The sequence below is a fragment of the Schistocerca nitens genome, chromosome 11, assembly GCF_023898315.1.
Source record: "Schistocerca nitens isolate TAMUIC-IGC-003100 chromosome 11, iqSchNite1.1, whole genome shotgun sequence".
Lineage (NCBI taxonomy): Eukaryota > Metazoa > Arthropoda > Insecta > Orthoptera > Acrididae > Schistocerca > Schistocerca nitens.
This window is the reverse complement of record NC_064624.1, coordinates 52,232,775-52,376,953: the sequence shown is the minus strand read 5'-3', so window position 1 is coordinate 52,376,953 and position 144,179 is coordinate 52,232,775. Positions and strand designations below refer to the sequence as shown.

The 144,179-nt window shown below is 42.8% G+C and overlaps 1 protein-coding gene and 1 non-coding gene across 3 annotated transcripts; both read left to right on the top strand.

The window, feature by feature from the left end:
* Positions 1–36,018: 36,018 nt before the first annotated feature.
* Positions 36,019–124,985, top strand: LOC126212808 (uncharacterized). Of its 2 annotated transcripts, XM_049940216.1 has the most exons (4): positions 36,019–36,132; positions 98,362–98,932; positions 112,901–113,042; positions 124,597–124,985. In XM_049940216.1, exons 2-4 carry the CDS (start codon positions 98,838–98,840, stop codon positions 124,624–124,626), a joined length of 267 nt encoding a protein of 88 aa, XP_049796173.1. In that variant the 5' UTR covers positions 36,019–36,132; positions 98,362–98,837; the 3' UTR covers positions 124,627–124,985. The 2 variants fall into 2 exon arrangements, with proteins under 2 accessions (XP_049796173.1, XP_049796172.1); XM_049940215.1 differs by lacking the exon at positions 112,901–113,042.
* Trnas-cga (transfer RNA serine (anticodon CGA)) lies at positions 74,826–74,900 on the top strand. Its single transcript has one exon. It is a non-coding gene; the product is annotated as a tRNA-Ser (tRNA).
* Positions 124,986–144,179: the final 19,194 nt, after the last annotated feature.

Below are 144,179 nucleotides of genomic sequence, written 5' to 3'. Positions count from 1 at the left end.
ATTAGTAGCATTAATTTCCTAGTTACAAAGCATTAGTAATTAATCATTGGTCATTTAAATACAGTAATCATCTCAATACAGTAATCACTAGCATTCTTTTCCCAGTTACAAAGCATAATTAGTAGCATTCGTTTCCTTATTACAAAGCGTAATTAGTAGCATTACAAAACATAATCAGTAGCATTCATTTCCTATTTACAAAACAATGAATAGCATTCATTTTCTAAATACAAAGCATTATTAATCATTGGTCATTTTAATACAGTAATCAGTAGCATTCTTTTCCCAGTTACAAAGCATAATTAGTAGCATTCAATTCCTAGTTACAAAGCATAATTAATTAATGTTCATTTCAAGACAGTAATCAGTAGCAATCATTTTTCAGGTGACATTATTCATAGCTGATCAGCATTACACAGAATTCTCTTAAACTGCTATCATTATTTGGGACTGGTAATACATTTTTGTTAGCAATGCATTGCGTTGGGATCGATAATTAATTGCTCAGGCATAACAATATTTGCTTTTGACCTATTGCTGCAAATGAGGATAGGTAACGTCATTCGTCATGAGTCAGCTGTAGCAAGGTTATGAAACAAGGCAGTATATGTGATCACATTTATAAATTATAGACACAAATGGGTAAAAAATAAAATGCAAGTATTAGAACGGTATAATAAGTAACAGGTTTAGTAAGTATCATGAAAAGCTTCTGCTGAAAAATACAAAATGGATTATTAAGCTGAAAGAAGAAACGCAGACTATGCTGAAAAGTAGTGAACTTCGAATTAACAAGTAGTGAAATGTGTATAAAAAATGTGTTCCATCGCTGTCCTTTCCAAAATCTTCAGTCATCCTACTATGCAATATAACACCTGCTGTCAAAGCAAACTGCAACAAATACTTAAATAACTACATAGCATAAATACATAACTTCAACATTATCCTCATCTGTAAAGAAAAACTTCATTATTCATATCATCATAACTCCATCATTATCATCATCACCTGTAAAGAAAAAAAAAAAAAAAACTTCATTATTCATAGTAGCATATTCTTCATCATTATTCTTCATCAGCATTCATTATCATCTGCAAAAAGTCACTTCATTACTCATTACATAACTATTCCTTATTTCTATCATATTTCATCACTTAAAACTAAGATGTGTAGTTCTGTCTGACAGCTTGCATCAATCGCCTTGTATTCTGAAAAAAAAAAATTAGTTAAGACTGCTATTCTGCGATGTGTATAGTATATTCTTGTTAATGCTTGTTAATCCTAATCCATCTACTCGTCCTCATAAGGTTTTGTATCTTCTTTCATCTATTCCGTAGTTGAAATTCCCATTTCTGTTTAATTTATTTCCTTTACGCATCATTCTTTCTGAAACTGATGAACAAAGATTAATGTCTTGTATTTAAATCATATACCCATTAGATAATGATTGGTTAATGGTGACACAATTAAGCATACAGCATAACATGACAGAAAACGTAATATGTCAAAAACATGGACAGTGTTCAAACGCAAAAATGTACAGAGAATATCACAATGCAGCAGCAAAAAAAAGAAGAAAATGTAAAACAGTCACGATGTTGAGATATCACAGGGCAAAAATGTCAAAGTCAACTGGTGTGTTATACCTTCATTATTTCACAGTGCATACAAACAAAACGTAAAAACAATCATACATACAAAAAAATGAAAAAATGTGCACGGTCTGATGTGTAACGACAAGAAAAGCGACCTGCTAACCTTACCTTGCCGGGCACTTGCCAAGAAAAAATACGATAATCATCAATAAGTAGTCACATAAATATAAGTGCATAAGTGGTCATAAAAATGTGTAAGTTCATCTGGAAAATATGCACGGTCTGATGTGTAACGACAAGAAGAGCGACCTGCTAACCTTACCTTGCCGGGCACTTGCCAAGAAAAAATACGATAATCATCAATAATTGTTCACATAAATATCTGGAAAATGTATTACAGTGTGATAAATCATAAAGTATGTTCATTCAATAAACGGTTTAACATTGGAGATATGGTGATTGCCTTTCGATTTTCTGGTTCTCAAAGTTTCGACGTGTACAACATTGGGGTGAGGAATGCTGCGAATCCGATATGGACCTGCGTATAGAAGTTCAAATTTACTGCACTTACCTTTTAATTTGCTGGATAAATAGTGTGTACGTACTAATATCTTCTGTCCAACGTGAAAGTCTCGGCGTCTACAAACCTGTTTTTGCTGTCTTCTCCGGCGCTCTGCGGCACGTTTGATGTTGTTCAGCGCAATGTCAATTATTTCGTGGTGTCGTAATCGACGAGATGTAGGAAAATTTACTAACTCTTTGATTTTGTTGGGTGGTTCAACGTTTTTCAGTATAACAGACGGAGATAACATAGTGGATTCATTTGGAATGGAATTAATTACATCTTGGAATGAGTGTATGTGTGTGTCCCAATTAACATGTCTTTTGTGGCAGTATATTCTACACAGTTTGCCAATTTCTTTCATTAATCGTTCACAAGGGTTCGAAGAAGCGTGGTACTTAGATATATAGATCGGAGAAATGTTTCTAGCTCGTAACATGCGTGTCCATATAGCAGAACGAAATTGTGATCCATTGTCAGAAATTACTTTCTTCACATGCCCTATATGAAATAGAAAATGCTTTACAAATGCTTTCGAAACAGTTTTAGCAGTAGCTTTGCGTAACGGAGTGAAAGTAACAAATTTTGAAGTGAGTTCAACAGCGACAAAGATGTAGCAAAAACCTCTATTAGTTCTCGGAATTGGACCAAAAATGTCTACTGCGGCCATATGTCTTAATTTAACAGGTACAATGGGATATAATGGAGGAATATGTGAAGTGGTGTCAGACTTAGCTTTCTGGCAAATTTTACATGACGCTAAAACTCGTCGTATACGTTTTTCCATGTTTGAAAAATAACAGTTCTGTCTCAATATAAGAAAACATTTTCTTGCTCCGTAATGTGCGTAGCTTAAATGCGTGTACCATATTAATTTGTTAACCAGTTCGTCAGGAATGCATAATAACCAGTTGTTGCTGTCAGGATGAGAGCGGCGAAACAGAATGTCATTGCGTACAGTGTAGTGGTTTCTAACCGTAACATTATTCTTATCTTGCCAAAGGTGTTTAATTTCTTTCCACACATTGTCTTTGCTTTGCTCTCGTGCTATGTCCTGTAATGACGAGGAAATAAAATTTTCAAATGCTACTTGCTGAATGTACATGACACTGAAATTTGCTTTGCAGAAGTTGGTTGCTACGTCTTGCTGATTGTTGCTGAGAGAACGAGAAAGTGCGTCTGCTACAACATTTTGTGTGCCGGGAATGTGAACTATTGTAAAATTAAATTCCTGTAAATAAAGCTTCCATCTGCTTAACCTGTCGTGAGTAAATTTAGCCGAAAGTAAGAATTGTATCGCTCTGTGGTCTGTATAAACGGTGGTATGTCTGCCATAAAGAAAGTGTCGAAATCTCGTAAAAGCCCATACAACACATAATGTTTCTAGTTCAGTAACGGAATAATTTCGTTCAGCAGGTGACAAAATGCGGCTTGCAAATGCGATGTTTTTAATTACTGTAGAACCATCTTCTTCAATTTCCTGAAAAATATGTACGCCTAAAGCTGTGTTGGAACTGTCGGTGGCAATGGAAAAATTTCTGGTAAGATCTGGGTGCGATAAAACTGGAGCATTCAACAAAGCATGTTTCAGGTTCACGAATTCAGAGTATGCTTGCTTATCCCATGACCAAATAGTGTTTTTACCTGTTAATTGGCATAATCTAGGCGTGTCTAAAGCAGAGTGATGAATAAATTTGCGAAAAAAGTTAATTAACCCCAAAAAACTGCGTAATTGTTTCTTTGTCGTAGGAACAGTAATGTCACGTAGAGCTTGAAGTTTTTCCGGATCAGGCGCAATGCCTTCTGCTGAAATTACGTATCCAAGAAATTTTATAGAAGTTTTACCAAAATGCGATTTACTGAGGTTAACTGTGAGTCCTTGTGCATGGAAAGTTTGCAATAGTCGTTCTAAAATCAGATTATGTTCAGACCAGTTAGCTTCTGCAATAAGAATGTCGTCTACGTACGTCGTAATTCTGTCTTTAAGTTCTGTCGGAAGTATTGTGTTCAAACCGCGAATAAAAGCAGCAGAAGAAATAGTTAAGCCGAACGGTAATTTACAAAATTGATAACAGTCACCAAAACAGAGAAAAGCTGTATATTTTCTGCAATTTGGATGAAGTTGAATTTGCCAAAATCCCGATTTCAAATCTAATGTAGAATAAATAGCAGTACCATGAAATTTTTGTAGAAGTTCTTCCAGTGTCTGTGGTCGATCGGTCTCATTAATAATAATGTCATTAATGTGACGTGAATCAAGTACAAGGCGAAGTGAGCCATCTTTTTTCTTAACAATATGTAGCGGGTTTATGTACGGACTAACTGCCGGTTCTATAATTCCTTGGTCGAGCATATCCTGCAATTCTTTTTTAACCTGTTCTCTGTGGATATATGGAATGGGATAATGCTTTGCTTTAAATGTATCGTGCTGTTTGACTTGAAATTCGTACATAAAGCCGGACATAGTACCAGGAATGTTATCGAAAACTGGAGCTTGCTGTAAAAGAATTTTGTGTAATTGCGTTCGTTCGTCGTCTGTATTTGCACTGCTTTGTTCAACTTTGTCAGTAATCATCTGCATTACGTCGTAGTCAGTTTCGTCTGGAGTATTATAGTTGTGTACGTACGTATCCGTGAACAATGTGGGATTACAGTCTATGTTACGCAATACTGAAATGACCTCTGTACAATTAATTGTTTCCTCTTCTGATGATAATGAGTGCTGAAATTCTAAAGCCAATTGCACATTTTCGTCCTTCAACATTAAATAAGAATTTTGAAAATCAACCACTGCGTCGTGTTGTACGAGAAAATTAGTACCTAAAATTACTTCTGTTGTCAATAAAGGAACAATCCAAAAATTTGAGTGAAAAGTATGACCTCCAATACAAAATGATAAATGCGTCTGTAATTTAACGTCTACTCCTTTATTCGATACTGCTCCTTTCACTTTTGTTTTGCCTAATGGTAATGTGGGATACGTATTCTCTTTGTTACACTCGTTAAAAGTTTCCTCATTAATGACTGACATAGGTGATCCGGAATCAATTACTGCTGAAAATTTCGATGAACCAATTTTAATTTCGATGACAGGATGTGAAATGGTTTTCTGAACAACTGGTCTTTCCTGTAAAAGAGTGTCTCTGATTTCGTCGAAAGTAATAACATTTTCACGAACAACATTTTGCGTGTCAAAAGTAGTGCTTGTGTTACTTGAAGATGCGATCTTTACTGTATCTAGTCAAATTCTATCTGACGTGTTACTATTATCAGGAGAATTCCGTGGCATTTCTACAATTTGAACAGTTCTATTACTTCTTCCAGACGTATTACGCTCTGGATGATACCTACTGTCGGGTTCATTCATGAGAATAGGTTCTTGTGGATAATTTTGCTGTTGGTATGACCGACTGTTGTTAGATGTACGCTGAAAATTGTCGTCATTATTTTTACGTCTGTCGTAATAGTCATTCCTATACGGTGCATTGCGATAGGAATTGAAATACTGTCTTCTCTGTACGTAGCTACTTCCTTGCTGCCGTGCGTTACTATTTGTTGTACCAGGGACTATACGTTCACGCGGCGAAACATTAAAGCCTGGTTGACCTTGTGCATTCCATTGTTGGTTAGGTATGTTAACCGGTTGGTTTTCATGCTGTTGTGGTGGAAAACGTCTATTGTTACTAAAAGATGGTTCCTGTTGCTGAAAATTTTGATGATATTGATAATGAGAATTTTGCCTGTTATTAAAGTTCTGGTTGTTGTCGTTCCTAAAGCGTCTGTTACTTTTCCTATTGAAATTATGTCCCTGATCGTAATTACTGTAAGTTTGTTGACCTTGGTTATTATACGAAAAATTTTTGTTTACGAAAGAATAATCAGATTGCTGCACTTCTAAAAGCTGCAGCAGATCTCTGAATGCCGAAATGTTTTCCTTTTGCTGACCTGTTAAAAGTGACACTCTTAATGACCGTGGTAATTTAGAGATACATAATTGAATGAGTGCGGATTCACTATAGGGTTCACTTAAATACTGGTTTTGTTGCACCATGTGCTCAAAAAATTGCGTCACACTGGGAAAATTTGTGTTCTCATAATTTGGTAAGCTAATTAACTGATCTTTAATTCCGCGCTGTGTCGTCTTCGACCAGTACGCTGATAGAAAAGCATTCTGAAACTCTTCTACTGAATAACATTGTCTCGCGATCGGCCTCATACGAGTTGCCGGTTCACCCTCCAAAAAGCTGCAAATAAATTCAAGTTTATGTGTAACAGGCCAAGTCGGTGGAAAAGCAAAGCTAAATTGTTGTATCCAATCTAGCGGATGAATCTGCGTTCTGTCGTTTTTAAACACTTTAAACTTTCTCACTGACAGAAAATGTTTGTAATCGAAATTATCGTCTCTGTGTGATGTAACAGGTTCAGGATTGTAAGAGAATCTGTTGAACTGTGGTTGTTCGGAATCTAAGTCCCGTACTCTTTGTAGATTACTCAAATTACACGCGCTGCGTGACTCTGGCAAATGTTCGAAAAGTGGCGTCTGCTGTGATGTGTTATGAACTGAAATATTTTTCATCTGTGTTACCTCCTGCTGTAAACTTGACAATTTTCTATGCAAGGTGTTATTAGACGAATCGATCTCATTAATCGTCTGCTGTAAATTTTGAAATTCCGGTGTTTGATTAAATGAAACCGGTGTAGTATCGTCTGATTTATTGTCATTAGTACTTTCGATGACGTCAATACGACTGGCCAATTCATCACATTTTTCAGTCAGTATTTTTGCCTGATCATCGTTTTTAGAATCGGACGCATTAATCTGTTTTTGCAACTTATGTGTAATTTCGTTCAGTTTTTTAACGTCAGCTTTGACGACATCGGAATCCTGTGTTATTTCTAATTCTTCAAATCTGTCTGTCACTGTCTGAATATCTGCTGTATGCGTATCTGTTTTTGATTTAAGATCAGAAATTTCATCGCGTAAATCCGCGTTCAACTGTTCGATGGTATTAATTTTATCAGACATTGTAGCAATATTGTTGTCTACGTATGTTTTTGCTTTCGCAAACATCTTACGTTTGTCTTCTTGTCTCTGTGCAGTGATTGTTTCCATGACTTGACGTTTGACTTTATTTTGATCACCAATAAATTTGCGGAAACGCGTATCACTGTTTTGTATGTGAACACTAAGACGTTCGTTAATTTGAGAGTTCTGTTGTTCGAATTTCGCGTCAATCTTTTCATCCATTGTGCGCGAAAGTTCTACCGTCATTGCTTTAAACTCGTCGCGTAATTGTGTAGCTTTTTCAGAGCATTGTTTAGCGACTCCGCTAATTTCGTCTCTGAGTGTTTCTGTTGCAGCTGTTTGCAATTCCCTTAATTCCTGAGCAACAGACTTAATTTCTTCGCTACTTTTTCGTGAACAAGCCTCAATTTCCTCGCGTAACTGTTCCTTAGTGTCATGGCACTGCGCGGCAACGGCTCTAATTTGTTCATTTAACTGTCTGGAATTGTTATCTAATTTTTCATTTAACTGTCTGGAATTGTTATCTAATTTTTTATTTAACTGTTCGTTCTGTTCACTAAGTTGTTGTTTGAGATCTTCTTTAAGGTCGTCTTGTTTTTTACTCTGTTGTTTGGAAATTACGCTAAATTCGTTCTTAAACTGTAGCATTACTGCCATAAATTGCTCCAAACCAATAGTAGCTGCTGCATTCTCAGTGCTCTGTGATGGGGTGCATGCAATTGTCACGTTCTGTGTGACCATTTGGTCATTCTGTACTTTACAAAAAGGTTTATCAATCGGATGTACACTGTCAGACATTATTTCGGAATTAAATAAATCCGTCGTACTTTGTGTATCCTGCTCATTTTCATTAGAGAAATTTGTCTGTACGTTATTTGAATTTTCCAAACCGGGTGTGTTAAACTGCGCAGCGCTCATTCCAACAGAACGCCCCGCGTCATCAATTGTCGTCAAATTAACAGAAGAGACAATTGAGTTCGCTTGTTCATCATTCAGGTAAAAGTCGTCATTAGCGGTTGGAACGCACTGACTGTTAGTGAACGCAGCATTGTCATCACTACTCTGCGCGTCACAATTGCTATCGGTCATGTTGTTTAAGCCGGTAATTTCATTCAAAATACCTCGCGATACACTATTCACAGTCTTTCGCGGCATTTTAACAATAATCACAAATATTCACAAAACAAATAAGCACAAATGCAAAAAGCAACAAACAAATACAACAGAGCAACGAATTGCCGTTGACCTGTAGAAAGAAAGTCACAAGATTAGTAAAAGCGTTGCGCCAAATCCTAATTATATCTAAGAAATAAGAGCAGATATCTGACTGTTTTTCAAAAGATTCTCTACGAAATACGATCCTGGACCGGGTGTCGCCAAGTGTAAGCTCCCCACAAAAATTTTAAAAAGACAATATTTATTAGAAATGGAGCCAAGTGTAACCTTCCCGCAAAAACATTAATGACAAAGACAATTAAATAAAAATTAGCTATCTGACCCAGGTATAAGTTTCTCACAAAATGAAAGTCAATTCAGTGATAATAAAATCTCAGTGACAATGAAAATGCAAATAGACCGAAATGTCAGTCTTTGGCCCTGTGCGAAATCAGAATTAATCTCTTACCTCAATATAACTGCATGTCAAAGTTCTGCTCTTATTGTTGGCCGCGGGTTGGAGGAAATGCATTGCAATAATTATTATTATTATTTTTTAAAAGTTATCTGAAAATTTTCTTTAAGGAAATGCAAGGGAATCAAATGATTTTTTTTTGTTAAAAATTGTTTTGAAATCACAATTATTATTGGCGCGATTCTTTAAAGTCAATTACAATGACTGTACATTAGATTATCCGATGAGCGCAAAGCTGCATGAATACTTATTTAATAAAAATATACCTCATCCTGAATCTCGACCATTGCGGTGCCGACGCCCGCCGACTTCTCTGGGCTACCACTACTGAACTCTCTCGCAACTAGACCGCAACTCTACTCGGCTACAACTGCCGACAGACTACTGCTCGCTACTACTGCAACAGCACTACTGCGCCTCGAGCGCAACAGCTCTGCTCAGAGATTCTACAATGCCTCATCATCGCTGCCAACGAGTACATACACCTTTCAACTGTATCTGGATCACGCAGCGTTTCCTTAACAATATTTTCCAGTTGCAAAACTCCTTTCCGTGCGGTTCTGGGCGTTACAGTCTGGAGCCGAGCGACTAGGCTGATGACCTCAGGAGTTAAGTCGCATAGTGCTCAGAGCCATTTGAATTTTTGAAAACTCCTTTCTTTCGCCCCCAAGTGTCTCGGTATTGTCCTCACATAGCTTACATATGTTGCCAACGAACACTCACATTTGTATTCATGATGTCCACCAGAGCTTACAGCTAAACGTGCAGACTGAGGAAGTCTGTTACTGGTGGATGATCATTGGAACTCAGACATCTGATGACGGTAAAATGACATTGTTTCAAGTGGAGACAAATTCTGCCTTCAGGACACAACTAATCCTCTTTTTCACAACTACATTCAGACATTCGTAAGGCACTTGGAATAGATACTGCTAGGGCCATTACACTTCTTTCAGAAGAAAATGGGTTTGTATCATGGGCGATAATCTCTGTGGACTTCATAATACTTTTCCGAATTGCCGTTTTTATACAAAGCATCGCTAGGAAAAGAACGGTTAAGTATGCCTCTTAAATTGTTCACACCCAACGGGCATCACTTCTTTAACTCACTACTTTCGAATCCAACAGCTGTCGTTTACCTGAAGAATTTTGGACTGTTGGCTGCTGAGCTAGTGATCAACTGCAGAGCTAATCTCGTCTGTTGAACCGACGTCTTATCCCAGAGAGTGGGGAGTTAATTTGTGGCAAATTCTCAGTCTAAATAATTGTTTAGAGTTACACTGTAAGTGCATTAGTTTCATAACAAAAATTGTCCTACGCGTTTTGTTAAATGATGGCCTCTAAAAAGTCATTTACTTTTCATTTCATCAACGGCGTTCGATCTAGAACAAGTGACTTTATATTTTTATTCTCGAAATCCGTAGATGTTTCCAAACCGTTTCAATTCGCTGACTGCCGTCTGAAGTGAATGCATTAATTCATGTTCCAGACTCCTGTAACTGGATAATTCGGTCGGTCAGCATCTGTGAGATGGCGTAACTAGGACTACTTCACCTTACCAATCGCATACGTACGAGACTTTTTTAAAGCAGCAGAGGAACGAGCATGAATGGTAGAAAAAGATTTTTGAGTTTATTCTTAGTCATATTGACCATATTTCCATAAAGTAACGCAACCATTGACAGAGAAATGTTATTCAGTTGTAATTTTTCTTCAGTCTCTTACTTTGACGAAATTCGAACACCGCATCGCTTGTTTATACATGCAACCCAAAAATTGGTGCTGACTGACTCCTCTGCACGTGTACTAATTTGTACTGGCGTTTGAAACCGTTTACTAAAATCCGAAAATGTGTTGAAGAAGGCAAGTGGCAAGAATTCGTGCTTCAAACGACGTCCACATCTTTTGGACGACTTAGTTAAAAGTACGTTGTCCAGAAGAAATTAGTTATCAAAGCGAGTTTCTGTATTTCGCTGTTGGAGTTTAATATAATGTCTACTAATACACACATCAAAAAAATGTTTTGCGTCGCCTCAGGTCCGAGAGTTCCGGAACCTGTACAGAAAATTGGAATAGACATCAACATCATTTCCGCTCTATTTATTGCACATGAAAAACACAAGTTGCATGTTGTATCACCACATAGTGAGACCTTCAGAGGTGGTGGTCCACATTGGTGTACACAACGGTACCTCTAATACATAACATCACGTCCTGTTCCATTAATGCATTCCTGTATTCGTCGTGCCATACTACCCACAAGTTCATCAAGGCGCTGTTGGTCGAGATTGTCCCACTGCTCAACGGCGATTCGGCGTAGGTCCCTCAGAGTGATTGGTGGGTCACGTCGTCCATGAAAAGCTCTTTTCAGTACATCCCAGGCATGTTCGATAGGTTTCATGTCTGGAGAACATGCTGGCCACTCTAGTCGAGCGATGTCGTTATCCTGAAGGAAGTCATTCACAAGATGTGCATGATGGGGGCTTTTACTGTCGTCCATGAAGACGAATGCCTCGCGAATATGCTGCCTATATGGTTGCATTATCGGTCGGAGGATGGCATTCACGTATCATACAGCCGTTACGGCGTCTTCCATGGCCACCTGCGGCGTACGTCGGCCTCACATAATGCCACCCTAAAACAGCAGGGAACCTCGACCTTGCTGCACTCGCTGGACAGTGCGTCTAAAGCCCGTCTCACACGGAGCAATATTCGCTGTAAGTTTCCCTGCTGGCTCGCGCGGCGGCTACCTTGCGGGCTCCGTCGTCTGCTAGCGGGCTACCTTGCTGGGAACCTTGTAAGATCTCCAGGATAGGTCCGGTGCTATTTTTCTTGCCAGGTTGCCTGCGTGCTACCTGCGTTGGCCAATCATGAGGCGTTTCGTTTGTGACGTCAGACGCCGAAAGCTTGGGCGGGAAGCCTTTGTTGATAGTCGCTTTTTTGCTGTTGTGAGGTCAGGTAGGAAGTTCTCATAAATATTAAATAATGGCATCGCAGTGGTCCAAGGAAGTGATTGAAGCACTGATAGAGGGTGTTTCAAAAATGACCGGTATATTTGAAACGGCAATAAAAACTAAACGAGCAGCTATAGAAATACACCGTTTGTTGCAATATGCTTGGGACAACAGTACATTTTCAGGCGGACAAACTTTCGAAATTACAGTAGTTACAATTTTCAACAACAGATGGCGCTGCAAGTGATGTGAAGGATATAGAAGACAACGCAGTCTGTGGGTGCGCCATTCTGTACGTCGTCTTTCTGCTGTAAGCGTGTGCTGTTCACAACGTGCAAGTGTGCTGTAGACAACATGGTTTATTCCTTAGAACAGGGGATTTTTCTGGTGTTGGAATTCCACCGCCTAGAACACAGTGTTGTTGCAACAAGACGAAGTTTTCAACGGAGGTTTAATGTAACCAAAGGACCGAAAAGCGATACAATAAAGGATCTGTTTGAAAAATTTCAACGGACTGGGAACGTGACGGATGAACGTGCTGGAAAGGTAGGGCGACCGCGTACGGCAACCACAGAGGGCGACGCGCAACTAGTGCAGCGGGTGATCCGACAGCGGCCTCGGGTTTCCGTTCGCCGTGTTGCAGCTGTGGTCCAAATGACGCCAAAGTCCACGTATCGTCTCATGCGCCAGAGTTTACACCTCTATCCATACAAAATTCAAACGCGGCAACCCCTCAGCGCCGCTACCATTGCTGCACGAGAGACATTCGCTAACGATATAGTGCACAGGATTGATGACGGCGATATGCATGTGGGCAGCATTTGGTTTACTGACGAAGCTTATTTTTACCTGGACGGCTTCGTCAATAAACAGAACTGGCGCATATGGGGAACCGAAAAGCCCCATGTTGCAGTCCCATCGTCCCTGCATCCTCAAAAAGTACTGGTCTGGGCCGCCATTTCTTCCAAAGGAATCATTGGCCCATTTTTCAGATCCGAAACGATTACTGCATCACGCTATCTGGACATTCTTCGTGAATTTGTGGCGGTACAAACTGCCTTAGACGACACTGCGAACACCTCGTGGTTTATGCGAGATGGTGCCCGGCCACATCGCACGGCCGACGTCTTTAATTTCCCGAATGAATATTTCGATGATCGTGTGATTGCTTTGGGCTATCCGAAACATACAGGAGGCGGCGTGGATTGGCCTCCCTATTCGCCAGACATGAACCCCTGTGACTTCTTTCTGTGGGGACACTTGAAAGACCACGTGTACCGCCAGAATCCAGAAACAATTGAACAGCTGAAGCAGTACATCTCATCTGCATGTGAAGCCATTCCGCCAGACACGTTGTCAAAGGTTTCGGGTAATTTCATTCAGAGACTACGCCATATTATTGCTACGCATGGTGGATATGTGGAAAATATCGTACTATAGAGTTTCCCAGACCGCAGCGCCATCTGTTGTTGAAAATTGTAACTACTGTAATTTCGAAAGTTTGTCTGCCTGAAAATGTACTGTTGTCCCAAGCATATTGCAACAAACGGTGTATTTCTATCGCTGCTCGTTTAGTTTTTATTGCCGTTTCAAATATACCGGTCATTTTTGAAACACCCTGTATGTACTTATAGGGAAGAACAGTGTCTGTACGTCGTGAAAAGTGCAAACTATTATAATAAACACTTGCGTGCAGAAGCACTAGAAAGAGTTGCAAATACAAATACATCCATTCGTATAAAATTTGCAAAGGATGTACGATCTTCTATCCTATAAAATAAAGTCGCATATAACAGTCATTATCGGTATATTTATAAAATCAAACAGTAATGAAATGGTGATACTTTTCAAACAAAAGTAGGTGTTACGCGAACTAACATCAACTCTTAATGAAGCATGGAGAGTACACCTTTTCCAGCGTTTCTCCTCTTAATCCAGTTTTTCGTCCATTCTTTCTTTCTTCTTCTCTCATTAGCATGCATTTCTGCATCGTTTAGCACCAAAACAGCTAATAACGCCAGTTTGCTCTGAATATCTGTACCTGAAGCAGCCATCTTGGTTCGATACAACATGCAGCCCATCACAACACAACTAGCCGCCGATCTTGCACCGTGGGGGAGCTTCGGCATGGAAGATAGCCGGCTCCTTTCCCTGCAAGCCGGCGGGCATGCGCGCCATCTCGCAAACTTGCGGCGAACCCTGCTCCGTGTGAGACGGGCTTAAGGCGTTCAGCCTGACCCGGTTGCCTCCAAACACGTCTCCGACGACTATCTGGTTGAAGGCATATGCGTCACTCATTGATGATGAGAACGTGATGCCAATCCTGAGTGGTCCACTCGGCATGTTGTTGGGCCCATCTGTACCGCGCTGCATGGCGTCGTGGTTACAAAGATGGATCTCGCCATGGACGTCGGGAGGGAAGTTGCGCATCATGCAGCCTATTGTGCACAGTTTGAGTGGTAACACGACGTCCTCTGGCTGCACGAAAAGCATTATTAAAAATGGTGGCATTGCTGTCAGGACTCCTCAGAGCCATAGTCCGTAGGTAGCGGTCATCCACTGCAGTAGTAGTCCTTGGGCGGCCTGAGCGAGACATGAGGCATGTCATCGACAGTTCGTGTCTCTCTGTATCTCCTCCGTGTCCGAACAACGTCGCTTTGGTTCACTCAGAGACGCCTGGACAATTCCCTTGTCGAGAGCCCTTCCTGGCACAAATTAACAATGCGGACGCGATCTAGCCGAGGTATTGACCGTCTAGGCACGGTTGAACTACAGACAACACGAGCCGTGTACCTTCTAACTGTTGGAATGACTTGAACTGATCGGCTGTCGGACCCCCTCCGTCTAATAGGCGCTGCTCATGCATGGTTGTTTACATCCTTAAGCAGGTTTAGTGACATCTCTGAACAGTCTGTGATACAATATCCACAGTCAACGCCTATCTTCAGGAGTCCTGGGAACTGGGACGATGCAAAACTTTTTTGATGCGTGTATTTTACACTTCTTACCGCTTTCATCATATTCAAAGAGATCTTATAGTGTTTCCTTACAGTTATCATTTGCGATGTGTTTCTGCAGGATATTCCTTTCGGCTCTGGCTCCTCTCAATGTATTTCGTAATCGCACAAATCCTCGTTCCTTACAATTAAGTATTGTTTTTGAGGAGGCTATTGCTGCGTTCGGTGCCAGTTCTTGGGTAGAAGACACTTCAGGCTAGCACGTCCTCTCTGCCGCAACTTCTTTTTGGCTAACGCAGCCAATTTTCTGGAAAGTAAATGCGAGACAATGTTGTCGATGTCGGTGGGGATTGAGTATAAGCGAATGAGAGTGTCGGTTGCGATGAAAGCAGGCAAGAAATGAAGTAGTAATTTGTTTTTAATACTTATTTGTGACACGTGTGAAATTTTAAGTCTGGGTTTTGGTTTATAATTTCACTAAATCTTTCATAGCTCCCCACATTAAGTTTTACAGCAAGCACTGCACGTAGCGTTTCAGTTTGAATTTGCTTATTTATTGATCGTCTCTGGCAGACAGAGAAGGCCCTGGACGTTGGCCATGTCCCCTTTCTTTGGTGTCTGCCTTGCATTAAGTCCTTCCAAATGCTTCAACCATCGTTGCCCTGTAATGATCTGCATATCGTCCCGTCTCTTCTGGACATCGTGGTCCATGTGATTCGTGACGTAGCTTACTTCGTGGAACAAGTTACGCTTGACTAGTACAAGCAGTCGTCTTAGACGCCTGCACCTCAAACTGCTGCTAAGTCTGCCCATTCTAGAAATTTGTTTCACCTGAATCGAATTGTCTGTACTGATGAACGTACTTCTGTACACACCGTGTGTACGAGGGTCACTCCAAAAGAAATGCACTTTTTTTTTAAATCCATCTTTTATTCTACATATTTGAAAGTTTTACAGTGTGTAGATACATCCTTTAGGAACAATATTTTCTTTCTCCAAATAATTTCCTTCCCTCTCAACTGCCTTACGCCATCTTGGAACCAGCGCCTGTATACCCGCACGGTAAAATTCTGGACCAACCTGTTGGAGCCACTGTTTGGGAGCGTGCACAAGGAAGTCATCATCTTCAAACCTTGTTCCACGAAGAGAGTCTTTCAGTTTCCGAAAGAGATGATAGTCACATGGAGCCAGGTCAGGACTGTAAGGCGGGTGTTTCAGTGTTGTCCATCCCAGTTTTATGATCGCTTCCATGGTTTTTTGACGGACATGTGGCCGTGCATTGTCGTGCAACAGCAAAACATCCACCTTTGCCTGCCAGGGTGGCCTAGCGGTTCTAGCCGCTACAGTCTGGAACCGCACGACCGCTACGGTCGCAGGTTCAAATCCTGCCTTGGGCATGGATGTGTGTGATGTCCTACGGTTAGTTAGGTTTAAGTAGTTCTAAGTTCTAGGGGACTGATGACCTCAGAAGCTAAGTCCCATAGTGCTCAGAGCTATCCTCCTTTTGCCAATGTGGTCGAACACGACTCAGTCGAGCTTGAGGTTTCTTCAGTGCCGTCACATATGCATCAGAATTTATGGTGGTTCCACTTGGCACGATGTCCACAAGCAAGAGTCCTTCGGAATCGAAAAACACCGTAGCCATAACTTTTCCAGCAGAAGGTGTGGTTTTGAATTTTTTTTTTTTTCTCTTGGGTGAATTTGCATGATGCCACTCCATTGATTGCCTCTTCGTCTCTGGTGAAAAATGATGGAGCCATGTTTCATCACCTGTCACAATTCTTCCAGGAAATTCATCTCCACCATTCTAGTACTGTTCCAAAAGTTCGCTTCATACCGTCTTTCTGGTTTCTTTGTGAGCCACTGTCAACATCCTGGGAACCCACCTGGCACAAACCTTTTTTAACGCCAACACTTTCAGTATTCTGCAAACACTTCTTTCCCCTATCCCAACGTAGCGTGACAATTCGTTACTGTGATGCGTCTGTCAGCAGTCACCAATTCGCTAACTCTTGCACATTGTCTGGAGTGTGTGCAGTATGAGGCCTGTGGCTGCGAGGACAAGCCTCAATATTGCCGTGCCCGCTTTCATAACGTAACCTGCTTGCCCACCGACTAACTACTGCGATCGACAGCAGCATCTCCATACACCTGTTTCAACCTTTTGTGGATGTTTCCCACTGTCCCGTTTCCACAGCACAGGAATTCTGTGACAGCACGTTGCTTCTGACGAACGTCAAGTGTAGGAGCCATCTTAAAGACATGCTGTGACGGCGCCACTCATGAGAAAAGGTTGAACCAAGTTTGAAAACCAGCGGGAAGGATGTGTATCTAATTCATTTCTCGCTAGTAGCACTGTGTACTGTAAAACTTTTACCCATGCAGAATGAAAACCGTATTTTCACAAAAATAGTGTGCATTTCCTTTGGAGCGACCCTGTATGTATACAAAACTAGAAATAAACACCAGAATGAGATTTTCTGCAGCGGGGTCTTCGCTGATATGAAACTTTCTGGCAGATTAAACTGTGTGCCGGACCAAGACTCGAACTCTGGACCTTTACCGGCGAAAGGCAAAGGTCCCGAGTTCGAGTCTTGATCCTGCACACAGTTTTAATCTGCTAGGAAGTTTTAGAAATAAATACTTCGTAACTATGTTTTAGACATCCACTGGTAACAGATCTGATGATTTTTCAATGGCGTTGGGTGCAGTAACTGTTGTGTGGCCCGCACAGACAATTTTTCTTCCCAAGTCCCATCCCCTTGAAATCTGAAGAAAACAATAAATTATCCTTCATGATTAGCCGCAATAAAATGTGATCATCTTCACCGAACGGTGAATTCTTCACCGATTCACGCGCCATAATGAAACACGCTGCGTTGGTTATTGTGTCGTTGTCGGAGATGGTGAGTTTACAGACAGACGCTCTCTGACTTTCTTCAGAACCAAAAAGAAAGAAAACATTACGAGCATTTTAATAACCAACTGCCTGGCTCTGAGACCGTAGCGTTGTAGTGTTCTAATAGCGTAAACTCTAATTCACTTCTCGCTAGTAACACCCCATATTATTTAACTTGTAATTTTGTAATCAGTTTGAAGTTTTGATTAATGAATATAGAACATTTTTTATTTTTTATTTCTAAACGGTTGGAAAGAAGCGTAATCACAAGAAGTTAAAATTTGGTCCAAAAAATTGTGAAATGTCAAATTTTAGATGAAATACTTCCCGTTACCTCGATATTGAATAGCATTGTTCATGTCTACTACAGTTTCTTCATTTGGCAATAACAAATTTTGCAATTTAACACAAAAATTTTAATTAATCATGAACATTCGCTATTAGTAATTAAAAAGGATTCTTAATTTGTTGATGGCATCGAAAAAGTACAAAGAAGGGTGGCTCGTTTTGTATTACCGCGAAATAGGGGAGATAGTGTCACAGACATGATACGTGAACTGGAGTGCCAATCATTAAAACAAAGGCGTTTTTCATTGTGACGGGATCTTCTCATGAAATTTCAATCACCATTTTTCTCCTTCGATTGCGAAAACATTCTGTTGGCACCCACCTACATAGGGAGAAATTATCTTCACGATAAAATAAGAGAAATCAGGGATCGCAAAGGAAAAATTCAAGTGCTCGTTTTCCCTCGCGCCGTTCGAGAGTGGAACGACAGAGAGAGAGAGCTTGAAGGTGGTTCATTGAACCCTCTGCCAGGCACTTTATTGTGAATACCAGAGTAATCACGTAGCTGTAGACGTAGATGTGGATGTTAATTGTCGTTTGAGTTTGATGATATAGAACTGGAAAAAAAGCGCAGGTGACACCTGTATATAAGAAGGGTAGAAGGACGGATCCTCAAAATTACAGACCAATATCCTTAACATCGGTTTGTTGCAGGATTCTCGAACATATTCTCAGTTCGAATATAATGAATTTCCTTGAGACAGAGAAGTTGCTGTCCGTGCATCAGCACGTCTTTAGAAACCATCGCTCCTGCGAATCGCAACTCAACCTTTTTTCATATGATATCTTGCGAACCATGGATGAAGGTTATCAGACGGATGCCATATTCCTTGACTTCCAGAAAGCGTTTGACTCGGTGCCCCACTGCAGACTCCTAACTAAGGTACGAGCATATGGCTTGGCTCTGAGCACTATGGGACTTAACATCTATGGTCATCAGTCCCCTAGAACTTAGAACTACTTAAACCTAACTAACCTAAGGACAGCACACAACACCCAGCCATCACGAGGAAGAGAAAAATCCCTGCCCCCGCCGGGAATCGAACCCGGGAACCCGGGCGTGGGAAGCGAGAACGCTACCGCACGACCAGGAGATGCGGGCTACGAGCATATGGAATTGGTTCCCAAATATGTGAGTGGCTAGAAGACTTCTTAAGCAATAGACCCCAGTACGTTGTCCTCGATGGTGAGTGTTCGTCGGAGGTGAGGGCATCATCTGGAGTGCCCCAGGGAAGTGTGGTAGGTCCGCTGTTGTTTTCTATCTACATAAATGATCGTTTGGATAGGGTGGATAGCAATGTGCGGCTGTTTGCTGATGATGCTGTGGTGTACGGGAAGGTGTCGTCGTTGAGTGACTGTAGGAGGATACAAGATGACTTGGACAGGATTTGTGATTGGTGTAAAGAATGGCAGCTAACTCTAAATATAGATAAATGTAAATTGATGCAGATGAATAGGAAAAATAATCCTGTAATGTTTGAATACTCCATTAGTAGTGTAGCGCTTGACACAGTCACGTCGATTAAATATTTGGGCGTAACACTGCAGAGCGATATGAAGTGGGACAAGCATGTAATGGCAGTTGTGGGGAAGGCGGATAGGCGTCTTCGGTTCATTGGTAGAATTTTGGGAAGATGTGGATCATCTGTAAAGGAGACCGCTTATAAAACACTAATACGACCTATTCTTGAGTACTGCTACAGCGTTTGGGATCCCTATCAGGTCGGATTGAGGGAGGACATAGAAGGAATTCAGAGGCCGGCTGCTAGATTTGTTACTGGTAGGTTTGATCATCACGCAAGTGTTACGGAAATGCTTCAGGAACTCGGGTGGGAGTCTCTAGAGGAAAGGAGGCGTTCTTTTCGTGAATCGCTACTGAGAAAATTTAGAGAACCAGTATCTGAAGCTGACTGCAGTACAATTTTACTGCCGCCAACTTATATTTCGCGGAAAGACCACAAAGATAAGAGAGATTAGGGCTCGTACAAAGGCATATAGGCAGTCATTATTCCCTCGTTCTGTTTGGGAGTGGAACAGGGAGAGAAGATGCTAGTTGTGGTACGAGGTACCCTCCGCCACGCACCGTATGGTGGGGTGCGGAGTATGTATGTAGATGTAGAACTAGAATGGAAACAAGAAGTTGCTGCCGGCCGCGGTGGCCGTGCGGTTCTAGGCGCTCCAGTCCGGATCCGCGCTGCTGCTACGGTCGCAGGTTCGAATCCTGCCTCGGGCATGGATGTGTGTGATGTCCTTAGGTTAGTTAGGTTTAAGTAGTTCTAAGTTCTAGGGGACTGATGACCACAGCAGTTGAGTCCCATAGTGCTCAGAGCCATTTGAACCATTTGAACCAAAAATTTGCTCGTAGTGAAAGCGAATCAAACAACTTAGCGCGTGCTATACTATAACGTCATGCTATGAGTTACAAGTGGCTGGTAAGAATTCTGCAAGTGTTCCACAGCTTTACGCTTAAGGGCAGTCGGGAATCTTCAAAGTCTATATTTGCAGTGTTGTTGAGAACTGAACCGTGTTTCATCAGGAAACTTATTTGCGAAGACTGACTTTGAAACCCTGTAAGTATGTGGAAACTGAGAGAGGCCAGAGCAGCTGGTTGGGCAGCCTTGTGATCTGTCTGTGTCGTGAGGCGCGACCGGATGGCTCAACCGGAAAGCAAACTTGTCGAGTAGGGGTCCAGTTTGAAGCTTGGCTCTGGGCTATGAGGTCTCGTCGGATAGTAAGATAAAATGTGGCTGTCGTTCTCTTGTAATTAGTAACGTCACTGCAGAAAGTTTACTAAATCGCAACTGTGCGGGAAATTTAATGACACGAGAGAGCGGCAGTTTTGTAAGCTGGAGGCAGCGGTAGCGACAGCCGAGAGTCGCCAGCAGAGGCTGCTACACGTGGATAGTGTTAAGGAGAGGGGAAGGGGGAGGGAGAGGGAGAGAAAGAGAGAGAGGGGGGGAGGGGAGAATGAGAGAATGAAGGAGAGAGTGATGGAGGGGGAGGGAGAGAGAGGGGGAGAGAGAGAGAGAATGAGGGAGAGAGTGAGGGAGAGAGAGAGAGAGAGAGAGAGAGAGAGAGTGGTGGAGGAGGGGGAGAGGGGAAGAAGGTACTCGATATCTAGACCATAATTCCACTATCAGTACAATCAGATTATGACAGACACGTCAAACAAATGAACGTATTCCTGGAAAACACAAAAACATTTCATTACAAGGCACACAATAATTCAATAATAAGTTACTTCAACTTAACCAATGTTAAATACAACAATTTATAATAAACCTGTCATCAACACTCATGACGGGCACTTTCAGCCAGAAGCCATACTTTACCATTAATTGTATCTTTCAACTCAATTCTTGGCTGGGTACCTTACAAGGATAATTTCTTCTCATCTCTTTTTATTTCCTCTTATTGCTCCGAGACCGTCATGATCGGATTACGATCTCGTTGTTTCTCAAAAAAAAAGTTACTCTTTTAATCTGATTCTTCAATGGCCTTCTGAAACTTTTGCGTAAGTATAAACACGTATAGTTAATGACAACTTGGCAGTGATAATATTTCATACCAGACGGCGTTATTCCACCCTTCTGGCTACTTCCGCTCTTATCTTCGCTTCCTACGTTATGGGGATGGACTAAGGTTTGTCGAACAACATTTGAAGTTCCCGTACTCGGAACTCAGCAGTGAAATCAATAGTCAAGCGCCAGACGCACTGCAGGTTACGCATGCGGAGTTACGAGGCCTGCAGCACAGCCTCGTACACTACATCCAGCAAAATCCTCCCCTCTGATGCCCGTAAAAATTTCTAATATACAAGTTAGTTACCCTGAATCGTCGTGTTCAAAGACATGGGCTGGGTTCGCAAATCCGGACTGATTTAGACCTGACAGCATCATTATTCCTTGCCTCGCCCTGTCTCGAAGGTCCCTGGACAAAGATGCAGACAAGAAAGAGAGGTTGAAATCGCTGGTTGAATCTGCTGCTTCGGACTCGAGGTGTCCGCACATAAATTCAATTTTGTATTTTCTCGGCCAACTAGGAGGGAGGTAATACTGATGCTCTTGAAGCCCAGAACAAGGCTGTACGCCATTTGACGAATTCCGAAGCATTTCGAATTTTCCTAAAGAGAGAAAATGCTATAATATTATCTTGGAACTCTTCCATTTGGTCCGTGTTTGCGTAGAAAAACAGGAATATTAGAAATTGAGTCCGCTTTCATGCAAAAGACCTTGTTATTCGTTTATTTCTTTATTATCCCAAACTAGTTTTGGCGACAAATATCACCATCATCAGTTGGGTTTATTTAAATCTAAAACATGCAGGAAATGGTATGGTTGTGCAAACACAGTAAAACAGTATTACATTTTTACAAATCGTCTTTTGAAATATAGTTTTGTATTGATACTTTCATACTACCTTATTTATTGTATGCTACAGCACGTTTTAAACAATTTCTGGCGCTGTTTGTGACGTATTTTCTGTGCTCTTTTTTCTGTTGCCGTCTTTTTACTTAGGGTACATCATGTAATCCGCAACCATTTTGGCGCGTATTTAAATAACTGGTTTAAATAACTGGTTTCCAGAACACTAGGCCGGCCGGAGTGGCCGTGCGGTTCTAGGCGCTACAGTATGGAACCGAGCAGCCGCTACGGTCGCAGGTTCGAATTCTGCCTCGGGCGTGGATGTGTGTGATGTCCTTAGCTTAGTTAGGTTTAAGTAGTTCTAAGTTCTAGGCGACTGATGACCTCAGAAGTTAAGTCGCATAGTGCTCAGAGCCATTTGGGCCATTTGAACCACAACACTACCACAACCCCAAGTATATACTACTGACAGACGAAGTTCACCTTTGAGTATTTGTTTACTAACAGCCACTCACATGGTTGCAGATGACATGATGTTCGCTAAGTAAAAAGACGGCAACAGAAAAATGAGCACAGAAAATGTCACAAACAGCGCCAATAATTGCTTAAAACATGCTGTAGTATACAATAAATAAGGTAGTATGAAAGTATCAATATAAAACTACATTCAAAAGAGGATTTGTAAAAATGTAATAATGTTTCACCGTGTTTGTACAACCATACCATTTTCTGCATGTATTAGATTTAAAAAAACCCACTGATAATGGTGATATTTGTCGCCGAAACTAGTTTGTGATAATAGAGAAATAAACAAATAACAAGGTACTTTGCATCAAGGCGGACTCAATTTCCGATATTCCTGTTAGAGAAAATGGTTATAGTAAAAAACTATCACTTCCTCACTGGGCGATTTTTCGCCAAGATTTCTCCGTCTCTCTCACATACTTGCGCCATTTTTTAATTTGTGTCTGAATCTGTAGTCACCTTCACGACCCGAACCTCTCTCGTCACGAATATCGCTGTCCTTCCGCGCATGCGCCCTGCTCTCAACATCACGCCAGAGCAGATTCTCCACGTGAGACACGCGCTCCTGCAACTCGTTGACAGCACCTAGTTCCCTCCTGTTACTTTCACATTGGCCTTGCTGGAATTCCGTGCATCTCGTTAACAACATCTAGTTGCCTCCTATTAATTTCGCACTGTCTTTGCTGGAATTTCAGCAAGGACCTGACTTCTTCGCTTTCCTCAACATTTACCGGTTCTGTCCTACTGCTGCTCTCTGGTGTAGTCAAACTTCCACACTCTCTGTGAGCCTCTGCTTTGAATTAAAAATTTTCTCCATTACCGTTTCCCGTCAACACCTCGCATTTTTCTTGTAGCTCGACAATAGTGGCACTGTTCCCTTCTACTTTTTCCTTAACTTATTCAGAATTTTCTATTCGATTCAGGAATTCCTTACGATCACGATCACATTTCTCATCTAATTTCCGCAGTTCCTCTTCTAGCCTTCCACCTCGCAGCATGACTTCGCCGCTCACCCTTTTCTGTTCTACTTCGATCGCACTTAACCGGTTCCCTACCTCTTCAAATTTCCCGTTAACCTCAGCAGCGATATCGTCCTCGATTTTGATTGCTTAGTTTTCCAACTTTTCTTCCATGCCATCAATTTTTTGCCTCACTCATTCCACCGTATTCTGTAAGATACCCTATTCGGCAACTAAACCTTCTTTTTTTCTCCGCCTGTGGCGCCCGTATGTCTGTGTTTAACTCTTCATTTTGTTCTGTGCTTATTCTTTTTCTCACATCAGCCAAATCGGCCAACCCATTTACGCTCAGCGCTACACGTACTGGTGCCCTCCGTTCGTTTATTGTTTCAGCCTCGTCCACATTCATACTTCGCAAATTGTGCACTTGACCCGAAACACTCCTAGCTGTGAGAGGAATACACTGTGCATATCATAAATCTAAACATCTCCATTGCGCCACGAAAGTCTGCTCTCATTTGTCTCGCCGGCCGGGGTGACCGAGCGGTTCTAGGCGCTACAGTCTGGAACCGCGCGACCGCTAGTGTCGCAGGTTCGAATCCTGCCTCGGGCATGGATGTGCGTGATGCCCTTAGGTTAGGTTTAAGTAGTTCTAAGTTCTAGGGGACTGATGACCTCAGAAGTTAAGTCTCATAGTGCTCAAAGCCATTTGAACCATTTTTCATTTGTCTCGCATCGCAAGGATCTACGTTTCATTTTCCACATTTTTGTGGCTAAAATTGGCGAGATTCTTCCTACTTGTCTCTATCTCCAAAGTCTCTTCTGTGGGCATTTTATTTACTGACTCCTCATGAGGTAATATTTTTCACCTCACACCGTTTTTGAAGCGACTATGCGTATTCATTTTGGAATAATAGAAATGAAAATCCTATACAGAAAAAACTCCCTATCTGAGATAGGTTCTCTTAAATAACAAACTAAATTTTTACTAAGTTTATTACTTGAGCTAAACGCAACGTAATACAATGAAAATGATCTTCACACGCAATTCCCAACGCAAAAGCATCGTCACACGCACATTTATTACATTATAAAACTTCCCAATCAAAAGGGTTACAACTTAAAATCCCCGAAAGTAACATAAATATACTTCACACAAAATATAAAACAGACACAAAAGACGACATTGTCTCATAATGCAGGTAACAGCCCTACTCAAGCACACTGCAGAAATTTGGTAAGATCTGAAGAAAATTAAATTTGTATATTATTACACATTAACAATCTCACAGCATCAGTCTAAGATTCCTTGTGTAAGCGGAATCCTAGGCAAAAGGGTCACCATTATGAATCCTACCTGTTCTTTTCAAAACTCACATTTACTGGCAAAGTCGGTATTCTGGATGAAACCTGTGCTTGGCTTTAAAGGAAAACAGAGCTCACTTTCGTTGCGTTGAACAAGTACCAGACAGCAATTTAGATTGTGGCTCAAATTCATTTAAATACTGGTTAAATAGATTACCAAAAAGAGCACCACCTGTCAGATTATTGAATGAGCTAAGGAATTAAATATCCTTTTACTGGATACACAAGACAACATACTACAATTTTATTGATCGTTATTAAGGGAATATAAGGACTGAATGATTTTAAGGAGCCTGACTAGGAAGCATGATTCTGCTACGAGATGTGCCAGTTGTAAGTAAAGAATCACTGAACATTTATATCAGAATTAAAACACACGAAAATATTAAATAAAGTAGTTCCTTGGAATGCTGGCGCTTAAGCCTCGACATGTAGTACCTATCTTAAGAAGGCAGCTTCCACACTTGGAACCCAATCTGCCAAATAACGTGTAGGACTTACTTGATGCACACACACCAACATTCACACTGACCATCCATACAGCAAAAGGCATAGAGTTTAGAAGAATGCTTGCATATTCTACGATTAAGTACTCTGGGACAGACAGTAACTAGTTTCGACACTCCATTTCTGAAGACAAAGGCCCGTTCCAAGAATTCAGTATAAATTCACAATTTTGACGCCACGGCCATCAAATAAAAGCACATCTGGTCCGTAGTGGGACTGAGACGTGATTAAGTCGGATCACAGCCCCACAACGTACAAAGGAACGCATGTGGGGCAGCAGAACACAACTGACTAAACCCATGAAAATAATATATGAAACGGACGACAAATCAAATAAAATTTAGTGCAAGCAGACAGAAAAGAGTGCAACACTTTCATACGTGGCATACAAAACTGACATTTGACACCGTTCGCCACCGCAAAGTTGCAAATCAACAACGGACCACACTAAGTAAACTGAATATTAATTAAAAACCCGTTCCCTAACTGAAGTGATTTGGACAGCAACATTGCCGATTCCTACACTGAGGGACTACTACACTCCTGGAAATGGAAAAAAGAACACATTGACACCGGTGTGTCAGACCCACCATACTTGCTCCGGACACTGCGAGAGGGCCGTACAAGCAATGATCACACGCACGGCACAGCGGACACACCAGGAACCGCAGTGTTGGCTGTCGAATGGCGCTAGCTGCGCAGCATTTGTGCACCGCCGCCGTCAGTGTCAGCCAGTTTGCCGTGGCATACGGAGCTCCATCGCAGTCTTTAACACTGGTAGCATGCCGCGACAGCGTGGACGTGAACCGTATGTGCGGTTGACGGACTTTGAGCGAGGGCGTATAGTGGGCATGCGGGAGGCCGGGTGGACGTACCGCCGAATTGCTCAACACGTGGGGCGTGAGGTCTCCACAGTACATCGATGTTGTCGCCAGTGGTCGGCGGAAGGTGCACGTGCCCGTCGACCTGGGACCGGACCGCAGCGACGCACGGATGCACGCCAAGACCGTAGGATCCTACGCAGTGCCGTAGGGGACCGCACCGCCACTTCCCAGCAAATTAGGGACACTGTTGCTCCTGGGGTATCGGCGAGGACCATTCGCAACCGTCTCCATGAAGCTGGGCTACGGTCCCGCACACCGTTAGGCCGTCTTCCGCTCACGCCCCAACATCGTGCAGCCCGCCTCCAGTGGTGTCGCGACAGGCGTGAATGGAGGGACGAATGGAGACGTGTCGTCTTCAGCGATGAGAGTCGCTTCTGCCTTGGTGCCAATCATGGTCGTATGCGTGTTTGGCGCCGTGCAGGTGAGCGCCACAATCAGGACTGCATACGACCGAGGCACACAGGGCCAACACCCGGCATCATGGTGTGGGGAGCGATCTCCTACACTGGCCGTACATCACTGGTGATCGTCGAGGGGACACTGAATAGTGCACGGTACATCCAAACCTTCATCGAACCCATCGTTCTACCATTCCTAGACCGGCAAGGGAACTTGCTGTTCCAACAGGACAATGCACGTCCGCATGTATCCCGTGCCACCCAACGTGCTCTAGAAGGTGTAAGTCAACTACCCTGGCCAGCAAGATCTCCGGATCTGTCCCCCATTGAGCATGTTTGGGACTGGATGAAGCGTCGTCCCACGCGGTCTGCACGTCCAGCACGAACGCTGGTCCAACTGAGGCGCCAGGTGGAAATGGCATGGCAAGCCGTTCCACAGGACTACATCCAGCATCTCTACGATCGTCTCCATGGGAGAATAGCAGCCTGCATTGCTGCGAAAGGTGGATATACACTGTACTAGTGCCGACATCGTGCATGCTCTGTTGCCTGTGTCTATGTGCCTGTGGTTCTGTCAGTGTGATCATGTGATGTATCTGACCCCAGGAATGTGTCAATAAAGTTTCCCCTTCCTGGGACAATGAATTCACGGTGTTCTTATTTCAATTTCCAGGAGTGTAGAAACTCAAGTGAATCCAAGTCTTACACCTTCCAAGTTACGCTGCTAGAGATGACCACTCATACCACACTTCCTCACCGGCGATTCGGGGGAAAGGTACAGCTTGCACGCTTCCAGATGTCGGGTCCTCGCATAGGCCGGAAACGCTTTTGGAGGGTACGCAGTGGCTACCTGTGCCAACCTTACAACAGCTGTTGACAAGTGGTCGCTAATGTCACTTCGACTCAACAGATCTATTCAAACTCCACACAAAGGTTGGCTAATCTGCTCGTAACGTCCACAGAAACTTTCTTGCAACCAAATCATACTGGAGCATCACACACAGACGAGTACACCCCTTCACTATAGCAGACGGAAGTAGGAAAAGGAAAGACAGGGCGTGGATACACGATAAACAGGTTATTTGGAGACATACAGAATATGAAACATGAATTACGAGGGTTGCTCAGAAAGAAATTTTTTTCTCAGCCGAAAACTGTGTTACGAATGCGAAACGTTACTTATCTATTATTTGAAGTGTCGTGAGTGAGTGCGCCAAGTTTCCGTCACTTCCGACAGCTAGCGTAGATGCAGGACGGTTTCAAAACGGCGTCTGCAGGTGATGTACGTTACGACCAACGTGCCGTCATTGAATTTCTCTCTGGCAGAGAAAGAAACTGTGGAGAATATACACAAACGCTTGTGCAGAGTCTGTGGAGCATCTGCTGTCGGTAGAAGTACAGTTCGTCGCTAGCTACAGAGGGTAAGGTCATCAGAAGGCGTCCGCCCCTGGTAGCTGAGTGGTCAGCGCGACGGAATGTCATACCTAACGGCCGGGGTTCGATTCCCGGTTGGGACGGAGATTTTCTGCGCTCTGGGACTGGGTGTTGTGCTGTCCTTATTATCATCATTTCATCCCTATCGACACGGAAGCCGCCGATGTGGCGTCAACTCGAAGGACTTGCACCAGGCGAACGGTGTATCCGACGCGAGGTCCTAGCCGCACGGCATTTACATCAGAGGGCGGCTCGGCACAGCTCCACTATTGGCAGCGATAGGGGAGACAATCCATGGCTGTCACACCTGACATATTGCAGCGAGGTGATGTAGTCATTCGCGGACTTCCACTTGTTTAAGCCATTAAAGGAAGCCATTCGTGGAAGAAAAATGGTTCAAATGGCTCTGAGCACTATGGAACTTAACATCTGAGGTCATCAATCAAAAATGATTCAAATGGCTCTGAGCACTGTGGGACTTAATATCTGAGGTCATCTGTCCCCTAGAACTTAGAACTACTTAAACCTAACTAACCTAAGGACATTACACACATCCATGTCCGAGGCAGGATTCGAACCTGCGACCGAAGCGGTCGACTGTAGCGCCTAGAACCGCTCGGTCACAACGGCCGGCCATTCGTGGAAGACATTTTGAAGACGATGAGGAGGTGATTCGCACAAAGAAGCACTAACTCCGCCACTAGGACGAGGATTGGTACCCACAGGGCATACATGCCCTTGTTTCGCGTTGGACGAAGGCCATAGAACGCGATAGCGATTAAGTGAAAAACAGGGTGTGTAGATAAAATACCATTGTTTCGTGTGTGTAATTCTCATTAGGTTCAATAAATAGTTGTTGAAGAAAAAAAGTGGTACATTACCTTCTGGGCAAACCTCATATAAATCATGAAATAATCCACTTCTGGTGTTGAAATCGCACTGTGGCTATTGCCCACATGGACACGTCTCACCCTCTCTGGATGATACCATTGCTACCGTGTGGCGGTGGGCAACCCGTTCTTCCCAAGTGCGTTGTCTCACAGTTGCGGAGTGGTGCGTTCCCATTGCCAAACCTCGGCTTCGCAATGCACTCATGCCTCTATGGCGCAACTGAAGGGGCTGAAATGACGAGGACTCGCGAATTTTATTGTGCTGTCCTTTGTGACCTTTATGATAGTGTTCTAAACGTCCTTTTAAGAGTTATGCAAGTTCACCCGTGAAGGCAAAACTCCTTGAACTACACTGTGTGATGTAAAGTATTCGGACACCTGACTTAAAATGACTTGCAAGTTCGTGGCGCCCTCCATCGGTAACGCTGGAATTCAGTGTGATTTTCGCTCATCATTAGCCTTGATGACACCTTCCACTCTCGCAGGCATACGTTCAATCAGGTGCCAGAAGGTTTCTTGGGGAATGGCAGCCCATTCTTCACGGAGTGCTGCACTGAGGAGAGGTATCGATGTCGGTCGGTGAGGCCAGCACGAAGTCGGCGTTCCAGAACATCCCAAAGGTGTTCTGTGGGATTCAGGTCAGGACTCTGTGCAGGCCAGTCCATTACAGGGATGTTGTTGTCGTAAAACAACTTGGCCACAGGCCGTGCATTATGAACAGGTGCTCGATCGTACTGAAAGACGCAATCGCCATCCCCGAATTGCTCTTCAACAGAGGGGAGGCAAGAAGGTGCTTAAAACATAAGTGTAGGCCTGTGCTGTGATAGTGCCACGCAAAACAACAAGGGGTGCAAGCTCCATCCATGAAAAACACGACCACACCGTAAAACCACCGCTTTCGAATTTTACTGTTGGCACTACACACGCTGGCAGATGACGTTCACTGGGCACTCGCCATACCCACATCCTGCCATCGGATCGCCACATTGTGTACCGTGATTCGTCACTCTACACAAGGTTTTTCCACTGTTCAATAGTTCAAAAATGGTCGAAATGGCTCTGAGCACTATCGGACTTAACATCTATGGTCATCAGTCCCCTAGAACTTAGAATTACTTTAACCCAACTAACCTAAGGACAGCACACAACACCCAGTCATCACGAGGTAGAGAAAATCCCTGACCCCGCCGGGAATCGAACCCGGGAACCCGGGCGCGGGAAGCGAGAACGCTACCGCACAACCACGAGCTGCGGACGTTCAATAGTTCAATGTTTACGCTTCCTACAGCAAGCGAGACGTTGTTGGTCATTTACCGGTGTGATGTGTGGCTTATGACCATCCGCTCAACGATGAAATCCAAGTTTTCTCACCTCCCACCTAACTGTCATAGTACTTGCAGTGGATCCTGATGCAGTTTGGAATTCCTGTGTGATGGTCTGGATATATGTCTGCCTATTACACACTACGACCCTCTTCAACTGTCGGCAGTCTCTGTCAGTCAACAGACGAGGTCGGCCTGTACACTTTTGTGGTGTACGCCGGCCGGAGTGGCCGAGCGGTTCTAGGCGCTACAGTCTGGAACCGCGCGACCGCTACGGTCGCAGGTTCGAATCCTGCCTCGCGCATGGATGTGTGTGATGTCCTTAGGTTAGTTAGGTTTAAGTAGTTCTAAAAAATGGTTCAGATGGCTCTGAGCACTATGGGACTTAACTTCTGAGGTCATCAGTCCCCTAGAACTTAGAACTACTTAAACCTAACTAACCTAAGGACATCACACACATCCATGCCCGAGGCAGGATTCGAACCTGCGACCGTAGCGGTCGCGCGGTTCCAGACTGTAGGGCCATGAACCGCTCGGCCACCCCGGCCGGTTAAGTAGTTCTAAGTTCTAGGGGACTGATGACCTCAGAAGTTAAGTCCCATTGTGCTCAGAGCAATTTGAACCATTTTTTGTGGTGTACTTGTCCCTTCACGTTTCCACTTCACTATCACATCGGAAACAGAGGACCTAGGGATGTTTAGGAGTATGGAAATCTCGCGTACCTGACCACGTTCGAAGTCCGTGAGTTCCGCGGAGCGGCCCATTCTACTCTGTCACGATGTCCAGTGACTACTGATTCAAATGGCTTTGAGCACTATGGGACTCAACTGCCGAGGTCATTAGTCCCCTAGAACTTAGAACTAGTTAAACCTAACTAACCTAAGGACATCACAAACATCCATGCCCGAGGCACGATTCGAACCTGCGACCGTAGCGGTCTTGCGGTTCCAGACTGCAGCGCCTTTAACCGCACGGCCACTTCGGCCGGCAGTGACTACTGAGATCTCTGATATGGAGTACCTGGCAGTAGGTGGCAGCACAATGCACCTAATATGAAAAACGTTTGTTTTTGGGCGTGTCCGGATACTTTTGATCCCATAGTGTAAAGAGACGCAATTAGATGATGAGACGCTATTAGATGGTCTTCATATGCGATCCCAGCCACGTTCGATTCTCCATCATGAGTTGGCGTCCCTGTTATCTAATTCGGCTTCGAAAGCGATCGCAAAGTATGTGCTCTATACATGGACATGAGTCGTCATTCCAACGTGATGTAATGCGTGAACTTCCCTAGTATTTTTGCGATCTTTACAGTGGACTAGCAACAGACGGTGTAACGCCTGCTGGTTTTGCTTCCATGCTTGATAGTGTTGCTACGCCAGCTCACCATGAGGAATTTCTGGCAGCTTTTCACCGTGGTAAGGTATCTGACATTGTCGTTCGCTCTCTTTCCCGCAAACCGTCGAGTTTCGATGGAGATTCTAAAGTATTTTATTGTCGGTTTTGACCTCTTTTAGGCGATATAGTAACATTTATGGTGAATGAAGTGGTGCAAGCGGCACCCAAAATTGCTTTAATCTCCAAAAAGACGGGACGTCAGTCTGTGGATCAGATCCGACCGCTAACACTACTCAATTTTGATTATAAAATCGTAGCGCGAGCGATCAATAGCCACTTGTCGGTTTTGTTAGTAACGTTGTCGCGGGTTGCACTCTTCTAACTCCCGATGTTGAATGTCGTGATCTTATCTCGATTGCTTCGACTGCTACTGTGTCAGGAGCTTTACTTTTTATTGATTTTAATCACGCGTTTGACCGGGTTAGTCATGGTTTTCTGTTCTTATACTCTGTTCACCGTAAGAATAAACCTGGTGTAAACATTACGCCATGTATTCTTCCGCGTTTGCTTGATTTCGTTTCACGTGGAGCGGAAGTCAAGCAGTGACCAGTACAGTCAAGTGCCATCATATGGATTAGTTGTATACTGTGTTACACGCACATAGACTGAACGACAGCCGGCCGAAGTGGCCGTGCGGTTAAAGGCGCTGCAGTCTGGAACCGCCAGACCGCTACGGTCGCAGGTTCGAATCCTGCCTCGGGCATGGATGTTTGTGATGTCCTTAGGTTAGTTAGGTTTAACTAGTTCTAAGTTCTAGGGGACTAATGACCTCAGCAGTTGAGTCCCATAGTGCTCAGAGCCACTGAACGACAATGCGGGACAAAAGCTTCACCGGCGTGTTAAACTTGGACAGGGCTGTCCAGTCAGCGGTCCAATTAACCTGCAGTGAAGTGAGCAGTTGCAGTTCACACGTAAAAAGAGACGAGCAGGAAAAGAATGTCATTTAATTTTTAAAGAGACTGAAATAATATTCGGCAAAACTCCAGCACTACCGCACAGTTCTTAGGTGACCAGCTGGAAACCATAAACTGCTCTCGTTACCACCTGACATAGTATTCTAACCACTAACAAGAGTGATGAAAATTCCTAAAACAGGGCAATTTTTCTGACCAAGCTATGTGTGATGCAAGATGTGTGATGAATTCTGAAGCCACTGAAGGGTGTAACTACAGTCAGTCATCTCGTAATCTCTTAGCTCCTTCCTGATCCGAATCCGAGAAATACGTTTCAGTTCTGGAACTGTCATCTGCTACGTTGACAACGAGTCGACCAACAACAAAATCCAGTAAGCCACCCAGGCGCCTCATTTTCTCCTATTTTTTTATGACTGCAGTTCTACCGGGTGATCAAAAAGTCAGTATAAATTTGAAAACTGAATCAATCACGGAATAATGTAGATAGAGAGGTACAAATTGACACACATGCTTGGAATGACATGGGATGTAATTAGAACCAAAAAAATACAAAAGTTCAAAAAATGTCCGACAGATGGCGCTTCATCTGATCAGAATAGCAATAATTAGCATAACAAAGTAAGACTAAGCAAAGATGATTTGGTTACAGGAAATGCTCAATATGTCCACCATCATTCCTCAACAATAGCTGTAGTCGAGGAATAATGTTGTGAACAGCACTGTAAAGCATGTCCGGAGTTGTGGTGAGGCGTTGGCGTCGGATGTTGTCTTTCAGCATCCTTAGAGATGTCGGTCGATCACGATACACTTGCGACTTCAGTTAACTCCAAAGCCAAAGCACGGACTGAGGTCTGCGGACCTGGGAGGCCAAGCATGACGAAAGTGGCGGCTGAGGACACGATCACCACCATACGACGCGCGCAAGAGATCTTTCACGCGTCTAGCAATACTCTTTTTCGGTTCTAATAAAACTCCATGTCATTCCAAGCATGTGTGTCAATTTGTACCTCTCTATCTACATTATTCCGCGGTTTATTAAGTTTTCAAATTTATACTGACTTTTTGATCACCCGGTATATCCCGCCAGTGCTCGGCCGTGACATGGTTAAAAAGCAGCGTGCGTTAGTTCCTGAACCTCTGGCAGCTTAACAGTCTAGTTATTCCTCGTGACAGATCCCTTAAATTGGCTCCAGGTCAGTTCTGTTGGCTTCAAATTGTAACGGCACAGTGGAAATAAAAATGCGGCATTTGTATTATGATCTCGATGCTGTGAAAATAATTGTTTTACATGTTTCTGTGACACATCTGTAGTATAAAACAATGGATGTAGTCCAAATAAAGAGTATTTCTTTTCAATTTCTGGCTTAAAAAATTAAATTGTTATGTTTTCTTAACTCAAGCAACCTTCGGAAGATGTGTCGCATGTAAACGTAGAACAACTGAATTTCGATAACCGGTTTTCGCTGTCGTGTTTACACGTATGATATGCAGCGTATTTACTAGCCCAGTTAAATATTGGGACTGGAAAACAGCAGTTCCAGTCTCTGATTTTTTGTTGCTGTTGTTGTTGTGGTCTTCAGTCCTGAGACTGGTTTGATGCAGCAATCCATGCCACCCTATCCTGTGCAAGCTTCTTCGTCTCCCAGTACTTATTGCAACCTACATCCTTCTGAATCTGCTTAGTGTATTCATCTCTTGGTCTCCCTCTACGATTTTTACCCTCCATGCTGCCCTCCAACCCTAAATTTGTGATCCTTTGATGTCTCAGAACATGTCCTACTAACCGATCCCTTCTTCTAGTCAAGTTGTGCCACAAACTCCTCTTCTCCCCAATTCTATTCAATACTTCATCATTAGTTATATGATCTACCCATCTAATCTTCAGCATTCTTCTGTACCACCACATTTCGAAAGCTTCTATTCTCTTCTTGTCCAATCTATTTATCGTCCATGTTTCACTTCCATACATGGCTACGTTCCATACGAATACTTTGAGAAACAACTTCCTGACACTGAAATCTATACTCGATGTTAACAAATTTCTCTTCTTCAGAAACGCTTTCCTTGCCGTTGCCAGTATACATTTTATATCTTCTCTACTTGGACCATCATCAGTTATTTTGCTCCCCAAATAGCAAAACTCCTTTACTACTTTAAGTGTCTCATTTCCTAATCTAGTTCCCTCAGCATCACCCGTTTTAATTCGACTACATTCCATTATCCTCGTTTTGATTTTGTTGATGTTCATCTTATATCCTCCTTTCAGGACATTGTCCATTCCGTTCAACTGCTCTTCCAAGTCCTTTGCTGTCTCTGACAGAATTACAATGTCATCGTCGAACCTCAAAGTTTTTACTTCTTCTCCATGAATTTTAATACCTACTCCGAATTTTCTTTTGTTTCCTTTACTGCTTGCTCAATATACAGATTGAATAACATCGGGGAGAGGCTATAATCCTGTCTCACTCCCTTCCCAACCACTACTTCCCTTTCATCTTACTCGACTCTTATAACTGCCATCTGGTTTCTGTACAAATTGCAAATAGCCTTTCGCTCCCTGTATTTTACCCCTGCCACCTTTGATTTAATCGGCGCAATCGCTTTTTCTCTTCAGTCAGACGAGGTGTAAATTGCTTCAGTCTGATAGTTCTACTTATCCCTCACTGTACAAAAAGCCACTCCGTCCATATTACACGAAAATTTTTAAAAACATGGCGAAAGCTGACAGCCTAAGCACATTTCAAAACCGGTTGCGCTTACATGGCAGCGGAAATTGATTTCGGCATTGGAAAACCGGCGATTAGAAGCGGATTTCCGGAACGGTATTGGGTTTTAGGAAATACTGTTCTGGGAGCCCCATGTAAATAGAGTTTGTGTTGCCAGTTCTACAGCGCAGTACGAGACAAACGGACTGTGACGTGGAAGGAAGCAGGAGGTGCGGCAGTGCTGACACCGACGTAGACGCCTCGCTCGCTCTGCCGCAACCGTTCCCTCGCCTGCCGTGGATCGAGCTGGCAACTGCGCACTGTGACGTCAGCGCTCGGCGTGTGGGGCGGGGGGCAGCCGCAGCCGCAGCCGCGCGCCTCTGCTATTTATGCGGCGCAGTTCTGACTGAAGAGGCAGGCGGCTATCAGCGCGTAACGTAGCAGTGTCTTCTCGGAGATTCTATGTGTCTCCTCTACGCGGGAATACCACAGAAAGGTAAGGCGGTCAGCTGACCTCTACTGGAATTTCTGGAAGCTGCTGATGTTCTGCACGCTTTTGTGTGCTATACTCGCGTAACGCAACACACGGTCGCAGGTTCGAATCCTGCCTCGGGCATGGATGAGTGTGATGTCCTTAGGTTAGTTAGGTTTAAGTAGTTCTAAGTCTAGGGGACTGATGACCTCAGGTGTTAAGTCCGATAGTGCTCAGAGCCATTTGAACCAAGGCCGCTACGAATAAACGGGTGGCGGATAGTGTGTTAAGTTGCCGTATCGAGTACTTAATAATTTATTACATGTTATTTATCGCCGTGCTAGTCATTTAACCGCCGAAAACTTGAGCGAGAATAACGTGGAACGAACGGAAAGTAGCGCCACATTCAGTGAGGTAGTGTTCCGATGTGGCATTGTCGATTCCTGCATAATTCTCGTACTACAGATGCTTAAAATGAAAACCGCGCGTACTTGATTAAGTCACTGCATCGAAATACCATACGTTCGTAGGACACAAGTTCGTGAAAACCATAAAATTTAGCATTTTGGACTAAGTGAGTTTTCTGCCTCTGATTCTACCAGTCGCGGTTATCCTTATTATTGAACCGCCAGCCTGCAACCAGAGACAGGTTATAGGGCTAACATAGATTTAATTTTCAACATTTCACGTAATTTGACCGAATTTAAACCTTTAAACTGCTGTCATAAACTACTCGTTAAGAGGTATACTCTTATATTATGGGTTTCACACCGTAAGGAAAGTATTACAACTGGAAACTTAACGTGTCTCGAGGCAGCGGAACTCACGACGCTAAAATACCCGGACATTACTCACCTTTGAGAATGGGGGCGACTTACAACAAACTCTCAACATTTCGAACACTAGAGATATTTCTGTTTACTATTAAAAACAGTCTTGATCACAATTTAATAGTACTGTGACCAGTTTCACTAGTAGTGATTCTCTAGCAGAAGGAGGCTCTTACTCATTGGTCTGAAGATGACCACAGTAGTGGTCGAAACCGGTCACTACTAGTGATTCTCTAGCAGGAGGAGGTTCATTGGTCTGAAGTAGAGCTGGGCAACACGATTCTTTTTCCCGATTCGATTCCTACGATTCAATCTCACATTGCGAATCGATTCCTACGATTCTTTCACGATTCATTCTAGTCTGCGATGGCACGATTCTTACGGAATGCAAAAAGTTCAACACCTTACTCACAGATGGCAGGACATGTCTGAAATCGTCAATGGGGTTAGAATCGAACTGTGTCAGAAATAGTGTATTTATGAGTAAACATGCATATGACGTTACAAGTGTGATTCTCGATTTATACGTGTAATGCCTTAATTGACGAAAGGTCATGTTTGATTTGATTGCATCTATTGTTTTATTTCAGTATGCCAGGGAAGAGGAGTCTATTTGTGCGAAAGGTGGTGCAAAATTGCTTCCTTTGTTCACACGCATCCTCCACTTGACTGCCATCTGGCGGTCGTAATCATTCGTCACGACTCGGCATGATTCGGAAGTTGCCTTCGAAGCATAGCGTAGTGCGTACAAAGAATCGATGAACCGTTGGAACTTGGAATCGTCACGACTCGGAAACACGCAATCGTTTTTACGATTCTTTTGAACGACGATTCGTCCGTATCACGATTCGATTCTTTATTTAGAGTCGTTCAAATGAACGACTCATTCACGAATCACCACAACTCTAGTGTGAAGATAACCACAGTAGTGGTCGAAACCGGTCACCGTACTAAATAAATTGTGATGAAGACTCTTTTTAATAGTAAACATTTGTAACATATTGATCACTGTCAATCCCATAATGTATTCAAACGAGATATTTCTTCCTCCCCCCCCCCCCCCCCACACAAACACACGGTTTTCCTGTTAGTGCAGTCAGATTCGGCATCAGACAACAAGTTTTAATTGATTACTTCGTTGGAACAGACTATTCGCTACACAGTGTGCGGGCAGTATGCACACCCAGCATTGAAAGCATCGGCAAAATTATATCATTGTACGGGACACACGTCAGCAGAGATGACGTCATAAACATTTAAACTCGGGAAAAACTTGCTTCTGTTTAAAACGGAGCGCAGACTAACAAAGACTGTCTGATCTGATCCATTATAAGTGGTTTTTGAAAGCCTGTGACTGTGAAAACAATAGGTTTCTTTATAAATAAATCTTCTGCGGCCAGTCACGATTTTCTTTATTTACTTTTCACACGACGGGTTTCGGGAAATGATTCTTGTTTTCAAGTGCGTTTTTTGTGTGTGATGCCACTGGACAATGGGGATCATTTCCCGAGACGTGTGAAAAGTAAAGAAAATCGTTGACTGGTAGCAGTAGATTTATTTATAAACAAACGAAGACTATATGAAGGGCTTATTTCAATAGTGGTACAAGTCCCATTTTTGTTCATATTGAGATACAGAGTCCTAAAGTTAAATGAGCGCTGAAAAATCTGCAGTTGAGATACCAGAAATATTCAAGCATATGGCTTCTTGCTAGAGATGCACCTTTCTTTCTGTTTGTTTGGATCATTAATGTCAGGAGCATTATCGGCAGAAAAGTGAAGGTAATGGACTTGTACCACTATTGAAATAAGCCCTTCATACCTATCTAGCGTTTCATAATGAAAGTACTTCGTGACTTCGAACACACACAAAGAATAATTTAAAACCGTTACTAAATTTTTCCTCGCTTACATACTTAACGTAAAATATTATAAACGTTAACTCAACTTGTAAAAGTAACCAGGCGTCATGGGCTGTTTCGTGCGTGGGCGTTCCGAATCTTGTAATCCCCTCGTGAATCAGGAACATGTGGCGTCATGCCAACATTGTTCTGGCGATGATAACACAGCGCATTTATTTCAATATTTTTACAATTTTCTGGAATTTAGTTTGTGGTTAACGAACGGCCTGTTGTGTTTCCAAACATTTTGGTTAGATGGATGAGAAGATTTGGCTAGTAGTTGGCGAATTCTTGAAAAATTAACATAATGTTCGTGCTTCGTAAAATAAAACCTTTCCTATCCTCTTTTTGTCGTTCTGTGACGTCTCCACTTCTGTGATTTGCTGATGGAAGGGGAAGCGATCAGACCCCCACACTTTTCTTGTTCTGTGCAACGCTGTGGCGGTTTGTGTGCCTGTACTCGTGTTAAAATTTGCGTGATAGGAGAGCATGGTGTCTTGACAATTGAACGCAACAAAGATCTCTTTCAGACGCTTGGAGTTCCATGCAGTTTGTTGTGCAGTAGAGATGGGCAAACCGAAAAACACGTAACTGTTTCGAAACAAATGAAACAGTACAATGTAATGTTTCGATACGAAGTTTCGAAACAGTGAAACAGTTCGTATTTTGTAATCTAATAAACCTACACATATTATCATCTTGAATGTCTACTGTATAAGTATGTCCATATAAGCACAAATGAGGTGCGAGAGCGATAATCATATCGCAGAAAGTGTGAAACTATCACTTAGACGTCTTGGCAGTTTCGTATTTCCTGCAGCAAATGCGCTGCTTTCGTGTCCTGTGACTTTCATACTTTTCAATTGGCTGAGGACAGGCATAGCTGAAGTCAGAAGAGCCACCACGAACGGAACTGGAGATGGGAGCAAACTGCAGAAACAACGCATATGCTACGGGGATTCCCACATTCCGTTAGTATGGGTAATATACCCATCCTGCTAATTTGCACGCACACAAGGGAATCGTTGTGGATAATAGGCACAGTGACTGTAGACTCACAAATAACGCCAAATAATTCGAATAAATAACAAAATATAACAAAAAAATTTTGGTCTTTCAAGGTGTTCCGAACCGTTCCTATAAATTCATCATGCTTCCCAGCCCTTCCCGTTCACCATTGCACTATCAGTTATATGTCAAACAGATTGCTTGCAATTATACCTACATTAAATTTATGTATATGTATAATAACTGTCACTCTACGCCTTTTTTTATTCTAAATGTTGTAGGCTTACTTGCGTTTCTTAATATGATTACTGTACATGAACAGAGAAGCGTATGTTATAAAAAAAAAGTATAATTTAACTGAATGATTTTCACATATTCATTATTTTGAATGTGAGTAGTATGCGTTGTTTTATTGTTGGTTAGTGTTTATATAGTAGATGTAACGCAATTTCAAAATTGGACAGTCAGCTAGAAACGAAGCTTTATTTTCGGATATCTTAAGCTTCATGCTATCGTTTGTCAAAAAGATTTCGACACTCTTGAAAGTGTTTCATGAAGTGGTATGTTGTGTTTCAGTACCTGTGTCGAGCCCGAATCTCGTCCGACACAGAGCGGAATGAAACATCACTGTTTCGATACAATCAGTCCGTTCCAAGCACAGGTGGACTGAAACAGCCTTATTTTGAAACAATGATACAGTATCTGTGTTTGGCTCGAGATCGAATCTGGTCCGAGACAGGGGCGGAATGAAACACTACTGTTTCGAAACAGTGAACCACAGCCGTTCCGAAACACTGAAACAGTTCCACGTATCGATACACTGTATCGAAACATAGAAACAGTGGCCAAGTCTATTGTGCAGCAAAGTTGTTGCAATCGTGCTTGCGCGTTAGTCGTATCTTTTGTTGCAGAAGAATGAATATTACCGTTCGTGACGCTGTCACTACTTTCTTTACTTGACGTTCAAATGACAATTTGATATAATCCATTATGGAGTCGAGGTAGCAGTTGTCGTTATACTGGTTATCACTGTTAGCATTCAACCGCGATTCTTATACATATTTTAACAACGCGTTTCAAGAGACAATGCTCTCATCATCAGGTTGTAAAATAAGTTTGAAAGATCGGAGTTTATAAGATTCAGTGCAGAACGTGTGATGCAAAATATATAGGGCAGACAGGAAGATCATTCGCGATCCGGTATAAAGAACATAAAGATGCGTTCAGGTTAGGAAATTATGACAAATCAGCTGTTGCGAACCATATATATGAAACAGGCCATCCCCTTAATAGCATAGAAGACAACGTAGAAATATTGCATGTAGAAAAGAAAGGGAGGAAACTTGATTTACTAGAGGAATTCGAGATAGCTATCCATGAAAAGAAACAAAGCAATATCCTAAATGTACAAGATAACTTTAAAGAAATGAGATTTTTTAGCGGGTTTTTAGAATTATTTTAGGGCAGGCATGCGACTTTAAACTTGGAGCATGCCAATGACGGAGTTGCGAGAGGCTCACGATGGCAGACCAATGCAATAAGGAAATAAGGCGCCCAATAGCATTGCGTTACCGTCAAGCACACGGCTGTAACCACGCCACAACACCTAGGCACGTCAGTCCACAACAGCTCCCGAGCCGGCGCAGTCAACAGCATATTTGGTAGCTATGGGACGGCCATCGACTTGTGTCAACAACTTCAATGTAAGACGAGGACCCACAGTCCAATATACTTTTAATTCTGTTTTACTCTATGGACTTACCAACTATTGGTGATGGTGTTTTGTCTTTTTAGTCCGTTTAACTTCATGACATAGATTTTACAACCTGATGATGAGAGCATTGTCTCTTGAAACGCGTTGTTAAAATATGTATAAGAATCGCGGTTGAATGCTGACAGTGATAACCAGTTCAAATGACAAGATTAATGTGCAGTGTAATGTTTTATGTGCAGCCTATAACGATGGTAGAATCTAGATTTAATGTGTAATTTCCAGTGCAATAATTGCGAGAAACGTGGTAGAGTTCTCCGTTATTAGTTTCAATTAAAGGACAGAATCACATAGGAATTACATTTGTGGAAGCATTTGCTAATTATGTTTGACAGAAACCTATAGCAAATTTTAATTCGTTTAACCACGTACTAAATGTTCCAGAAGCCTTAACGTAACTGATGGTAGGTCACTCTTTTGGAAAGCCAGTGACATCATTTACTGACAGTTTAGCATGACAAAAATTACTGAAAATGACCCATTTGGAAGAGTTCAGAAATGTCGTTATGAAACGCAGTTTTGAGTACCAAACTATAGAATTGGTAATTGTAACCCCGCCTTAACAAATTAGCATATCTACCAAGTATTGCGCAATATGATAATTACCTTCGTTAGTAGCTGCATTTCATTATAACCACCCGGTACGTTCATGCCTCCATAAAAATAAGAAAATTCGTAAAATTTTCTCCGTCTGGTTTGTAGGTTGTGGTGGCAGAGTGATTTGCGTAACCCGAGGTCTAGGTTAGGTTGACGGGTGACTGAATGGTTGGCAGTTTGCGGAGCCAAAGAAATGTGACGTCATAATAACAATAATTCTTCCTGTGGCGCAATAATTCTTCCTATGGCGCGTATTTTTTTACTCGTGTTAGGATTTCGAAGAGTGTTTTATGTTAGTTTTGATGACATCATGGATCGAAGCAGTTGGAAAGTTCATTATGTTTCAGCATTGGGCACCGGTCGTCTGTAGTGTAACTTTCCGTATGCACAAGATGCACGCAGCCTTTCTACATCTACATACATACTTCGCAATCCACCACCATACGGTGCGTGGCGGAGGGTACCTCATACCACAAATCACTGTTAATGAGTGGAAACATGTTGCCTGGCCTGACAAGTCGCGTTTCAAATTTTATCGAGCGAATGGACGTGTACGGGTATGGAGACAAGCTCACGAAGCCATTGACTTTTTTTTTTTAGCAGGAGACTTTTATAAAGCTGCTGGAGGCTCTGTAATCTTCTATCCCTCTTACACTCCCAAACAGAACGAGGGAAAAATGACTGACTATATGCCTCTGCACGAGCCCTAATCTCTCTTATCTTTGTGGTCTTTCCGCGAAATGTAAGTTGGCGGCAGTAAAATTGTACTGCAGTCAGCCTCAAATGCTGGTTCTCTAAATTTCCTCAGTAGCGATCCACGAAAAGGACGCCTCCTTTCCTCCAGAGACTCCCACCCGAGTTCCTGAAGCATTTCCGTAACACTAGCGTGACGATCAAACCTACCAGTAACAAATCTAGCAGCCGGCCTCTGAATTGCTTCTATGTCCTCCCTCAATCCGACCTGATAGGGATCCCAAACGCTCGAGCAGTACTCAAGAATAGGTTGTATTAGTGTTTTATAAGGGGTCTCCGTTGCACGAAGAGGCATCGGTTCAGCCACACATGATAACGTCTGATAAGTCAGCACGGGCCACCGCGCGCTGGCTCAAACCTCTCCGCCTCCCAGACAATACCGACCCTGCTGTTCTGCCCACAGCGTACTTTTTTTCGTTTCCTTTCTTTTACTACGTCTGTCTATTACGGTTCCGTTTCTCGTGCGCATTCAAATGTTTCGTTGGCCGAGTGGTCTACAGAGGAACAGATAGATCTGAAGAATATTACCGTGCGCACTTGACGCGAGTTCAAAAAAAAAAAATGGTTCAAATGGCTCTGAGCACTATGGGTCTTAACTTCTAAGGTCATCAGTCCCCTAGAACTTAGAACTACTTAAACCTAACTAACCTAAGGACATCACACACATCCATGCCCGAGGCAGGATTCGAACCTGCGACCGCAGCGGCCGCGCGGTTCCAGACTGTAGCGCCTAGAACCGCTTGGCCACCACGGCCGGCTTGACGCGAGTTATCGGTAGCATCCGGTATGACTTCTCAATTGTGTAATGAATACTCGAGTTGGACTTTATCGTGCTAATATTATGACGAAATGTGCCTTTCTTCATTGCAGCGGCAACGCATATCTATTACTAATGGCCTGCTGAAGAATATTTCACTTCATTTGATACACACATAGTGGATATGATGTTGTTGTGGTCTTCAGTCCTGAGACTGGTTTGATGCAGCTCTGCATGCTACTCTATCCTGTGCAAGCTTCTTCGTCTCCCAGTACCTACTGCAACCTACATCCTTCTGAATCTGCTTCGTGTATTCATCTCTTGGTCTCCCTCTACGATTTTTACCCTCCACGCTGCCCTCCAATACTAAATTGGTGATCCCTTGATGCTTCAGAACATGTCCTACAAACCGATCCCTTCTTCTAGTCAAGTTGTGCCATGAACTCCTCCCCAATTCTATTCAATACCTCCTCATTAGTTATGTCATCTACCCATCTAATCTTCAGCATTCTTTTGTAGCACCACATTTCGAAAGCTTCTATTCTCTTCTTGTCCAAACTAGTTATCGTCCATGTTTCACTTCCATACATGGCTACACTCCATACAAATACTTTCAGATACGACTTCCTGACACTTAAATCTACTAGATGTTAACGCTTTCCTTGCCATTGCCAGTACACATTGTATATCCTCCCCAAATAGCAAAACTCCTTTACTACTTTAAGTATCTCATTTCCTAATCTAATTCCCTCATCATCACCCAACTTAATTCCACTACATTCCATTATTCTCGTTTTGCTTTTGTTGATGTTCGTCTTATATTCTCCTTTCAAGACACTGCCCATTCCGTTCAACTGCTCTTCCAAGTCCTTTGCTGTCTCTGACAGAATTACAATGTCATCGGCGAACCTCAAAGTTTTTATTTCTACTCCATGGATTTTAATACCTACTCCGAATTTTTCTTTTAGCGCAGTGAAGCCCTCTTCTTATTGCTACATTGTCGAAAACTAACATCGAGAAACTGGGCTGTAGTAGAGTTATAAATATAACTCAAATAGGCTACAGCAAGCAACCACAAAGTATGATACGCAAAGTTCATTTATACAAAACCATACCGGTTTCTGATTATCAAACGTCCATTGGCAGATGGCTTTCACAAGCTGAAGCGTACTTACGTTAGCCGTCGTTTGAAAGACAATCCGTTTCTGTACAAAATATCAAATCTCCGCGATCGTTTTTTTCCTAGAGATGTGAAATTATCGAGTAAATTTTTCCATACAAATAACTACTTCGGAGCCTTGTGTTCGGAGATTACACTGCTATAATTTGTTCATGGTAAGAATAAACCTGATGTAAACAACACAAACGCGATGATTGGTCAGAAGCTGTGGTACACGTACGCTGGTGTTGTTACGTTCTTGGAAGTAGTTCCTACTTATGTATTAGATATATTATTACTAAGTCACGTTAAATGAATCTTTAAAGTGTCAAATGTATTAACAGCCGTCAATGTTTTTCTTAATTACGCTTCAGCTAGGTAGTTTTTATTTCAAAAATCGTGTACAGTTACATCCTCTGCAGCGTTGTGCTCTGATTGTCGCGCTGTTAATGCGCAGTAAGAAAATGGCTGAGGCTGCTTTCTGTTTCATGCCGCGCGAGATAAGCCGAGCGGTCTCAGGCGCTGCAGTCATGGGCTGTGCGACTGGTCCTGGCCGAGGTTCGAGTCCTCCCTCGGGCATCGGTGTGTGTGTTTGTCCTTAGGATAATGTAGATTAAGTAGTGTGTAAGCTTAGGGACTGATGACCTTAGCAGTTAAGTTCCATAAGATTTCACACACATTTGAACATCTGTTCCGTAGTGAAACACGCGTATGGAATACGGTTAAAAAGTGGCGAAAAATAGGCTGTTCTTAATGTTTTTCGTAAATTTACAGAGGTAATCGACTTTGAAGTTTTCCCAGTCACTGTATGTAATGCAATTGGTACGTAAACCCAGCTCGTACGCGTAGCGGAGTCGGTAGCACAATGAAATGTTTAACGAAATTGAGTTAATGTTCGCTAGTTCAAATCTCCCCACTATCATTTTTTTTTCCTCGTTCAGTTTGAAATACCTACATCTCGTAATTATAAAAGTCATCATCATTTTGTATGAATAATTCTTATTTTTAATTACATATTGAACGCGAAATTCCAGTATTCATTTCAAATACAAATTCTTAATTATCGATGTTGTATGAAAGAGTGTTCGTAAAAGTTGCTTAAATTAAGAAAACTTAACAATTCAATTTTTAAGGCAAAAATAAAAAAAACCAGATCCTCTCTATGTGGACTATGCCCATCGTTTTGTACCTCAGTGGTAGACAAGTACTGTAGAAACATGAAAAACAATCATTTTCACAGCATCGAGCAAATCATACAAATGCTCCATTTTTTCTTTTGCTAATGTTAAGCAGTTATTTCAGCTTGAAGCACCCACGACTTCTGGATAAGACGGAAAGGTGCAGCTCCGATCCTTAATAGTAATCTGGAGCTGATCATTATTGAAGGAATAAATTCTCTTTCTCATCCTGTTGGATACTTTATCTGAATCAGCAGAACCGAAAATGATAGTATTGTCGATGCTATTGCTTAAACAATAAAATATTTAATTAATATTAACCCAACAGAACTTATACGGAGGCAAGTTAAGGGATTTGTCGCGAGAAATAACAAGACCGTTAAACAAAATTGTTAACACTTTCGTGGCCACTTGTTGACAAACGGCCTATTGGCTTCTGTCTCGGGTTCTTCGGCCGACGTTCATCTAATGATTTTTCCGACGTTTCGCCAGCACGAGTGGCTGGCATTGTCAAAGCTTCACCCTCCACTGAGTTCACCACCGGCAATGGAGGGTGAAGCTCTGACAATGCCAGCCACTCGTGCTGGCGAAACGTCGGAAAAATCATTAGATGAACGTCGGCCGAAGAACCCGAGACAGGAGCCAATAGGCAGTTTGTCAAGACCGTTAAAGCTGCCAGGCGTGGTCGAACTAACGGACGGAGCTTTTTCACACGTCACTGCCGAATGTTGGCGGGATATAGAACAGCTGGTCATAAAAGAAGGAGAGAAAATGCGGCGCCTGGTTGGCTTCGTGGATTCTGTTGTTGATAGGCACGTTATCAAAGTAGCAGGTGACACTTCCAGAACTGGAATGTATTTCTTGGATTCGGATAAGGAAGGAGCTAAGAGATTACCAGACGACTGACTGTAATTAATACCCGGCTTCAGTATTCAACAGTACGGTGAAATCCCTGCAGTACGCTTTTGCATTACAAACAGCTCGCTCAGAAAAATTTCACTCTTGTTTGCAATCGGAATACTGTGTCAGGTGAGAACGAGTGCATTTTATGCTTTCCGTCTGGTCACCTAAGAAGCACGTGCTAGTGCTGGAATTTTCTACGATTATTACTTCATTCTCTTTAAAAATTAATGACATTCGAAGCTATGTTGTTTTTGGTTCGTCTCTTTGCACATCTGAACTGCAGCTGGTCACGTCATTGTAGCTTAGACGGACCGCCGGCTGGCCTGCGCTGTCCGAGTTTAATGAGCCGGTAAAGCTGATGTCCCGCATTATCGCTCAGTCTGTGTGCGTGTAACACAGCACAAAACGTATCCTTATGATCGCACTTGACTGTACTGGTCACAACTTGGCTTCCTCACGACGTGAAACGAAATCCAATGAGATTCAAGCTAATGCGGAAGAATACATGGCGTAATGTTAACATCAGCTTTATTCCTATGGTGAACGGAGTATAGGTGGAAAGCAATGGTGAACTCGCTCACAAATTCAGTATGCCCACAACGCAAAATTAAACTTGAGAATTTTATCTGTATATTTTGAACCGCCTTGAACCATTTCACACAAAAAGGAAACGTAATCGACCCTTCGGAATTGGCCGGCCGCGGTGGCCGAGCAGTTCTAGGCACTTCGGTCTGGAACCATACGGCTGCTGCGGTCGCAAGTTCGAATCCTGCCAAGGGCATGGATGTGTGTGATGTCCTTAGGTTAGTTAGGTTTAAGTAGTTCTAAGTCTAGGGGACTGACGACTTCAGATGTTAAGTCGCATAGTGCTTAGAGCCATTTGAACCAATTCAAAATTTATCTTTCCAGGTAAGTTCTCATACTGTTCTTTTGAAGACCTAATTGTTTCAACAAAGTGTAATATTAGCAGAATTGATGCTTCAAGTTACAATTTTACTACCAAGAATTCGGACTAAAAACTGCGAAAGTTTGAGACTTTTCTTCTGATCAAAAAGTTACTGTAGTTAATCCGTTGTGGCCTGAGGTTCAGGGCTGTATCAACTATTTGTCTTCACCAAAAAGCCACTTTGCTACCAAAATTTCAATCGTAATGATCGTCTCTTAATCAAAAATCAAATGGTTCTGAGCACTATGGGACTCAACTGCTGTGGTCATAAGTCCCCTAGAACTTAGAACTACTTAAACCTAACTAACCTAAGGACAGCACACAACACCCAGCCATCACGAGGCGGAGAAAATCCCTGACCCCGCCGGGAATCGAACCCGGGAACCCGGGCGTGGGAAGCGAGAACGCTACCGCACGACCACGAGATGCGGGCGTCTCTTAATCCATTTCTAAAAGATCACAACATTTGACAATATGATTTGGATGAGAAATGTTACTGCATGATTTTAGTCCCTTGTGGTAAGGAGAAATTTTATAAATTTGATATCTTGTCGCTGTGGTCGTTAGTTCAGAGACTGGTTTGATGCAGCCCTCCATCACCAAATAACTTCTACAACCTGTCTCCTTCTGGATCTGCTTACTGCATTCTTCTGTCGGTCTCGCTGCACGATTTTTATTCGTAAATACTAAATAGGCCATCTCTTGATGTCTCAGAATGTCCTATCAGCTGATCTCTTCTTCTAGTCAGTTTGTGTCACATGTTTTCTCCAAAATTCTATTCATTACCACCTTATGAGTCACGTGATCTACCCATTCAGACTTCACCATTCTTCTGCAGTACCACATTTCAGCAGCTTCTGTTCCCTTCTTGTCTACACTGTTTTTTCTCTATCTTCCACTTCTATACATTGCTACACTGTAAACAAATACTTTCAGAAAAGCCTCCCCATTGCTTAATTCTATATTCTATAGTAACAAATATTTCTTCAGAAACGCTTTTCTTGCCATTGCCCGTTTACATTTTGTGCATTCCGTAATTTGGCCATCATTTATTTTGCTGCTCAAATAGCAAAACTCATCTAAGTGTCTCGTTTCCTAATCTAATTCCCCCAGTATCACCGGATTTACTTCGACTGCATTCCGTTATTCTTGGTTTGCTTCTGTTGGTGTTCATCTTATATCCACCTTTCAAGACACTGTCCCTTCCGTTCAGCTGCTCTTCCAACTCCATTGCTGCCTCTGATAGGGTTACAAAGCCATTGCCAAAACCCCAAACTTTTTATTCCTTCTCCCTGTACTTATATTATTACTGCACTGCAGTTTACCTTCCGCTGTTTGTTCGTGGTGTGGGGGATGTCCACAGGTCCTGTGGCTCTTTGCACAAAAAGCCGTTAAAAATGAACGGGAAAGATCGGAGAGAGGATCAGAATTTTCAGTACATATTGTGCAGTCGAATAAGCGATAGTTGCGTAAAATTTGCTGTGAAATAACATTACAATACCATACAAAAAATTCAAAAAATTGGCTGGCAATTAAAGAGCCATAAGTTACAACGCGCTACAGACGGGATTCATTGTCTTCTACATCAAGAAGTTGGAGAAATTGGTGGTACGAACAGAATATTTCTGAAGTCGCAAGCATTATTCTGCTCTTGCTTGGCTACAGTTTATAGTTTGCTACCTCCCAACCGTAGTTCTGTTTCCGAGACCGTTTGCCGTTTCAGTCGAAAGCGCCCCTGCCCATCTGCAGATGTGACTGATCTGCGAGCTAAGTCTCGTTTCAAAGACAAATCCCTCCAACGTTAAAACTGTCCAGGACGTCTACATTGCTTTCCTCACGTAGTGTACCCACGTCTCCATAATAGGATTGCAGAAATTCTGAAATATTTTTATCAATATATCTGTGTAAGACTTTTTCCGATTATGAGACTAAAAAAAAAAAACGCTATTACGAGGCACCTCGGGTGCGACAATCCGCGAAATTGTCTGAGTCTGTCCGTATGCCGACATTTTGTACCATATGAAAGTGTCTTCTTTGAACCAAAAATAAATACAGAAAAATTTGTCATGTTTTTTTGTGTGTGTTGTTGGAAAATATGAAATATAAAACCAAGTCTCAGGCAGTGCGGGAGCACTGCAATTTGCCAGGCGTAGATGGTTCAAATGGCTCTGAGCACTATGCGACTTAACTTCTGAGGTCATCAGTCCCCAAGAACTTAGAACTACTTAAACCTAACTAACCTAAGGACATCACACAGATCCATGCCCGAGGCAGGATTCGAACCTGCGACTGTAGCGGTCACTCGGTTCCAGACTGAAGCGCCTAGAACTGCTCGGCCACTCCGGCCGGCGCCAGTCGTAGAAGTATGAAACCGAAATGTGGTTGCATTAATTACACGTCTCTTGTTTGAAAATAATAAACAGTATTTTAGTCAAAATAATCTCATTGCCACTTAGAAATTTCTCCCATCTCTCCGGCGGGCTATGAATACCGCGCCAGAAAATCAGTTGTTTTCAGTCGAACAAGTCAGCGAGCAATTTTGGTACATTTTCATACGAATTGAAGCGTTGTTCAGCGAGAGCGTGTCCCAATGATGCAAATGCATTATAATTGGACGGAGCCAAGTCTGGAGAATAGCCGCATGCCCTAGTATTTCCCAACTGAACGCCTCGATCGTTTTCCCTCGCTCGTTTTGCTGTTGTGTGATGGGGCGGTATCATGGAGCAATATGACTTTGTGTTGCCTTTTTCCATATTCCCGTCGTTTTTCACGTAATGCTCGATTTCAACTGATCATTTGCTGTTGGTAGCGATCAGTGTTAACGGTTTCACCACGTATTAGCAGCTCATGATAGATGACATCCTTCTGATCCCACCAATCACAGAGCATTGTCTTCTTTCCAAAGCGATTTGCTCTTGCAGTGGATGTTGATAGTTTCCCTGGATGCACCTCTGATTTACGACGCTTGGGATTCTCAAAATATATCCATTTTTCATCACCTGTCACTATTCGATAGAGAAAAGACTTTTTTTTGTATCTGGTTTTCTTTCGCTTTGCTTGCTGTCTTTCATTCAGTTCGTGCGGAACAGATTTTTCCCACTTTCTGCACCTTTCCCATAACTTTCAACCGAACAGAAACCGCTTTCTTCGTCACATTCAATTTGTCCGCGAATTCCTGTTGAGTTTGAGTATTATCTTCGTCAAATAAGGCCTGCGATTGGCTGTCTTTGAACTTTTTCGGTGGTTTCCCGGGCTCGTTGTTTCTCAAGTCAAAAACACCACTTTAGAATTTTTTGAACCTCTCGAAACACTATTTTTTCCAAAGAGCATGTTCGCCGAATGCTCCTACAAGCACTCGAAGCGATTCTGCAGCAGTTCAAATGATAACAGAAAACCAATGCTCTCCGCAAATTGTAGTTCGTAGGCAAGAAACTCGACATGTTTATGGGTTTGATACAGATACCGATGTACGGGACTTGGGTTACTGTGTGTTGACATTCCTCGTCAGCCGTTACAGGAAGAAGATGGCGCTGCAGAGGCGGTCTCACGGGCCTTACACTTACGGCTAGCACCGTCTATAGGGAAATTCCGGTTTCATACTTCTTCGTAGATATGTTGGAACACGTGAGGCGATACTGACCCGACGACTTATCTTAGAAAATAGATTAAGGAAAGGCAAACCTACGTTTCTATCATTTGTAGACTTAGAGAAAGCTTTAGACAATATTGACTGGAATACTCTCTTTCAAATTCAGAAGATAGCAAGGTTAAAATACATGGAGCGAAAGGCTATTTACAATTTGTACAGAAACCAGATGGCAGTTATAAGAGTCGAGGGGCATGAAAGGGAAGCAGTGGTTGGGAAGGGAGTGAGACAGGGTTGTAGCCTCTCCCCGATGTTATTCAATCTGTATATTGAGCAAGCAGTAAAGGAAACAAAAGAAAAATTCTGAGTAGGTATTATAATCCACGGAGAAGAAATAAAAACTTTGAGGTTCGGCGATGACATTGTAATTTTGTGAGAGACAGCAAAGGACCTCGAAGAGCAGTTGAACGGAATGGACAGGTGTCTTGAAAGGAGGATATAAGATGAACAGCAACAGAAGCAAAACGAAGATAATGGAATGTAGTCGAATTAAATCGCGTGACGCTGAGGGTATTAGATTAGGAAATGAGACGCTTAAAGTAGTAAATGATTTTGCTATTTGGGGAGCAAAATAACTGATGATGGTCAAAGTAGAGAGGATATAAAATGTAGATTGGCAATGGCAAGGAAAGCGTTTCCGAAGAAGAGAAATGTGTTAACATCGAGTATAGGTTTAAGTGTCGGGAAGTCTTTTCTGAAAGTATTTGTATGGAGTGTAGGCACGTATCGAAAGGAAACGTGAACGATAAATAGTTTACACAAAAAGAAAAAAAAATGGTTCAAATGGCTCTGAGCACTATGCGACTTAACTTCTGAGGTCATCAGTCCCCAAGAACTTAGAAATCACACACATCCATGCCCGAGGCAGGATTCGAACCTGCGACCGTAGCGGTCGCGCGGTTCCAGACTGTAGCGCCTAGAACCGCTCGGCCATCCTGGCCGGCACACAAAAAGAGAATAGAAGCTTTCGAAATGTGGTGCTACAGAAGAATGCTGAAGATTAGATGGGTAGATCACATGACTAATGAGGAGGTATTAAATAGAACTGGGGAGAAGACAAATTTGTGGCACAACTTGACTGGAAGTAGGGATCGATTGGTAGGACATATTCTGAGGCTTAGAAGGAATCACCAATTTAGTATTGGAGGGCAGCGTGGAGGGTAAAAATCGTAGAGGGAGACCAAGAGTGGAATACACTAAGCAGATTCAGAAGGATGTAGGTTGCAGTAGGTACTGGGAGATGAAGAAGCTTGCACAGGATAGAGTAGCATGGAGAGCTGCATCAAACCAGTCTCAGGACTGACGACCACAACACAGCACTTCTACACCTGGTAAATGCGGCACCTCCACAGTTTGTGCTCCATGGCACTCGTGTCAGGGCACGTCCCGCAGGCTGAATTCTTGGCCACCCCTGACTTGGATTCTGTTGCTTTTTCTAAGGCGGTATTGCACAGTACTTTTTACGGCGCGTTTTCCCAATAGGTATGCTGCCAGGGATCCCGCGCAATAGTGTGTCCGAACAAGGCTATTCGACCGGACGTTTCACAGCGGGGGAAGACGGTGCAGCTTGACCGTGGCGAAGCTGTCGTGTGAAATAGCAATAAGACGCACGTTTTCCCCGCCCTCTAGCATGGCTTGTCGCTCGGTAAGCTGCGCGTTTTCTCGTGTGCGATATAGAAACGCAAATTTTCCCCTGAAAAGTTTTGCTATACTGCGCATGACAAATATAGCAGGAGAGGAGAATTAGTGTTATTAACTGCAAGGCTTTCACTCTTTGCTTATGGAAAATTAAAAGTGCATATTAGACACTGAAGAGCCAAAGAAACTGGTACACCTGCTGAATACCGTGTAGGGCCCCACACGAGCACGCAGAAGTGGCGCAACACGACGTGGCACGGACTCAACTTATGTCTGCAGTAGTGCTGGATTGAACTGACATCATGATTCCTGTAGAGTCCACCCATAAATTCGTAAAGTGTACGAAAAGGTTGAGATCTCTTCTGAACAGCACATTGCATAGCATCCCAGATATGCTCAGTAATGTTGATATCTGGGGACTTTGGTGGCCAGCGGAAGTGTTTAGCCTCACAAGAGTGTTGTTCCTGGAGCCACTCTGTAGCAATTCTGGACATATGGGGTGTCGCATTGTTCCGCTGGATTTGCCCAAGTCCGTCGTAATGCACATTTGGACGTGAATGGATGTAGGTGATCACACAGGATATTTACGAAGGTGTCACCCGGCAGAGTCGTATCTAGACGTGTCAGCGGTCCCTTATCACTCCAACTGCACACGCCCCACACCATTACAGAGCCTCCACCAGCTTGAACAGTCCCCTGCTGTCATGCAGGCTCCATAGATTCATGAGGCTGTGTGTATACCCGTACACGTCCATCCGGTAGATAGAATTTGAAACTAGACTCGTTCGGCCAGGCAACACGTTTCCAGTCATCGATAGTCCATTGTCGGTGTTGACGGGCGCAGGCGAGGCGCAAAGCTTTATGTCATGCAGTCATGAAGGGTACACGAGTGCGGCTTTGGGTCCGAAAGCCCATATCGATGACGTTTCGTTGAATGGTTCGCACGCTGACACTTATTGATAGCCCAGCATTGAAATCTGCAGCAATTTGCTGAGGGGCTGCACTCCTGTTACTTTGAACATTTTTCTTCAATCCTCGTTGTTCCCGTTCTTGCAGTATCTTTTTCCGGCCGCAGCGATGTCGAAGTTTCGATGTTTTACCGGATTCCTGGACCTGCCAAAACAGACATTGGACTGTTAATGGCTGAAAAAATGTTGCCAGGCCATACGAGTCTCGTTTCAAATTCTATCCAGCGAATTGACGTGTACGGTTGTCGAGACAGCCTCATGATTCCATGGACCCTGCATGCCAGCAGGGACTGTTCAAGGTGGTGGAGGCTCTGTAATGTATACTTATATGGATATGGTGACTATTCTTTCGGACATGTCCGAAACAACAGACACCATTGATGACCTGCAGCCGTCTAGAACGGAATTAGAATTATATATTAATACCTTCAGCTGCTGACGGGCGTTGATATATACCAACGGGGACAGGTGAAAACGTGTGTCTCGATGGGGACTCGAACCCGGGATCTCCTGCTTACATGGCAAACGCCGTATCCATCTGAGCCACCGAGGACACAGAGGAAAGTGCGACTGCAGGGACTATCTCGCACACGCCTGCCGCGAGAGCCACATTCTCACCTTATATTCGTAACGTCCCTACCCAACACACTGATTACTCGTGCAAGACATTCTTACAAAGTCTCGGGAGATCCCGGTTTCGAGTCCCGGTGGGGGCACACATTTTCGCCTGTCCCCGTTGGTATATATCAACGCCCGTCAGCAGCTGAAGATATTAATATATAATTCTAATTTCGCTCTGTAATGTTGTGGGTCTTGGGCGGTTATAGTGATACAGGACCCCTCATACGTCTAGATACGGCTCTGATACGTGACACGTACGTAAGCATCCTGTCTGATCACCTGCATCCATTCGTGTCCATTGTGAATTCCGACAGACTAGGGCAATTCCAGCAGGACAATGCGAAACATGTCCACAATTGCCACAGAGTGGCTCCAGGAACACTTTTCTGAGTTTAAACACTTCCGCTGGCCACCAAACTCCCCAGACATGAACATTATTTAGCATATCTGGGGTGTCTTGCGACGTTTTGTTCAGAAGAGGCCCCCAGCCCCTCGTACTCTTACGGTTTTATGGAGAGCCCTGCAGGACTCATGGTGTCAGTTCCCTCCAGCACTACTCCAGACATTTGTCGAGTCCATGCCTCGTCGTGTCGCGGCACTTCTCCATGCTCACGGGGGCCCTACACGATGTTAGGCAGGTGTACCAGTTTCTTCGGCTCTTCAGTGTATTATTGTGTGTATGCTACAAATAAAATTTACGTGCTCTGTGAATGCTAAGTACTTTAATTATGCTAAAAAGCCGTTCAGAGTGGCCCAGCGGTTCTAGGCGCTACAGTCTGGAACCGCGTGACGTCGCAGGTTCGAATCCTGCCTCGGGCATGGATGTATGTGATGTCCCTAGGTTAGTTAGGTTTAAGTAGTTCTACGTTCTAGGGGACTGATGACCAGAGCAGTTAAGTCCCAAAGTGCTCAGAGCCATTTGAACCTTTTTTTTAATGCTAAAAAGCTGCTCTTGAAAATAAGATTGTAGCCACTTCCTTTGAATTCGTTTAATGATGCATGCATCGTTCCTTACAACGTCGCTAATTCTAACTTAAAACATATTAAAATTAAATGCAAATATGAAATGTTTAGTTCGAAATTGACATTATGCACGATGCTCAAAAAATTTAAAACCATTAGCGTACAGTTTCTGCCACTGCAGTGCTCCCTCATTGTGCAAGTAAGTCGGAAGCTTTTGGCGAATATTTTGGCTGTTGCTTCACAGTTCCTGGCGGGACGTGCATAAAAAGATTGAGAACATGCCATCTCTGCTTCAGCAAAAATACCTTTTTCTAGGTTTTCTCTGCATAAAACGTGTGGTGCTGTGTAGAGTTACCAGAGGTTGAAAATACCGCTTCAGTTGTAAAGTTCTGTTATTGTCACACGACCGGTTTCGGCCTCTTATAAACCCATCTTCAGGTGTCGCAACTTGGTGCTGTGGCCCCCGGGCGCCGCGATGGACGTGCACTAGGTGCGGTGTGTGCTACCTGTCGGAATCCCAAACACATTCTCCGCAATTCAAAACCATTCTCTCATCATTTAGTACCTTCACGTTATAGGGCTACATAAAATCATTCCTTTAGGCGAAGGATTCGTCTCCTACAAAAACATACGGCAGTTTCTAACCCATAAGATAAGATTCACACGGTATTTGTAACTTATTTTTCCTCACCATTTCATAAAATATAGTTTTCAGTAACACCAGCGTCAGATATCCGGTCATTGGTTCCAAAGTCTACCATAGTGTACTTGTAATTTGCGTTTACTAAGGCAAGCAAAACAATGCTATGGTAGCCCTTACAGTTACCAATCTGCAGGAAGAGGATTAATGCACACGAGTTTGCCATCGATGCGACCAAGACATTTCGGAAATTGTCAATTTTCTTCCAACTTTTTCGCAATGTAAATCCATTCCTTGAGACTTCGGAAACTGAAACATACGAAGAAAAAAAACACAGCTACAAAGAACCAGAAGCCTTGAATTATTACTTTGGCATTTTTTTGAATTTACAACTTATACCTTTATCGTCTAGTAAACTCATCAGAAGCACGAAACAAATTGCAAAACGATTCAGAAAAGACACCCGAATGGTGTGATAATTGGCAATCGAACCCAAATAATGAAAAGTATGAGCTTTTCCTTACGAGTGCTAAAAGGAATCCGTGAAACTTCTGTTACACGATAAATTAGTCTATTCTGAAGGCCTAAACACCAGCTAAATACCAAGGAATTACAATTACAAACAATGTAAATTGGAAAGAACACATAGAAAATGTTGTGGAGAAGGCTAACCAAAGACTGAGTTTTATTGGCTGAACACGTAAAAAATGTAGCAGGACCTACTAAAGAGACTGCCTACACTATGCTTATCCGTCCTCTTTTGGAGTACTGCGGCCCGGTGTGCGATTCTTACCAGATAGGAGTAACGGAGTACATCGAGAAAGTTAAAAGAAGAGGAGCGCGTTTTGTATTATCTGCGAGATAGGGAAGAGAGTGTCACTCACATGTTACAGGATTTGAGGTTGAAATCGTTAAAACAAAGGCGCTGAATCTTCTCATGAAATTTCAATCACCAGCTGTCTCCTCGGAATGCGAAAATATTTTGTCGACTCCCTCCTACATAAGAAGAGAAACGATCAGCATAATAACATAAGGCAAATCAGAACTCGCACTGAAAGATGGTTTTTTCCTCGCGCTGTTAAGAGATTGGAAGAATAGAGAATTATTGTGAAGGCGTTTCGATGAACCCTCTGCCAGGCACTGAAGTGTGATCTGCAGAATGTCCATGTAGTGTAGGTCTAGATGTAGATGTATCTTTATTTATTCATTTCTCAAAGCATTGAAAATTGCGACACAAGTTTCTGGTATTAGAGAGACTTGGTTAAGGATTAACCGCGCTATAGTGCAGATGAGTACTTAGCTAGGGTCAGTAGCTAAGAACACTATGTGGTCAAAAGTGTCCGCACACCTGGCTGAAAATGGCTTATAAGTTCGTGCCGCCTTCCATCGGTAATGCTGGAATTCAATATGGTGTTGGCCCACCCTTAGCTCTGATGACAGCTTCCACTCTCGCACGCATACGTTCAATCAGATGCTGGAAGATTCCTTGGGGAATGGCAGCCCATTCTTCACGGAGTGCTGCACGGAGGAGAGGTGTCGACGTCGGTCGGTGAGGCCTGGCACGAAGTCGGCGTTCCAAAACAACCAAAGGTGTCATATGATTTAGGTCTGGACTTTGTGCAAGTCAGTCCACTACAGGGATGTTATTGTGGTGTAACCACTCCGCACACAGACCGTGCATTATGAACAGGTGCTCTATCGTGTTGAAAGATGCTCTTGAACAGTGCGAAGCAAGAAGGCGCTTAAAACATCAATTATGTGATTGAGCCAGGCAAATCAAGAGAAGGGGGCGGGGGGGTGCTAGCCCCATCCATGAAAAACACGACCACACCATAACACCACTGCCTCCGAATTATACTGTTGGCACTATAGACGCTGGCAGCTGACGTTCACCAGGCATTCGCCATACCCACACCCTGTCATCGGATCGTCACATTGTCTACCCTGATTCCTCACTCCACACAACGCTTTTCCACTGTTCAGTCTTTCAATATTTACGCTCCTTACACCAAGCGAGGCGTCGTTTGGCATTTACCGGCATGATGAGTGGCTTATGACCCACCGCTCGCCCATGAAATCCTGGTTTTCTCAAATGGTTCAAATGGCTCTGAGCACTATGGGACTTAACTTCTGAGGTGATCAGTCCCCTAGAACTTAGAGCTACTTAAACCTAAGCTAAGGACAGCACACACACACATGCATGCCTGAGGCAGGCTAATACCTGCGACCGCAGCGGTCGCGCGGTTCCAGACTGTAGCTCCCAGAACCGCTCGGCCACTCCGGCCGGCCACGTTTTCTCAACCCCCACCTAACTGTCACAGTACTTGCAGAGGATCCTGATGCAGTTTGGAATTCCTGTGTGATGGTCTGGATAGATGTCTGCCTGTTACACATTACGACCTTCTTCAGCTTTCGGCAGTCTCTGTCAGTCAACAGACGAGGTCAGCCTGTACGCTTTTGTGCTGTACGTGTCCCTTCATGTTTCCACTTCAATATAACATCGGAAACAGTGGAGCTAGGGATGTTTAGGAATCTGGAAATCTCGCGTACAGACGTATGACACAAGTGACACTCAATCACCTGACCACGTTCGAAGTCCGTGAGTTCCGCGGAGCGCCCCATTCTGCTCTTACCATGTCTCGTGAATACTGAGGTCGCTGATACGGAGTACATGGCAGTAGGTGGCAGCACAATGCACCTAATATGAAGAACGTGTGTTTTTGGGGTTATCCGGATTCTTTTGATAGCATAGTGTATCTTAATGTTGCTGCTGATTTCTTATGTGGTGTCACAGCTCTTCTCGTCAATGTGTCCTCTTTGTAGACAAGCACTAACAAGGGAAAGCAAGTGCTGGCATTTTTGCTTCATTGATTCTTACAAGGGAACCTCCCCATCGCACCCCCCTCAGATTTAGTTATAAGTTGGCACAGTGGATAGGCCTTGAAAAACTGAACACGGATCAATCGAGAAAACAGGAACAAGTTGTGTGGAACTATGAAAAAAATAAGCAAAATATACAAACTTAGTAGTACATGTGCAAGATATGCAACATCAAGGATAGAATGAGCTCAGGAGCGCCATGGTCCCGTGGTTAGCGTGAGCAGCTGCGGAAGCAGAGGTCCTTCGTTCAAGTCTTCCCTCCAGTGAAAAGTTTAATTTCTTTATTTTCGCAAAGATCTGTCCGTTCATTCATTGACCTCTTTGTTCACTGTAATAAGTTTAGTCTCTGTGTTTTGCGACCGCACCGCAAAACCGTGCGATTAGTAGACGAAAGGACGTGCCTCTCCAATGGGAAACGAAAACATTTGGTCGCAAGTTCATGGGTCAACCGATTCATCCACGGGAAAACACGTCTGATATATTCTATACGACACTGGTGACGGCATGTGCGTCACCTGACAGGAATATGTTGTCGACCCACCTAACTTGTACACTTGGGTCTAGCGGTTCTAGGCGCTCAGTCCGGAACCGCGCGACTGCTACGGTCGCAGGTTCGAATCCTGCCTCGGGCATGGATGTGTGTGATGTCCTTAGGTTAGTTAGGTTTAAGTAGTTCTAAGTTCTAGGGGACTGATGACCACAGCAGTTAAGTCCCATAGTGCTCAGAGCCATTTTTTTGTACACTTGGCGAATGGGTAAAAAGATTCTTCTACCTTGCCCGATTTAGTTTTTCAAGTGGATATGATAATCACTCCCAAAAAAGTGATCAAAACATAAAGAGTTTGTCACATAAACTGAAAATAAAAAATTAAACTTTTATCCCGAGGGAAGACTTGAACCGAGTACCTCTCATTCCGCAGCTGCTCACGCTAACCACGGGACCCCGACGCTCCTCAGCTCAGACTGTCCTAGATGTTGCATATGTTGCACATGGACTACTCAGTTTGTATATTTTGCTTTTTTTTTCGTAGTTCCACACAACTTCTTCCTATTTTCTCGATTGATCTGTGTTGAGTTTTTCAAGGCCTATCCACTGTGCCAACTTATAACTAAATCTGACGGGGGTGCGATCGGGAGGTTCCCTTGTTAGGTAATTCTTGAAATCGTCAAACTCAAAAAGTGGCAACAGTTTTAAGCGAGGGAACTCCTCCCTTCTTTGCAACTTTGGTCTCCTCCTCTTTTTTCCTCAAGCAGCCGTAGAGCTTCACAGCCGAAAGTGCAAACAGTGACAGCAAATAACTTTATCGTCCACTCTTATCATACTTCACACAACAGACTGATTGTGTGGTTTCACAACCGAAAGTGTAGACACCGACAGCAAATAACGTTATCGTCCATTCTATCGTACTCCAAACAGCAGACTGATAGTGTGTGTGGGAACGGATACGGTCGAACACTTGGTACACGTCGACAAACGGCGCGTTTTCCCACGCGGTAAATTGTGTGGCATAGCAGTGCTGTGGTAGGAATACCCTCTTCATGCCGTTAACTGCCGCTCTCACAAGGGAACCTCCCCATCGCACCCCCCTCAGATTTAGTTATAAGTTGGCATAGTGGATAGGCCTTGAAAAACGGAACACAGATCAGTCGAGAAAAAGAACGTGCCTCTCCAATGGGAACTGAAAACATTTGATCGCAAGGTCATAGGTCAACCGATTCCTCCACAGGAAAACACGTCTGATATATTCTATACGACACTGGTGACGGCATGTGCGTCACCTGACAGGAATATGTTGTCGACCCACCTAACTTGTACACTTGGCGAATGGGTAAAACCGATTTAGGTTTTCTTGTGGATGTGATAATCACTCGATGAAAGTGATGAAAACATAACGGACGTACGGATAATAATTGTCTGAAAATAAAAAATTAAAATTTTCACTCGAGGGAAGACTTGAACCAAGGACCGCACATTCCGCAGCCGCTCACGCTAACCACGGGACCACGACGCTCCTTACCTTATATTGTCCTATATGTTGCCTATCTTGCACATGGACTACTCAGTTTGTATATTTTGTTTATTTTTTTCATAGTTCCACACAACTTCTTCCTGTTTTCTCGATTGATCTGTGTTCCGTTTTTCAAGGTCTATCCACGGTGCCAACTTATAACTAAATCTGAGGGGGGTGCGATGGGGAGGTTCCCTTGTCAGGAGTGAAAGGACGCCTCTCTCGCTGGCGTAGTTTTACGGTGAGAGCCACTACAGGCGTTCCTGCGGACACGAATCAGGCCGTCCTGCCGGCACTGGGGTGGCGAGTTCGCGCCGCTAGAGAAGGGCAGACAACTTTCTCGCCACTAAACAAGTGCCAGTTAAGTGAAGGCGGGTTTTCCAGGCGAATTGCGCTGGTCACCTCTTTTCGGGAAACTGACCCAAATCAGTTGTAACACTTCTGACCCTAAATGTAACACTTCTGCTACTAAATGTAACTGGGTTTTCTCTTTTGATGCTAGTCAATTGTCAGGATGAGCATTACTGCAATAGGCATTTAATTCTAAAGCATTATGTCAGGGTGAAAAACACTAAATAAACTAATTTTTCTCTCTTAACGTGGGCAGGGTGGGTTCTTCCTTGGCTCGGGTATGAGGTAGAATGAAACAGCATTTATACATGATAACTTTTATTGAAAGTTTTGTACAGCTGTTTCCTTACTGGATGTTCTGGCTCGGAGAGCGGCAGCTGTGTCGTTTACGACGCCTTCTGCTGCGGCAGCGGCGGCGTCTGATTACGCGTGGCGGTGTGTACCTCGTGTCGCCGTCTCGCCCAGTTGACTGGAGACGCGCAGCGCGAGGTGGCCCGTTTAATTATTGAGAGCGAAGTCGTGCATCGGATGGTGATACCTCGGATGTGGCGTCCCAGCGTTTCTCTTCTCTAAGCGGCCGCGTGTGTCAGTGTTGTGCGTCGGCCAGCGGAGCGGCGCGGCGGGGCAAGGCCAGTGTCCCGGACTCGAACAACGGACTCCCGCTTGCCAGCCTTCGGCTGTCAGATCTTCATCCCAGCTCACAGGTGACTCCTGATGTGAGGCCGTCTCCTTCCCGTCCTCACGAGTCACCCGGGTACGTAAAAATCAGTCTTCAAATACCTTCTAACTTCTGTCTTCTGGCGGCGAGGCTGCTGCTTGCTATTCGATTACAGCGGCGGACTTGGTGCTTCTGTGTACGATGTAGTCTCTTCCTGCATGACGGTCTTCAGCACCGAAACTGACTGAAAACTACTGCTACTCTCTCGTCGGGCCCACTGCGTCTCGCGTATTTATTCACTTCGGTTCACTGGAGGTGAACGACTTCACGGTCATTGCCTCTTCTGTCACGTTGAAAAGCTTCTCGAAGAATCTTCTTAACGTCGGTCATTGGCTCTTGGAACGTAGGCGAGGGCCTTTGATCACATGTGACAATTGAGAAAGACGTGAGCCGGTCGGGCGATGCCCTGACGGCTGAATCGACAGCTTCTGCTTATGTGGGGAGGGCGATGGCTTCTCCAGGCCGTGCTGACTTCACGGTCATTGGCTCTTCTGTCACTGCTGCCCTGCCCACTGTTTGCCAGTGTGTAACTCTTCTAAACTAAACTAAGTTTTTCATTTGTTTTCTAATTTCTACTTCACATTGATTTCACTGATTTATTTACCTATCTTAAGTACCACTCAACACAGTGTTGCCATGTCATCACTAGATGGCGAGTAAGAATCTTATCGCATCGTTGCCACGAAACAAACGTATTACACGGTTCGTTTCCCTAGAATTCACTGGTGCCCGTTTCTCAGCTCCTGTCATGCAGTTTCGTGTGAAACACCTTTCCAAACCATAAAAGGCGTGTAGTGGATCAATATTTGCACCAGACCTGACCATATAAATGGATGTTTACGAGACAGACGCCATTGGATGTTACGACTTCTCACAGTCCGTGTGTCCGTGGCGTCCATAAAGGCACAAATGTTTCGTCAATCGATTTTGATTAATATACAGGGTGATTCAAAAATAATACCACAACTTTAGGAATTTAAAACTTTGCAACGACAAAAGGCAGAGCTAAGCACTATCTGTCGGCGAATTAAGGGAGCTATAAAGTTTCATTTAGTTGTACATTTGTTCGCTTGAGGCGCTGTTGACTAGGCGTCAGCGTCAGTTGATGCTAAGATGGCGACCGCTCAACAGAAAGCTTTTTGTGTTATTGAATACGGCAGAAGTGAATCGACGACAGTTGTTCAGCGTGCATTTCGAACGAAGTATGGTGTTAAACCTCCTGATAGGTGGTGTATTAAACGTTGGTATAAACAGTTTACAGAGAACGGGTGTTTGTGCAAAGGGAAAGGTTCTGGACGGCCGAGAACGAGTGATGAAAATGTAGCACGCATCCAGCAAGCATTTGTTCGCAGCCCAGGAAAATCGACTCGCAGAGCTAGCAGAGAGCTGCAAATTCCACAATCAACTGTATGGAGAGTTCTACGAAAAAGGTTAGTTATGAAACCTTATCGTCTGAAATTGGTTCAAGCACTGTCTGCAGCTGATAAGATTAAAAGAATCGATTTCTGTGATTTTATCCTTGCTCAAATGGAAACAGATGAATCTTTCGTTTCAAAGATTGTGTTTAGTGATGAAGCAACTTTCCACACTAACGGGAAAGTCAACCGTCACAATGTCTGTATATGGGGCACTGAGAATCCGCGGGAAACAACTCAGTATGAACGTGACTCGCCTAAGGTGAACGTTTTCTGTGCCATTTCAGCCAATAAAGTTTTTGGTCCCTTTTTCTTCGAAGGTGCTACTGTAACTGGACTACAGTATCTGGAGATGTTAGAGAATTGGCTGTTCCCTCAGCTCGAACAAGAAGCACAACAATTCATATTTCAGCAGGATGGAGCGCCACCACATTGGCACTTACCTGTCCGTAACTACCTGAACGTCAACTACCCGAGGCGATGGATCGGCCGCTAGGCAGCCCGTGACAGAGCACTTCATCACTGGCCTCCAAGAAGCCCTGATCTTACCCCCTGCGATTTTTTCTTATGGGGGTATGTTAAGGATATGGTGTTTCGGCCACCTCTCCCAGCCACGATTGATGATTTGAAACGAGAAATAACAGCAGCTATCCAAACTGTTACGCCTGATATGCTACAGAGAGTGTGGAACGAGTTGGAGTATCGGGTTGATACTGCTCGTGTGTCTGGAGGGGGCCATATTGAACATCTCTGAACTTGTTTTTGAGTGAAAAAAAACCTTTTTAAATACTCTTTGTAATGATGTATAACAGAAGGTTTCTTTCATTAAATACACATTTTTAAAGTTGTGGTATTCTTTTTGAATCACCCTGTATTCTGTTGGTAAACATTATATCATCTTTTACATTATCGCAGTGCTTGCTGATGATGAACTAGTAATAGTCTCATTAGTGCTGGTATACACTGAACCGCCAAAGAAACTGGTACAGGCGTCGTATGCAAGAAGAGATACGCAAACAGGCGGTCGGTAACGCGTATATAAAACAAGTGTGTGGTGCAGCTGGGAGATGAGGTGTTGCTGCTACAAGGGCAGGTTATCAACATTTAACTTCAGAAAATGTGTTCAAATGTGTGTGAAATCTTATGGGACTTAACTGCTAAGGTCATCAGTGCCTAAGCTTACACACTACTTAACCTAAATTAGCCTAAGGACAAACACACACACACCCATGCGCGAGGGAGGACTCTAACCTCCGCCGGGACCAGCCGCACAGTCCATGACTGCAGCGCCTGAGACCGCTCGGCAAATCCCGCGCGGCAACATTTAAGTGAGCATTTAAGTACGCATCTCCGAGGTAGCGATGAAGTGGCGATTTCCTCGTACGACGCCCATTTCACGAATGTAATGTATTAACAATCCGGTGAAACATCAAATCTCCGACTTGGTTGCGGCCGGACAGAGATTTTGCAAGAAAGGGACCAACGACGAATGAAGAGCAAGCTTTCAACATGACAGAATTGCTGCAGATTTCTGTGCTGGGCCATGAACAAGTGTCAACGTGCAAAACATTCGGCGAAACATAATGTATATCGCCATTTGGAGCCGAAGGCCCACTCGTGTACCCTTGATGACAGCGCGACACAATGCTTTACGCCTCGGCTGGGCACTTCAGCCCCGACACTGGACTGTTGACTGAAAACACGTTGTCTGGTCGGACGAGTCCCGTTTCAAATTGTATCGAGCGGATGGACGTCTACGGATATGGAGACCACCTCACGAATCCATGGACCCTGCATGTCAGCTTGGGACTGTTCAAGCTGCTACATGCATCGCAATGCTGTGCGGTTGGAGTGGTCTAGATACGTCTAGATACGACTCTGACAGGTGACATGTGTGTAAGCATCCTGTCTGACCACCTGAATCCATTCATGTCCATTGTGCATTCCGACGGACTTGGGCATTTCCAGCAGGACAATGCGACACCCCATACTTCCAGAACTACTACAGAGTGGCTCCAGCAACAGCCTTCTGAGGCTAAACACTTCCTCTGACCACCAAACTTCCCGCACATGAACATTATTGAGCATATCTGGGATGCCGTGCAACGTGCTGTTCAGAAGAGATCTCCACCTCTTTGTATTCTTACGAATTTATGGACAGCCCTGCAGGATTCATAGTGCCGGTTCCCTCCAGCATTACTTCAGACATTAGTCGAGTCCATGCAACGACGTGTTGCGGCAGTAATGCGTGCTGGCGAGGGGCTTACTCGACATTAGCCAGATCTACAGTCTCTTTCGCTCTTCAGTGTATTGTTGTTGTTGTGGTCTTCAGTTCGCTACTCTATACTGTGCAAGCTTCATCTCCCAGTACCTACTGCAACCTACATCCTTCTGAATCTGTTTTTGTATTCATCCCTTGGTCTCCCTCTACGATTTTTACCCTCCACGCTGCCCTCCAATACTAAATTGGTGATCCCTTGCTGCCTCAGAACATATCCTACCAACCGGTCCCTTCTTCTTCTCAAGTTGCGCCACAAACTCCTCCCCAATTCTATTCAATACCTCCTCATTAGTTATGTGACCTACCCATGTAATCTTCAGCACTCTTCTGTAGCACCACGTTTCAAAAGCTTCTATTCTCTTCTTGTCCAAACTATTTATCGCCCATGTTTCACTTCCGTATATTGCTACACTCCATACAAATACATTCAGAAACGACTTCCTGACATTAAAATCTAAACCCGATGTTAACAAGTTTCTCTTCTTCAGAAACGCTTTCCTTGCCATTGCCAGTCTACATTTTATACCCTCTCTACACATTTTATATCCTCTCTACTTCGACCATCATCAGTTATTTTGCTCCCCAAATAGCAAAACTCCTTTACTATTTTATGTCTCATTTCCTAATCTAATTCCGGCAGCATCACCCGATTTAATTCGACTAGATTCCATTATCCTCGTTTTGCTGTTGTTGATGTTCATCTTATATCCTCCTTTCAAGACATTGTCCATTCCGTTCAACTCCTCTTCCAGGTTCTTTGCTGTCTCTGACAGAATTACAATGTCATAGGCGAACCTCAAAAGTTTTTATTTCTTCTCCATGGATTTTAATACCTACTCCGTATTTTTCTTTTGTTTCCTTTACTGCTTGCTCAATATACAGATTGAATAACATTGGGGATAGGCTACAACCCTGTCTCACTCCCTTCCCAACCATTACTTCCCTTTCATGTCCTCGACTCTTATAACTGCGATCTGGTTTCTGTACAAACTGTAAATAGCCTTTCGCTCCCTGTATTTTAGCCCTGCCACCTTCACAATGTGAAAGAGTGTATTCCGGTCAACGTTGTCAAAAGCTTTCTCTGAGTCTACAAATGCTAGAAGCGTAGGTTTGCCTTTCATTAATCTATTTACTAAGATAAGTCGTAGGGTCAGTATCGCCTCACGTGTTCCGAAATTTCTGCGGAATACAAACTGATCTTCCCCGAGGTCTTCTTCTACCAGTTTTTCCATTCGTGTGCAAAGAATTTTGTGGTAGTATTTTGCAGCCGTGGCTTATTAAACTGATAGTTCGGTAATTTTCACATCTCTCAACAGCTGCTTTCTTTGGGATTGGAATTATTATATTCTTCTTGAAGTCTGAGGGTATTAAGCAATTTAATTTGTGCAGTTTGGGTTTAAGAATGTTGCTGGTGGCTGCCTTACCCCTGGTACATCTATGGTATGATCGTACGGGACTGACACATAGAAATTGTTGTTACAACGGAAAGCAGGGTCGTATAATGTTCCCGTTTCAGCCTAAATGAAGTCGAAGCTGCCGACACAGGCTACATATAGAAGGGCATATTTGTTTGTACGACGTGTAGCCCGTCTTGTTGTCTGGAGTCTGTTAACTGTACTCACATAAGAATTGACGCCTGTTAACGGTGCTAATATGCTGACATCAGTTTAAAGAGATAAAAGCACAGTTGAATTACCGAATTATCGATATTTGCTGTGTTTAACGTCTAAGGAATGTTATTTTCAGATTGTGTAAGTGATATCAAAAGGGCAGGAATGTGTACTACGCTCTTCTGCTAACGGCATTCACGAATGCGGGTTGCTACTGAGCTCGGAATAGAATTGAAAGAAAATTACAGGTTCGCTCAGAAACGCCCTCTTGCATGAGAAATGTTACTGGGTGCTCGCATCTCGTGGTCGTGCGGTAGCGTTCTCGCTTCCCACGCCCGGGTTCCCGGGTTCGATTCCCGGCGGGGTCAGGGATTTTCTCTGCCTCGTGATGGCTGGGTGTTGTGTGATGTCCTTAGGTTAGTTAGGTTTAAGTAGTTCTAAGTTTAGGGGACTGATGACCACAGATGTTAAGTCTCATAGTGCTCAGAGCCATTTGAACCATTTTGTTACTGCGTCTTTGCAAAAACAAAACGAGAGGTAAAGCTATCGCTGATGGATTAGACAGCGTACTTCCGAATAGAGAAACAAGGCTATGCGCACGTTTACGCTCTGACAAGAGTACTATGGGAAATTTTAAGCTAGTAATCGGCCTCAGTGCCCGATAATTCTAACTGCGTATTCCAGTGTGTTTACCTAGATTCTAAATCGAACTAACATAGTGCCTAGTTACTCTGAAACAAACATAACTCGGTGGTTACAATCTTTGTACGGTGTCTCTCAGACGTGTAGACCCACTGTTCTGATGATTAGAGGTGTAGTAAGCATTACGAAACGGATTCGCATTTCGCGAATCCGTATTGACGTGAGCTGTTTGCAGCACCTGGAAGTTTGTGCGGAACAGGGGTTCGAGTCCCGCTTCGGCACAAATTCTTATGTTCCGCGAACAGCGGACGTCAGTTCGGATTCGCGAAATACGAATACAGTTCGCAATAAATATGAAACTGTTCCCCATCTAGATGAACCTAAATGTCGATGGCAACGTTTGTGCGGTGGATGTCTTTGTCACGCCGTAACAACTTGTGTATAGGTAAAAAAAAATCGAAGAAATTGCGATTTTGTAAGTTTTTCACTAGTGTCAGATGTTACGCTTGCTTATCTTCTGTATTAACGAGTTGACTAATAATGAATCGTGAAGTCTGCAGGGTTGCTTATACTGTTGTAAAACTTGCTGACAATTTTGTGAAGCACGGTGGATGATAAGTTTCAACTTGGGTCGTAAAGGCGTTGGCGGATAGCTCAGCAGGCAAGAGTGAACGTTCCCCGTTGGAAATCTCTTTTGGGGCATAAACGTCTGAGCTGCCAGAATATTCGGGAGTGGTTGGCGTTTTGATTGGCGCAGAAGTAAATACTGTGGCCGCCAGTCTGAAAACTCAGGAGATACAGTACGTCGACGTTGCGAAAGAGCGGTCTGTCAACAGGAAGCGGACACACCCCAGGTGACGCAATGCGGTAGCTCAGGCGGTTGCTCTGGTTGCGGGGGAGGGAAGGGCGAGAGGGAGGGAAGCGAAGCTGACGCGACGGCGGACCGCAACGTTGGTGCCCCAAGTGAATGCCGGACATTTGCCACGCCACACTTGTCCCTTCGCCAGGTAGCGATCCCCCAGGTAAGGGACGCCCTTCCCCGCACTACCTCTGTCCGCTTTCAAACCGCCGCCTCCACATCTTACTCGATACAACCAGTACGTAAGGGACCTTCTTCTTCGACATCTTGGCCAAATACAGAGCTTCTTTTCCGAAATCGAAATATTTGTATCTTTTGGGAAACGAAAGATGGTGGTGATTAGGGTTTAACGTCCCGTCGACAACGATGTCATTAGAGACGGAGCGCAAGCTCGGATTACGGAAGGATGTGGAAGGAAATCGGCCGTGCCCTTTCAAAGGAACCATCCCGGCATTTGCCTGAAACGATTTAGGGAAATCACGGAAAACCTAAATCAGGATGGCCGGAGACGGGATTGAACCGTCGTCCTCCCGAATGCGAGTCCAGTGTGCTAACCACTGCGCCACCTCGCTCGGTCTGGAAACGAAAGAAATTCCGACTATTGTCAGTATGTAATTAGTACTGCCAAGTATAAATATATGTCCCTCTGTGTGTACGTAGCTTCCTTTCACGCTTACTGATTGCGATAGAAACAGTCCATCGCCATGGGAGCAGCCAGAAAGGAACGGTGTAAACAGAATGCGAATGTACAATAACCATTTTTTTTTATCGCTGCATTTGTGCCTACTTTAATTGCTACAACTGCATGCCCAAAAGACAATAAGGAAAGAAGAAATGGATATGTGAATGTTTGAAAAGAAGGACGACATACTTCATATTAATTTACTCTAAAATCCGACATCCCTTGCGGGGAAACAGTAGTTAATAAAGTGTAGCGGGACAATGTTCAAAACATGACTGGAAGTACGTTCATAAACAGAGATAAGAACATCTATGATTGACATGTCATCTAAAGTCTACGTACAATTTTAAAATGTTGGAAGTAAGGAAATCAAGTAATACAGAATGCTATGCTTGTACCGTGCGTTGTTGTTCTACATTGTTTAGCTCTGGTATTTACAAGGTCACAGAGTAAGCATCCTAGGTTTCGTAGGGAAAAGCCGTAATTGTAATGGTCTCCACTACAACAGAAACAAGAAGCACAACTTAAGGAAAAATAATGTAATGTGTGTTCCAGCTCATAAGCGACATTGAAGCAGTTAGTTCCTGTGACTTAGTATGGACAGGGTTATATTCGACAACCGGAATACATTAATAACTGGCTCCTTTTACCAACCCCCGGTCTCAGATGAAACAGTTGCTGAACATTTCAAAGAAAACTCGAATCTCATACAATTATAATTGGCAGTGACTTCGTTCGATCTACCTTCAGTAAGTCGACAAAAATACATTTTCAGACCCTACTGTAGATAGAAAACAACTTCCATAATTGTTGTAAATGCATTTTATAAAATTATTGTGAACAATTAGTTCACGAGGCCATTCAAATTGTAAGTGGTTGAGAAAACACACTTGACCTCTTAGCCACAAATTATCCTGAGCATCATGACTGCTACAGGAATTAGTGAACACGCAGTCGTAGCGAGGCTCAATCCCTTAACAAATTCACCAAAACTAAACGCGAAATATATATATTTATAAAAGCAACTAAAACTTCGGTTGACGTCTTTCTAAGAGACAGTCTCCAATCAATCCCGTAACAAAGAAATTCACCAAAACTAAACGCGAAATATATATATTTATAAAAGCAACTAAAACTTCGGTTGACGTCTTTCTAAGAGACAGTCTCCAATCCTTCCAAATTATGTAAGTGAAGACGATATGTGGCTTAAGTTCAAAGAAATACTATCAATACCACTCAAGAGATTAATACCAAATACATTAATATCAGACGGAACTGATCCCCCATGGTACACAAAACAGGACAGAAAGCTGCTGCAGGAGCACCGAAAAAGGAACGTATAATTTAGACTAGCCCAAAATCTCCAAGATTGGCGAAGTTTTACTGTGGCTCGAAATTTGGTGCGGATTTCAATGCGAGATGCATTTAATAGTTTCCACAACGAAACTCTCTCTACGAATGTGGCGAAAAATCCATAGAGATTCTGGTCGTATGTTAACTAAACCAGGGGAAAGGCTCAGTAAGTACCTTTACTGCGGGTCGGGCGGCGAATGAGGAGGAGGAGGAGGAGGGGGAGACAAGGGACCCAACCCTTCGGAGCAGGTAAAACCGTGGCAAATAACCCTTCGGAGCAGGTAAAACCGTGGCAAATGTCCGCCTTGGCAAATGTCCGGCGTAACAAATATCCGCACACCGCCCCAAGTACCCTCCGCCACACACCGTAAAGTGGCCGGAAATAGGTGTTCCTTATTATTTATTACTCCTAGAGTACTAATTTTGTGCTATTAGATTTGGAACATCGTATCAGAATCGAAGTTCATCGGCAAAGCATGTTTGTCGTAAGTGACAGTCAAGATTTAAATACAAGGTGACTCACGAAGAAATGCAAATATTTTAATATGTTATGCTAAAAGTAAAACAAAAGAAAAAAGTTCATATAAACATAGGTCCGCAAATGTTTAGTTACGGAGTTACGGCTGATAAAAGATTTCGACTGAAATTTAGCAGCTTTGCTAATATGAAGCCAGTGCAAAACTGTACGAGGTTAAAGTAAAGCACGATTTCCATTTATTTTGTTGTTATTTGTCTGGTGAATCTAATAAAACATGTCCAAGACGGGTATCTGCAGTGGTTTTCCAGAACACCCAGAGAAGCGAAGACGTAATTTCGTAAAATTTTTAATTTATTAACTACTTGGCCCAATTTGTTTTTTAAATTCCATACAATTGCATAAAGTTTTCAACAGAAGTTGTAGAGAATTTAATTTTAGAAAAATGATGGTAACAGCGTTAACTGAAACTGTATGAATGTCAGATAATCTGCTTTTATTAATATCATAGCACACTTGAGTACACTGTTATTATGTTCTTTCACTGAACAGTACAGGAAACTAACTAGGTTGAAGGTTAGGAAGCGACTGAAACAACTCACTAACTGTTGCCAACAACGACATAAACGTTTCTACATTCTTAATGGATAGTAAACAAATTTACTTGTTTAATAATCTTTGCTTCTCTGGATGTTCTAGAAATTTACTGCAGATACACGTGTGGGACATGTTTTTTTAGGCTCAGCAGACCAATAACAACAAAATACATGATAATGCTTTAACCTCGTACAGTTTTGCGATGGCATCATATTACCAAAGCTGCTAAATTTCAGGCGCAGTCTTTTATCAGCCTTAACTTCGTAACGAAACATTTGCGGACCTATGTTTATATGAACTTTTTCTTCAGTTTTCCTCTTTCTTGTTCAAACTGTTCGCGTGTTTTTGTATTTCTACAGCTTCTCTGAACAAGCGCGTGTGATAGTGCTTCTCTACAGCCAGAACTTCGGAATTTTATTACGTGGTCGGTCTCATTCAGTGCGTGCTCTGCCAAGGCCGATTTCTCCACCTGTCCCAACCTGCAATGTCGCTTCTGCTCTTTGATCCTGGTGTTAATTGATCGTCCAGTCATTCCGACATAAACTTTTCCGCATGTGCACGGTATACGGTATATTCCCGACATTGCAAGTGGGTCTCTTTTCTCCTTCGCCGATCTAAGACACTCTTTGGTCTTCCTTGTCGCTTTGAAAATCGTCTTTACGCCATGTTTGCGCAATGTACGGCCGATTCTGTCCGTCACTCTGGGAACATATGGCAGAAAGGCCATACCCGACGTTTCTTTTCTGGTTCCTTACTTCACCGAGTGTTTGGTTCTGTTACACTTCTAATATAATTTGTGGAGTACCCATTGCTCCTCAGAACAGTTTCCAGGTGTTGCGTTTCTCGTTTGAGGTGTTGCGGCTCACATATTCGTCCTGCTCTCGTTACGGCCGTGGCAGAGCACGCACTGAGCGAGACCGACCACGTTATAAAATTCTCCGACACGGAAGTTCTGGCTGTAGAGAAGCACTATCACACGCGCTTGTTCATAGAAGCTGTAGAAATACAAAAACACGCGAACATTTTCAACAAGAAAGAGGAAAGCCTTAAGTTCATCACCGGCAATGGAGGGTGAAGCTTTGACAATGCCAGCCACTCGTGCTGGCGAAACGTCAGAAAAATCATTAGATGAACGTCGGCCGAAGAACCCGAGACAGAAGCCAATAGGCAGTTTGTCAATAAGTGGCCACGAAAGCCTTAACAATTTTGTATGAAAAATTTACTTACGCAAAACGTTTACCAGTTTCTGATTTTCAAAAATCCATTGACAGGTGGCTTTTAAAAGGTGGTGAACACTTGCATTAACCGCCATTTGAAAGAATATACGTTTCTGTACACTATATCAAATCTCCACGGTCGGAGGCATGTAAAATTATCGAGTAAATTTTCCCATGGAAACAATACTAGATGAAACACAATGGTGAACTCAACTACAAATTCAGTATGTCTTCAGTGAAAATTAAATAAACGAGAAATAGAATCATTCGTGAGTGGTGACCAAGATTAATTATATTATCTGTACATGTCAGCCATGTAGTGCAGGTCTAACTACACTTTAAAGAACGTTTGATCAATTACTGTGGCGCTTCGTATGTTGTAATCGGAATTTTAGATAAAGAAAGGAGCCACGCCTCTATTACACTATAAGTGAACTACCTGCCAGTGAGACGTGAATGAAAAGTCAGTGAATAGCAACACTGATAGCTCACCAGATGCTAGGTACTTACGTGTTAGAAAACATTTAGTTATATAAATTTCTCAGCATTATTTTGCAGATAGAGTAAAGCCATTGGTGTATTCGTTCTTCTTGAGTCTGCACAGAATAAACTTCTAGGTATAATTTTAGAATTCAGTCACTTATACGCGCAACTTAGTAACGATACCTGGGTGTTTGTTCATGAGTACGTCAGTCAGATGCGAAATTGCGTTGGGTTGCATGCACATACACAAGTAAATTGTGTACCGGAAAGGAGTAGAACAGGTCCGATGCAAGCAGGCACATACTCACCATTTACGTTCTTCGTTGATTGCTGACGGAAAGATTGCATACGGTAGTAATGTACACAGTGCTGGCACTGAAGTCACTACGTGCAGTTTCGGCAGTGTTGCCAGGAAGTACCGAAGTGCTGGTGCATTCTGTGAATGGAGTATTAGGCGCTGCAGTGGTTAATTTTAGAGGCACAGAAGTACTTTGATTATTTACATTGTCAGGGGTATCCTTCAAGGTGGGTTGTGTGTGCAAATATTATCTGTATTCCAGAATGAGATTTTCACTCTGCAGCGGAGTGTGCGCTGACATGAAACTTCCTGGCAGATTAAAACTGTGTGCCGGACCGAGACTCGAACTCAGGACCTTTGCGAAGTTTCATATCAGCGCACATTCAGCTGCTGAATGAAAATCTCATTCTGGAAACATCCCCCAGGCTGTGGCTAAGCCATGTCTCCGCAATATCCTTTCTTTCAGGAGTGCTATTTCTGCAAGGTTCGCAGGAGAGCTTCTGTGAAGTTTGGAAGGTAGGAGACGAGGTACTGGCAGAAGTAAAGCTGTGAGGACGGGGCGTGAGTCGTGCTTGGGTAGCTCAGTTGGTAGAGCACTTGCCCGCGAAAGGCAAAGGTCCCGAGTTCGAGTCTCGGTCCGGCAGCAGTTTTAATCTGCCAGGAAGTTTCATTAACTGTATTATTCAAAGAATTCGTAATACTCTATTGCAAACCGATCTGACCAAAAGTTCTTTTAATTCTTGGCCTTACATAAAATCAGCAAGCGGTTCGAAATCTTGTATTGTCACTCAGTGACCATGCTGGCACCGAAACGTAAGGCGACAGACAGAAGGCGAAATACAGCCCTGCTATAAATGATTAACTCGTTTCCAGAATTCGAAATTTTCCAAAATATGGCATGTAGGCCTACAAATGTAACTCGTGCATGAGTATAACCGCAAACTCAGTGAGTTTAAATTGTGATGAGCACTTGACGAATTCAGCGCCTTGCCAAAATGCAAGAGAAACGTTTCGAGTGTTGAATATGCGAGATATTTGACCAAATGTGGCAGTTATAACGGTGGAGGGAAATGAGCGAAATTTTTGTACCCCGTACAAGGAAGTCACTAGTATGCACAAGCCGCGGACTTAAATACAGCAGCAAAGTGTGCGGAAGATCATTCGTCTGCAGCTCGTACAACAGTTAACCCATAAGGCTACGCCCGGCGCCTTCAGATTTGCGTCACAATGGAGGGAGCACTGGAAGATGAACATTTCGCCTCAATGCTGATATTAAGCGACGAAGCAACCTTCCGTTTGTTATTATAGGGCATCTCTCTTGAGCTGACTGCAATGTAATTAAAAAGAATTACACCAGACGCATAAGACAGATAACCTATAACCTCAGATGTTAACACAAACAAACGTAACCCTGCGTTTATCTGAAAAAGTTTATCCCCGTAATGTGAGAATGTGTGCTACTGAGCCGGCCGCGGTGGCCGAGCGGTTCTAGGCGCTTCAGTCCGGACCCGCGCGACTGCTACGGTCGCAGGTTCGCATCCTGGCTCGGGCATGGATGTGTGTGATGTCCTTAGGTTAGTTAGGTTTAAGTAGTTCTAAGTTCTAGGCGACTGATGACCTAAGAAGTTAAGTCGCATAGTGCTCAGAGCCATTTTTTTGTGCTACTGAAAATCCTTGTGAAATTGCGGCACATGAACGAGATTCGTCGAAGGTTAAGTGTGCAGTGTCACAGACGAAGCTGAATGGGCCGTTTTTATTCCGTGAGAAAACTGTGGCGCGTACCAGTTACCTCGATATGTTGCAGTTGTGGTTGTTTCCACAAATGACCGCTGATTCCAGGAATTTCATCTTCCAACTAGCCTCCCCCCTCCCACCTACCCCTGATGAGAGCGTCGAAGTTTGTCTACCCAAACGACGAACTTTCGCATCGCTGGATAGGCTGTAGCGGTGATTGTAATGTGGCTCTGTTCCCTTGGCCCTTCAGGTCGCCTGACCTACACGTACATCTACATTTATACTGCGCAAGCCACCCAACGGTGTGTGGCGGAGGGCACTTTACGTGCCACTGTCATTACCTCCCTTTCCTGTTCCAGTCACATATGGTTCGCGGGAAGAACGACTGCCGGAAAGCCTCCGTGCGCGCTCGAATCTCTCTAATTTTACATTCGTGATCTCCTCGGGAGGTATAAGTAGGGGGAAGCAATACATTCGATACCTCATCCAGAAACGCACCCTCTCGAAACCTGGACAGCAAGCTACACCGCGACGCAGAGTGCCTCTCTTGCAGAGTCTGACACTGGAGTTTGCTAAACATCTCCGTAACGCTATCACGCTTACCAAATAACCCTCTGACGAAACGCGCCGCTCTTCTTTGGATCTTCTCTATCTCCTCTGTCAACCCGACCTGGTACGGATCCCACACTGATGAGCAATACTCAGGTATAGGTGGAACGAGTGTTTTGTAAGCCACCTCCTTTGTTAATGGACTACCTTTTCTAAGGACTCTCCCAATGAATCTCAACCTGGCACCCGCCTTACCAACAATTTTATATGATCATTCCACTTCGGATCGTTCCGTACGCAACTCCCAGATAATTTACAGAAGTAACTGCTACCAGTGTTTGTTCCGCTATCGCTGGCCGGAGTGGCCGTGCGGTTCTAGGCGCTACAGTCTGGAACCGCGTGACCGTTAAGGTCGCAGGTTCGAATCCTGCCTCGGGCATGGATGTGTGTGATGTCCTTAGGTTAGTTAGGTTTAAGTAGTTCTAAGTTCTAGGGGACTGATGACCACAGCAGTTAAGTCCCATAGTGGTCAGTGCCATTTGAACCATTTTTTGTTCCGCTATCATATAATCATACAATAAACGATCCTTCTTTCTAAGTATTCGCAATACATTACATTTGTCTATGTTAAGGGTCAGTTGCCACTCCCTGCACCAAGTGCCTATCCGCTGCAGATCTTCCTGCATTTCGCTGCAATTTTCTAATGCTACAACTTCTCTGTATACTACAGCCTCATCCGCGAAAACCCGCATGAAACTTCCGACACTATCTACTAGGTCATTTATATATATTGTGAAAAGCAATGGTCCCATAACACTCCCCTGTGGCACGCCAGAGGTTACTTTAACGTCTGTAGACGTCTCTCCATTGAGAACGACATGCTGTGTTCTGTTGGCTAAAAACTCTTCAATCCAGCCACACAGCTGGTCTGATATTCCGCAGGCTCTTACATTGTTTATCAGGCGACAGTGCGGAACTGTATCGAACGCCTTCCGGAAGTCAAGGAAAATGGCATCTATCTACCTGGGAACCTGTATCTAATATGTTCTGGGTCTCATGAACAAATAAAGCGACTTGGGTGTCACACGATCGCTTTTTCCGGAATCCATGTTGATTCCTACATAGTAGATTCTGGGTTTCCAAAAACGACATGATACTCGAGCAAAAAACATGTTCTAAAATTCTACAACAGATCGACGTCAGAGATATAGGTCTATAGTTTTGCGCATCTGCTCGACGAGCCGTCTTGAAGACTGGGACTACCTGTGCTCTTTTCCAATCATTTGGAACCTTCCGTTCCTCTAGAGACTTGCGGTACACGGCTGTTAGAAGGGGGGCAAGTTCTTTCGCGTACTCTGTGTAGAATCGAATTGGTATCCCGTCAGTTCCAGTGGACTTTCCTCTGTTGAGTGATTTCAGTTGCTTTTCTAATACTTGGACACTTAACGGGTGATTTTTCCCTTAGGGGGTCTATTAGGGACGCATCAGTTTTTCCGTACTGATCACTGATAGGACGTTGCTATGTAATGTCTGGAACGAGCCTGAATTCCGCTTGGGTCTGTTTCGTGTCAGCAGAGGAGCTACTCGTGAGAACATTTGTAGAGTGTAAAATGTTAAGTTGCTGACTGTACGATTTTGTTCACGCCACCGATCATATTTTCATAGGCAATACTTTGCTAAATATGGATCTCTGGAAATGAAATAATCGTTTGTAGTAGCCCAGCACTTTCTTCTATCTTCCTAAATTATTTCTTACGGGGAGATCGGGATAAGGGTCCTCCTTTCAGTCTTCGCACTAACACGGAAATGTAAGATATTAAGTTATTGCGAATACGAAATCACCTAAAAACCCACAACGGTGGAAAAGCATCCGTGCCGGATGAGATACCTGCAAGGTTCTACAGAGATTGTGAGAAAGAACTTCCTCCCGTCCCAGAAGTTGGGTATGGCAGGTCGCTTGAACGAGTGGTACAAAGCGATTGAGAGAGCTCTGGTCATTCTCGTGTTCAGGAATGGTCAAAGGACAAACTGCGAACGCTGTTTACAGTGGTACAGAAAGTATCACTGAAGTATCACTGACTGTATGTGTAATAATTCAGCACCAGTAAAAATATTTATTATAAACTATAGAGTGTAGCAATCAGTCGTCCTTCTAAGTTTTTATTACGCAAATCCAGATTTCAGCTAGTAGCTAGCCATTCTCAATGCACTATTTTTTATTCTCAATGCATGTACGTCCCTGTTGTTCGGTCGTCAGTCATAGTTCTTTGAATACTACCCACTGTAGTAGGGTAGTATAATTTATGTCACATACAGTCGCTGAGTGCACCCACTATTCGAATGGAAGGTAACCTGATATACAATCGGAACATTCGCCACATCGCCCACTATACTTTAGAGAAAGCCGTTGCTCGATTCTTTTTAGTAGTTGTGAACGTCTTTTTGGTTTTTCGGCTTAAGTCTTTCAGTGCTTTGCCAAGTTCTTCACGAAGTATCATATCTCCCTTCTCGTCTTCCTCTACGTCTTCTTCCATTTCCGTAATATTGCGCTCAAGTACATCTCCCTTGTATAGACGCTGTATATACTCCTTCCACCTTTTTATGCTTTCCCTTCTATATTTTTCATATGAGCTCTTGATATTCATACAGGTGGACCCCTTTTCTCCAAAGGCCTCCTTAATTTTCCTGTAGGCAGCATCAATCTTACCCCTAGTGATATAGGGTGTTTCAAAAATGACAGGTATATTTGAAACGGCAATAAAAACTAAACGAGCAGCGATAGAAATACACCGTTTGTTGCAATATGCTTGGGACAACAGTACATTTTCAGGCAGACAGACTTTCGAAATTACAGTAGTTACAATTTTCAACAACAGATGGCGCTGCAAGTGATGTGAAAGATATAGAAGACAACGCAGTCTGTGGGTGCGCCATTCTGTACGTCGTGTTTCTGCTGTAAGCGTGTGCTGTTCACAACGTGCAAGTGTGCTGTAGACAACATGGTTTATTCCTTAGAACAGAGGATTTTTCTGGTGTTGGAATTCCACCGCCTAGAACACAGTGTTGTTGCAACAAGACGAAGTTTTCAACGGAGGTTTAATGTAACCAAAGGACCGAAAAGCGATACAATAAAGGATCTGTTTGAAAAATTTCAACGGACTGGGAACGTGACGGATGAACGTGCTGGAAAGGTAGGGCGACCGCGTACGGCAACCACAGAGGGCAACGCGCAGCTAGTGCAGCAGGTGATCCAACAGCGGCCTCGGGTTTCCGTTCGCCGTGTTGCAGCTGCGGTCCAAATGACGCCAACGTCCACGTATCGTCTCATGCGCCAGAGTTTACACCTCTATCCATACAAAATTCAAACGCGGCAACCCCTCAGCGCCGCTACCATTGCTGCATGAGAGACATTCGCTAACGATATAGTGCACAGGATTGATGACGGCGATATGCATGTGGGCAGCATTTGGTTTACTGACGAAGCTTATTTTTACCTGGACGGCTTCGTCAATAAACAGAACTGGCGCATATGGGGAACCGAAAAGCCCCATGTTGCAGTCCCATCGTCCCTGCATCCTCAAAAAGTACTGGTCTGGGCCGCCATTTCTTCCAAAGGAATCATTGGCCCATTTTTCAGATCCGAAACGATTACTGCATCACGCTATCTGGACATTCCTCGTGAATTTGTGGCGGTACAAACTGCCTTAGACGACACTGCGAACACCTCGTGGTTTATGCAAGACGGTGCCCGGCCACATCGCACGGCCGACGTCTTTAATTTCCTGAATGAATATTTCGATGATCGTGTGATTGCTTTGGGCTATCCGAAACATACAGTAGGCGGCGTGGATTGGCCTCCCTATTCGCCAGACATGAACCCCTGTGACTTCTTTCTGTGGGGACACTTGAAAGACCAGGTGTACCGCCAGAATCCAGAAACAATTGAAAAGCTGAAGCAGTACATCTCATCTGCATGTGAAGCCATTCCGCCAGACACGTTGTCAAAGGTTTCGGGTAATTTCATTCAGAGACTACGCCATATTATTGCTACGCATGGTGGATATGTGGAAAATATCGTACAGTAGAGTTTCCCAGACCGCAGCGCCATCTGTTGTTGAAAATTGTAACTACTGTAATTTCGAAAGTTTGTCTGCCTGCAAATGTACTGTTGTCCCAAGCATATTGCAACAAGCGGTGTATTTCTATCGCTGCTCGTTTAGTTTTTATTGCCGTTTCAAATATACCGGTCATTTTTGAAACACCCTGTATATGCTTCTACATACTTACATTTGTCGTCTAGCCATCCCTGTTTAGCCATTTTTGTATTCCTTTTCGCCTCCTTCATCTACTGCATTGTTGTATTTTCTCCTTTCATCGATTAAATTCAATATCTCTTGTGTTACCCAAGCATTTCTACTAGCCCTCGTCTTTTCAGCTATTGCTCCTCTGCTGCTTTCACTATTTCATCTCTCAAAGCTACCCATTCTTCTTCTATGTGTTCCTTTGCCCTATACTTGTCAATCGTTCCCCTGCTCTGAAGCTCTATACAACGTGTCGTTCTTTCGGTTTATCCAGGTCCTATCTCTTTAAATTCCTACCTTTTTGCAGTTTCTTCTGTTTTAATCTGCAGTTCATAACCAATAAATTGTGGTCAGTCCTCATGTGTCCTTGAAAATGTCTTCCAGTTTAAAATGTGGTTCCGAAATCTCTGCCTTACAATTATATTATCAATCTGAAACCTTCAGGATCTTCCTCGTATACAACTTTCTTTTACACTTCTTAACCAAGTGTTAGCTATGATTAAATTATGCTCTGTGCAAAATTCCACCTGGCGGGTTCCTCTTTCACTCCTTTCCCCCAGTCCAAATTCGACAGCTACTTTTCCTTCTCTTCCTTCTGCTGAAACGAATTCCAGTCCCCCATGACTGTTAAATATTCGTCTCCCTTAACTATCTGAATAATTTGTTTTACCTTACCATACATTTCTATAATCTGCTCCTCATCTGCGGAGCTAGTTGGCATATAAGCTTGTACTACTGTGGTTTGTGTGAGCTTCGTGTCTATCTTGGCTACGCCGGCCGTGTGGTCGAGCGGTTCTAGGCGCTTCAGTCTGGAACCGCGCTATCGCTACGGTCGCAGATTCGAATCCTGCCTCGGGCATGGATGTGTGTGATGTCCTTAGGTTAGTTAGGTTTAAGTAGTTCTAAGTCTAGGGGACTGATGACCTCAGAAGTTAAGTCCCATAGTGCTCAGAGCCATTTCAACCATCTTGGGTACAATAATGCGTCCAGTATTGTTATCTGCGTTTCTATTGTTTTATTGATTATTAAACCTACTCCTGCATTACCCCTATTTGTTTTTGTATTTATATCTGTATTCACCTGATCAGAACTTCTGGACCTCCTGCCACCGAACTTCGCTAATTCCCACTATATCTAACTTCAAGCTATCCGGTTCCCTTTTTAAATTTTCGAACCTACCTGCCCGATTAAGGGATCTGACATTCCACGCTCTGATCCGTAGAACGCTAGTTTTGTTTGTCGTGTTATCGACGTCCTCCTGAGTAGTCCCCACCCGGAGATCCGAATGGTGCACAATTTTAGCTCCGGAATATTTTACCCAAGAGGACGCCATCGTCTTTTTACCACATAGAGAGCTGCGCGCCATCCGGAAAAATGACGACTGTAGTTTACCCTTGGTTTCAGCCGTTCGCAATATCTGCATAGAAAGGCCATTTTGGTTGCTGTTAAAAGGCTAGATCGGACAATCATCCAAGCTGGCGCTCCTCTTCAGGAACCAAAAGTTTGTCTGGCCTCTCAACAGATACCCCTCCATTGTGGTTGCACCTACGGTACGGCTATCTGTATCGCTGAGGCACATAAGCCTCTCCCCACCAACGGCAAGGTCCGTGGTTCATGGGGGGGAGGGTTGCATTAATACTACACAAGAAATATATTCAAGTAAGTTCTAAATTTGTTTTACGATAAAACGCATTCAAACAAAAAAATTTCCCAAAATGAATGTATTACGTAATAATGTTAATGCTACTAAAAGTCAAGTACCCTGCACTCTAAATTTTACCGTTTGCTATATTTTTAGTTTTTATTATACGTGTCACAATAAAGACATTAAAAACACACACAAAACATTCAAGAAAATCAAAATTACACTTGTAATTTTCATCCTTTTGGTTTTCTTCCCAGAGGTTTTTTTTTTCACTAGCTGGAATTTTTTTGTAGAGAAATAAAGATAGATTGGTTTCTTGCAACAATGGCAAACATAAAAAGTCATTCTCTTCGTGTCTGAATCATGTTTTGAGTTTTTCCAATCGTTCCACGACGACTTCCACTCTTGGTTCTGCTACACTCAAAACAAGCTGAATCGATAGACAAAGTTGACAGGCTATGTGGTAGTGGTTGGCTAGCTTTTTTTATCTGTGGCGTCCACAACGAGTTTGCAAGCTTCTTCAAAAAATTAAAGCCGCTCAAATTCAAATCGTTCTGAGCACTATGGGACGTAACTTGTGAGGCCATCAGTCCCCTAGAACTTAGAACTACTTAAACCTAACTAACCTAAGGACATCACACACATCCATGCCCGAGGCAGGATTCGAACCTGCGGCCGTAGCAGTCACGCGGTTCCGGAATGTAGCGCCTAGAACCGCTCGGCCACACCGGCCTCCAAAGCCGCTCACCTGGGTATCGTTTTTGTAGGAATTGTGAAAGACAACGCATTCAGGCCACTTATGTCCAACATGCGGAAAAATATTGGCACTTGGACAATCTGCGACATTTGTTTCAATCAGATATGTACATATCAGAACCTTTTACTAAGTCTCTACCATTCTGTCTTTATCACTCTTAACGCTCGCTTTATTCAAGAATGTCACAGGTGGCAAAAGAAACTGCTCTGCACTTTCGCATTGTTCCTATTCCGAATTGTGTTCACTTTCAATTTCGTTCCCACTATCTAATCCAACATGACTTCCTAAGTTGTCCGCAGACCGTTTTAAAACACTGTTCTCTGAGTCTGGGATCGTGACATGAAAAGCAGATGAAGCCTCGGCTTCTGAATCCGTACGCCACACGGACCGTGCATCCGAACGTTGAGGGTGTCGAGTTTCTGACGTCATAGCATGGAATGGCACTGTCGGGGGTATTTCCGAACGTACAGAGCAATATCCGGCATGTCAGATATTGTGAGCGTGCGTCTGAGCGTTGACCAATGAGATGGCACAACGCCACCTACGTCACACGCACGCCGTCTCGCTTCAGTAGAGTTGTGGGCGCCATATTGGCATTCATTTCAAGCTTATATGTATATATGCCGTTTCTGAGGACCAGCAAATTCAGAATCACTGGAAAACCTGTTGTTAACTGTGTGATTCGTTCCAATAAAATAATGAGGAACATATTCATGGCAAAAGAATTATTGTAACTTGCGTATTATGAGAGTAGGCTATTTGAACGCAACGACGCACTGAAGATACCCCCAAAACGCATTGTTTTTGGTACAATTTGTTATAACTAAATTTCAATTAGTAAGTTTTTCTGCAAGAGGTAACATACTGTGGTTAGTTACATATGATGGGTTGTTGGTTTAGCGTAATGAGTTGCGTTGCTGTCTTACTTCGGGTTTCTAGAAGAGGCGGTGGTTCGAGTCTCGACACTCCTAAATTTTATCTCCTGGCATTCGCGTTTATATTAGGTTCTGATACTTGATTATTAGTTTAATAAAAGTATATACTATAATATTTGATGTTATGTAAATATAAGTTCAACTTTTTTTGAGGGGTGGCTTTGTTCGATTGGCTTTATCTACAGGACAGCTTGTGCTACTTGTACCAAGATATTTTGCTCCTTTTTCTTTTACGCATCGTAATTCACATGTTGCAGAGTTTCTGCTACTGGGTAGGAACAGTGATTAAGTAAGACCGACCTTGGGGTATTACTAAGATGTGGGAATGATGAAATAATGTTTATCTTATGCGGAGAAGTATTCCAAATTTGTACCGCACTGTTTGTAATGGAACGTTTATAAGCCTGTGTCCTTATTGACTGGACATGGTACTTTCCTTTTCGGGGACGATGGAGGAACTGTGCGTTTTAATAGAGCTAACGAGGAAATTTTACGCGCGCACGTTGAGTAAACAGTGTGATTTACGAACTAGAAACATCCCTCAACTGCTGCTGGAGTGCGTTGCGATCGCGTATACCACGTTGGGTCCCACGTACCGTATGCACAAGTCGCATCGCTCCAGAGCGTTCAGCAGCACGTTGAACTTGGCACGCTCAACGTTAACGTTCGACAGCACGGTCCGTGTGCCGACGGCTTTAGGCAAAGTCCCGTGTGCGGCCTCAGAGGCCGCTAGCACGAAAGAAGCAGTAATAGTATAGCTCCACGTCACGTTAAAGTGGCTACTGGCAAAGGAAACCACGGCAGCTTCGGGAAAGAACAGATAACGCCCCACCAATACGCATTAGCAACAGAGCAACAAATAACGCTAGCGGTCTGTGATGTCGCGTCTGGGACGTTAGGGTTTACGTGTCAAAATATGGGATTACGATCTCAGTCGTGTCATTACTGAACAAGGTTGAGAGAACGGAGGACGGAATTGGTAGTTCGGAATGCAGTGTTCTGCCGCAGCCCAGATCACGTAAGAAACAGATTGCCCGATCGCTTGGTCTAGCAGGCAGCCCTTGTCAGGGAACGACCACCAGGCGGCAGCAGCGTCACACCCTTACTTGTGACCAGCCACTAGGTGGCACTCCGTTCTGTGAAATATGTGGCAACATCGTCCGAACGCATGGGGTAGCATTCATCGATTCATCTCACGCTAGGTGAGCAGAACCCTACATCATACTGACGTAACACTACGTCATCGTGACGTAAATAACCTAAATCGACTACATGAGTGCGTATATCGATCTTTACGATTGTACCGACAACGTCAAAGCTAAATGTAAATACATGTGTACAAAAGAAATGACAGGAGTTATCTGTTACGCTCATCCCAGTTGAATTAATTAAGCTATAATCCCAACAATTTGGGATGGTATTATGTGTTTCAGGAACATAATGGATGTCTGGACGTAGGAACCATAACGAAAGTAAAAAAAAAAAAAGCTTTTAGTCAATTAAAAAAAAATCCGATGAACCGTGCATAAATCGTGTGGATAGAAACATGAAATAATTAATTATTAAGCTGCAATACAAAGAATGTGGGATGTTATTGTGTGTTTCATGAACATAACGAATATCTGTATGAAGGAATCATAACCATAACGAAAGTGTCTTGTTATTTTTCTAGCCTGCAATGAATGCTACCCCATTTTCTTTAAAAAAATCCGATGAATCGTGTCTAAATCCTGTGGATAGAAACATGAAATAATTATTAAGCTGCAATCCAAAGAATGTGGTATGTTATTGTGTGTTTCATGAATATAACGAATATGTGAATGAAGGAATCATAAACCATAACGAAAGTGTTTGGGCATATTTTAGTCCGATTAGTCGTGCATAAATCATGTGGATAAAAACGTGAAAAAGGGAGAAATTAAAGTGTTTCATATTTTTATAAAAGCCAATGAATTGTACATAATTCATGTGGGCAGAAACGTTAATCTGAGAAACTGAAGTTCGAAGTAATTCCGAATTTTGCTGGAAATAATTAAACCATCTAGTTCCATTTAATTTTGTCTTCATCTTGTAAATCAACTAAGAACAATGAAGAGTACAGATTCAAGACGCACACAGCAGTCGATGCATACAGAATGCACACAACAGTCGATAGGACAACGCGTGAAACTCACGATGACGCTTGCTTACGTCACGTTGACGTAGGGCTCTCCTCACCTAGCGTGAAATGAATGTAGCTTTCCACTATTTGGCGTCTGTGAAGTACAGCTGTTTCTGACATACCTGTGGTAGACGATCGAGTTGTCATGCCGAGGGCCTGCGAGTGTATCAACTGTGGAAGGAGTAGACGGACAAATCCTGAACTAAAAATGTTCATATTTCCCGTCAAAGATAAAGAAAGGTTACGGGAGTGGATTTTAAATTCAGGTAAATCAATAAATTAGTTACGAGTAAGAATTAATAAAGAGCCCTAAGCATTAGATCCTATCCAAATTTTGTCGATCTTATATACTGATATAACGTGGCAGCCATTCCTGTACAAGAATCGTATCACACAATTTTTAAATGAAATCTTTGGTGCGATTTGGACTTTTTAAAACTGTTAATTCACTTCACTATCGTAATTTTGGCTGTAGAGGCATTTTTGTGTGCAATATGAAAACTGAAACCAATATGAGATATGGATAATAAAATGTAAAGCATAGTGTGGTAACATTTGGTAAACAATTTAAGAAGCATTGCCTTACAAGACCTTCCCTTGGTACTTGAAGATGGCTGTAGAGCTGAAATCGCAACAGTGAAATAAATGAATAATAGCCGTCATCTAACTGCTAGGTCATCGGTCCCTCTAAATCCTGGTATATACTAGAGCGAAAGAAGTGAACGAGTGTAAAACCTCGTTTACACTCCTGCAAACGAGTATTCATAGATAATTCGCCAATGTTAACTGCCATTCGTTTATACTTATTAACAAGCGTTTATACTGGAATGAAGGGAGGAGAATAGAAGAGAACGAGCATAGCATGCAAACTATAGACGCTGCCTGTTTTAATTTTTTTTATCTGTGCGCTAATAATCCTCACACAGCTCTCACTCGAAAACAACACTACTAATAGTAACAGGTCTGCGCGAGTGCGGATATCCCCAGTAATAACTGTGTTGCAGATAAAAGCGTACCTCTGTTGCAAATATTTGCGGGTTATCTTTAAACTGTACAAAGCAAATTTTTAACATAAATATGGTCTGCCGTCTGTGGCTCTTCAAAGTTGACACCGCCAAAATATGCTCGAAAAACACGCTTCCACTTGTATATTACCGCGTTTGCAGCTCCCTTTCAACAACAATCCAAAATTCATCGTTTTGTGCCACTCTTATATCATTTACGATAAGTTACATGCAAAGTAAAAGAATTTAAATTTGAAATGACGGTCACTGAAATATGTCCAGCATTAATTCCCATCATAACCGAGTGCCGATTTTGAAAACTTTCTAGTGTTAACCTGCACGTGGAGATCTTTTTTACCACCATAATCCGTATCAGAAGAACTGTATAGCAAAGAGGAAATAGATGGCATGGAAGGCGTGTGTAAAACCTATGCGACCGCAATACAGTCTGCATTTAAACAGTAACTCGCGAGAAATGTTTGTGTGTTACTTTTCATTTCGCATATGATTGTGAGAAATAAACTTGGTTTGTAGAATTACAGGAGCTAATCTACGAGGGCTATCCACAAAGTACATTACGTTTTGGAATTAAAAATAAATAAAGTATTGGAAATTTTTTTAATTATATACAGATGAAAGCCACACTTAAATACTACTTTTCTACATAGTTGCCATTTAGCCGGCCGCGGTGGTCTAGCGGTTCAGGCGCTCAGTCCGAAACCGCGCGACCGCTACTGTCGCAGATTCGAATCCTGCCTCGGGCATGGATGTGTGTGATGTCCTTAGTTATGTTTAAGTAGTTCTAAGTTCTAGGGGACTGATGACCTAAGATGTTAAGTCCCATAGTACTCAGAGCCGTTTTTGAAATTGCCATTTAAATTAGGGCACTTATTGTAGCGATGGACGAGCTTGGAAATTCCTTCGTCGTAAAATTCGGCCGCCTGCGCCTTCAACCACGTGGTTATCTCTTCTTGAAGCTGTGCGTCGTCATCAAAACGGTACATAGCCAACCACTTCTTCATTGCTGGGAATAAGTGGAAGTCGCTCGGTGCCAGGTCGGGACTGTACGGCGGATGAGGAAACAACTCCCACTTAAAAGATTCGAGAACTTCACGAGTGGCATTTGCCGTGTGGGCCCGGGCGTTGTCGTGAATCGGCAAGATCTTTGAGCCCAACTTTCCCCTGCGCTTGTTTTGTATTGCTCATCTGACGTTGTGCAGAGTTTGGCAATACCTTTGAGAGTTAATTGTAGTGCCTCTTTCCAGGAAATCCACAAAAATCACACCTTTTCTGTCCCAAAAGACAGTCATTAGTTGGTTGAAGGCGCAGGCGGCCGAATTTTACGACGAAGGAATTTCCAAGCTCGTCCATCGCTACGATAAGTGCCTTAATTTAAATGGCAACTATGTAGAAAAGTAGTACTTAAGTGTGGCTTTCATCTGTATATAATAAAATTTTTTTCCAATACTTTATTTATTTTTAATCCCAAAACGTAATGTACTTTGTGGATAGCCCTCGTACATTCTTAGATTGAAAACTCGGGAAAAACCACAGCCGATCATGAGCTACAGTCAGCACTCAGTGTGACAAATGCATTTCGCGCGCATCGCTCTAGCCGAACACAAATCAGCGTCATTCACGTCACCGAAGATACAGCGTTGCCAATTCCGCGACATGGACAGGTCAGTTAGCATTGTAGCATCGCCTGCGACATCTGTTGACCGACGGGAAAACTATTTTTACGGTTGCCTGCTCCGCCATAAGGACGGTCAATCTTTTTCTACGTGATCTGGGGCCGCAGGAAGCGTTGACAGTGCTCACTCCTTGGAGCGAAAAAAAAGGAAAGCTGCTAGAAAGCGAAGGTCAGGGCTGGCCAAGTTCGATGCTAGTGCGAATGTGTGGGGGGGGGGGGGGGGGGGCACGTGACGCCGGAGCCGCTGCCCCGCCAGTTCTGGAACAGTCGCTCGCGGGGCGACGCCCAGAGGCGGGCCAAACGGTTATTTTGGAGTAACCGTTATCACGGCCACAGTTATATTTTGCAACCATTATTTAAATGGTTATAAATAACTGTGAGCGGGGTGTATACGACCCGGGACATCCGGGAAAAACCCGGGAATTTTTTCATCCGGGAAAAACCCGGGAATTGTTTAGAATTCCGGGGATTTTTCATTGTTTTAGTTTTCAGTTAAATTTTTGTGATTTTGACTGGTAAAAACCAATACTCTAACAAAGGATATTACTGTATCCCGGTATTGCAGAGTAATACTGCGGCAACAAAACATGAACGAGAGAAAATAAAGTAAAACTTCAGTTGCGAAGGAAATGCGCCGTATACAACAACAATGTTGGAACACGTGAGGCAATACTGACCCTACGACTTAGAAGAAAGATTAAGGAAAGGGACACCTACGTTTCTAACATTTGTAGACTTAGAGAAAGAGTTTGACAATGTAGACTGGCAATGGCAAGGAAAGCGTTTCTGAAGAAGAAAAATTTAACATCGAGTATAGATTTAAATGAAAGTATTTGTATGGAGTGTAGCCATGTATGGAAGTGAAACGTGGACGATAAATAGTTTAGACAAGAAGAGAATAGAAGCTTTCGAAATGTGGTGCTACAGGAGAATGCTGAAGATTAGATGGGTAGATCACATAACTAATGAGGAGGTATTGAATAGAATTGGGAAGAAGAGGAGTTTGTGGCACAACTTGACTAGAAGAAGGGATCCGTTGGTACGACACGTTCTGAGACATCGATGGATCACCAATTTAGTACTGGAGGGCAGGGAGGAGGGTAAAAATCGTAGAGGGAGACCAAGAGATGAATACACTAAGCAGATTGAGAAGGATGTACGCTGCAGTAGGTACTGGGAGATGAAGAAGCTTGCACAGGATAGAGTGGCATGGAGAGCTGCATCAAACCAGTCTCAGGACTGAAGACCACAACAACAACAACAACAAAACACAGTGCTCATACATGCGTCTGCCAACAGCAAAGTGTGTCAAATGCTTTAGGAAGACTGTGCAATGCTTTATAACAACAAATTGCTTTCGATGAGCGTGAGCCGGCCGAAGTGGCCGTGCGGTTAAAGGCGCTGCAGTCTGGAACCGCAAGACCGCTACGGTCGCAGGTTCGAATCCTGCCTAGGGCATGGATGTTTGTGATGTCCTTAGGTTAGTTAGGTTTAACTAGTTCTAAGTTCTAGGGGACTAATGACCTCAGCAGTTGAGTCCCATAGTGCTCAGAGCCACTTGAACTCGATGAGCGTGACGTGACAACTGTTTAAATTCGATTCGTTTGACCAGTTGCGGGCGGGCTCTTGCGCACGCGCAGTTGAGTCCCGTGTGGGTAGTACCTTCTGTCGCTCCTGGTTACAGAAGTATGGCTGGGCACCACTACTTAATATTGCCCCGGTTCGAAAATATAGCAAATCTGGCGCTGATGCCCAGAGCAGTCTTGAGTTGGGGTGGGGAGATGGGTCGTCTCCACGTGACCTGTGTTTACGTTCAGTGATTTTGTTGTTTCGTGTTCGTTTATTACTCTCACGTTAAATGATAACAAACGGATTTTTGCGTCCTGGAGTTATCAAATGAATTCAAATACTAGATTTAATTTCCACCTTCCTGACAGTCAAGGATTAATCCCCTTGCAGAACAATGAAGTTGTTTTTGTCGGTTTGCTAAAGAGATTTGGTTTTCATTAATCTTTTCTGCTTCATTTGAAACGTTTAATTTCACACTATTGGCTAGTTTCAACTGTTCGCTGCATTTCAAGTGCATATATCGCATTATGCCGTAATAAAGAACCAAACATGAGACAATACAGTACTGGTACTCCAAGAAAATTTACATACGACCAAGAACAGACCAACCTTGAAATTTTTAATATTTGCTCAGTTTAACGGGAAACGGACAAGTTTGCTCGTAGTTCTAGTGATCTCAAAAGGCAGTGACATACAGCTCACTCTTTTACTCAGATCATTCAGGTAGGATAAATTCAGCTTGCTATTAAGTGGCAGAATGGAAATGAAAGAAAATTATGGGTTCCTCCAGAAATGCCCTCTTGCGAAAAAAATCTTATTCCATGTTTAGACCCCTGTCGGAGGTTGGAGTCCTCCCGCCCATAGATGTGTGTGTGTGTGTTGTCCTTAGCGTAAGTTAGCTTAAGTAGTGTATAAGCTTAGGGACCGATGACTTCAGCGGTTTGGTCCCGTAGGAACTTACCACAAATTTCAAATTCCATGTTTAGAGGTGAAACCGTGACTGAAAGTGTTCCCGGTGAAATAGGTGGGATACTTCGGGGTACGAGTTCATTGCTTCGTCTACCATTCACGCAGAACCACAGACGTCTCCGTCGCCAATGGTGTGATGACAGACGGATGTGGACGGCAGAATGGAATGACGTTGTCTTTACTGACGAGGCACGCTTCTGTCTGCAGCACCACGATGGTCGGATTCGAGTGTGGAGACACCGTGGAGAGAGGATGCTGGACAGCTGCATTATGCACCGCCACACTGGTCTTGCACCGGGTATTACGGTATGGGGCGGTATTGGATATTACTGCCGGCCGCGGTGGTCTCGCGGTTCTAGGCGCGCAGTCCGGAACCGTGCGACTGCTACGGTCGCAGGTTCGAATCCTGCCTCGGGCATGGATGTGTGTGATGTCCTTAGGTTAGTTAGGTTTAAGTAGTTCTAAGTTCTAGGGGACTTATGACCACAGCAGTTGAGTCCCATAGTGCTCAGAGCCATTTGAACCATTGGATATTACTCTCGCACGCCTCTAGTACGCATTGCCGGTACTTTAAATAGCCGGCGCTACATGTCCGAGGTGCTGGAGCCAGTTGTCCTTCCTTACCTTCAGGGCTCGGCCACAGCCATATTTCAACAGGATAATGCACGACCACACGTGGCACGCATTGTCCAAAGGTTCTTCGTCAATAACCAGATTGAATTGCTTCCCTGGCCGGCTCGCTCTCCGGATCTTTCGCCGATAGAAAACATGTGGTCCACGGTTGCTCAACGAGTGACCCAGATTACATCCCCAGCTGCCACACCAGATGATCTTTGACAACGTGTGGAAGCTGCTTGGGCTGCTGTACCCCAGGAACACATCCAACGTCTCTTTGACTCAATGCCGAGACGTGTGGCAGCGGTGATCTCCAACAATGGCGGCTACTCTGGCTACTGATTCTGGCAGGAACCACACGTCACAGACTTCCGTAAACGTAATCATTTGATACTTGGTCAACATGTTATCTACAAAATAAATTTTGTTGTGCTACCTCTTGTCTTTCTTGGTGTTGCATTTACGGTGGCCAGCAGTGTAAATCGTGGTTGTAGTCTTCACAGAACTGGGGGTAGAGATGGTTGCGCTACCTTTTTTTAAAAAAATCCAGTATCCACGTGGTTCCCCTCCCCTCCCTCCCCCCGCGCCCTCCAATCTTGCATCGTTTTTTTTTTTTTTTGTTGAGAATATTTTAAGCAATTGCATTTGTCGAAAAATTACTACTTCGGAAGGCACGAATCTCTGTGCTTTGACTGAGCACTCGAAGTTGGCGAAACTGACCGCAGCAGACAGCAAATTCTATACTACTAGCTACCAATGGAAACGCGAAAAATTCATTCACATGCACTTTCACACAGACGGTAATGAAATGAAATGATCGTATGGCATTTATTGGCCGGGACATCCCCTTCAGCGTTCGGCCGCCGTATTGAAAGTCTTTTTATTTGACGCCATATCGGCGACTTGCGTGCCAATGATGATGAAAGTGATGATGAATGTCACACAACACCCAGTCCCCTGCCGGGAATCGAACCCGGGCTTCCTTGCGGTAACGCTACCGCTGCGCTACGGAGGCGAACAGATACGGTAATGAGAAGGATGGAAACCTAGGAGCATAAAATATATTCAGTGTGAGTGTAATTGAGAGCTTGCATTTGAACAATTAGGAAATTTAAGTACCTTTATAGCGATGCTGTACACAGAGACCTCCCATCCTCAATGTTTGAAACAGCATATATTCATACGACGTACATCGTAATATAAAACCCGTCAAATAGAAGCTTAAACAACGAAATCCAGTATGGTGTCTCCTCAGAACTCAATACGAAAAGAAAATCGATTAATAGCGCTGAGGTCGAAACAACATGTACACTTCATAGTGACGTCACGGGGAGCGATCACCACAGTGAGCCTAACGCGTCCCGTAGAAGGAAATGTGTACGGATTGATTCGAAGGGAGTGTGACATTTAGAGAAATTATATGCCATGTTTGAACTGAAACATGAGAGATGGCATTAGTAGTGGGACAGCGCCAAGTTTCAAACGGACCCAACACACATCTACATCTACACTCCGCAAGCCACCCAACGGTGTGTGGCGGAGGGCACTTTACGTGCCACTGTCATTACCTCCCTTTTCTGTTCCAGTCGCGTACGGTTCGCGGGAAGAACGACTGCCGGAAAGCCTCCGTGCGCGCTCGAATCTCTCTAATTTTACATTCGTGACCTCCTCGGGATGTATAAGTAGGGGGAAGCAATATATTCGATGTCTCATCCAGAAACGCACCCTCTCGAAACCTGGACAGCAATCTACACCGCGATGCAGAGCGCCTCTCTTTCAGAGTCTGCCACTCGAGTTTGCTAAACATCTCCGTAACGCTATCACGCTTACCAAATAACCCTGTGACGAAACGCGCCGCTCTGCTTTGGATCTTCTCTATCTCCTCCGTCATCCCGACCTGGTACGGATCCCACACTGATGAGCAATGCTCGAGTATAGGTCGAACGAGTGTTTTGTAAGCCACCTCCTTTGTTGATGGACTACATTTTCTAAGGACTCTCCCAATGAATCTCAACCTAGTACCCGCCTTACCAACAATTAATTTTATATGCTCATTCCACTTCAAATCGTTCCGCACGCATACTCCCAGATATTTTACAGAAGTAACTGCTACCAGTGTTTGTTCCGCTATCATATAATCATACAATAAAGGATCCTTCTTTCTATGTATTCGCAATACATTACATTTGTCTACGTTAAGTGTCAGTTGCCACTCCGTGCACCAAGTGCCTATCCGCTGCATATCTTCCTGCATTTGGCTACAATTTTCTAATGCTACAACTTCTCTGTACACTAGTGCATCATCCGCGAAAAGCCGCATGGAACTTCCGACACTATCTACTATATCATTTATATATATTGTGAAAAGCAATGGTCCCATAACACTCCCCTGTGGCACGCCAGAGGTTACTTTAACGCCTGTAGACGTCTCTCCATTGAGAACAGCATGCTGTGTTCTGTTTGATAAAAACTCGTCAATCTAGCCACACAGCTGGTCTGATATTCCGTAGGCTCTTACTTTGTTTATCAGGTGACAATGTGGAACTGTATCGAACGCCTTCACTTGTCGAAATTTTCCTTTCCTCGAAGTTAGTAGGGTCAGTGGGCGAAGATAGACAGAGCACGAGCCTAGTCACGTGACCCACTCTAGATCAGGGACGACACGGTACGGGTCATTTCATGACGGTGACGTCCACAGCAAGCGCTAGACCGAGTGACGTCACGCGGCCTCAGTACCGGTCGTCAGCGGTGGACCACGAGGAGGGGGGAGGGGGGGGGCTGCCCCTGCTTACACTGGGAGTCCAGCGTGTGATGGTTGTTTTGTGTGCTGAGCTCACTTCGTGACGTCACGCGTCCCTGAGTCTGTGGTGAGCAGAGGCGCTGCAGGGGCCCCTCCACAGTTCCTTCACGTTGCTAGCAGGTGCCGTATTGCTATGACAGACGATGATCCCTTACCGACGTAAGCGGGGAAAATGTAATTCGTCACTCGTATAGTGTTATCTATTAATGACTTGCCATTCTATATTCACAAAGATGCAAAGCTGGTACTCTTTGCCGATGATACAAGTATAGCTATCACACCCGACAGACAAGTATTAACTGGTGAAATTGTAAACGATGTTTTTCAGAAAATCATTAAGTCGCTCTCTGCAAATCGGCTCTCATTATAAACTTTGACAAAACACACTACATACACTTCCACACAGTAAATGGAATGACACCATTAATAAATATAGACTTCGATCAGAAATCGGTAGCTAAGGTAGAATATTCAAAATTTCTAGGTGTATGCATTGATGAGGGGTTGACCTGGAAGAAACACACTGAGGATCTGCTGAAACGTTTGAGTTCAGCTACTTATGCTATTAGGGTCATTGCAAATTTTGGCGACTTACATCTGAGTAAATTACCTTACCACGGCTATTTTCATTCTTTGCTTTCGTATGGCATCATATTCTGAGGTAACTCATCATTGAGTACAGGAGTGTTCGTTGCACAAAAGCTTGTAATGAGAATAATTGCTGGAGCTCATCCAAGATGAAAGGATGATCTTCACTACCAAAGGTTAAATCTGACTTTGGCTCAGAAAGGGTTAAATTATGCTGCCACAAAAGTCTTTGGTCACTTACCTAACAGCATCAAAAGTCTGACAGATAGCCATACAGCATTTAAAAGGAAATTAAAAGAATTTCTTAATGGCAACTCCTTCTACTCATTAGATGAATTTTTGGATATAGTAAGTGGGTAATTTCCCAACCTCAATAAAAAAAATTATGGAGTGTCAAAATATTTTGTCTCATGTAATATCTTGTATAGACACCTTTTATTAACCTGACACGTTCCACATCATTACGAAGTGTCGTATTCATGATTTATGGAACAAGTACTAATCTAATCTAGGCGCAGTCGAAATAACGCACGGTAGATTATCGACCATAGCTGGTGCTGCACCAGCTCAGTGTGGTTTATAGGCGGTTTCCCACACTCGTTTACGTTAATGTTGGCCTAGTTCTTGATTTTCGCTCCACAAAATACGGTACACCAACAGTGAAAATGCGATGACACACAAAACAAAGTGTGCTGGATCCACAGACAATAGGCACACGTCTTTGCTCTATTGGGTAACAGACGGTTGTTTGAGATTAACTCGCAGAAGAAGAGGGTGTTGAGAAATTGTGATCGCTTGTAATCATATAGTATGAGGGAGAAAATTTAACCAAGGGAAGTGTGTCTTGCAATAGAGGACAGTGAGGCTGTTGGGCACAGGTCATCAGTGTTAAATACGTTAGTGAGAAAGTATGAAATATAGAGACATGATGCGTGTAGTTAATATCAGAGTATATGTCGATATTGTGACTCGACCGAATTTAGGGTGTTAAAGTAACTGGATTAATAATGGGTAGCTATTTGCGCTGCTGGTTCAAATGGCTCTGAGCACTATGGGACTTAACATCTATGGTCATCAGTCCCATAGAACTTAGAACTACTTAAACCTAACTAACCTAAGGACATCACACACATCCATGCCCGAGGCAGGATTCGAACCTGCGACCATAGCGGTCGCGCGGTTCCAGACTGTAGCGCCTAGAACCGCTCGGCCACTCCGGTCGGCTGCGCTGCTGGTTTCAGTGACTACCGTGACCACCTAATATAGAAATTACAAACACTGAATGTGGACTGTAATTGACAATTTGATCCGCTGGAATCGGAACTTGCAACTGAGAAATAAGATAAATGAAAACCATGCTGTTTTGAGTCGTCTCTTACGTTTTTGGTGTCGACATCAGTTACAAAATTATATCACGTCTCAGCTAATTGAAAGACACATTCTTTATGAGTTGCTGAACAGTCCACCAATTTGTGTTTTGGTGTTGTCTTGTTAGAATCTGTCTGAAATGTTGAGAAGGATTTGTAGTTTGAGTGTGACAGCTACAACCGTGGCAGTTTTTGCTATTAAGTCACCCCAAACTTTAGTAGCAGATGGTCACTGCCTTGTGTGAAGCAGCTCCTACAAGATACGCAGAAATACTGTTAAGGGGGGTAGGACGTCAAACGGGCCGACTTGGAGCAGGAGAGGCACCACAGGGCATTTTATTTTCTACTGTCTATACTTTTACTAATAAATTCATAAAACTTTGTCAGCATGACCAGGAAGAATTCAGGATTCACACCCATAGCAGTGGAAGTGCAAAACCATAACAAAATAAATTTTTTATTAGATATGAAATTTCATCATTTTGTCACTTACTGTTGGCTGCATTTGTTGCTATAGGTACATTTTTCTTCACAAGTAAGAGAGATTCTTTGATGAATTTTGCACAGCATGCAAACCATACTTACAGGTGTATGAAACTCTAGAATCTTCCAAATCTATTAAAATCTGTGGTAAAAATTGAGATAATTAACTACAAAATTTGATTTTTTTCTAAACATAAAGTTTAAAACGTAACAGCTCCTTCATTTTTTCATAAATTAAATAGATTCTAGAGTTTCAGACACCTGTAAGTATGGTTTGTATGCTGTGCAAAATTCATTGAACAGTCTCTCTTACTTATGAAGAAAAGTGTACCTATAGCAATAAATGCAGCCAATAGTAAGTGAAAAAATGATGAAATTTCACATGTAAACAAAATTATTTTGTTATGTTTTTGAACTTTCGCTGCTACGAGTGTGAATCCTGAATCCTTCCTCGTCATGCTGACAAAGTTTCATGAATTTACTTGTAAAAGTATAGACAGTGGAAATTAAAATGTCCTGTGGTGCCTCTCCCGCTCCAAGTCGGCCCGTTTGACGTCCTACCCCCCTTAAGAGCGAGTAATACAGATTTCAGGCATCAAGTATAGTAGTTTTTGTACAAAACTGGAGAGGCTGGGATGGTTACTATCTCCATTTTGAAAGACATCATTATCGAGCAACATTACTCTGTAGACAGAAAGACATATTGTCCAAAACAAGGATGCTGCAACAGTATGGGTAATCTTGAAAATTGTGTTGTTGGAGATAAGCAGCTCTTCGTGTGTGGCACGAGTCTTAACACAGACTGGATATCGTGACTTTGTAATAGTTTTATGATGGACAACATTTACGAGATGCTGTTCCATACACGTCAACTTGTGCATCGTACAAGAGTTGAGAGTGCTGTGTAAGGTTGCCACAGTGACTCTGTGTTTCAGAATCGTCCGCCACGTCACCAGTCATTGAGGATCAAGAGACCGCGGCCGTGGACCTGGGCGCCCTACCAGGCGACGGGGTCAGTGCCCTGGTGACGTCTGTGGCTGGGGTGTGCGGCTGGTGGCACACAAGGCTGTCTTGGCAGACAGGAGTCCCACGTTCGAAGCAATCCTCGGGCACAACGCTCCGGAGACCACCTGCGGCCAGGTCGACGTCACGGACGTGGAGGGCGCAGTGCTGAGGCAGCTGCTGGGCTACGTGTACACCCTCTAGGCCCACCAACTGCCTGGCGTGGTCCCCCAACTGCTGGCAGCAGCTGACAAGTGCAGCTGGTTCGCCCTGGAGGCTGCGTGTGAGCAGCAGGTGGCCGCATAGCTGGCAGTGGAGACTGCGTCAGATGTAGCTCTACTTGCACTGAGGCTCTCGCCCCATCCTCGCTGCGGTTGCCGTCCCCTTCGTAAAGGACCACTCTGAGGTGATGGCCATGCAGAGCTGGGCAGACTCTGTGCTCAAGTACCCAAAAGATGTCACTGAAGTGAGTCGTCTGCTCAGAGAGCCACCAGCAGATGCCAGGTAAGCATGAGACAAGACAGACTTCTGAGTTTAGCAATAATGTTTTGTGTGTGTGTGTGTGTGTGTGTGTGAGAGAGAGAGAGAGAGAGATTCAGACACTACAATACTTGCTCCCCCCCCACTCTCTCTCCCCCCCCCCCCCCTAGATAGTGTCGGAAGTTCCCTGCAGCTTTTTGCCGATGATACTGTAGTATACAGAGAAGTTGCAGCATTAGTAAATTGTAGCGAAATGCAGCTCCGCACTGTCACCTGATAAACAAGGCAAGAGCCTACGGAATATCAGAGCATGTATGTGGCTGGATTGAAGAGTTTTTAGCAAACTGAACACAGCATGTTGTTCTCAATAGAGAGAAGTCAACAGACATTAACGTAACCTCTGGCGTGTCACAGGGGAGTGTTATGGGACCATTGCTTTTCACAATATATATAAATGACCTAGTAGATAGTGTCGGAAGTTCCATGCGGCTTTTCGCGGATGATGCTGTAGTATACAGAGAAGTTGCAGCATTAGAAGATTGCAGGGAAATGCAGGAAGATCTGCAGCGGATAGGCACTTGGTGCAGGGAGTGGCAACTGACCCTTCACATAGACAAATGTAATGTATTGCGAATACATAGAAAGAAGGATCCTTTATTGTACGATTATATGATAGCGGAACAAACACTGGTAGCAGTTACTTCTGTAAAATATCTGGGAGTATGCGTGCAGAACGATTTGAAGTGGAATGATCATATAAAATTAATTGTTGATAAGGTGGGTGCCAGGTTGAGATTCATGGGGAGAGTGCGTAGAAAATATAGTCCGTCAACAAAGGACCTATACTTGACTATTGCTCATCAGTGTGGGATCCGTACCAGGTCGGGTTGATGGAGGAGATAGAGAAGATCGAAAGAAGAGTGGCGCGTTTCGTCACAGGGTTATTTGGTAAGCGTGATAGCGTTACGGAGATGTTTAGCAAACTCGAGTGGCAGACTCTGCAAGAGAGGCGCTCTGCATCGCGGTATAGCTTGCTGTACAGTTTTTGAGAGGGTGCGTGTCTGGATGAGGTATCAAATATATTGCTTCCCCCTACTTATACCTCCCGAGGAGATCACGAATGTAAAATTAGAGAGATTCGAGCACTCACGGAGGCTTTCCGGCAGTTGTTCTAACCGCGAACGATACGCGACTGGAACAGGAAAAGGGGGTAATGACAGTGGCACGTAAAGTGCCCTCCGCCACACACTGTTGGGTGGCTTGCGGAGTATAAATGTAGATGTAGATGTATGGTGAAAGAAAGTTCTGAAGCATATCGAGATATGTGCTTCCTGTAACAGTATTCTCAGGAAAGAAAAACTGACAACACACCTTTCCCTGGGAAGCCTCACGAAACACAGTCCACATAGAGTTTCACAGCCCAAAGTGCACACAGTGACAGTAAATAACATTATCGTCCACTCTTATCATACTTCACACAACATACTGATTGTGTGGTTTCACAACCGAAAGTGCACACATCGACAGCAAATAACGTTATCATCATTCATAGTCGGTGTGGGAACTTATACGGTCGAACACTTTACCCACCGACAAACAGCGCGCTTTCCCAGGCGGTAAATTGTCGTGTGGCATAGCAGGGACGGGGAAACGGCCGCAGGATGCTGAGTGCAAAAAAAGTGCTGGGGTAGGAATACCCTCCTCGTGCTGTAACTGCCGCTCTCAGGAGTGAAAGGACAGCTCTCTCGCTGTCGTAGTTTTACAGTGTGAGCCACTGCAGGCGTTCCTGCAGACACGAATCAGGCCGTTCTGCCGGCACTGGGGTGGCGAGTTCACCGCTAGAGAAGAGCAGTCAACTTTCTCGCTACTAAACAAGTGCACGCCTCTTAAGTGAATGCATGTTTTCCGGGCGAATTGCACTGGTCAACTCTTTTCGGGAAACTGACCCAAAGTAGGTGGCTTACAAAACACTTGTTCGACCTATACTTGAGTACTGCTCATCAGTGTGGGTTCCGTACCAGGACGGGTTGATAGCGGAGATAGAGGAGATCCAAAGAAGAGCGGCGCGTTTTGTCACAGCGTTATTTGATATGCGTGATAGCGTTATGGAGATGTTTAGCAAACTCGAGTGGCAGACTCTGCAAGAGAGGCGCTCTGCATCGCGGTGTAGCTTGCTGTCCAGGTTTGGAGGGGGTGGGTTTCTGGATGAGGTATCGAATATATTGCTTCCCCCTACTTATACCTCCCGAGGAGATCACGAATGTAAAATCAGAGAGATTCGAGCGCGCACGGAGGGTTTCCAGCAGTCGTTCTTCCCGCGAACCATACCCGAGTGGAACAGAAAAGGGAGGTAATGACAGTGGCTCGTAAAGTGCCCTCCGCCACACACCGTGGGTGGCTTGCGTAGTATAAATGTAGATGTATATGTATCTGTGCTGTACAGTACTCCTTCATTTATTGCCATTTGCTGATAGCTCACAATGCTGTCATTGTCTTTTCATGACAGGCCCCAAATTGAACTGTTTTTGGTAGCAGTTATGTTAACTAAATAAATCATGAAGAGGCCCGTTTTAACACTTAAGCAATCTGTCCTCATTTGCAGTGATTCGTTTTGGTATAACACATGCGTGCAATGCATTTTGGCATGAAGCCTCTGACCAAAGGATACATTGACAGTGTATCTAGCAAGTGAGACTACTGCTGTGGGCACCAAAGGGAGACAGTGACATGTGCAGTTTGTAGCCAACCAGGTGAATGCTTGTGTCTCGATGTACGGCTACTTCACAAAAAGAAGCCTTCAGTTGTTTGGTACCATTGCTGCCGCTGACAGAATTATAGCTCTAAATGGCATCATGCTGCATAAAAACAAGTTGAAGATGATTAAATATGTTGTCCAAAGCCAACACAAGAATCATTTTAGTGTGCAGCACCACGGGTCAAGGGGACAGCAAAATATTCACAACTGTCCATTTCTCTTGTAGCCACGTGGTAAATTCTGGCCTGTCGCAACTTGTAAGTGCGCTAAACCGTATTACCATTGTATCATTGGTGCCACATTGAGGGCTTGCTGTACGCACTTGGCAGCCATGATGGCACTTTAGAGCTGACAGCCAGACCTGTGCACAGGTTGAAAACCCAGCACCTGCGTGTCGCAGCTTTCACAAGCGTCTCACGCGATGTTGACACAGATGTATTGTATTGTATTGTATATTTATTGGTCCTGTAAATCGTACACTGTACAGGGGTACATAATGATACAGGGCAAGTCATATAATTTGCAATAAAGTTTAACAGAAAAACTGTTGTATGGTTTTCAGTATATAGCAATATAACTCTAACATATGGGAATAACATTTCACCACACATTATGTAATAGACCACATATAATACACAGATAAATCTACAAGCACACATTTCTTATTTTGACCTTAATTGTATAAACTATTTAAATCTTTCACATATTTACATTGTCGATAAAAATTCATCAACACTATAGTAGCAATTCTGTAGCAAGTAGTCACTCACTGCAGTTTTGAATTTATGCATGCCAGTTATTGCCTTAATTTATTTAGGTAGTTTGTTGTACAGTTTTTTTCCTGCTTCCAAGTGTCCTTTTTGTTTTAGTGTTGTATGTGAAAACTGCATATGTAAATCTTGATTATTCCTTGTGTTGTATGAATGGATATTTTGGTTTTTTGGAGCAATCTTGCTTTTTACGTCTACAATTTTCCTTATAAACATTATAGTTTCTAGGATATATAGGCATGGTAATGGAAGAATATGAAGCTTTTTAAATCAGGGTTTGCATGAAGATCGAGGTGCTAAGCCTTCCATGGCTCTTATAATTCTTTTTGTGCAATAAAACAGCTTTTGCTGGGTGGTGAATTTCCCCAGCAAATTAAACCATATCTTAGTAGTGATTCTGCTTGGGCATAGTACACATTTTTTATGACTTGCATAGATGTGCATCCAGCAAGAATTTTTATGCTATAACAAATGGTATTTAATTTACTACATAGGTGTTGTGTTTGTTTCTGCCATCTTAGGTCATCTTGGATCCAAACTCCCAAAAATTTGGTGCTGTTTACAATTTCAAGTCTTTTGCCTAACAGTTCTATGGTTGCAGTTAAAGGATGTTTATTGTGCACTGTGTGTAGATGCATAGTGTTTGTTTTATGTGTGTTTATTATTAAGTTGTTCATTGCGAACTATGTGTTTATTATTAAGTTGTTCATTGCGAACCATTTTGATACATGTGTAGTGCTCTTTTTTATTTCATTTTGGAGGTCATATGGGGTCTTTCCTTTGATAAGTATATTTATATCATCGGCATATTTAATGTACTTATAGTTAGGGCTTGATGGTTCCAGGTCATTTACAAACAGTAAGAACAGGATTGGTCCCAGTACGGAACCCTGCGGCACACCGTATTTAACACACTCTTTTTCTGATTGATAGGCAGTTAAATTTTTTCCTTCTTTGTACAAGACTTCAACTATTTGGTGTCTGTTTTGTAGATATGACTTTACCCATTCATAGGCTGGTCCTCTGACACCACCATTTTCTACCTTTCTAAGCAATAGACCATGGTAAATGATGTCAAATGCTTTTGAAAGATCTAGGAATATTGCTGCCATGTGTTCTTTTTTATCTAATGCATTTAAAGCTTCATTTAAGAAATCGATAATAGCTGTCTCAGTGGATTTACATTTTCGGAAAGCATGCTGTGTAGCTGAGAAAAGTTTATTTTTTTCAATGAAATCTACGAGTCTTTTATAAAAGATTTTTCAATTATTTTGGAAAAAAACTGATAGTAGAGAGACTGGTCTATAATTTGTTATATCTGTTTTTTCACTCTTTTTGAACAATGGCTTCACTTTAGCTATTTTTAACCTTTCTGGGAAGATTCCCTGAGAAAGTGAACTATTGCATATGTCTACATGGGCTTAACTACTAAGGGTGCACATTTTTTAATGATATGGTCTGGTATGTTGTCAGTACCAGAGGAAAATTTTGATTTTAGCTCCCCTATTGTTTTTAGCATTTCCTGTTCATCTGTTGGGTGTAGGAAGAGAGACTTGTTACTAGGGATAGTTTTAATCCGATTTGCAGTGACAGCATTTTGAAAGTTTTGCTTCACCAGAATCTCAGCTGCCTCAGAGAAATATGAGTTAAAATTATTTGCTATCTGCTGGGGATCAGATATTACGGAAGTGTTTTCATTCAGTTTGATATTATGGTATTCTCTCCGTTTTACTCCTGTTTCATGCCTTACAATCTCCCATATGGCTTTCATTTTATTTTGTGCATTTGCTATGAAGGAACTGTTTGCCCTTTTTTTTGCTTCTTTTATGACTTTAGTTAAAATCTTTTTGTAATTCTTAAAATAGGAATCAAATTCTGGGGATGTGGTGTGCTGTCTAGATATTTCGTGAAGTAGCCTCTTTTTCTTCACAGATATTTGTATCCCTGTTGTGACCCATTTTATTTTCAGATCCTTTTTTGTGACTGTCTTTTTATGGAGTGGAAAGCAAAGTTCTAAATAATAGGTAAAACTATTTAGGAATTTGTTGAACTTATCATTTGTACTTTCACATTCATAGATGTCTTCCCAAGTTTCTTTACACAGATAGTTAAGGAAATGTTGTATATTCTGGTCATTATACTTCCTAGATGTAGTAGTTAGACATTCAGTTGAACTAAACGGTTTTCCTAATCTTACACTAATTTCTTAGGCTGTGTGGTCCCCAAAGCCTGTTTTGTGGGTTTGTGTTGTATGTTTCAAGGGCACATTTGTAAATATTTGATCAAGGATTGTGGCTGAGGTTTTTGTGATGTGTGTTGGCGTTTCTATAGTAGCCTTTAAATTGGAAGTTGCTAAGAGGTTCAGTAAAGCAGTTTTTTGATTAGACTCACTTGCAAAGTCAATGTTGAAATCCCCACATATAATTACTTTTCTATTTTTTTGTGTGTAAGATATTTTCAAGGTTCTTTAACATAATGTTAATATTGCCAGTAGGCACCCAGTTTAGACAAATTATAGCAATTTTTTCGTCTGTGATTTCAATTCCATTTACCTTAATATCTTTCTCTATGGATAATTTTTCTACATACCACATACATTTAAAATTTATGCTATTTTTAACATAAATGCAACTACCACCATGTTTATACAATTTACGACAAAAATAGCTACCCAATACAAAATTTGGAATGCATAGCATATGAAGTTTCTCTTTGTCAAGCCAATGTTCAGTAAAACATAATACAGAAGTGTTTTTCATGTCACTTTCCAACAAAATTTTAAATTCGTTTACTTTGTTGGATAGGGATTGTACATTTTGATGAAATACCGTCAGGTTTGGAGTTAAACACGAGTTCTGAAACTTACTATCCTTAGTACTTATATTTATATTGGAATTTCTGCCTGGAAGATATTTTTTATTTTCAATTTTCACTTTTGAATTTTCACCCCCTCCACATGGTATCAGTTTCCCTTGTTCTTGATGATTTTGCAGGTGTCTGTAACCATTTTACTGAAATTCATTGAGCCTTGTGACTGTGCTGATGACCACACTCGATATTAAAAATCAGTGTCTAATAATCATAAGGCAGTTAATCAGAAGTGAGATGTATGAATCAGAGTAATCAAGAGCTGGCATTCCTGTCATACTAGATCATGCATTAAACACAGTACAGGACACACAGTGGCCTTGTGAGCCACATAATTGGCTGTATGCATTACACAATATGCTAGCAACTTAATTACAAAATTATTTTGCTACCTCCCCCCCCCCCCAAACAGTATAACTCATAAGAAACATTAAATATTTTTTTTTTTTTTTTCGAGTCATCAGTCTTCTGGTTGTCTTGATGTGACCCACCATGAATCCCTTTCCAGTGCAAACTTCATTATCTCAGAGTAGCACTTGCAACCTATGCCCTCAATTATTTGCTGGAAACATTCAAAAAAGTTTTTACCATCTACAGCTCCCTCTAGCACCATGGAAGTTATACCCTGTTGTCTTAACAGATGTCCTGTTCCTTCTTTTTGTCAGTGTTTTCCAGAGATTCCTTGTTTGCTGATTCTGTGGAGAACATCCTCTTTGATTACCTTATCAGTCCACCTAATTTTCAACATTCTTCTGTAGCACATCATCTCAAATTCTTTGATTCCCTTCTGTTCCAGTTTCCCCACAATCATTGTTTCACTACCATACAACGCTGTGCTCCAAATGTACATTCTCAGGAATTTGTTCCTCAAATTAAGGCCTATGTTTGATACTAGTAGACTTCTAGTGACCAGGAATATCTTTTTTGCCAGCACTAATCTGCGTTTGAGGTCCTTCTTGCTCGGTTCGTCATGGGTTACTTCGCTGCCTAGGTAGCATAATGCCTTCATCTGCTTTCTGATCATAAATCCTGATGTTAACTTTCTCACTGTTCTCATTTCTGCTCCTTCTCATTGCTTTTGCTTTTCTTTGATTTGCTCTGTCTATATTCTTTACTCATTAGACTTAATTCCATTCAACAAACCCTGTAATTCTTCACTTTCACTGACAATAGCAATGTCATGAGTGGGTCTTATCATTGACATTATTTCACCTTGAATTTTAATTCCACTCTTGAAATTTTCCTTCATTTCCGTCATCACTTCTTCGATGTATAGATTGAACAGAAGGGTCTGAGCACTTTGTTCTTCTATTCCTCTTGTATGCTCTTGGCTGAGTGCCTGTTGTATAGTACCTGTGTTTCTCTATAATTTATTCCTACTTTTCTCAGAATTTCGAACATATTGCACCATTTTACACTGTTGAACGCTTTCTCCAGGTCCACAAATCCTACAAATGTGCGTTGATTTTTCTTCATTCTTGCTTTCATTATCAACTACAATGTCAGAACTGCCTTTCTTGTGCCCCTACTTTCCCTAGAGCCAAACTGATCGTCACCTAATGGAACTTCTGTTTTTATTTCCGTTCTTCTGTATATTATTCTTGTCAGCAGCTCGGATTCATGAGCTGTTAAGTTGATTTTGTAATAATTCTCACACTTTTTAGCTCTTGCAACCTTCGGAACTATGTTGATATTTTTCTGAAAGTCAGATGGTATATCATCAAACTCAAGCATTGTGCGCACCAAAGCGAATAGATCTTTTTGTTTCCATGTCCCCCAGTGATTTTAGAAATTCTGATGGAATGTTATCTATCTATTCTACCTTATTTGATCGTAAATTTTCCAAAGCTCTTCTAAATTCTGATTCCAATACTGCATCAACTATCTCTTCCATATCGACTACTGTTCCTTCCTGTATCGTGTGGTTGGACAAGTCTTCTCCATCAGAGAGGTTCCCAGTGTACTCTTTCCACCTGCCCTCTCACTCCTCTGTGTTTAACAGTGGAATTACCATTGCATTCGTAATGTTACCACCCTTGCTTTTAATTTCACTGAAGGTTGCTTTGACTTTTCTACATGTGGTGTTAGTGCTTCTGACAATCATTTCTTTTACGATTTCTTGACATTTTTCATGTTGCCATGTTGCTTCAGCTTCCCCGCCCTTCCTATTTATTTCATTCCTAAGTGACTTATGTTTCTCTATTCCAGAATTTCCCTGAACCTTTTTGTACTTCCTTCTTCCATTTGATCAACTGAAGTATTTCTTCTGTTATCCATTCTTTCTTCACAGTTAGCTCTCTGTCCCTATCTTTTTCTTTCCAACTTCTATTATTGTCGTTTTTAGAGATGACCATTCCTCTTCAACTGAACTATCTATTGAGCTGTTCGTTATAGAAATATCTATAGCCTCAGAGAACTTCAAGCTTAGCCCTTCATTCCTTTGTACAACCATATTTCACTTCTTTGTGCATTTATTGTTCGTAACTCACCTCGAAACTTCAGCCTACTCTTTATCACTACTAAATTGTGATCTGGGTCTATATCTGCTCCTGGGTGTGCCTTACAGTCCATTATCTGATTTCGGAATATCTGCCTGATGATGATGTAATATAACTCAATCATCCCATATTTTGGTCCTTTTATACCTCCATCTTTAGTGAGTTTTGAACAGAGTATTCACTATTACTAGCTGAAATTTGTTGTAGAACACAACTAATCTTTCTCTCATTCCGTGTCTCAAGTCGGTATTCTTGTGTAATCCTTTCTTCTACTCCTTCCCTACTCAATTTCTGTCTCCCTGTGACTATTAGATTTTTATCTCCCTTTAGATTCTGAATTACCTGATCAATAACCTCACACTTTTTCTGTCTCTTCGTCTGCAATTTGTGACATCAGCATGTATACCTGAACTATCATTGTTGATGTTAGTTTGCAAGTTGGTCCACAAGAAAATAACCCTATCACTGAACTGTTCACAGTAACTCGCTCTCTGTCATACCTTTCTGTTCATAATGAACCCTATTCCTGTTGTACCATTTTCTGCTGCTGTGATATTACTCTATTCTCATCTGACCAGAAATCCTTTCCTTTCCACTTCACTGTCCCCTACTATAGTTACATACATTCTCAGTATTTCCCTTTCCTTGTTTTATAGCTTCCATGCCACAGTCAGACTCCTTACATTCCACATTTAGACTTACAGAACGTTATCCTTTTATTGCTTACTCAATCTTTTTGTCACAGTCACACCCCCTTCGCAGTCCCCTAGCAGAGATTTGAATGGAGGTGCCATTATGACACTTTTTCAATTACAAGCCACACGTTACATTGATGGACATTATGTGTCTTTAATGCAGTGTTGTCCATTGCTTCTACATATTCGTGCTGTTGATCATTGCCAATTCTTCCTCCTTCAGGAGCAGTTTCCAATCCCAAGGGAAAGATAGTCCCCTGAACCTCTATCCACTCCTCCACCCTCCTACCAGGCTGTTGGCTGAATGAGGGTGACTTCTCATACCGGAAGTCTTTAGCCACCAATGGTGATGATTTTTATTCAAAATTTGAGCAATGAAGAGTTTCAAACCTGGGACTGAGTATGTTTTTGATTACAAATAAAAGACCCTACCCATAGACCACAGGCTTGAAAGAGGAGAATATGACTCCCAGCCAGGTATCCAGTAAAGCATGTGCTGTGAGGACAAGGACTTCTCATACACATCGTGAGCAAACACCAAGAGAATAATCCACTCAATGCTGTGCCGTACAGTTACATTTTCTTCTCGTCTCTGTTCTGCCATCACCCAGAATATGTTCCATGCGTTACCTTTTACAAAACACTCAGGAAAGATGTGTACTGGTTGTCTCACTGTGCTACCTACTGGAGGAGCAGGTGCCAAATTCCTGCCCTCCTGTCTTGCTTGAAGTTCTCTGTATTTTTAAATTGAGGTTGACCAGTGAATCCCATCGGGTTTTCTTCTACTAGAGTACAACAAATTATATTTGCTGTTCATCTATTGGTGACTCATATGTCTTCCACAATGTCAGTACTGTGGGACATTTAGATACAACTAGCATTTTGGTCATTCCATGTTAAGTGGCCTAAATTTAGCGAAGCTCCCCACTCGACCATCTCCAATTTTGATGAAATTTTTACAGGATGTACATATAGACCTTACACGAAGCACTGCCAAATTACAGCTTCATAAGTAGTATGGTGGGGCCGTGAGCCACCTTTTCCTAAAGTGGCGTTTTTTAACGTTGCGACTCAAATGAGTAAATGATCAACTTTGTTTTACTACTGTTCAGGATATGAGAGACCTGTCGTGCTGAAACTTTGTGATCCTGTTCAACTTTTTGGGTACAATATCTTAGCCGTAAAACAAAAGGTCAAACTGGTAAATTCATCATAGTGTGGTATCAAAGTGGCTCATAAATCTTGTTGTGCCAAATTTTGACTATACTTTATTGCCTTGTATCTACTGAAAGAATAACTTTCTTAAGCTGAAACTTTAGGTATCTGCAACCTGTTGCCGTGTCATAAAGCTCCACAAGTGGCATCCAGACTGCTCAAATAATATAACTGAGTTATCGAAGTTCAAATGTGCTAAAAATTTAATAAGTCAATTTTGATTCACTTTCAAAAGGTCATATCTCAAAAGGGATCACTCAAATTTGATTTTTCTTGGCACCATTGAAAAGAGCTCCCCTTGTTTGATCATAAAAAGTTCTTTTTATTTTGGAGATTTTGCATATAAGAACTAATAAACTTATACTTTCATTCCATTACATTTCTCGACATTGCAACTTAAATGGATAAATGATCAACTTTCACTTACCATTACTCAGGATCTAAGAGACCTGTCATACTGAAACTTTGTGGTCCTGTTTAACTTTTTGGGAACAATATCTTGGCTGTAAAACAAAAGGTGAAACTATAGTAAATTAATCATAGTGTGGTATCAAAGTGGCTCATAAATCTTGTAGTGCCAAATAAACTGACATTTGTATTACATTAAAAAATATATGTGCCAGTTGTACTCTTTATGGTTCCCAAGCCAAATATTACAGTTCTTATTAATTCATTTGCTGAAATTTGTTACTAATAGCAATTACAGTTGATTCTAACAAGCTATAATATCAGCCGATTCTTGTTGCTGATGGAGCTGGAATGACAGAAATAATGTGTTGGTTTGGAATCCAACAAGCATCCTGCCTAGCTGGCCAATAGAATGAATGTACAGGTCCATTAGGGTGCATTGAACTGACTAAAACATAATTTTCTTCTTCTGAAACTTAAGAAACATTTCCAAGTCATCATTTTCCATCATATATACAGGCAATATACTAGCCCGGTTGTAAGCCTGTAATATTTCTGAATGAAACTGTTGCTTGACTTTGTTCAACATTTGCCACAAAAAATTTGTATCATTGGATACTCTTCTAATACAAACTTGCTTTTCATTTCATGGCACAAAATGGTGATTCTCTCTTGTTACTGGTACTACGCAGCCATTTTTGGACCTTGCTTCCTGCTCAGTTTTTAATGTTAAAATTTCCTCTCTAAAACCCCATATTCTTGCATTGTCTCTTTTGCAGTCCAACTTTGTGGTACTAATGCCAGTATTTGCAGTTTTTCAGACAGTAGTGAAAATTGCAACTTCTCTTTGAATTCTTTAATCAGCTGCTTATAATCTTCACAATTGGGACATGTCTTGCTTGTACTAGGTGTTTGTAGATCTTTTGGGGTGAATCCTCCAGCAGCAAAAATGTTATTCGCAATTGCCTCCTGAGCTTCGCTTATTTTTTGTTTTGCATAACCTTGCACATCCATTTTTGGTACTCTCCGAAACTTTAGAGGGAAGACCCCCCCCCCCCTCCCCCAAAGCACTGGTCTGACGCTAAACTGGTCTGCCTCCAAAATAAAAACAACTTTTTCTGATCAGACAAGGTGAGCTCAGATAACTCAGTTATTATTTGAGCAATCTGGATGCCATTTGCAGAGCTTTGTGACATGCTGACAGGTTGCAGATAACTACAGTATGAGCTTCAGAAAATTATTCTTTCAGTAGATACAAGGCAATAAAGTACAGTCAAAATTTGGCACGACAAGATTTATGAGCTACTTTGATAGCACACTATGATGAATTTACCATAGTTTGCTCTTTTGTTTTTCAGCTGAGATATTGCACCCAAATATTTGAACAGGATCACAAAGTTTCAGCACGACAGGTCTCTTATATCCTGAAAAATGGTAAAACAAAGTTGATCATTTATTCATTTCAGTCGCAATGTCAAAAAACGAGCCTTTACGAAAAGGTGGCTAGTGGCCCCACCATACTACTTATGAAGCTGTTATTTGGCAGTGCTTCATGTAAGTTCCTGTAAAAATTTCATCGAAATTGGAGATGGTCGAGTGGGGACCCTTAGGACACTTGACATGGTATGACCCATTTGTTACCTCTGTCTATCTGATACATATGCTCCATACAAGTCTATTCCTTCCATTTTCAATATATAGGGGAGATGCTAAGTTGCAGTTAGGCACAAGAAAATGTCTCACACAAAGCCTTTGGCATTAAGGCCTTTGTCAGCAAAACACACACGCACACACACACACACACACACACACCACACCACACACACACAACTACAGTCTTATCCTTCCCTTTTCAAATTGTTTAAAATATACATGCTATGCTCTTTGTGTCATTTAATGATTGTAAACATTGTCGATGAGATAATATTGCCTACACTGCCTAACCCATTTTTCTCATTTAATGGTAGTTTGTATTCAAAACTTCTCAAGAAGAAAGTTATTGTTTGAGAAACACATCACCACTGCTGTCTTTTCTAGGAGTCTAAATACGGAGACATTACATGCATATATAGTTCTATTTGCTTTACTCAAAAGCAAATTTTTAAACTATTCTTGATAACTTTTGTAGCATAGCTGTTGTAATTACTGTCCATCTTCTTCATTCCCTCAGATATCACACATTATTGCACAGTAGTATTCCACTGTTTGTCATAATGTCAATTTATCAAACAACTTCTGCATATCCATGAAAGACTTCCCATAGTTTCCATAGTAAGTTGATACCCCAACTGACTAGAGTGTTTGCTCTATCCCCCCCCCCCCCCCCCCCGCCACCCCCTCCCCCCGCTCCTCACCTCTCTCTCTCTCTCTCTCTCTCTCTCTGTTTTTCTGCAGTGGTATCATTCAGCACTCATCTATTAGGTTTCAAAAACCTCACAACCAAAGGTCACAGCCAACTGACTTCAACTGCTTTTAAATTCTGCCCAAAATTTCTTTTGCCAGTGTAGCAAAATTGTTGGCCCTTATGTTTGGGCTTTGGTTTGCACTTTATTGTGAACAATTTGTTATTTGGCATCTCAAGCTATGCTAGTGGGGAATGTAGGAGAAGCAGTGCAGAAATAAACTAGTTAATTGGTGAGTCAGTCATGTTAAGTGACACTTTTATTGTTGGCACTGTATGTTCTGTTATCGCTGTAAACAGTCCCTCAACGCTAGCACCTGTAGCAAGCAGCCTCCTGGCCCCCGTGTGAACATGCCCACCCACTCGTTGCCTCTCTCTGCAGCGTGCCAGCCACTAAAAGGAGAAGGGCCACCCCGGCACTGTCAGCCCCACAGCGACCACAACCAGATTCCTGCTGCAGATGTGCTGCCCACAGCTGCCCGACACACACTCCTCCACCTGAGGATGCAGCTGTCTCAGTTCTGGTGAGTTGTCACTACATGGGCCCAATTTTTACCCTCAGGTTACTGATTATTTTGGTATTAACCAGCAGTCATAGTAAATGTGGCAAATTGCTATGATTTTTAATTGCTTCTCCGTGCCTTGTCAACAATAACAACAGGTATTTGTTTCGACTCAGTCAGACACTTCTAGCTACTGGTGAAAAAGAATTAGTTAACGTCTCTTTGCATTTACTCAAGAATGATATGTGTGAGGTTCGATACCCCGTGAGCACAGAATTTTTTGTCATGTATTTCCAAGTCAGACATGTGCACATTTCGCTGCTGGTAAGTGAAGTTCAGTGTGGACCTCTGCTGCAAGCTGCGGTGTCTTGCTCACCTGTGCTAAGTCTGAGTGCTTATTGCAGCTTTCCACTGTAGTGTTTGTGTATTTGTGAATGTCAGCAGACACTTTGAAGTTCAACTTTAATTGGAACTTTGTTAAATCGGACTTTTATGAATTTAAATCTTTTCTTGAAGGATTTGTGAAGATAGGTTGTGATGACATAACTGCTATCTATTTCTGGATTATGGTTACTGTTGTTTATGTCAGGTTGATTAATGCCAATCTTTCTGATAAAATAGTCAAATCTAGAGAAGGAACCTTTAGATTCAAGCATTCTGACAAACATTAGCGAAGTTACTATTCCCCACACTGGTGTTTGCATAAGAACAATAAGGATTTTTGAATCTTCGTTCCATGTTCCGGGTCAGCAAATAAATGCAGTAGTCTTGACTAATGGGAAAGTGCTCAGTAATATTCCAGAAAATGGTCGATCTCACATAAGTGTCCGATGTCGAATGGTATCAGACAACTTACAGTGGAACTGCCGAACTATTGTCATGTATGAAGGGCAGCCTAGGACATAGCTCGCCAGGGTACATGTGGGTCCAATGTTTACGACGGCTCGTGGCCTAGCTGCTGACCGGCTGGACCTTTGGCTGAGTCCTTCATGCCCGTAATGTATGTGGCAGCTGTCACTTGACTCCCGTCCAACGGTCCCCTTGTGATCACTCCTCCGACAGAAGTCACTCAAATGGCGGAGGGCATTTCAGCCACAGTGCAACTGGCCGAACATTCCAAGGAAGCCCTAAATGACCCAGTTCTGAATAGTATTCCGACATTGGACTGCACTGTCCGTGCAGTGGAACGTCAGTGAACCTGAAGGGGATAGTGCAGCAGAAAATTCTGCAAGCTCGCCGAAAAGCCGCTCCCCCAGAAAAAAATAGAATGGAGGATTGTGCATAAAGCTGCTAAGCAAATTGTTCCACTGATGCGCGATAAGATCCAACGAGCAGTCTGGAAATTAAATGAAAGTTTAGAGGAAGGTTCTAATCATAGGCAGCCTGAACCTGTTCACACACCACCCGCTGTTCTCCATAAAAATACTGGAGAATTCCGCTGTACAGCAACAGATGACATGTTCGGATCTGTGTTTGTGAAGAACTGGGCGGACGAGACCATGGCAGATGGGGAGATTAAACTCCTTCAACTTCCGGCGAAGCAATGCTCACGAACGGTTACCTCACCCGTACCAAGTCACAGGAGGCGGATGTGTACCGTATTTACTCGAATCTAAGCCGCACTTTTTTTCCGGTTTATGTAATCCATAAAGCCGCCTGCGGCTTAGAATCGAGTGCAAAGTAAGCGGAAGTTCTGAAAAGTGTTGGTAGATGCCGCCACAACTAACCTCTGTCGCCGAATATATGTAGCTCCACGCATGCATGCACAAAGATAAATACTGGCGCCAAAACCTCTGCGTCAGTAAATAAATTAAAAAAAAAGGTGGAAGATGAGCTTTTTTCTCCGCCCCGAGTTTCGACCACTGCATTTTCATACATTATCCAACGAAGTAAATACAAATTCCGTATTCGACTGGAAAGACTGTTCGGGATGTTTGTCAATATGGCCAACTCTGCGTTCTGAATTTTTTCCCACCTGTGAGAAGAGATGGTTGCTAATAGGAACTTTTATGAATTGTGAATCACATGCAGTATTCTCTTCACCATAAGAATAATACGAATATAAACATTTTGCCATGTATTCTTTCGTGTTTGCTGCTATCTCATTTAAATCCTGTCTGCCTAATAAACTACGAAACTAGAGTGAGACAACAGCAAACGTGGAAGAATATACGTAACATGTCATGTTTGTATTCGTCTTATTCTTATGCCTAATAGTGATACAGTCAGAAATGAAGCACGGCAATTGACTAGTTTTTTAAATCTAAGATGACTCTAATTTCTGTGCAGAATGTAATTTACTGAAGAGGTGTCTGCAAAGATTTTCAAACAGAGAAAAATTTTCGCTAAACTCTCGTTCACAACATCTTCTATCATACGCAGTCTATTATTTGGTTCTTGTTGATCATTATCAAAGAAAGCAGCAGTGTAAGTAACAACAAATAGCAGTCTCTTGCCACTGTTTCGCTAACGAGACGATTTTTCTCTCTTTTTTTTTTAATTGTAAGCGGCGTTAGCGCGCACAAAAGCAAGCCATGCCGCGAGCGGCGACAGGCCGAAAACACTCTATCAGAATGCGACAAACAATTCATGACACAGTAAAGTAATGCATTTTCAGCTTTGAGTGACGTAAACACCTATAACAAAGAGAACAGCACTTATCAGATCAAAGAAAAATAAGCAATCAATTCAAACCAGACGAAGCACGTGAAAAAGGAAGGGTACCCGTATAAATACGGATGGAGCGCCTGACACATAGCAACGGCTACCTAATAAAACTTAACTGCTAAGCTTACGACTCGAACCAAACTACTGTGGCTGTATCGTCATTCATTCCACCAAAATTGTGTGTCATATTACAATGGACCAACTTTGTTTCGATTTGGAGGTGAGGCCTAAATCTTTTCTCTCCCCTTGAATTTCGAGTCTCAAATTTCAGGTGCGGCTTAGATTCGGGAATATTTTTTTTCCTCGATTTCGAGTCTCATTTTACATGTGCGGCTTAGATTCGAGTGCGACTTAGATTCGAGTAAATACGGTATGTGACACTTTTTCTTGACTTTCATACTAACCTTGTATGATGAAAGAATTGAATTTATGAAACATAGTATATTATGAATCCATCTCAAGCCTGCAGAATCACAGGTTTGAACATCAACTGCATGTGCAGCTGTCTGAAATTAAGTAGCTTCAAGGATTTCTGTATGCGGCACACATTTATATTATTTTACAAGTACTTCAAGAAGTAACAGACACTACACTACACAGTATCTTGTGGCATAGTGCTGTAACTGGAACTGGAAATGAATTAGTGAAAGCGATACTCTCGAAAGAAAATAATAATGTTCCTCACAGTGAACAACTCACAAATAATAGAGGGATCACTTGTAGTGGCTACAACAGCCAGGCAATTAACATACGTGCTCCATCTGGTAGCAGTAAACAAAGCAAGTGAGTGGAGATCTTTTATATACGAAATTGCCCCCTCTTCAGAGTTCATTATGATAATACCATTTTAGCAGGAGATTTCAAATGAGGCCTAAGTCCCAAAGCTCAAGTTTCTAATTTTAACCCATGCTCTGAATTAGAATTCAAAATGAAATAAAGACTTTCATTTGACCAACACATGTTTGTACAAAAATGTGACGCACACGGGATTATTACTAATTACTTGGCAAGTCACTTTGGTAGGCTATATGTACCCAACAACTTAGATGATAATGCCCTGCACATAGAAGTGTGGTCCACCACCTGTACTGAGCATGCTGCACTTGTGTGTGCACAACTAATCTGGAGAGACAGGGCACCTACAGTTATATGGCAGTTGAGCTTACAGGTGCCGAATGCCACGAGCATTACTGCAAAACTTGGCAGAAATGCGGAAGTAAGTTCACACCCTATAATTCTTCTCTGGCCGGGTGGTTAAAATGCGCGAAACTGCGACTAAGCAAAGTGTTGAACAACTTTATGGGGAAAAAAGCTTCTGGTACAGCAAAACCGCCAGACCTGCACAAAATGGATGCATCTGTCATTGGAAATTATGTTGCAATCAAAGAAATCAAATGGAAAAATTTTTGCTCTGGTGGGAAAACGGTTAGGATTACAAATACATGCAGGAATGCAGGGTGCTATTTTCGGTGAAAAATCTTATATTTCGGTCATACGTGAACAGAAGAGAGGACACAGAAGAATTACCACAGAACTTAACAGGACTGACAGGGCTGTTTTCACAACACAGAGCAGCACTATAAAGGAAACCTGTGGCCATCTTGCTGACCTAATGTCGGCCAGGCCTGTCAATTGCGAAGCACAAGAACTATTACAAAATCTTCGAGGCAGACTTAGCAATGTGGCATCTCAGAGTCTTCTAGAGTAGATTGACGATGATGATCTGGTAACCACAATTGTGCAGAGTCCCAAAAACAAAGCACTGGGGCCTGTCAGCCTCCTGGCAGAGTTTTATCAGGTTTTCGTTACGCGGATGAAATTAAATAGCTCACAGTATGTAATGAACTAATGCATTCTCCTGGAAATCTCAAAGGAATTTTCGAAGGAATCTTAGTGCTAGTTCCGAAACACCCACAGTCTGTCAATACAAAACATGAGACCAATTACTCTCCTGAATAGTGATTACAAAATTATGACGTGCATTCTTGCCCGCAGGCTACAAACAGTTCTTGAGGTAAACTGTCCATATCAAACTTGTCTGGATAGAGACAGATCAATTATCCAAAGTGTTTGTGAATATAGGGACATCAGAGCTATGGGACATTTCCTCAGGCTTCAGTGCACTGCAATGTCACTGTTTCGAGAAGGCTTTCGATAGGGTGAGCCATCAGTGCCTTCTCAAGAGAATGACTGCCCTGGATTTTCCCTAATGTTTTGTCAGCATTATTGGTAGAATTTGAAGAACAGCGCATGAAAACTCATCATTAATTGTCGGCTAACCAGGCAACTTGCGTTCACGAGTTTGGTCTGACAGGGTTGTCCTGTGTCGATGGCTTTGTTTGCCGTTGCTGCTGAGCCCCTGCTAGTCACTCAGCAGAAACAGCTACGAGGGCTACATATACATGGCCAAAATGTTGTATGCTAGGCATACGCAGATGATGTGCGGCTCATGTGACGTGGACAGGGCATTACAGGTCATCAGCAAATATGAACTTGCATCACGTGCGAAGCTAAGCACCACTAAATCGTACATCACGAATGTGGAGCATGGAACATCTTTGCAAAACACAGGAGGCCCCAATGTGGTCACACATATGCAAATCCTGGGTATTAACTACAGATCTAGAACAAATCGTACTATAGCTGCAAATTCTAGGAAAGTTCTTGCCAGCGTGCAGGCTAGCGTCAAAGACTTCACGACATCCAAAAGGCAGACTTTGTAAATACGCAGATGGTCTCTAAAGTCAACTACGGCACAGGTTTTACACATACAAAGTGCAAGCAAGATTTCTCTTAGCTTTGGATCATTTTGTATCTAGTGGTAAAATTTTCAAGATAAAATTTGACACTTAGATGCTCTATAAGAAACGGGGGGGATTAAATCTCATTGAAGTTGGGAGAAAGTCACAAGCTTTATGGTTGACATACGAGCTGTGGAAGAAGACACCCACTAGCCTGACTACGTGAATCTGCTCCCACTGTCTTGAATTCACCCATAGTTCAGCAGGCCCCCATTGGCTTTTATCATTTTCAACAATTTTTATTCAACCTCAGTTACACTCAAACCAGAGTTCACCCATTGAATATGGCAAAAATTCAGAAAATAAATATGAAATTAATGGAAAACAAAAACAGAAACGTGATTGTACAAAAATACCCACACTACAACTGGAAGCTCATTTGGAAAAATACTAGCACCCCTCACCTACCAACAAATGTGACAACTACGTGGTACAGGGTAGTAAGCATGAAAGTAGCAACCAGAGAGAAACTTCATGAAATTCATCTGGGTGATTCACCAACACGTGAGAAATGCGACCTAATAGACACCGAAGAACACAGGTGCACTCAAATGAATGACATTTTGCGATTTATCAGACAAATGATAGTCACGCTAACAAGAACAGTACCCCTGCGTGTTTCTTGCTGGCATTTTGAATCCTAGTGACATGCCATATGCATTTACAATAAAGATATGCTGTAAACTGGATAAAAGGACAAACAGCAGATAAACTCCTAACTGAAGAAAATGAAATGAACAGATGTTAAGTATAACATCGCACGCTAGCACAGTCTCGGGAGCTAGGTACAAGCGGATGCGGCCTGGACCACAAAACAACACATCTCTTCCACACCATCCTCGTGTGCATCACTAAGATGAAAATCTATAAGAAAAACTTTGTAAATTTTTTAGTAAATATAATTATGTGAAACATAGTGTGCAAAGTGAATAGGAGAAGACTTAAAAACAAGAACAACATAACAAATCATTGTTAAGTTCTCTTTCTCTCATACCATGTATTTTATTTATTTATTTATTCTGAAGGAAACAGAAATCATATTAGAGGGCAATTAAAAGTTTTACAACAGTGACGTCAGACATGGATAGTCTGTAATAAATAGAAGCACCTATCCCCACGCAAAACCAGTAGTGCCCTGAGGAAGGCCGTTGCAATTCGGCCAAAATGTCGGTTTTAGTTTATTATTGTTGTTAGTTTTTAGCAATGACGTGGCATAATACCCAGAAGAATTTTAATCACAACAGAAATCTACTCTGAAATACGTAGTTCGGAAGCACCGTATTTTGTGTTGAAGCAATCTTGGAGGAAGACTTTATCCTCATGACGGAAGACATCATACTTTTTATTACATTTTGTTATTTTATTCTGTGTGTCAAAACGTCTTCTAACCAGAAGAAGTATAAGTTCTTCTGCATTACATTCACCATTACCCAGAGCATCCAAAATGGTAGCACGGAGCTTCCACTGAGTGGAGTGCCAAGAATTACAAGAAAATCAATTTGACAAACAAACCTCGGAAACAAACGATGGTGAACACCAACTTCAAATCTGTCGCTCAGCTGAGATAGTTTCTGTGCAGACATGGTTTTCTGGATGAAGTATTAAAAATACAGAGAAAATTAAAATAAAAAAAATCATACATTAAAACAACGAACTAACTCAGTGACAGATATGGGGGATGCGTCGTGGTCAGGCCTCCCAATCCTTGACCACTGGCCTCCTTTCCCCCGCCTGCTTGGTGCTGGCCAGCGTCTCCTGAAAAAAATTCAGTACATAAAAAAAAAGCGGATAGGTGACAGGTATAGTGGTGGCATGGTGGGCAGGCCTCAGAATTCTTGACCCCTGCCCTCTTTGTCACCGCTGCCTGGCACTGATGTCCTAAAAAAATAAAATAAACTTTGGTGTATAGGATACTGCGTAGAAAAAAATGGTGGTGTAGTGTTTAAAAAGTGAAATGAAAAAATTGTGGGTATGGCAGCCAGTTTCTAGTTTGCATGTAGTGGATTCAAATCCTGTCACTTCCATGAATTTTAATTTGTGGTAAGAGTTATTAGTTAAAAAAAGTAAGTTGAAATGATGCTAGCTACCTATGCTGAAAGCCTGGGTTCGTTTCTCACATCACACTATCATTTTTAGCAAGCACAAACAGCATCTGTCCACATCTAGGAAACTGGAGAAGAGTCAATGTAGGTTGGGCATTGACAGGGGGAAGTCATGCCAGGTTGAAAGTCTGTCACCTTTCTTACATAATTTTTTTTATCAGTGAGCCAATTGCCGTGCAGTGTCACAGGGCACTTATTGTATTTGAGTTTGAGATGTGGAAAATATTGGTGCTGGGCTGGGACTCGAAGTAAAATTTTCCTTTTCATTACGTTTGATCCCTTTGAGATGATACATTTCCATCGTTTCATTTTTTTCCCATGATTGCAAAGTCCTCAAGATCTTCACAAAAGACACATATCTGGGTATGAACACTGGTCTGTAATTTCAAGTTGTAACATGCCCACACCAAATTACACGTGACAAATTATTGTTGTTTTCAATGCCTGTGGCCTTTATCAACAATGATGTTTACTAGTTTGGACTTCCAATTCAGACACAGAACTTTTACTCATATTCTGTCAGCTTCAAACATACCACTCCTAGCCACTGGTGAAAAGGAATTCAATAGTCAGTATCTTTGTATGTAGTCAACAACAATACGTGTAAGGCTCAGTTCTTAGTCAGCACAAATTTTCGTTATGTTTTTTAGAATTCAGACATATACATTTCGCTGCTGACGACTTAAACCAATATTTAACACCTACTCGTGACTAGAAGTCTTTGTCGATAGGTTGCAGGCTTCGAAGCCCAGTAAGGCAAAACTTTTTTATCTTGTCATTTCAGTTTGTCTTCTCACTAGGATTTCTAATGTTTCACTGTACTTAGTGAAGCAGCCAATTAAGTGCTGGGTTCGAATCTCTGGTCAGCACATAACTTTGTCATCTCATTTAAAGTTTCAGCATGCACACTCTTTGTTGCATGTGACTGAAACCATATTTAAGATATTTCATCTGTAGTTAACTGGAAGAATAGTTGCTGTATTATATTCTCAGATCCTAATTTTTTTTCCTATAATTTCAAAGTGAAAGTTTTTCTAAGTGGTGGTGGTGGTGGTGGTTAGTGTTTAACGTCCCGTCGACAACGAGGTCACTAGAGACGGAGCGCAAGCTCGGGTTAGGGAAGGATTGGGAAGGAAATCGGCCGTGCCCTTTCAAAGGAACCATCCCGGCATTTGCCTGAAACGATTTAGGGAAATCACGGAAAACCTAAATCAGGATGGCCGGAGACGGGATTGAACCGTCGTCCTCCCGAATGCGAGTCCAGTGTGCTAACCACTGCGCCACCTCGCTCGGTGTTTTTCTAAGTGTCGTTCATCGTAATAAGTTTGTGTTTACAAATGTAATGGCTGTGTAATTTGTAATAAACTGTCTCATGATATTTGCATTATTGTGACACTAATTTGCATCAAGACTGATAGCCATACAGAGCAGCTGTCACTTGTGACCACTTGCAGTAACTGTTTTGTATACTGAAATAACTGTACCAAAAAGAGAGTAGAGGACCTTCAGTATGTGGGCTGCATATAAATAAGGCAAAGCACAATTCAGGTCATTCTGATACATTTCAGCATGATAGTACATGTTACACACAGGTGCACATGCTGTTGGGGACACAAAGTCTCACACACACACAGACACACAGTTTTTTTTATGGGGGAGGAGTTATAAACTAACTCTTTGTTATGTCTGAAATTTTTTGATCAAATTGTTGTCTGTGTATCAGAGACTTTCAGTATTTAGTGAGGCTGTGTAAAGGAAGTGGCCAATCAACGGACTGAAATTTTTTTGGCTGCATATTAGAGAAGTACCTGTGATTCTTGAAGTTTTCCTGGCGTATTGAATGATTGATGAGATTTCGGGATTGCAGCCGGATCTTGTAGACTTCTTGCCACGATATTTCGGCTGGCAATTGTGATTGTCCTTCCATATGTCGGTAACCTTTCATCTAAAATAGGCAGGATCCTAAGGAAACATCAAGTTAAAGAGATCTTCCAGCCACCGGTGAAGATTAGTGCCCTTCTCGGTTCAGTAAAGGACGATCTGGGTCTGCGGAAGTGTGGCAAAGCTTATGTCGGTCAGACGACACACACAGTACGTGAAAGGTGCGTTGAACATGAACGCCACACTCACCTTTCACGGCCCAGTAAGTCGGCCGTAGCTGAGCACTGTATTACCACAGGACACGCTATGGACTTTTCTGCCACGAAAATCTTGGCCCCAGTGAAAACTTTATGGGATTCAGTAATTAAAGAATCTGTGGAGATACGCCTAGCGCAAAATCTTATAAATCGTGATGGCCATTTTCAACTGGACAAGGCTTGGGATCCGGTGATCTCTCTAATTTCCTCTGAGAGAAGACATTTTATTCATAATGACACGTCTGGTGACATCTGACGTCTGTTTTTAGCGATGCAGGCGAGAATTCCGACAGAGGGCGGACATGTAGTTTTCACCTTTACGCATGCGCCTGCGCACCACAGATAGAACAGTAGCTCCAGAGAGTGCAGATTTCGATAGAGGACGCTCCCGTGACGGAGGCCAATGCGCAAGCGTTTTTGTGCCAATATTTTGCTTAAAGCTGACCCCGGGAACTTGCAGTCTCCAGTGATGGACACTCACCTGAAGATGGCTGGACGATTGCCAGCCGAAATATCGTGGCAAGAAGTCTACAAGATCCAGCAGCAATCCTGCAATCTCATCGATCAGTGAAGTACCTGTTTGAAAACCTGGAGATAGGATTCTTCTTGCGTGGACCTTCTAACAACCCTACCACAACAAAGGTCAAAATTTAATAATGATTGTGATGTTGCTCACGCTGCTAAATACTGCATTTTTGGGCAACAACAAAGTTATTATGTGGCAGGTGTCATTAGAGCTCAGTTAATAAAGTCATTTCACGTAGTAATGAATAGACTAGGCACTCATCTTTTCGTGTTTCCCACACTGGTCTCATTGTGAACTCATGGCTCAATCGTCGAAAATCTAGGTGGTGATGATTCCAAGCTCGGATGCAAAGAGGCCTAGGTTTTATTCTGCTGTATTCAAAAGTTTTATAGATGTGTTCCACAAACCATTCTTGAAGATTAAATCTTTGAAAGTTAGCACAATGGTGATGTAAAAGAATAATCAGCACTCCGAATTTAATTTACACTTCCTTTTTATTGCTTTTGTTGCAATATCACGGAACACACAAAACATCACTTCACAATACAAAACATAATTGAAAACATCTTCCTCACTGTTAAAGTTCACATTTTGTAAGCTGACTACAATACTCGTCTTTCCAACATGACGTCCAAGACTTGGACTTTCTCAAGGTCCGACTCTCTAACAACTAATAATCGCTTACGCACCCAAAAATCAGAGTTACAAGTACGACAAAGATCATAGTGACAAAAGAAAGAATGCACATAAGAATAATATCATTGCAATATAAACATATCGATGTATCAAAGTACCTCTACATTAATGAAATCAAATCTGAATGTTGTCTCAGAAATATGTCAACTACTTTACAGAAACACAGTAGAATATTGCTGGTATCGAGAGGTTCAGGTGAGCTGCCGTAATGGTTACGTAATTAAAGTACCATTACAATCTCTGGTAGTTAAACTGCAGACAGACAACTAGTATTAGCTGCAAGAATTGTGTGATGTAGTAGAGATGAGAGATGTGTTAGCTATAGCGTCCTGATATCGAGGGGGCTGACTTCGACGAATCAATGAGACAAAATGTGACAACCTAATTTATTCAGAGGTAGTATAAAGTAATTTTTAATTTGATGATGATTGAAGATTTTCTTGTAAGGAGGATAGAACAGATCTGCAGTACCTTAATACATGCAGAGTTCCACACTGCTTTGTAGTGTAGGAGGGGAATATAGTAGCTTAGTTTTAGGACAGATTTGTATTTAGAATTGTTGTGTTTTCTAGTATGGCAATTTTCCTCGCCGTTTGTGTGTTATGTGTTTGTAGCAGAAGTGGGAATTTCTGTGTTTTTTTGCAGGAGCTTGTCTGCAGAGAAGAGAGGCAGTAGACTGTTCCAGGCAGCTGTGCAGGGGGCAGCGAGGGAGCTGAGGATGCTGGTCACCGCAGGGAACGACACGGAGATGGGGGGTGGGAGGTTGTTATGGAGGGGAACCGCCCTGCACTTCGCAGCAAGGGAGGGACACGTGGAAGGGGCGAGGTGCCTCTTGGAGTGCAGTGGTGGACGGCAGGAGCAGCTCAGCAGATGACGCCTTAGTACATGGCCGCAGTGAATGGTCACCCAGCTATGGCCCAGCTGCTGTTGTGCCCTCTGCCGACCCAAATGCCAGGCATGACAATTGGAGGATGCCGCTGCACACTGTGCACCATGCAATAGTCATGCAGATGTGGTGGCTGCGCTGCCCGTGGTGGGGGGCCGACAAGGGGGGGGGGGGGAGGGCAGAACTCCAGATTGCTGCACAACCCTGGATCTCAGCCGAGAAGTGCTGCGAGAGGTAGATGATGGTGATGCTGTCGTGAGGCAACCAGTCCAACGAACTCCTCTGCAATAAATATTCTTACTTTTAACCAAAGAATTCAGAGATTCAATCTTATTGATGACATTAGGTAAAGGTAAATTAACAATAGGCAAAAATGTGTAGACTATGCTTCTGGGCTAACTTTGGAAAAGACAAAGGGGACTGAAAAATAACTCAGTTCATTGCGAATAAAAACAACTACTCTAATACTCTAATATCCGATTGGTGAAAAGTATTTCATGGCAGCCTTAAAGGTGCTGTATCAAACTGCTGTAATTTGCAACCTACTGAGATTACTGTGTATGAGTTCTGTCACTTCTGATATCAGACTATTAACCTCTGCATATTCACCAAACATTGTACAGTACTGTACCTCCTTTGTTTCATTACAACGTCATATTAGTATCAATATTCACACCTCATAATGCACTTTTCATCGGGAACTATGCAATCGGCCCACATTTAACTAAAGACAATGGACCTTTACTGTGATGTTACATGATAACACAGTAAATTTCCCCACTCTCTTCCATATTCTCCTCCCGTCGGTCTGCAGTGCAGTTCCCTCAGCCAGGAGCCGCATCAGCTGAGCGCCTGTAGGGGCCGCCGCGCAACCCACCACACCACTGCTGGCACCACCCACACTGCGCCCGGTGACTGTCTGCAGAACAGTGGCTCTCACCCACTCTGCGACACACCAGAATGTCACGCCTTCCCACTATATTGTGCTGGTAATATTCTGTGACATGACTATCCACATAGAAAACCTTGCAATTTGCAAAAATGAGTTAGAAAACAGTATAGTAAGCAGTTCCAATGCTTAAACGCTGCGTTGCAACTGAGAACCAGACAGCAACTGCAGTCTATCCTCATACACTGGCAGTCTAATACAAACATGGCAGAAACTTGGGGAATTTATCTTCCCGCGGGTTGGCTACCCACGCCTTCCAAGCCAGAAGAGTTTTGCTGCTGGACTACTCTCTTGGGCGGAATCGATGTTTTGGAAGCTCCCCCTGTTGCCTGTTGCCTGCTGCCGCTGCCATCACCATCTGCTGCTGCCGCCCAACGCCACCCGATGCTGCTGCTGCCCGTCACTGCCAACTGCTGGTGCCCATCGCCATCTGCTGCTGTCCAACGCTGCCTGTCGTCGGTGCCGTCGCCACGTACTCCTGGTGCCATCACTGCCTACTCCTGGTGCCATCGCCGTCAACCGATGGGGCCCATCACCAGCTAATGCCGGTGCCCATTGCTGCCGCCACCACTGCTGTCGTCCGTCGCCGTTGCTGTCCTTTCCAGTCTTCCCATCTCTGAGTCCCGATGAGCCCTGTCTTCCTTTTCTACCAGAGGTATTGGTGCTATTGAATGCCCACATGACCTAGAAATCCGCTCAGCCCGAGGCATCTACGACGACTCTGGCCCTACCTTCCTGATGCACATGTTTACAGAGTCTGCCTCCTCTACTGATCATCTCACTCAGGGAGCTCTCATTGTTCACTGTTGCCTCCGCAGTCCTACTGCTGCCAACGGTGCCCCCTATACAATGATCACATCACCCAAAATTGCAGAAACCCGCAACCTACCTCCATTGTACAGCCACCCACTTTCTAAAACAGTGTCCTAACCTTGCGTCTCCTCTTTACTGCAAGACCTGCAATAAATCCCTTCCAATGTACTTCTACAAATGCTACATCAAAACCCCTCTCAACAGCGCCGAGCTTACTGTCACCGTTCACCCCACCGATCAGCCCATCCACCCTAATTCCCTTTGCCCACCCCCTATGGCCAAAGACATCATCCATTAACTCATCATTGTCCTCCAGAATATACACCCCTTCCAATGCCCCCACACCCTCCAGTACACTCCCTTGCTACCTCCTCCAGCTTCCATTTGAACACCTACGCCATCTAATCCTACAACCAGGCCCACTTCACCTTTACCTGCCTCTACACTGTCATTTAAGCCTTGTTTCCTCTCCCCTTTCCTGCTCCTCGGTGTGCCATCCGACCCCATTTTTCCATCCCACCATCTCCAGCCCCCCATCCCCCCACTGCCACCTCCGTTCCCTTCTCTTACCTTCTTTCAGGCCTCCCCTCTGTCAGCAGGTCTCTCCTAGTTTCTTTCTCATGATTTTAATCCTTGTCGTGCGTGCCGCACCTAGTGCAGTGTTTTTGAAGTGCTGTTGTTTTGGTGTGGATTTTAATGCTGTGGCCTACTTTCGTCTTGGGCTTGTGACTCCAGTGTCTTTTAAGTGCTACGTACATCATCAAGTGAGTTTCTGTTTGCAAGTGGGCCTTTTTTAACTGTGTCCCACAGTGAAACCCTCCATGTCAGTGTATTTTTAGCCCCATTATGTTCTTATATTCCCCTTTTACTACCTTATTTGTTTTCTGTCATTTTTAATTCATGTATTATCTCTGAGCTGAAGAGCAGCAGATTGTGCTGCTGACAGCCCTCCCCTGCCCGAATGTAGCAAGGGAATGAAATAAAAACAGAGAATAAAGAAAAAAATTGGCGAATTTAGTTGTAAAATTTACACGACACAAAATGTCCATTTAAAGCATTCACCAGACATAGTAACATTTTGAAATTAATGATGCCACATACAAAATGTGAAGACAATCCTGTCCTTATATGATTGTTGTTTGTACTACACGTAAAAAATTGCAGCAACTGGAGTAATTGTAGTTTCATTTGAGACACAACACTGAGGATCAAATTCCAGCTCACGAAAGCAAAACAAATTTCAAGTCACACACAAACCTTGACACAAGTCAGATGTTAAAGCAAGTCATCAAACTACAGGTAATAAAATTTAACTTTTACATGTATATAAGAAAACAGTTCTTGATGTTCATGAGCAACAGTTATACAGTATTTTTTAAAGGCACACACCGCAAGTTCACTGTTGTACTGTTGAGTTAAATAAACAGTGAAGCAGTCTTATGACGGTTTGTTACTTTAAAGAGGAAATGAATGCAATGAACAGTGTTTCTTACATTATTTAATTCCTTTATTTCAGATTGCGCAGTTTTTCTGACTTTAAACAGATCTCAAGACAGAGTAATTGGTGTGTATTTTCGTAAAAGAACAGCTATTCCATATTGATGCACGTACCAACAGCCAGGGATGGCACTAGACTTTCTGGCCTCCGTGTAAACATTCTTAGGCCCCTCAACTAAATTTTTTATGTTAAAACTTTGTGAATTTGGATAATGTCAAAAAGTGTTAATACAAAAAGTTAATCAGATCCTTTTTTAAGAAACGTACTTAATTGTAATAGTTCATGTAAATTTGATAGTTTACGAAATTGTACTTCCTCTCTAGTTTTTTAGAAGTTAGGTCATTTACAATGCCAATATGATGTAATGAATGGACAAACTCTGACCCATTTGTGATTATAGGTATTACAGCAAGTCACTCTTGCACCACTGTCATTCTGTAACAGCTCTTACTCCTGCAAGAAAGCTCAATGACCACTCAAGCTGCCATCATTGTATTTTGCAGTACGTCAGTAAAATTGCACTTATCATAACGAAGAGCACTGAAAAGGTGCAGGAGTAGTGGCTCAGACCCAAAATTAGCTGCATGAATCTTTTAACAGCAAAATTTCTTGTTTCAGACTCACTAATTAACGTCTATGCATTGTATCACACTGAACACAAAGACACACTGAAATGATTTCAAATAATTCTGAATGCTCATTAGTTCAGTATGTGCTCCCGCAGTTGAAGTTATTGGCAAGTTAAACCTACCTTGATAATTCCGACAAATGCTTAGCAAATGGGCATGTGGAACCTATCCACAGGGACCATGGGACCATCTCATCCTGCAAGGAGCGATTCAATATTTTATTTTAAAACTTTCTATCTTTGGGGACTGGAATGAAAAAAAAAATAGTTTTTGAAACAATTCCAAAGAAAGTGACTACATTGCTGCACAAGCACCACAAGGGGAAAAGTTGCCAGCACATTTTCTTGCAGTACATGTGCCAAGCACCGTCTTGCCACCTCCGCCTCCTCACAGACGCCTATGGATGCAGATTTTTTCCTAATACTCTACCTTACATTATGATGAATCTACATTCAGTTCATTACATTTCTTATGCCACCTCAGCCACAACATTTGCATGGGTCAGGTGTCATGCGTTCTACTGAATCGTACATATGATCACTCCTAATGTGGACTGACCATTGATGTGTCATGAATTTCAAATCACAGTGAAAATCCAGAGAAGTTTTCCATAGATGTGTTACAGGTGTCTCTAGTATGCCCATCAAATGCGCACTTTTCAGTTGTGAGCGCACAGAGAGCATGTAAAGATGCCTAGAGCAATAGAATCTCCCTCCAAGCAGCCATTGTTCTTAGGATTTGTAAATAACACTTATGCTCCTCTAGTTGCAGACAAGATTAATCACAGTTTTTTCTAGAATGCGGATTATATTATGACTGAAATAGTTACATTCAGTGTGAAGTGACTGCTTTTATATTGATTCCATTGAAGCGTATTACTTTTTTTCAAATTTTTAGATGGCCAAAGCCAGCTGGACGGTAAGAGTGGTGTGTTCCGTTTCGGCCACAAGGTGGCAGCATCTGCGAGCATGCAGCCTATCAAGAGTGCAGTTCTGATATTTGTTTATTTTATTTATTCTTCATAAATTACAGCCTAGTATATAGAAACCTAAAGTAGGCGATACAAATCACATTTCCTAGGGTAGTTATGTATTACGTATAATTTATTTCTGATAAAAAAGCTACAGCTACTTCTACTACTACAAAGCTATATTACACCCTTAAACAATTACCCAGCTACTGATCTACTACAAAACAACACATTTTGTTCTCTGTGCATTTGTTTTGATGCATTTAACTTTTAGATCGTTGTTTCTGTTGCTGGATCTGCCCTCATGGTACCCCAGTCAACAGCCATAGTCAGCCATATCTGTTGGATTCCCTGGGCATCAGGCAGCACGTAAGTGGTGTTTCCTCTGTAGCGAGTATTTCCTTCTGAACGTGACTATGGATAACACTGGTGGTGAATGTATTTCCTCGCAGACTATTTTATATGGTACACTCCAGGGATCAGTTTCTAAGTTAGCCTCCACGAATTGCTTCCTATGTTCTGTTTTTGTTTTGCACAGCTCTTCCTTAAAACGTTGTTTAAAATACCAGTATCCATGCAGCCATCATACTCTTTCTTCTTGGGTCATGCTCCTCAGGTATAGCTTCCAGTGCACTTCTGACAATGGAAGTGTCTAAAAAGTCTGCAGAACGGCCACAATATTGCAGAAGGTGCCGGCGCGATATCCTATAGGCCAGTAATAGAGGCGCGTGTTATTCTGGCAACCTGTAAATCAGCTGCTGAGTTCACTGGCATGTCAGTGGCAAGATACTAGAGTGCACGAGTGTAGTGGATGTAAAGTGGTATACAACACTGTCTTATGTTTTTAGAAAAAGAAAACCAAAAGAATGAAATTGTTGCACTCTGGCCTGTACCCTGCCAAGTTTAAAACCATCTCACACATTTACGAATTGTCATAAAAATTTACTGTTACAGTGGCTGTCATCAAATGACACAATTCGTCACACCTGCCACGTGACATCTTCAGGCGCGAAGTGCTGAGATTTGCACCTGGTGGGGAATCGAAACCAGGGCCCCCTGATGGGAGAGTCAGCAGGCCAAAAGACCACAAGCTGCTGACTCTTTCATTGCAAATGGTGACAGTTTATCTAGGCAAGAGAATATGGCTGTACATGTATCAAACAGGTTGCATAGTGGGAAAAGAGGCACATGCTCTTAAAGGATTACTGAATACGGATCCCTTCATAGAATACTAATGGCCGAGAACCTAATATTGACTGGGTATGTCTTTATTTCAATCTTATATTAAGCAGTCTCCTATTACCCCTCTTCCTGTTAATGTCCTATTCCCTTTCTGTGTCCATCACCTCCTCCCGTCTTCTCTCTCCATGTTCTCACATTCACCCCAGTGTGAAGCTGGTTGTTCTGACGCCCACAATATTTCTTTCCATATTGTAAGTAAGAGGTGTACCAAATTGGGCTGAACTCGTTCCAAGGGCTTAGAATGATAGTCTTACGCATAGGTTTGCAAGAGTACATGCCTGAACTATATTTCACATATACTTGTTTTCGCACGAATTTGTACATGTATGTCACTTGTATCTCCAGTAAATTTTACATTGCAGTTCCATTTTCAGGCAGCTCAATGTTAATGAGCTCACATCTCGTAACTGTGTGATGTTCAGTGTCATAATTTTGCCAGTTGGCATATGTGGCTACTGCCTGCGAAATGTGTGGTGAATAGACTTAGTGGCAACAAAGTAATACCTAAACATGTAGCATGATGCAGTATTTTTTCATTAATCTCCGTGTTTATGACATAATATCTCCTGAACTGTGTGTCCTCCAATGATGTAATTTTTTGGTACATTCAATTGTAGACGTGAGTACTGTGTGGAAAGTGTGTCTTGAATACAGGTATTGGTAAATAAGTAATAAATTAAAACATCACTCTTCATGTGGCATTTTTGCTGCGTTAACTTTTTTTCCTTCCGTCATTTTCTGGGGGTCGTCAGCGTGAAAGTTTCCTAAAGCTTTGAAATTGTTTGTAAAGTTTGCTGCAAGACACTAAGAGCTCATATGCTCTAATACTGTATGACTAACGTATGGGTATTCACACATCATGGGTTACACTGCTTTCTTACCCCACCCCTTTATTAGGCGCGTAGTTCTCATCCAACGTGCGGTGATTTTCAGGCAGTAAGCAATACGTCTACTATGTGTGCTTGAAATCGGCACTGTGGTTTAGAGGGAGATGTGGGTGTACACACCGACACACACACACACACACACACACACACACACACACACACACACATATACACACACACTCACCCACCCACCCACACACATATATATAGTGTAGCTATGTATGGAAGTGAAACGTGGACAATAAATAGTTTAGACAAGAAGAGAATAGAAGCTTTCGAAATGTGGTGCTACAGAAGAATGCTGAAGATTATATGGGTAGATCACATAACTAATGAGGAGGTATTGAATAGAATTTGGGAGAAGAGGAGTTTGTGGCACAACTTGAGAAGAAGGGACCGGTTGGTAGGACATGTTCTGAGGCATCAAGGGATCACAAATTTAGCATTGGAGGGCAGCGTGGAGGGTAAAAATCGTAGAGGGAGCCAAAGGGATGAGTACACTAAACAGATTCAGAAGGATGTAGGTTGCAGTAGGTACTGGGAAATGAAGAAGCTTGCACAGGATAGAGTAGCATGGAGAGCTGCATCAAACCAGTCTCTGGACTGAAGACCGCAACAACAACAACATGTGCAGATACATCCATTTTCATAACATGTATAGAGGACAGAGCTGTATGGATCGTTGGATCTGGCTGCAGAATCGCATCTGGGTATCAGAGATCCAAACTGGGACACAAAAATCATGTAATTCGTGCATATTCGTACAGCGAAAAAGCGGGCAATGATTTATTCTACCTCCTATCACCGGCAACGAAAGCATAGAAGAGACAGCCAAGTTGTTGTTGTGCCAGAGACTGGATTGATGCAGCTCTCCATGCTACTCTGTCCTGTGCAAGCTTCATCTCCAGTACCTACTGCAACCTACTCTGAATCCGCTTAGTGGATTCATCTCTTGGTCTGCCTCTACGATTTCTACCCTCCACGCTGCCCTCCAGTATTAAATTGGTGATCCCTTGATGTCTCAGAACATGTCATACCATCGATCCCTTCTTCTAGTCAGGTTGTGCTACAAATTTCTCTTCTCCCCAACTCTATTCAGTACCTCCTCAAATTTCTCTTCTTCACAAACGCCTTCCTTGCCAATGCTAGTCTACATTTTATATCCTCTCTACTTCGACCATCATCAGTTATTTTGCTCCCCAAATAGCAAAACTCATTTACTACTTCAAGTGTCTCATTTCCTAATCTAATTCCCTCAGCTTCACCCGATTAAATTCGACTACATTCCATTATCCTCGTTTTCTTTGTTGATGTTCATCTTATAACCCCTTTTCAAGACACTGTCCATTGCATTCAACTGCTCTTCCAGGTCCTTTGCTGTCTCCAACACAATGACCATGTCATCGGCTAACCTCAAAGTTTTTATCTCTTCTCCATGGATTTTACTTCCTACTCCATATTTTCCTTTTGTGCTCAATATACAGATTGACTAACATCGGGGATAGGCTACAACCCTGTCTCACTCCCTTCACAACCACTGCTTCACTTTTGAGCCCCTCTACTCTTATAAGTGCCATCTGGTTTCTCTACAAATTGTAAATAGCCTTTCAGCGCCTGTATTTTACCCTGCCACCTTCAGAATTTGAAAGAGAGTATTTCAGTCGACATTGTCAAAAGCTTTCTCCAAGTCTACAAATGTTAGAAAGGTAGGTTTGCCATTCCTTAATCTGTCTTCTAAGATAAGTCGTAGGGTCAGTATGGTCTCATGTGTTCCAACATTTCAATGGAATCCGAATTGATCTTCGCTGAGGTCGGTTTCTACCAGTTTTACCATTCGTCTGTAAAGAATTCGTGTTAGTAGGTTGCTGCCGTGACTTATTAAACTGATAGTTAAGTATTTTTCACACCTGTCGGGGTACTTCGCCTGTCTCATACATCTTGCTCACCAGATGCTAGAGTTTTGCCAGGGCTGCTTCTCCCAAGGCTATCAGTAGTTCTAAAGGAATGTTGTCTACTCCCAGGGCCTTGTTTCGACCTAGGTCTTTCAGTGTTCTTTCACGCAGTATCATACCTCACATTTCATCTACGTCATCTTCCATTTCCATAATATTGTCCTCAAGTACATCGCCCTTGTATAGACCTTCTATATACTCCTTCCACCTTTCTGCTTTCCATTCTTTGCTTAGAACTGGGTTTCCATCTGAGCTGTTGATATACAAGTGGTTCTCTTTTCTCCAAAGATCTCTTTAAATTTTCCTGTAGGCAGTATCTATCTTACATTTGTCCTCTAGCCATCCCTGCTTAGCCATTTTGCACTTCCTGTCGATCTCATTTTTGAGATGTTTGTATTCATGTTTGCGTCTTCATTTACTGGATTTTTATATTTTTCTCCTTTCATCAATTAAATTCAATATTTACTCTGTTACCCAAGGATTTTTACTAGCCCAAGTCTTTTTACCTATTTGATCCACTGCTGCCATCGCTATTTCATCTCTCAAACCTACCCATTCTTCTTCTTCTGTATTTCCCTCCCCCATTCTTGTCAATCGTTCCCTAATGCTCTCTCTGAAACTCTACAACCTTTGTTTCTGTCAGTTTATCCAGGTTCCATCTCCTTAAATTCCCACCTTTTTGAAGTTTCTTCAGTTTTAATCTACAGTTAATCACCAATAGATTGTAGTCAGAGTCCACATCTGCCCCTGGATGTGTCTTACAATTTAAAACCTGGTTCCTAAATCTCTGTCTTACCATTATGTAATCTATCTGAAATCTTCCAATCTCTCCAGGCTTCTTCCATGTATACAACCTTCTTTTATGATTCTTGAACCAAGTGTTAGCTATGATTAAGTTGTGCTCTGTGCAAAATTCTATCAGGCGGCTTCCTCTTTCATTTCTTAGCCCCAATCCATATTCACCTACTACGTTTCCTTCTCTCCCTTTTCCTACTACCGAATTCCAGTCACCCATGACTATTAAATTTTCGTCTCCCTTCACTATCAGAATAATTTACCTTATCTCATCATACGTTTCATCAATCTCTACGCCTACTGTGGAGCTACTTGGAATATAAACTTGTACTACTGTGGTAGGCGTGAGCTTCGTATCTATCTTTGCTACAGTAATGTGTTCACTATGCTGTTTGTAATAGCTTACCCACGCTCCTATTTTTTTTATTCATTATTAAACGTACTCCTGCATTACCCCTATTTGATTTTGTATTTATAACCCTCTATTCACTTGACCAGGAGTCTTTTTCCTCCTGCCATCTAACTTCACTAATTCCCACTATATCTAACCTATCCATTTCTCCTTTTAAATTTTCTAACCTACCTGCCTGATTAAGGGATCTGACATTCCACGTTACAATACACAGAACGCCAGTAAGACGTAGAGAGAAAAATTAATGGATTTTCACCGATGCGACGGTTCTCGATTTTGTTCAGGAGTCGTAAGGTTTGATTACGCGAAAGTAGATTCGTGACTGCCCTTTGACCCTGATTGCCTTCACGCAATCAGAATCTTCGATGAAAATACCTAAGTGGTGTATTTGAAAAAAAAAAATATATATGGAAATAATGCAAAACAGTGAAATTTTATACAAAGTTATCAGACTGGAAATTGAACACATTAATGTCCTCCCGAATACAATCGAGATACCCCGATGAAGAGCGAACCTGTAACAAAGCTTACAAACATTGAAAAATCATGGTGAGTTTCAAGAAAAGAATAAGCAGAGATTTTCTATAAAGTGAAGCATCAATATACACTCCTGGAAATTGAAATAAGAACACCGTGAATTCATTGTCCCAGGAAGGGGAAACTTTATTGACACATTCCTGGGGTCAGATACATCGCATGATCACACTGACAGAACCACAGGCACATAGACACAGGCAACAGAGCATGCACAATGTCGGCACTAGTACAGTGTATATCCACCTTTCGCAGCAATGCAGGCTGCCATTCTCCCATGGAGACGATCGTAGAGATGCTGGATGTAGTCCCGTGGAACGGCTTGCCATGCCATTTCCACCTGGCGCCTCAGTTGGACCAGCGTTTGTGCTGGACGTGCAGACCACGTGAGACGACGCTTCATCCAGTCCCAAACATGCTCAATGGGGGACAGATCCGGAGATCTTGCTGGCCAGGGTAGTTGACTTACACCTTCTAGAGCACGTTGGGTGGCACGGGATACATGCGGACGTGCATTGTCCTGTTGGAACAGCAAGTTCCCTTGCCGGTCTAGGAATGGTAGAACGATGGGTTCGATGACGGTTTGGATGTACCGTGCACTATTCAGTGTCCCCTCGACGATCACCAGTGGTGTACGGCCAGTGTAGGAGATCACTCCCCACACCATGATGCCGGGTGTTGGCCCTGTGTGCCTCGGTCGTATGCAGTCCTGATTGTGGCGCTCACCTGCACGGCGCCAAACACGCATACGACCATCATTGGCACCAAGGCAGAAGCGACTCTCATCGCTGAAGACGACACGTCTCCATTCGTCCCTCCATTCACGCCTGTCGCGACACCACTGGAGGCGGGCTGCACGATGTTGGGGCGTGAGCGGAAGACGGCCTAACGGTGTGCGGGACCGTAGCCCAGCTTCATGGAGACGGTTGCGAATGGTCCTCGCCGATACCCCAGGAGCAACAGTGTCCCTAATTTGCTGGGAAGTGGCGGTGCGGTCCCCTACGGCACTGCGTAGGATCCTACGGTCTTGGCGTGCATCCGTGCGTCGCTGCGGTCCGGTCCCAGGTCGACGGGCACGTGCACCTTCCGCCGACCACTGGCGACAACATCGATGTACTGTGGAGACCTCACGCCCCACGTGTTGAGCAATTCGGCGGTACGTCCACCCGGCCTCCCGCATGCCCACTATACGCCCTCGCTCAAAGTCCGTCAACTGCACATACGGTTCACGTCCACGCTGTCGCGGCATGCTACCAGTGTTAAAGACTGCGATGGAGCTCCGTATGCCACGGCAAACTGGCTGACACTGACGGCGGCGGTGCACAAATGCTGCGCAGCTAGCGCCATTCGGCGGCCAACACCGCGGTTCCTGGTGTGTCCGCTGTGCCGTGCGTGTGATCATTGCTTGTACAGCCCTCTCGCAGTGTCCGGAGCAAGTATGGTGGGTCTGACACACCGGTGTCAATGTGTTCTTTTTTCCATTTCCAGGAGTGTATTTTGCTTATTTTTTTCATAGTTCCACACAACTTCTTCCTGTTTTCTCGATTGATCTGTGTTCATTTCTCAAGGCCTATCCACTGTGCCAACTTATAACTAAATGTGAGGGGGGTGCGATTGGGAGGTTCCCTTGTTAGTAGGCCCGTCGATAGTGTCGCGTCACTCCTCACAGGTCCGCCTCCGGTAGCTGAGTGGTCAGCGCGACAGACTGTCAATCCTGAGGGGCCCGGGTTCGATTCTCGGCTGGGTCGTAGATTTTCTCCGCCCAGGCACTGGCTGTTGTGTTGTCCTAATCATCATCATTTCATCCCCATCGACGCGCAGGTCGCCGAAGAGGCGTCAAATCGAAAGACTTGCACCAGGCGAACGGTCTAACCGACGGGAGGCCCTAGTCACACGACATTATTATTATTACTCCTTTCAGTTTTCAGTCAACAGTGAGCACGTAAAGATGCCTAGGGAATAGCGTCTGCCGCCAAGTATGAGGGCCTGATTAGAGATTTCGCCTTTGTCATGCAGCCCACATAACACAACTGTCGACGAGCTCCTTCTTCATGCTAGTTCTCGGCTGCACACAGGCCCCCAGAACCGCGCGAGTGGTCGACTGTGAAGAGCGGACAAATTGAATAGCTGGGCGGCGGCCATTAGAGTGGTAAACTGACGCGCGGAGTTCGAATGTTTATACATCGCTTTTGGTTATAAAATGCCTTCCCTTGAGTTAGGTCACAAACATAATGCCTCGTTTAAATACGTTACTACAATATACTTTTTAATTTATTAACAAATAGCAACTAGTCACTGTTTATGAATTTATCTTACGTACTACATGGAATCTGCCGTAGCTAAAAGTTATGTACGGGACCCCTAGCATTTTTCGTAGTTTATTTACCATAGATATACGCAAAATGCATCAAAATACTCGAAGATTTCCCCACTATATTAATAGATATTTTCTGACTCTACCTTGCTTTAGATTTTATGACGAGAAGTGCGTTATATATGGCATAGTGCTTCGGCAACTCACGACCAAATTATCAAGTTTCAACCTAATCTAGACCATGAAAACAGTACCGATCATCCAACTTTCTTCAAAATGATCAGAACATATAAAATGATATTCTGTCGGTCGGAAATCTTGCCTCCTGACAGCGTGTAACCATTTTTGTAACAGCTGTGGTTTTGAGAAAGGAAACCTGAAAATAGATGCACAGACATTATGCTAATACCCTGTTACAAAAACATTTATTAATCAAGTGCACTGACATACAAACAACTTAAAATATTCACATATCTGTGATATGTAATATTCGTTCCTTTCTCGAATTTATTTGTACAATTAATCGCTGCACAACTCTTCACCATTGTACTTCTTTTGATTGGAACATACAGACAGTAGAATTACGAGTAACAAATACTGTATGTACGCCCCAACAAATATACAACGTTGAATCAGGGTCTTCATAAGCAACAATACTACACAACACATCAGACTACAACCACTATAATGGCGTCCAGCCGAAGGTTCAAATTATCCCGCGACTGCAGCGCCATCAGTGAGTCTAGTTATTTTTTACAAGGTCTTTGGCTGCACACTGCAGGGGCAACGAAGACGCTCCTGCAGCGTTTACGTTGAGAAGTGTTCGATCGCCCACAATACCGTCCGTAATTGGCTCCTACTGAGTGTCATCTCTGCTCACAAGAACCGCTGACTATGAAGACAAAATTTTTCCACAGACAACGACCAGTGCAGATAACTGGTCGAAAACACAGGCGGCTGCTTTCTATGACGAGCATATTGGAAAGCTGATACAACACTACGACAACAAGCGAAGTTGGAGCGGCGACTATGTAGAGAATAAGTTGGAAGGTGTACCTTAACTGTTGCAAATAAAACGTTTCTGGTTTTCACTGTGGTTTCCATTTCGCGACCGATCGGAACTTACTTTCTGGACAGCCCTCGTACATGGCATAACAAATGTTAAAAGTAATAAAGAAATAAATTATTTGACTTCACAGGAAGTCTTGGTGCATTGTGCACTCTTGAAAAAATATATTACAAAGAACTGACATTCTTGTTCTACAGTGACATTTGCAGGAACATTTTTGCTGTGGTCTCGACGAAGATTTCTAGCAGTAGACACGTAGTAGCACTTTACTGATTTATGGCTTTCATGACCAACTTGCAGTGGGAGCGGCAGAATTTCCGGTAAAAATGGTACCACTGCACATGAGTGGGGAAATTGATTGCACTTTCACAATGGAGGAGAATCAGGGCTTAACTATCACTGTGGTGGTTGAAGTGGTAGTCTGGACGTGATGGTCCATTGGGAATACGTCGTGCATCAGGAAATGGAAGACTGGTTCTGCAACGTGTTGAGCCGCTTGGCGGCGGTCTGTGTTTCACTTGACACATGTTCGAGCTTCCATTCATCTTCCCAAACATGAAACATACAGAGAAAATCTGTATTAGAATGTGCTTACTTACTAATAACTTAGTCTAAAAGGAAATTAGATTAGGTAAGGACAACATTTTTATTTTACATAAAATCTCATTCTTTTATGAGTGCTTAGCTTTCGTATTGATTCAACTTTCTTGTTTTTTTTTTTTTTTTTTTTTTTTTTTTTGGACACCTTTCGTCATTACTTGGCCTGGTCTATAAATTCGGTAGAAATTGTCAAAGTCGAGCTTAAGATTTTTCTGATTAGTGTCTTCATAATTTCATAAGGTATATGAGTGCTGAATCATAGTTTATTTTGATAATATTTCAAACACATTTGGCGCCCGCGCTCGTTGTGCAAAGTAATGTGGATTATTGAGCGCGCAGCGCACGCAGTGTGAGGTCCGCTTGTCACAGTCACGTGATAATAACTTAACGTTTCGACAACGCTGGCTGCAGTATTCTGCGAGAAGCAGAGCATTTGGTTACTAAAAGCCGTGCCGTAAGTTTTTCACACTTTCATCGACTCAGGAATACGGGAGCAGCCAGACACGGCAACTTCCGCATCTGTGTCGAAGAATATTTCCGTAGAAGGGTGTACAGTACTGGTTGAGGTAAGTACAACACTTATTCATTTGCACTGTTCGGCTTTTACATCGTGGTTTCCCGGTACAAGTACTTATAACGTTACGTCACACGCGGAATTCCACACGTGTCCATGGAGTTATCACCTTTTCACTTCACACGTTGTTATTAATCCACATCTATTTGGTCATCATGTTAAGGTTCCCACGCAACATTTTTGTACGTGTCCTTTAATTGCTGTGGCCGATTCACACGCAGCAGCATATACACTACTGGCCGTTAAAATTGCTACACCACGAAGATGACGTGCTACAGACGCGAAATTTAACCGACAGGAAGAAGATGCTGTGATATGCAAATGATTAGCTTTTCAGAGCATTCACAGAAGGTTGGCGCCGGTGGCGACACCTACAACGTACTGACATGAGGAAAGTTTCCAACCGATTTCTCATACACAAACAGGAGTTGACCGGCGTTGCCTGGTGAAACGTTGTTGTGATGCCTCGTGTAAGGAGGAGAAATACATACCATCACGTTTTCGACTTTGATAAAGTCGGTTTACCGTATCGTTACATTGCTGCTCGCGTCGGTCGAGATCCAGTGACTGTTAGGAGAATATGGAGTCGGTGGGTTCAGGAGGGTAATACGGAACGCCGTGCTGGATCCCGACGGCCTCGCATCACTAGCTGTCAAGATGACAGCCATCTTATCCGCATGGCTGTAACGAATCGTGCAGCCGCGTCTCGATCCATGAGTCAACAGATGGGGACGTTTGCAAGACAACAACCATCTCCACGAACAGTTCGACGACGTTTGCAGCAGCATGGACTATCAGCTCGGAGACCGTGGCTACGGTTACCCATGACGCTGCATCACAGATAGGAGCGCCTGCGATGGTGTACTCAACGACGAACCTGGGTGCACGAATGGCAAAATTATTGCACGAATGGCAAAACGTCATTTTTTTCGGATGAGTCCATGTTCTGATGGTCTCATCCGTGTTTGACGACATCGCGGTTGAACGCACATTGGAAGCGTGTATTCGTCATCGCCATACTGGCGTATCACCCGACGTGATGGTATGGGGTGCCATTGGTTACACGTCTCGGTCACCTCTTGTCCGCATTGATGGCACTTTGAAGAGTGGACGTTACATTTCAGATGTGTTACGACCCGTGGCTCTACCCTTCACTCGCTCCCTGCGAAACCCTACATTTCAACAGGATAATGCACGACCGCATCTTGCAGGTCCTGTACGGGCTTTTCTGGATACAGAAAATGTTCGAATGCTGCCCTGGCCAGCATATTCTCCAGATCTCTCACCAATTGAAAACGTCTGGTGAATGGTGGCCGAGCAACTGGCTCGTCACAATACGCCAGTCACTACTCTTGATGAACTGTGGTATCGTGTTGAAGCTGCATGGGCAGCTGTACCTGTACACGCCATCCGTGCTCTGTTTGACTCAATGCCCAGGCGTATCAAGGTTGTTATTAGGGCCAGAGGTGGTTGTTTTGGGTACTGATTTATCAGGATCTATGCACCCAAATTGCGTGAAAATGTAATCACATGTCTGTTCTAGGATAACATAGTTGTCCAATGAATACCTGTTTATCATCTGCATTTCTTCTTGGTGTAGAAATTTTAGTGGCCAGTAGTGTAATATGTCTGAGAATTATATACAAAGGAAAAATAGTCTCTTTGAGTAGAAGGCCTGATAGAAATGAAACGTGTCTCTTACTTAGTGTTTGTGCTTCCAAAGTCACTTTAGGTTTACACCTAGTTCGAAATCTTGTTATTCTTTTCTTTTTACAATAACTACTCTTTTCTCAGGTTCACCTCTTTTATTTTTTCTCTGTTAATTACATGAAAGTTGCAAGACATAGTCAACGTGGCTTTACTGACGTGATGAACAGTTCATGTTCAAGTTTCCACCAGGGAAATTGGGAAGCTTGGTGTTCCCTATCGTGCAACTGCACACAACAAATCTTAGTGGAATTCGCGGTTCGCGGAAAAAAGCATAGCCTGTCAACAACTGAAGTGTCAACACTATCCATACGTTCAGTCTGTACATATCAAGCACGCAATCAACCCGTAAAATTCGCTTCTCTACTGGGTAAGCTAGGTAGGGATGCTGATTGGAGGAAAACGCAATAGAATTTAATAGAGTGAAGAAATTTGATGACACAATGTCAATGACGAGTTTAACACAAATTATTTATTACCACCTTAGTCTTTCATGGCAAATAATAATTAAATCGATACTGTAGTTTCAGTTTGTCTGATTCAGCTATCTAGGCATTTTTGTATACATTTCTAAAATTACTTAAAGCATGCATTAGCAGTGAACAGAGTCTGCTGGCTACCTTCTGCTCTGAGTATTCGTAATATTGATTTCTTAAACCACTCGTGGTATCTCGAAAATTTGACGTAGATAATTCTAGTACTAAATTAGTTTACTTGCAACTGATCTCCCTAAGTATGTCAGTTGCGCCGCGCTGTAGAAAATTTTAATGAACGCATACGGTTTTCTCCATGCAGTAACAAAAATAATTGCTGCGCATTTCTTTCCTGTTACCTGGGTCGTTATCGACATATTTGATTCTTACATGCTGCCGTTGTTTGCTGCGTTTCACAGTCGGTCTTATAGAAATTGTTGTCAAACACGCCTTATTCATAACATAACATTAACCTCGTTAGAGTAAGCAACCATACTCGTCATTTATGAGCAGTCATTCTGGTCCGAATGATGAATTTAATTTATCTCATTCATGAGGAGAGAGTTTTGGTATACTTAAAACTAGTTGTCGCAGGTGGCACTTAGCACGTCCGTACTATATTATTTATCTGTCAGCTCTTTGGTCGCGGCCGTTCATGGCTGAATTAACTTAAAACTAACTTACATCTAAGGCAAACCTTGCTCTCCCATAATAAATGTGCTCACATAAGTTAATTCTCGTGTTGAGGCATGTTGACAGGGTATTAATCCTGTGCATTATTCTTAATTATGTATCTCGGTACTTCATACCTAGTATGACAATACGTATGTATATATATATATATTTAGCAGCTTAACTTATCAGATATCTTCAAGGATTTGCTCACTATTTCTTCAAGTCTGCATGGTGATACAACCCTTTTATTCGTCCAGATACAGGATGAGCTAATAGCGGCTTTCTTAGGATGATAAATGAGCCTTCATATAAGTGCTACGACTTGCGATTCTTATGATGAATCAAAGACAGTTTGAAGTGGGCCTTTAATAGCACTCGTTCACTAATTAATGTCGTGTGACGAGGGCCTCCCGTCGGGTAGACCGTTCGTTTGGTGCAAGTCTTTCGATTTGACGCCACTTGGGCGACTTGCGCGTAGATGGGGATGAAATGATGATGATTAGGACACCACAACACCCAGTCCCTGATCGGAGAAAATCTCCGACCCAGCCGGGAATCGAACCCGGGACCTTAGGATGGACAGCCTGTCGCGCTGACCACTCAGCTACCGGGGGCGGACACTTATTCATTTATACGATACGATAAAACTTTGGTAATGTGCTTGTCATGCGCTTTTTTCCTTAGGTTGGCATGAGTGGTTAAGGATATGAGATCTTGCCTTAACGTGTCGTCTAATGTCACTACAGGGTGTTGTAATTTCGGAATAGGGTCTACCTACCCATTCATTTCTTTCTAATCGTTTAGAAACTAGTTCAGATGGCATGAAACCTGATGATGCGTGAGGTACGTTATTGACAATCTCTTCAAAGGGTGTGACGAAATCAGTCCAGCGAGGCTGATGGTTTGGATTATAAGTTCGTATGAAACGATTGAACTCTTTGAAGATTCTCTCTGCATGATTACTCTGCGGTCTATATCGGGATATCAAAATTTGTCTGATGTTGTTGGCTGCAAGAAAATTTCTCCACCGTTCCCCTACAAAAGTTGCAGCGTTTTCATGTAACATGGTTTCAGGTTTGCCAAAGCGAGGAAAATAGCCCTTTTCAATTCGTCTGATCAGTAGAAGTGCGTTAGATGGCTTCATTGTGCATAGAGTCTTACATGTTTGGTAAAATGGTCTAACAATACGACCAGATACTTCACACCTCCTCTTCCCTGAGGAAGCGGACCTGTATAATCTAAACTGACG

Bases quoted from the DNA above. Each gene is read 5' to 3' on its own strand.
- LOC126212808 (XM_049940215.1), top strand. From the start codon at position 98,838: ATGGCCATGCAGAGCTGGGCAGACTCTGTGCTCAAGTACCCAAAAGAT. The intron at 98,933-124,596 runs GTAAGCATGAGA...GTTTTTTTGCAG, and splicing joins GAGCCACCAGCAGATGCCAG to GAGCTTGTCTGCAGAGAAGA.